The 144179-nt window shown below is 42.3% G+C and overlaps 1 protein-coding gene across 5 annotated transcripts; it reads left to right on the top strand.

Moving 5' to 3' along the window:
- The first annotated feature begins 37767 nt into the window (after window positions 1-37767).
- Window positions 37768-135668, top strand: ndst1b (N-deacetylase/N-sulfotransferase (heparan glucosaminyl) 1b). Of its 5 annotated transcripts, XM_029120870.2 has the most exons (16): window positions 37768-37906; window positions 75602-75703; window positions 108036-109012; window positions 112372-112863; window positions 114566-114653; window positions 115346-115500; window positions 115831-116016; window positions 117859-117987; window positions 118122-118304; window positions 119717-119813; window positions 125071-125194; window positions 126520-126694; window positions 130639-130809; window positions 131018-131127; window positions 131681-131783; window positions 132508-132627. In XM_029120870.2, exons 3-16 carry the CDS (start codon window positions 108455-108457, stop codon window positions 132625-132627), a joined length of 2691 nt encoding a protein of 896 aa, XP_028976703.1. In that variant the 5' UTR covers window positions 37768-37906; window positions 75602-75703; window positions 108036-108454. The 5 variants fall into 5 exon arrangements, with proteins under 5 accessions (XP_028976703.1, XP_034149023.1, XP_034149022.1 ...); XM_034293132.1 differs by lacking the exons at window positions 37768-37906; window positions 75602-75703 and adding an exon at window positions 95539-95641; XM_034293131.1 differs by lacking the exons at window positions 37768-37906; window positions 75602-75703 and adding an exon at window positions 95816-95988.
- Window positions 135669-144179: the final 8511 nt, after the last annotated feature.

Here is a 144179-nt window from a genome sequence, read left to right as displayed (position 1 = left end):
AAGATGCTCCAAAACACATCCTTACTGATCCTTGCATAACACCAAACTTTTCTGAGGAAAAACACTGCTAAAAACCTATGTTTGAATTGTGCCATTTACAGAAATCAGAAATCTGTGAAACAGTGGGAAGAAGAAACAAAAACTTGAGTGCCAACATAATTTACAGTAGGAGTGGGATGCAAGTTGGTTTGGAGTGTTTTCTAACATGCTTTTGACACCTTCTCACAGCGTATGGTAGTCAGTGGCCGGATTCTGATGGGTGACAATTCTTTGTGACAAAACTGTTAAGATGGACTATCTTCAGGCACGGAAAGAGTGACAATAAGACACCATGTAAAAACCTTTGAAACTGCTTATAAGCCCTTTTTCTGCCCTTTCTAGTTCTTCAAACTATGTAAATAAGGACTCTTCCAGCATCTTTAAAGTGACCCCGTTCAGAAACATTATCAAACCTTGAATTTATTTAGCATGGCAATGATTGTGTCAAGATGTCAAGTCAAGATGCCTAAAATAAATGCTGAGGAAACGCTGGTAAAACGTGTGTTCACATCCAGGCAATTCAGGAACTGGCTCTAATTTCACCCACATCTCACTTGCCCCTTCCCTGTCTCTTCCCTCCTTCCCTCATGGCCCTGGGACCTGAAAGAAAACACACCACAATCCATCCGCCCATCCATCAAATGGACACAGGTCACACTGGAGGTGTTTGTGCTGGGCAGCAAAATGCAGATGTTGTCCTATCTATGACAACAAAGCAATCAGTCAGTACAAGACCGGGCTCCTGCTGGCTCAGCTAGCTGTCACTAGTATTAGGTAGCACAGGTGTAACTGCGTGAGGTTGTCGTGACAAAGGTCGGGACCTTAACTGTCCCACTTGAGTTGAGCCAGCAACCGTTGACAATGAGCTTGTTGAAGGATTTCTCAGCGGCCAACTCGTCGGCTTGCCGGGTGGCGAACGGAATGAAGGCGCACTGCTTCCTCTGGCCGGTGGTTTTGTTGTGGATCTCCCCAAACTGGTAGAAATAATTCCTATTGCGAGGGAAACAGGCGAACTGCAGTAACTTCTCCAACAAAAACACTGCCCAAAATTTACGTTTTGGCTACCTGCCAAGTGGACTGGCAGATGAAAAAAATCTACAAGCTAAGCATTTTTTTACAGGTCAAAATAATAAATTGCCTTTTTGTGTCACACAGAACAACTCTAAACCACAGCCTCAGCATCATACTCTAGCCATCTCCAAACCTCCATTTCTAACAAATGTGATTTGTGTGACTTATGTGATTCGTCCTCCTTTTTGTCGGTGGGTTTTGAGCGTGGTCAGGAGCATGTCAGGGGGCGTGGCTATTTCTTGAAACTCAACAAATTCTCCAAGGTTTTATTTGTTATTTTAAAGCGAGTTCCCTAAAATTGTCCCATGAAGCTGAGAACAATGGGCCTGCAAACACTGCATACACATTCAGAATTTTAGATGTAGCAATTATCCTGTATAATTATTGTGGTTAGTGTGGAAACAAAGTGTTCTGAGAAAGCCCAACAACAAAATTACATGTTATTTTGGATGTTTTACAGATATCTATATCCTATGAAATAATCTACCTTTACATTTTTCAGGATCAAAACCCCATGCCCTGTGTTGTTCTACAGGTTGGCTAAAAGGGGCTAAAGAGGTTATTAATAGGAAAACTAGTAATACACTAGTGATACAAGCCCCTATCTCTTTAAGGCTTTATAACTACCTACACTCATATTTAGAATGTATACTGTACATGCTCAAAGCGTTGTGGTCTGCTTGCTGATACCATATTAGTAGTCCTTAATGTTCTGGTCTGCCAGGGGGTCAACAGGATCGGTAGGCTTCTCATGTCTGGAGACCAGAAAGGTCTCAGTTAATGGCAGTTAAGGCAACAACACATTGGTAATAAGTTAAGCCTGATGTTCATCTCAAAAGTAATATTTTGGACATAGTACAGTCATGTGGAAAAGTAAGAACACTCTCTGGAAAGTTTTCCTTTATTTGGACATATGGATACACAATCTTGACTTTAACACTACTGACAGATGACACGGAAAGATTACACTTAGCTATCATTTATCCATCAAACAATTTACAGAAATGCATTTTCATGGAGCAGAAAAAAAACTACAGCCTCCAATGGATGGGTTTGCCCCCTTTGGTTGAAACAACTAAATCTAGCAATTTATTGTAACTGTCAATCAGATACTTTCATTGACTCTGAGGAACGTTTTCTTCTTTACAGTAACACTTCAACTGTGTCGTGTTCCAGGGCTTTCAGGCATATACCGCTTCATGTCCCCCAGAAAGCATTTTAAAATAATTTAAATATGCACATTAACTCTGCAATTCCATAACCCTCAATCTTCTTTTGGCGCCATTCTGTTGTACCTTTGCATGTGTGTTTTGAATCATTGTCCTGTTACAAGATACATGTTTGGTTCAGCTTTTTGGCCTGACATTCTCCTCATGAATTACATGGGACATAATGGAATTCATGACTGACTCTATGATGGCAAGTGGCCAGGCCCACCCATGTAGGCCATGTTTGGGCAGTCTCTTCCTGACAGTTGACTGCAGGTTTTAAAGAAAACCGGTCAGTCAGTCCTAGTACTGAATTTGGGGGGACGACCAGTCCTATGTAGACTGCCAGTGGTCTGGATTTTGGTCCATTCGTTGAAAATCAGTTGTACATTGGAATGATGTACTTCAAATCACTTGGAAATGGCTTTGTAACCCATTCTGGACTCATGGGCACGAACAATCCTTCTTCTGAGGGCCTCATGTAGGACTTTAGAACTAGGCATGATGTGTTACCACTGGTCCACATGGTGAAGACCAAACTATGTAATTTGTATGGAACATTGGACCCTCCCAAGTAAGTCTCTAATGATTTTCTAATAATTTGCACCTGTTATGGTGCATCTGATTCTAATTTTAGAAATTGTACATAATGCTATAAGTAGCAATGTCAGCATAAGGAAATTGCATTTCTGTGGTTTCCACAAGGTAAACATACTTTTTATTTGACTGTAGATAACCACACATACATCATTACGCATTACACATCAACAACGTGCTGATATATATTTGTTTCTGTGCAGATCAATCATTAATGTCAACCAAGTCAATGGTGAATACTCTCATTATTAGCATCATTTCTGCACCCCCTCTTTTTTCTTTTTGTCATGGTGCGGTGAGCAGCAGCGCCACCGTGCCATAGTTCCTCAGTTCCCATTCCTCACAAACACATCCCGGACTGTCACATGTTTCCAATCTTCCACACCAGGTCCCAATTTGTATCATTTGTATGTGTATATATGTTTCTCCTCTGCTCCCCACATTGTGGATCATTGTTGCTGTCGCTGTCATTGTTGCTGTTTGTGCATTTAATCGGGGAGTGTTGTTGAATGTACTGTTTGAAAGTTAATTGTTAAGACGCATGTTGCGCACTTTTATTTCATTCAGTCATTAGTATTGTTTTTCCGTACGAGAGTACTGCCTGCGCCTGGTTCCCTCCAACACTACACCTTGACAAGTTGTTACACTTTTTCTAATGCATATTCTCACACTCAATCACCCACAAAAATAAAAGATACACAATATTATGTAAGTAGTGCGTCGTCCTTTGCTTTTATATCTGGGGGATGTCTTAGTGGCCCTGTCTCCAGTGAGACTGTAACAATGTGTGCAATGGGAAATTCAGTGCATTTGTCTGAATGTCACTCGACAACCTCCCTGGACCTGGAAAGCTCAGATCCAGTTTCTGGGTAATGTACCCCGGGTATATACAGTTGCATCTCAAAAATGTTTAATGTCATGGGAAAGCTAATTTCCCCCCATAATTCAAATCAAAATACGACACATACACTCACCTAATCAACCAATCACATGGCAGTTGCTTCAATGCATTTAGGGGTGTGGTCCTGGTCAAGACAATCTCCTGAACTCCAAACTGAATGTCAGAATGGGAAAGAAAGGTGATTTAAGCAATTTTGAGCGTGGCATAGTTGTTGGTGCCAGACGGGCCGGTCTGAGTATTTCACAATCTGCTCAGTTACTGGGATTTTCACGCACAACCATTTCTAGGGTTTACAAAGAATGGTGTGAAAAGGGAAAAACATCCAGTATGCGGCAGTCCTGTGGGCGAAAATGCCTTGTTGATGCTAGAGGTCAGAGGAGAATGGGCCAACTGGTTCAAGCTGATAGAAGAGCAACTTTGACTGAAATAACCACTTGTTACAACCGAGATATGCAGCAAAGCATTTGTGAAGCCACAACATGCACAACCTTGAGGTGGATGGGCTACAACAGCAGAAGACCCCACCGGGAACCACTCATCTCCACTACAAATAGGAAAAAAAGGCTACAATTTGCACGAGCTCACCAAAATTGGACAGTTGAAGACTGGAAGAATGTTGCCTGGTCTGATGAGTCTCGATTTCTGTTGAGACATTCAGATGGTAGAGTCAGAATTTGGCGTAAACAGAATGAGAACATGGATCCATCATGCCTTGTTACCACTGTGCAGGCTGGTGGTGGTGGTGTAATGGTGTGGGGGATGTTTTCTTGGCACACTTTAGGCCCCTTAGTGCCAATTGGGCATCGTTTAAATGCCACAGCCTACCTGAGCATTGTTTCTGACCATGTCCATCCCTTTATGACCACCATGTACCCATCCTCTGATGGCTACTTCCAGCAGGATAATGCACCATGTCACAAAGCTTGAATCATTTCTAATTGGTTTCTTGAACATGACAATGAGTTCACTGTACTGAAATGGCCCCCACAGTCACCAGATCTCAACCCAATAGAGCATCTTTGGGATGTGGTGGAACGGGAGCTTCGTGCCCTGGATGTGAATCCCACAAATCTCCATCAACTGCAAGATGCTATCCTATCAATATGGGCCAACATTTCTAAAGAATGCTTTCAGCACCTTGTTGAATCAATGCCACGTAGAATTAAGGCAGTTCTGAAGGCGAAAGGGGGTCAAACACAGTATTAGTATGGTGTTCCTAATAATCCTTTAGGTGAGTGTTTACTCTAAATTCATTACACATAGTGAAACATTTCAAGCCTTTTTTGTTTCAATCTTGATGATTATGGCTTACAGCTCATGGAATCAAACCTGGTATCTCAAAATATTTGAATAAAACATTTACACTACAGAAATGTCGACCTGAGAAGAGCTCTAATCAGCTAATTGACTCCCTAAGCCATCAGTACACACAACCACAATCATAGGGAAGACTCCTGACTTGACAGTTGTCCAGAAGACACTCATTGACACCCTCCACGAGGAGGGTAAGCCACGGAAGGTCATTTCTGAAAGGACTGGCTGTTCGCAGAGTGCTGTATCAAAGCATATTCATGGAAAGTTGACTGGAAGGGAAAAGTGTGGTAGGAAAAAGTGCACAAGCAACAGGGATGACTGCAGCCTTGAGAGGATCGTCAAACAAAGCCGATTTAAGAACGTGTGGATGCTTCACAAGGAGTGGACTGAGGCTGGAGTCAGTGCATCAAGAGCCACCACACACAGACGTGTCTAGGAAATGGGAAGTGTCGCATTCCTAGTTTCAAGCCACTCCTGAACCAGAGAATGTCAGAAGCGTCTTATCTGGGTGAAGGAGAAAAAGAACTGGACCGTTGCTCAATGGTTCAAAGTCCTCTCTTCAGATGAAAGGTACATTTGCATTTCATTTGGAAATCAAGGTCCCAGAGTCTGGAGGAAGAGTGGAGAGGCACAGTATCCAAGTTGCTTGTCCAGTGTGATGTTTCCAGTCAGTGATGATTTGAAGTGCCATGTCATCTGCTGGTATTGGTCCACTGTGTTTTATCAAGTCCAGAGTCAATGCAGCCATCTACCAGGAGATTTTAGAGCATTTCATGCTGACAAGCTTAATGGAGATTTCCTTTTCCTAGCTGGACTTGGCACCTGCCCACAGTGCCAAAACTACTGGTAATTGGTTTGCTGCCCATGGAATTACTTTGCTTGATTGGCCAACCAACTCGCCTGACTTGAACCCCATAGAGGAAAATGAGATACACCAGACCCAACAACACAGATGAGTTGAAGGCTGCTATCAAAGCAACCTGGGCTTCCATAACACCTCAGCAGTGCCACAGGCTGATTGCATTCATGCCACGCCGCACTGATGCAGTAATTCATACAAAAGGAGCTCAGACCAAGAATTGAGTGCATGAATTAACATACTTAGGAAACCTTTGCAGGTGTTTTGAGTTAATTTGCTAATTAGAGCTCTTCTCAGGTCTACATTTCTGTATTATACATTTTTTATTTGAATTACGGGAAAAAAATACTTGAGATGCACCTGTATATCGTGGACTGTGACCAGGTGCACGACTGTGCCTATCTTAGGTTGCCCCGATATCATAGTTGGGATCTTACTAATTGGCTAACCAGCCCACTTCACTGGCCACACTTCAGGTCACATATCTGGGAGGATTGGAGGATGTAATATATGTCACAAGAGCACTTCTCAAGCAGCCCATAGCACACAACTTTTATCATGTGTTTCAATAAAAAAAAGTGCACCACCCACATGCCACAACATCCAAAGTCCCCCAGAGCACGAGCTATCACTTCTTTGCTCTCCATCTGTTACACTCTGGTCTACTCTTTCCTCTTCCATGTCTCCTCCTGGCTTTCTCTGAACCATTCTTTCTCACACTTTCAAGATTTTGTCTTTCCTGCCTTGTAAAGTGATGCATACACTTCTTACAAAAAACAGAACAATCTTTTAAATATTGTACTAATACATTTATCCTAATAAGGTTATTTAGGTTCAAGTAAATAAAGCCTTTAAATCAGACTTTCGTCAGACTAGCTGAAGTCAACTGACACTAGTCCCTGCTCCCCCTTTGTCTTTTGCTGCAACTGATTAAATTATTTAAACAACTTAAAGAGAAATCACACCGAAAACGGATCCATTTACCTCGCACTTACGTTGAAAAAACAACTAGCTAGCATGGCAAAAAAGTACTGTTAGCTAGCAAAACTTGCTTTGCCTAATGTCTTTGTTTCTCTATATAACTTGGGATACAACTATGGCAGCAGTATTTGATCACTACATCTAAACGAGTTGAGAATTTACGGTAACTGAAAAGTTACCTAACTAAAGTAGTCATGCAAACAAACGTCTTGGTACCTTCAACGTGCGTTACTCTTGTGATCTCTCTCACTTATATAGAGGTATATACACTCTGAAATAATGTTTCGCACACCGGGAGGACAAGACTAGTTTCGTGTGCTATACTCACAAGGAGAACGGCCGTTTGTAAGAACGTCTATGTGTCACGTACAGCTCGTCTGCATAGAGCGTGTTGGTGGCTATGACAGTGCGATCTGTCTCAAATCGCATCTAGAAAATAATACAACAAGCTAATTAACATTAAAGAAAGATCCAGACCAGTGCTTGACATTGGCACCTGCCCACCAAATGCAAAGTCTTTACTGTACATTGTTTAATTAGTTGAGAACAAAAAAAAACTAACTGTCAATGGAAACCAAAATCGCCAACTGATTGGGCTGGATTCAAACTCACACCGGCCGGGCCCAGCCCGAACGAGCGACATGGGGCCGCCCTCCCGTGGGCTCACCACCCACAGGAGGGACCATAAGGGGCCGGTGCAGAGAGGATCGGGCGGCAGTCGAAGGCGGGGGCCTAGACAACCCGATCCCTGGACACGGAAACTAGCTCTAGGGACGTGGAATGTCAGGGCGGGGAAGGAGCCTGAGATGGTGCGTGAGGTTGAGAGGTTCCAACTAGAGGTAGTCGGGATCACCTCTACGCACGGCTTGGGCTCTGGAACCACACTCCTTGAGAGAGGATGGACTCTTCACCACTCTGGAGTTGCCCATGGTGAGAGACGGCGGGCTGGTGTGGGTTTGCTTATAGCTCCCCAGCTCTGCCGCCATGTGTTGGAGTTTACCCCGGTGAACGAGAGGGTCGTTTCCCTGCGCCTACGGGTCGGGATAGGTCTCTCACTGTTGTTTGTGCCTACGGGCCGAACGGCAGTGCAGAGTACCCGACCTTCTTGGAGTCTCTGGGAGGGGTGCTGGAAAGTGCTCAGACTGGGGACTCTATCGTTCTACTGGGGGACTTCAACACCCACAAGGGCAACGACAGTGACACCTGGAGGGGCGTGATTGGGAGGAACGGCCCCCCTGATCTGAACCCGAGCGGTGTTCAGTTATTGGACTTCTGTGCTAGTCACAGCTGGACAGACTCGGCAGGCCCAAGCGTACTGTAAGGGTCTGCTGGGAACGTCTGGCCGAGTCTCCTGTCAGAGAGATCTTTAACTCCCACCTCCGGCAGAGCTTTGACTGGATCCCGAGGGAGGCTGGAGATATTGAGTCCGAGTGGACCATGTTCTCCACCGCCATTGTCGAAGCGGCCGCTCGGAGCTGTGGCCGTAAGGTCTCCGGTGCCTGTCGAGGCGGCAATCCCCGAACCCGGTGGTGGACATCGGAAGTAAGGGATGCTGTCAAGCTGAAGAAGGAGTCCTATCAGGCCTGGTTGGCTTGTGGGACTCCTGAGGCAGCTGACGGGTACCGACAGACCAAGCGGACTGCAGCCCGGGTGGTTGTGGAGGCAAAAACTCGGGCCTGGGAGGAGTTCGGTGAGGCCATGGAGAAGGACTATCGGCTGGCCTCAAAGAGATTCTGGCAAACCATCCGGCGCCTCAGGAGAGGGAAACAGTGCCCTACCAACGCTGTTTACAGTAGAGGTGGGCAGCTGTGGTTAAGAAACTCCTTGGTGGCAAGGCACCGGGGGTGGATGAGATCCGCCCTGAGTACCTCAAGTTTGGATGTTGTGGGGCTGTCTTGGCTGACACGCCTGTGCAACATCGCGTGGCAGTCGGGGACAGTGCCTCTGGGATGGCAGACCGGGGTGGTGGTCCCTCTTTTTAAGAAGGGGGACCGGAGGGTGTGTTCCAACTATAGGGGGATCACACTTCTCAGCCTCCCCGGGAAAGTCTATACCAGGGTTCTGGAGAGGAGAATACGGGCGATAGTAGAACCTCGGATTCAGGAGGAACAGTGTGGTTTTCGTCCAGGCCGTGGAACACTGGACCATCTCTATACCCTCTACAGGGTGATGGAGGGTTCATGGGAGTTTGCCCAACCAGTCCACATGTGTTTTGTGGATTTGGAGAAGGCATTCGACTGTGTCCCTCGCGGCATCCTGTGGAGAGTGCTTCGGGAATATGGGGTCCTGGGTCCTTTGCTAAGGGCTGTCAGGTCCCTGTACGACCGAAGCAGGAGCTTGGCCGCATTGCCGGCAGTAAGTCAGACTTGTTCCCTGTGCATGTTGGACTCCGGCAGGGCTGCCCTTTGTCACCGGTTCTGTTCGTAATTTTTATGGACAGAATTTCTAGGCGCAGCCAGGGGCCGGAGGGTGTCAGGTTTGGGGACCACACGATTTCGTCTCTGCTCTTTGCGGATGATGTTGTCGTGTTGGCCCCTTCAAGCCAGGACCTTCAGCATGCACTTGGACGGTTTGCAGCCGAGTGTGAAGCGGTGGGGATGAAAATCAGTTCCTCCAAATCCGAGGCCATGGTCCTCAGTCGGAAAAGGGTGGCTTGCCCACTTCAGGTTGGTGGAGAGTGCCTGCCTCAAGTGGAGGAGTTTAAGTATCTAGGGGTCCTGTTCACGAGTGAGGGAAGGATGGAACGATTTACCAGTCAATCTACGTTCCTACTCTCACCTATGGTCATGAGCTTTGGGTCATGACCGAAAGGACAAGATCCCGGATACAGGCGGGCGAAATGAGCTTTCTCCGCAGGGTGGCTGGGCGATCCCTTAGAGATAGGGTGAGAAGCTTGGTCACCCGGGAGGAGTTCAGAGTAGAGCCGCTGCTCCTCCACATCGAGAGGGGTCAGCTGACGTGGCTTGGGCATCTGTTTCGGATGCCTCCGGAACGCCTTCCTGGGAAGGTGTTCCGGTCCCGTCCCACCGGGTTCCTCCTCACACAAAGGAGCAGACACCGGTCCTGCTGCTGGGTTGATGCCCTTCTACGGCCATTGCCAGCTCTCCTCGTTTAAGGTCCCATCTCTTGGTATCTCATCCATGCTCTTGAGACTGTACAGGTTAGTGATGGGACGCATTAAGCCTAGGCTCCGAGGCTTGCTTCAAAATTTCAACCCAGTTTGCTCAAAGCGAAAGGGCAGAGGCTTGCTTCGGAGGAAAAAAAAAAGTGATTGTGGACGTCACAGATTTCGGAACTTGCTTGTTTTAAAAGACAAGGCGCTTTTCAACTAACAGGATATATGGTGTTCCAAGCCTTTTGGTCAAGCATGATCATTGTAGATGAACAGAGTCAAACTAACCCGCTTCCCGAAAAGGAAGAAAGAAAATATGCCTCACGTTAAGCAATATTGGGGAGATTGCAGGCTTTGCGTGACATAGTATAATTAACCTTAAAATCAAAAGGATTGTAATTTATCAAAAACAAGATGATTCAGTTACAGTATTGAAAGCTGAGTAGGCTATGAAATATATAGAAAGAAACAAAATTACAGAAATCACACAGCCTTAAAAATTTTCATATTAACTTTGCAAACACCTTACAAAGCATATAGAAACTATGCAGCCAAATATCATTTTCTCCAAAATTCTTCCGCGGCCTCATACACATACAATTATATTACATCTAATATTTGAAAATGGGACAACCAATGCAATAACCAATCAACAATGTTCAAAACTATATTTTTTATGGTCTTTAATTTCTCGCATGTCAAGATTAGGACAACAGTTGCGCAACACACTCAGTCACCATGGGGAGTATTTCAGAAAGTGTGAAAACTCAGAGTTAGTTGATTCAGAGTTGTGGGAAACTCTGGGTTTACGGTTTCAAAGAGCCAGTTCAGCGTTACTTTGAGTCAGTTACTATGGCAACATACTCCATGAAGCTAAACTGCTAGCTAGCAGGTTTTATCCAACTAACTTTGAGTTTTATATACTTTATAACTGAAACCTGCTATCTGAACGTGTCAGGCAGGGCGTGTCCTTTTCTCAGGGTGTGATCAGACCCAACTTGGATGTTTTTTTATCATTCCCTAATGATTATTTGTTTGAGCGTTACCATTTTTCTGCACAATCGATCATTCATCTGAACAATATTCTCTGCCCTCATATCATTCCTATGATACATCATGGACATGCTCTCAGTTCGGAATAAATTATTTGTGTTGCAGTTTTCTGTATAACATTGGTGATGCTGAGCATATGTCCAAGGCAACCGTCTCTGTCACATAGATGTGTCTCTTGTACTGAAATGTTTTATGTACACTTTTGTAGTGTTCCCAAGTCACAGACCCATCAAAAAAGAATTCCCCAGAATTGCAGGTATCAGTCTAAGTAGTATATTTTTATTTAGTATGTTTATTTAGTATGACGCTTTGAGACTTAAAGCACTAATCAGTTAATATTTTAGGGTTTCCAGGGGTGATTGGCTGCATAGATGACACTCATACTCCTATCACTGCTCCTTCAGTAAATGAAGGAGATTATGTGAATAGGAAGTCTTTCCACAGCATTAATGTGCAGATAGGCCAGCAAAAAAATAATTATTTTGAGAATTGTACTTATGTTTTGCTTCAATTTCACTTACTACTTAAATGTATATTGAATATAGCCACTGAAATACGATTAATTAGGTAGGGGAGGCAAAACATCACAATTGCATGTAATGATATTATACTTTTCCTGTTTGAAGTATATATTTTTATTTTATCTTCAGTTGCTGCCAAGTACGTTTTGTGCCTTTTGGGTTGCACCTGCATCAATAGATGACCTCACTTGTCCAGGCAAGCGAACTCGGCAGTGAAACCTGCCCAAAAGCAACTATACTTCCTGAGGAGACTAAAGACGTTTGGCATGTTTGTAAAAACACAAACCAACTTCTACAGGTGCATCATTGAGAGGCTGCATGACTGCCTGGTACGGCAGAGGGTGGTGAAGTCTGCGGAGTGTGTCACCGGCTGCCATCTTCTCTCCATGCAAGGCATCTACCATAAACAATGCCTTAGAAAAGCACAGAACATGTTCAAAGATTGCAGCCACCAAGGCTATGGTCTGTTCACACTGCTCCCGTCTGGCTGACACTCCCGAAGCACGCACTTCCAGACTCACTTTTCCCTCAGGGCTATAAGGCTTCTCAACCAGCAACAATGATCAATGATCATACTGATCACACATGAATATTCCAAATGCTCTGATGTCTTTCTATGTACATTTAACGTACATTAGAATATTATTTGGTTTGTACCATTCATAGGCATATTACACTCATATTATATTCATAATATTCAATACTTCTACCCATATTGTTCATATTTCCCATCCTACTCTTTTAAAAATGTCTTTATTCTTACTAAATAAATGTGTGCCATGTCACAAGAATATCACTGTTCAAAATGATGCTGTGTTATTCAATGCATTTGATAAAAAAACTCTGAAATATTACACCCACACAATATATACATGTTTAATGAGTGGAACACTGGACATGTGACTTTTCATTTTTTTCAATTAATACTGATGCTATGTCTCGGTCTGCAATTATCTGCACGTTCTTTTGCTGGTGCTACTGAATTATTTTTTTCTTAAATATATACTCATATTCTGCATGTGCATTCATTAACATATCTAACTCCACTGGAGAGAAGTACGGGGTCCAAGACCTTTTTCTCCTGTTGCCATGAGCAAACACGTTATCTGCGTTCCATTCCATCTTCTCGTGCACGTGCTTTACTCAGGGTTAACTCAGAGAAGACTGAACTAATTGTTACCACCTGTTCTGAAACTCAGAGTCAGTCCACCCAGAGTTGTGGTTTCAACTCAGAGTATGTTAACCCTGCTTTCTGAAGTACCCCCTTGGTGTGATAGTGTGATGATTGTGTTCCCTTAATTTTTTCGAGCAGTGTAGTAACTGAGCATCTCAACCCAAGAAGAAAATGAAGAGAGCAATTTGCTTAGCAATTAAAATTGTATGTTTCAAAGATATGAATATGGTAAACATATTTTGGAAATAGTGTTAACAGTTACAATAACCCCATGATTTACCTAATAGATTAAACTAGCCTTCGAAAAGACAATTTTGCTCCAAAGTTTGCATAACCTTGGAGAATTGGAAATATACTCTCACCTAAAGGATTATGAGGAACACCTGTTCAATTTCTCATTAATGCAATTATCTAATCAATCAATCACAGTTGCTTCAATGCATTCAGGGGTGTGGTCCTGGTCAAGACAATAACAATGTGTGCAGTGGGGAATTCAGTGCATTTGTCTGAATGTCACTCGACAACCTCCCCGGACCTGGAAAGCACAGATCCAGTTTCTGGGTAATGTACCCCGGGTATATACAGTTGCATCTCAAAAATGTTTAATGTCATGGGAAAGCTAATTTCCCCCCATAATTCAAATCAAAATACGACACATACACTCACCTAAAGGATTATTAGGAACACCTGTTCAATTTCTCATTAATGCAATTATCTAATCAACCAATCACATGGCAGTTGCTTCAATGCATTTAGGGGTGTGGTCCTGGTCAAGACAATCTCCTGAACTCCAAACTGAATGTCAGAATGGGAAAGAAAGGTGATTTAAGCAATTTTGAGCGTGGCATAGTTGTTGGTGCCAGACGGGCCGGTCTGAGTATTTCACAATCTGCTCAGTTACTGGGATTTTCACGCACAACCATTTCTAGGGTTTACAAAGAATGGTGTGAAAAGGGAAAAACATCCAGTATGCGGCAGTCCTGTGGGCGAAAATGCCTTGTTGATGCTAGAGGTCAGAGGAGAATGGGCCAACTGGTTCAAGCTGATAGAAGAGCAACTTTGACTGAAATAACCACTTGTTACAACCGAGGTATGCAGCAAAGCATTTGTGAAGCCACAACATGCACAACCTTGAGGTGGATGGGCTACAACAGCAGAAGACCCCACCGGGAACCACTCATCTCCACTACAAATAGGAAAAAAAGGCTACAATTTGCACGAGCTCACCAAAATTGGACAGTTGAAGACTGGAAGAATGTTGCCTGGTCTGATGAGTCTCGATTTCTGTTGAGACATTCAGATGGTAGAGTCAGAATTTGGCGTAAACAGAATGAGAACATGGATCCATCATGCCTTGTTACCACTGTGCAGGCTGGTGGTGGTGGTGTAATGGTGTGGGGGATGTTTTCTTGGCACACTTTAGGCCCCTGTCACGATTAGGTGAGCAGCAGCGCCACCGTTCCGTGCACCTTCAGTTCCTATATCACACGAACACATCCCGGACTGTCACGTTTCCAATCTTCCACACCAGGTCCCAATTGAGCTAATTTGTATGTGTTTAAATGTTTCCCCTCAGCTCCCCACATTGTGGATCATTGTTGCTGTTATGTCTGTTCGTGTGCCGGTAAGGGTTGCCTGTGTGTACTGTTTGGATATTAGTTGTTAAGACGCGTTGTTGTGCACCTTTCTTTTCCATCCATCCATCCATCTTCTCCCGCTTATCCGGGGCCGGGTCGCGGGGGCAGCAGTCTAAGCAGGGATGCCCAGACTTCCCTCTCCCCAGACACTTCCTCTAGCTCTTCCGGGGGGACACCGAGGCGTTCCCAGGCCAGCCGGGAGACATAGTCCCTCCAGCGTGTCCTAGGTCTTCCCCGGGGTCTCTTCCCGGTGGGACGGGACCGGAACACCTTCCCAGGAAGGCGTTCCGGAGGCATCCGAAAAAGATGCCCAAGCCACCTCAGCTGACCCCTCTCGATGTGGAGGAGCAGCGGCTCTACTCTGAGCTCCTCCCGGGTGACCGAGCTTCTCACCCTATCTCTAAGGGATCGCCCGACCACCCTGCGGAGAAAGCTCATTTCGGCCGCCTGTATCCGGGATCTTGTCCTTTCGGTCATGACCCAAAGCTCATGACCATAGGTGATAGTAGGAACGTAGATTGACTGGTAAATCGAGAGCTTCGCCTTGCGGCTCAGCTCTTTCTTCACCACGACAGACCGATACATCGACCGCATTACTGCAGAAGCTGCACCGATCCGTCTGTCAATCTCCCGTTCCATCCTTCCCTCACTCGTGAACAAGACCCCTAGATACTTAAACTCCTCCACTTGAGGCAGGCACTCTCCACCAACCTGAAGTGGGCAAGCCACCCTTTTCCGACTGAGGACCATGGCCTCAGATTTGGAGGTACTGATTTTCATCCCCACCGCTTCACACTCGGCTGCAAACCGTCCCAGTGCATGCTGAAGGTCCTGGTTAGAAGGGGCCAACACGACAACATCATCTGCAAAGAGCAGAGACGAAATTGTGTGGTCCCCAAACCTGACACCCTCCGGCCCCTGGCTGCGCCTAGAAATTCTGTCCATAAAAATTACGAACAGAACCGGTGACAAAGGGCAGCCCTGCCGGAGTCCAACATGCACTGGGAACAAGTCTGACTTACTGCCGGCAATGCGGACCAAGCTCCTGCTTCGGTTGTACAGGGACCTGACAGCCCTTAGCAAAGGACCCAGGACCCCATATTCCCCAAGCACCCTCCACAAGATGCCGCGAGGGACACAGTCGAATGCTTTCTCCAAATCCACAAAACACATGTGGATTGGTTGGGCAAACTCCCATGAACCCTCCAACACCCCGTAGAGGGTATAGAGCTGGTCCAGTGTTCCACGGCCCGGACGAAAACCACACTGTTCCTCCTGAATCCGAGGTTCTACTATCGGCCGTATTCTCCTCTCCAGAACCCTGGCATAGACTTTCCCGGGGAGGCTGAGAAGTGTGATCCCCCTATAGTTGGAACACACCCTCCGGTCCCCCTTCTTAAAAAGAGGGACCACCACCCCGGTCTGCCATCCAAGAGGCACTGTCCCCGACCGCCACGCGATGTTGCACAGGCGTGTCAACCAAGACAGCCCCACAACATCCAGAGACTTGAGGTACTCAGGGCGGATCTCATCCACCCCCGGTGCCTTGCCACCGAGGAGTTTCTTGACCACCTCAGTGACTTCAGCCCGGGTGATGGACGAGTCCACCTCTGAGCCCTCATCCTCTGCTTCCTCAATGGAAGACGTGTCAGCGGGATTGAGGAGATCCTCGAAGTACTCCTTCCACCGCCCGACGACATCCTCAGTTGAGGTCAACAGCTGCCCACCTCTACTGTAAACAGCGTTGGTAGGGCACTGTTTCCCTCTCCTGAGGCGCCGGATGGTTTGCCAGAATCTCTTTGAGGCCAGCCGATAGTCCTTCTCCATGGCCTCACCGAACTCCTCCCAGGCCCGAGTTTTTGCCTCCACAACCACCCGGGCTGCAGCCCGCTTGGCCTGTCGGTACCCGTCAGCTGCCTCAGGAGTCCCACAAGCCAACCAGGCCTGATAGGACTCCTTCTTCAGCTTGACGGCATCCCTTACTTCCGGTGTCCACCACCGGGTTCGGGGATTGCCGCCTCGACAGGCACCGGAGACCTTACGGCCACAGCTCCGAGCGGCCGCTTCGACAATGGCGGTGGAGAACATGGTCCACTCGGACTCAATATCTCCAACCTCCCTCGGGATCCAGTCGAAACTCTGCCGGAGGTGGGAGTTAAAGATCTCTCTGACAGGAGACTCGGCCAGACGTTCCCAGCAGACCCTTACAGTACGCTTGGGCCTGCCGAGTCTGTCCAGCTTCCTCCCCCGCCATCGGATCCAACTCACCACCAGGTGGTGATCAGTTGACAGCTCCGCCCCTCTCTTCACCCGAGTGTCCAAGACATACGGCCGCAGGTCAGATGAGACGACAACAAAGTCGATCATCGACCTGCGGCCTAGGGTGTCCTGGTGCCACGTGCACTGATGGACACCCTTATGCTTGAACATGGTGTTCGTTATGGACAAACTGTGACTAGCACAGAAGTCCAATAATTGAACACCACTCGGGTTCAGATCCGGGGGGGCCGTTCCTCCCAATCACGCCCCTCCAGGTGTCACTGTCGTTGCCCACGTGGGCGTTGAAGTCCCCCAGTAGAACAATAGAGTCCCCAGTCGGAGCACTTTCCAGCACCCCTCCCAGAGACTCCAAGAAGGTCGGGTACTCTGCACTGCCGTTTGGCCCGTAGGCACAAACAACAGTGAGAGACCTATCCCCGACCCGTAGGCGCAGGGAAACGACCCTCTCGTTCACCGGGGTAAACTCCAACACATGGCGGCAGAGCTGGGGAGCTATGAGCAAACCCACACCAGCCCGCCGCCTCTCACCATGGGCAACTCCAGAGTGGTGAAGAGTCCATCCTCTCTCAAGGAGTGTGGTTCCAGAGCCCAAGCCGTGTGTAGAGGTGATCCCGATTACCTCTAATCGGAACCTTTCAACCTCACGCACCAACTCAGGCTCCTTCCCCGCCAGCGAGGTGACATTCCACGTCCCTAGAGCCAGTTTCCGTGTCCAGAGATCGGGTTGTCTAGGCCCCTGCCTTCGACTGCCGCCCGATCCTCTTCGCACCGGCCCCTTATGGTCCCTCCTGTGGGTGGTGAGCCCACGGGAGGGCGGCCCCACGTCGCCCGTTCGGGCTGAGCCCGGCCGGGCCCCATGGGGGAAGGCCCGGCCACCAGGCGCTCGCATACGAGCCCCAACCCCGGGCCTGGCTCCAGGGTGGGGCCCCGGCTGCGCCATACCGGGCGACGTCACGGTACTCAAAATGTTTTTCTTCATTTAGGGGGTTTTGAACCGCTCTTAGTCTGACCCGTCGCCTAAGACCTGTTTGCCTTGGGAGACCCTACCAGGGGCATATAGCCCCAGACAACATAGCTCCTAGGGTCACTCGGGTACTCAAACCCCTCCACCACGTTAAGGTGGCAGTTCTTGGAGGGGACCTTTCTTTTCATACAGTATATTAGTTATCGTTGTCCGTTTGTGGTTTGGTTTGTTTTTTGATCAAACCCCACGAACGAGAGAAATGCCTGCGCCTGGTTCCTTAACCAACACTACACCACAACTACAACATTACAGCCCCTTAGTGCCAATTGGGCATTGTTTAAATGCCACGGCCTACCTGAGCATTTTTTCTGACCATGTCCATCCCTTTATGACCACCATGTACCCATCCACTGATGGCTACTTCCAGCAGGATAATGCACCATGTCACAAAGCTCGAATAATTTCTAATTGGTTTCTTGAACATGACAATGAGTTCACTGTACTGAAATGGCCCCCACAGTCACCAGATCTCAATCCAATAGAGCATCTTTGGGATGTGGTGGAACGGGAGCCTTGTGCCCTGGATGTGCATCCCACAAATCTCCATCAACTGCAAGATGCTATCCTATCAATATGGGCCAACATTTCTAAAGAATGCTTTCAGCACCTTGTTGAATCAATGCAACGTAGAATTAAGGCAGTTCTGAAGGCGAAAGGGGGTCAAACACAGTATTAGTATGGTGTTCCTAATAATCCTTTAGGTGAGTGTATGTACCTTTTGTGAAAACATGAGTGAGCAGGCAAAACAAGTCTTTTATTTCTTATGGGATTCACATTCAAAAGTAGGTCATAACAGAATGGCACAATCATAAAACAAAACATGGCAACAAAGAAATAAATGAACTGACCCTTGTTCAAAAGTCTGCATAACCTTAGTTCTTAATACTGTGTATTGTCTCCTTTAGCATCAATGACAGTGTGCAGTTTTTTGTAATAACTGTCTATGAGGCCCCAAATTCTTGCAGGAGGTTTATCTGCCCATTTGTCTTGGCAAAATGCCTCCAGGTCATGCAAAGTCTTTGTCTTGCATGAACAGCAAGTTAGCGATCTCTCCAGAGTGGCTTGATGATATTATGGTCAGGAGACGTGATGGCCACTCCAGAACCTTCACCTTTTTCTGCTGTAACCCCTGGAGGGTCAACTTGGCCTTGTGCTTAGGGTCATTGTCGTGCTGGAAAATCCAAGAGTGTCCCATGCGCAGCTTTATGTGACCATAAAGCTCTATTTTTGTCTTGTCACTCCAAATTACAGTGTGCCGGAAGCTGTGAGGCATGTCAAGTTGTTGTCAAGCATATTGTAACAAATTCTTCGGGCAGTTTTGGCTGAAATCTTGTTACCAAGCCAACCTGACCTTGGCTTGGTATCAAGAGATCCCAGAATTTTCCACTTCTTAATAAGTGATTGAACAGTACTCACTGGCATTTGCAAGGCTTTGGATTTTGTTTTTATATCTGTTTCCATCTTTATAAAGTTCCATTACCTTGTTATGCAGGTCTTTTGATAATACTGTTCTGCTCCCCATGGCTTAGTATCAAAACTGCTCAGTGCATCCACGTGAGAGCTAACAAACTCACTGACTATTTATACACTAATTGCAATTTAAAAAGCCACAGGAGTGGGAAATTCACCTTTAATGACCATTTTCACCTGTGTATGTCACCTTGTGTGCTCGTAACAAGGCCAAACATTCAAGGAAATGTAAACTTTTGATCAGGGCCATTTGGTTGATTTCTGTTATCATTATGATTTCAAAAGGATCCAAACAACTATGTGATAATAAATTGCTTCATATGATCACTCTCCTTAAATAAAAGACAGTTTTTTGTATGACCAGTCATATTTTCAAGATCAATACCAAAATTTCACAATTTCTGCCAGGGTATGCAAACTTAAGAGCCCAAATGTAAGAATTTTCCCCAGGCTACAAAAGTAAACGTAACAACTAGCTAAGGCTAGCTAGATACCAAGCTTGTTCACGTTTGCCATAGCTTACAGAATGTGATGCTGTTAACTAATGTATGTAAATATATTTCAGACATTTTAGGTACGTAGCTACAGTACTGTAGTTGTGACTGTCATTTTCTATTTCATTTTGCAAGCGCAACACGTAAGATAACAAGTTAGTTAGCTAGCAATTCAGCTAAAAATACTGTACTCTTGTACAGTCAGTAGCTAGCTACTATTACTATAGTATAGTATGTCTCACTGCCACTACTGACTGCAAGCTATGTGAGCATACAGGTCAACACTTGTTTAGTACAATATTCATAGCGCCTTGTGACACAGATAATATAGTATACTTTACAAGTTAATTTGTAATAAGTTAGAATAACTAAAATAACATTTGAAACATTGTGTCTTCCCAATTTTGTATGTTGTAAGTGTTACCATCTAAAGATGTCACTATTTTCCCAAATATCCATCTTTGTGTTCCCTGCATGCACTGGGACAAAACTAACGCCTCATGCACACCTACAGTGTCAAAGCAGAAAGCTTAGCTATGCAAATATCCAGAATGCATTGATTATCCACAGATCTTGCATGAATATTTTTTTTAAATGAATCATTTTCACTGAGCTTAATTATGTGGCAAGTGGGCTATTAATTATTGGCAAGCTAGCAGCTTGCTAACATAACCATACGCTTTTAAGACTTCATAGACCTTTACTGAACTGAAGTAAAAATGGCCCAATCAACCTTCACCAGTCCAATTTTTTCATGAAAACTCAATTCAATAAAGATTGTGAAAGTAGGTTACATATCATGAGCATATTTACCAGCCCTCTACTTTAGATTCTTTATTTCCTAATTTCAATCACTTATGCCATTAAACACTACAAATCAATTACATTACAATTTTTCTTACTGGAGGTAAAGGGCAAGGCATTCAACTTGACAAATGGAATCACACTACTTGGTGTCCATCTTGGCGATCCCTGGTCCTACCATCTAGAACAGTTCATTGAATTGGCCTTGGTCCAGATGAAAGTAGCTACGAAATTCTTCTGGTTAAAGCCGGAGCTCTTGAATCAGTCACTGGAACTCCCCATCAGTTTTTGTGATATAAAATTTTTCTTAAAGAAAAGGTTTGCTATAAGTGCAAAAAAAGTTAGACTCACCGTTCCCTACTACTTCCACCCTGCTTCCACACATACAATTTGAGCCATACATTGGATAAATCCAACGCATACACAAGACCAAAAGTTCTGCAACTGTTTCTGCACTGATATGCTGCAAGCCAATCTCAGCTTTCCATTTGTAATGAATTAACTTCCAGTGTCTCACAGCGCATTGACGCTGTAGGTGTGATTGAGGCTTTAAGACTAGTAACACCCCTACTAACAGCATGTTATGGATAACAATTCCCTTACTACCTACAAGTAGTACCGGAACTGTGTTGGTGTGTGAGGGTCCAAGGTAATTTATGTTAATATACGGTTAGGTAGAGGTAGCAGCAGACAGATAATAAACAAAAGCAGCAGCGACTTAGGTTATGAGTGTGAAGTGTGTGTTTTATATGTTGAGTGTACCGTGTGTGTGGAGTGTTTGTGTGTAGCTAGAGTTTTGTGAAAATATGGTCAACAATAAAGGGATAGTGCAAAAAGGAGTCAAATGCAGAATCCTGGGCAAACATTTGGTAATAATTTGACGGTCTTGCTGTAACAACAGTCCTATGGCTTGGAGGTAAATGCTTTGTAGCAACCTGTTGGTTACAGACTTGAGGCTATGGCACCAAAAGCCAAGCCAGTCAGGCGCTACAATAAAGAGTAGTCTATGTCGTGTCTTTTCTTCCTTAACAAGCAGTAATGACCACTGACAACTTGTTTTCAAATAAACAAACTGTTTACTGAAGTTTAAGAACAGGATTACACTTAGAGACAGCGCACACACATGGAATCACTCTCAATCATTTCTCTAACCCTTCTTTTTTTTATCTGAGCGCTCTCGCCCATTAAGCATTATGGGATGACTTTTCTTAAAGCTGAACAACCCTTAAAATGTCAAACTGTTTCTGTTATTATTAAAGATAATTCATTAAACATTTCTTATTCTAAATAATTCACAACAGTCTATGGCTTGGGTGTCTGGGTAATCAAATTCAGGAATCAACTCACTAATTTACTGTATGTTGGTGATTTCATAAGTGCATTATTATATACATATGTAAAGATGCACATATTGGCACAAGAGCAACGCAGAGGACATTTGGATCCTTGCCCCATTAGTGTTGAAAGGCATCTATTATGAAACCCATATATGTTCAGAGAGAGAGACACACACACACACACTGAGAATGAGATTATTGTTAAAGTTATCACATCACATTATGAACGTAGAGAGGAATGCAATGAGCTTAGTTGATGATATTAATTTCTTATCACAGCCTAAATTTAGACTACACATGTGTTTGGGGGTCACTTAGATATTTCCTTGTTTTTGATGTTGTGTCCATTAAAAAAACAATACAATTGATCAGAAATACAGTGTAGACATTTTCTTATGTTGTAAATGGCTATTGCTGCTGGAAATGGCAGATTTTCACTGGAATTTCTACATAGGCATATAAAGGCCCATTATCAGCTGCCATTACTCCAATGGCATGTTGTGTTTGCAAATCCAAATTTTTTATTTTAAAAAGCTAATTGATCATTAGAATATCCTATAAAATTATGTTAGCACCACTGAAAACTGTTGTGCTGATTAAAGCAATAAAACTGGCCTCTAGTATCTTCTCAAAATGGCTAGAAACAAGGAACTTTCTTCTGAAACTCAGAAGTCTAATCTTGTTCTGAGACATGAAGGCTATTCGAAGTGAGAAATTGTCAAGAAACTGAAGATTTCATACAACTATGTGTACTTCTCCCTTCACAGAACAGAGCAAACTAACGAGAACAGAAAGAGCCGTGGGACGCCTTGGTGCACAACTGAGCAAGAGGACAAATACATTAAAGTGTCTAATTTGAGAAACAGATGCCTCACGGGTCATCAAACTGTCAACTTTATTAAATAGTACCCGCAAAACAACGCCAACAGCGAAGAGGCGACTCCGGGATGCTGGCGTAAATTAGACATTAAATGCTGGCGTAAATTAGATATTACATTTTATTCTTTTTATTTTCAATTGGTACAACTATCTTAAGATATCATTTTCACTTTGTCATACAAGGTATTTTGTGTACATTGATGTGTACGAAAACTAAATATGTGTACAAAAACTAAATATAGAGAAAGTGACAAAGTTTCAATACTTTGTGAAGGGACTCTATTTGCTTAGATAATTCACTCAGTGTCTAAGTTTGGGAGGATGCATCTTGATTGACAATAATTCTGTATTATATAATTTAATATTTGAAATCAAAATAAACATACAATTAAGAAACTGTTTAAAGTAGCCTACAATGACGAGACATTGGGTACTACACAGTACGGAAATCTGGGACACTGAACTTATTAAGACTGACTGTGAAGGAGGAGGTGTATGGACCGTAAAGTAGCAGATATTTTTTTTGTTGCCTCTCTCTATCTTCATTGCCTTCCTCCAGTTGGGAAAGGTCCCAAGCTACAAAGTTTGAGTATGAATCCATGGAAAGACAAACATTATTTAGATATGTTTATGGCTTTTCACAAAACAATTGTAATTTTTCGCATTCCCATTTTTTTTAACCCCCTTCATTCTCCATGCTCAACTTTTTTTTTTCATATTCAGTTGTATCAACATAACTCTTAACAGATTTGAGAGAGTTGAAGAACGTGGCAAGCTTTCCTCAGAGACAGCAATTCAGCTTTTTTCCAAATTATTCTTGCAATCAGGAAGTTATGTGGGTCAATGTGTGTGAAGGCATATTCAATCACCTTAAAACTAAATGTATAAAACATGGTATGATTTCTAAATGGTTAAACTGATGTGGATAATAATACACAAATTAAAGCTTCATTGTATCATTCAAAATCAATAGTGTAGCAGAAAATAAAACATTTGTCATTTTGCTAAGTGTACCTTTAATTATACCTGCTGTGTGTTGCTTATGATGTTCAATGGTTCTTAGACACTGCCTCTGGACCATACAGTGGATATAAAAAGTCTACACACCCCTGTTAAAATGCTAGGTTCTTGTGATGACCCTCAGATGATTTGGATAAGAATACCATTGAAATTAAATGGTTCTGAAAAAAAGACTACAATTTATGATTTTCTGTCATTTTACTGACAAGGATTAATTCTTAATGATATTTTAGCCTCCCATACAAAGAACATGTCAGGATACTCTGACCTAATATGGTGATTGTCTGTGGTACCCCTGGCCAAAGCAATTCATCAATCACAAGAAATTACACTGATTAATTGTATGTTTACTGATCACTACATTTCAAGCAGATTATTTAATATTATATTTAAACAATGGACCCCAATTACTACCAAAGGCTTAGAAGATCATTGATAATTTCAGCCTCATCTCAAGATGTAAAATTATTTTGTAAAAATCTCTGAAGACTCCCATTTATACCAATTGTTTCCCATTTGAAATATCTGGAAGCAGATACAGTGGGGAGAACAAGCATTTGATACACTGCCGATTTTGCAGGTTTTCCCCACTTACAAAGCATGTAGAAGTCTGTAATTTGTATCATAGGTACTCTTCAACTGTGAGTGACAGAATCTAAAACAAAAATTCAGAAAATCACATTGTATAATTTAAGTAATTTGCATTTTATTGCATGACATAAGTATTTGATATATCAGAAAAGCAGAACTTAATATTTGGTACAGAAACCTTTGTTTGCAATTACAGAGATCATGTCACAATGGTGTAGTGTTGCAGGAGCAAGGAACCAGGAGCAGGCAGAGGTAGTCGGTGTAGTTCTTTTTAATTAAAGAAACAAACAAACACCAAGCACAACAAAACACACAAAAGCAAATGGCTGACTAAAGCAGTAAAACAACAGTACACAAAGCTCTAAAGAAATGTACATTTAACGGCACCACAAATAAAGGCTAGGCCATCCACTGACGACGACGACAATGATCCACAATGTGGGGAGCAGAGGGGAAACATTTAAACACATACAAACGATACAAATTGGGACCTGGTGTGAAAGATTGAAAACATGTGACAGTCCGGGATGTGTTCGTGAGTGATGGGAAACTGAAGGTGCACGGAAAGGTGGCGCTGCTGCTCACCTAACCGTGACAGATAATACGTTTCCTGTAGTTCTTGACCAGATTTGCACAGACTGGAGCAGGGATTTTGGCACACTCCTCCATACAGAACTTCTCCAGATCCTTCAGGTTTCGAGGCTGTCGCTGGGAAATACAGACTTTCAGCTCCCCCCCAAAGATTTTCTATTGGGTTCAGGTCTGGAGACTGGCTAGGCCACTCCAGGACCTTGAGATGCTTCTTACGGAGCCACTCCTTAGTTGCCCTGGCTGTGTGTTTCGGGTCGTTGTCATGCTGGAAGACCCAGCCACGACCCATCTTCAATGCTCTTACTGAGGGAAGGAGGTTGTGGGCCAAGATCTCGCAATACATGGCCCCATCCATCCTCCCCTCAATACGGTGCAGTTGTCCTGTCCCCTTTGCAGAAAAGCATGGAGGTGTTTCCACCTCCATGCTTCCCGGTTGGGATGGTGTTCTTGGGGTTGTACTCATCCTTATTTTTCCTCCAAACACGGCGAGTGGAGTTTAGACCAAAAAGCTCTATTTTTGTCTCATCAGACCACATGACCTTCTCCCATTCCTCTTCTGGATCATCCAGATGGTCATTGGCAAACTTCAGACAGGCCTGGACATGCGCTGGCTTGAGCAGGGGGACCTTGCGTGCGATGCAGAATTTAAATCCATGACGGCGTAGTGTGTTACTAATGGGTTTCTTTGAGACTGTGGTCCCAGCTCTCTTCAGGTCATTGACCAGGTCCTGCCGTGTAGTTCTGGGCAGATCCCTCACCTTCCTCATGATCATTGATGATTTTCTAATAATGGTGCCAGCAGTTGTTGCCTTCTCACCAGGCTGCTTGCCTATTGTCCTGTAGCCCATCCCAGCCTTGTGCAGTTCTACAATTTTATCCCTGATGTCCTTACACAGCTCTCAGGTCTTGGCCATTGTGGAGAGGTTGGACTCTGTTTGATTGAGTGTGTGGACAGGTGTCTTTTATACAGATAACTAGTTGAAACAGGTGAAGTTAATACAGGTAATGAGTGGAGAACAGGAGGGCATCTTAAAATAAAACTTCTTACTGGTTGGTAGGTGATCAAATACTTATGTCATGCAATAAAATACAAATTAATTATTGAAAAATCATACAATGTGATTTTCTGGATTTTTGTTTTAGATACCGTCTCTCACAGTTGAAGTGTACCTATGATAAAAATTACAGACCTCTACATGCTTTATAAGTAGGAAAACCTGCAAAATCGGCAGTGTATCAAATACTTGTTCTCCCCACTGTATATTCCTTCCTTAGAGAAGACTATTACTAGGAACTTTAATACAACACTACAATGCAGAATATCTATTAGAATTTATTTTTTTAGAATACCTATTATAAAAAAATTATATATTGTTGCAGACACATTTTTATAGTTCAGTACTTCCAATGTCTCACCTTCTACTAAATGGGATAAAATTCACAGTGTAGAATTTATATGGTCAAGTAAGCAATCCTGGATAAATGTTATTTACATAAGGGAATAGACATAGGATGGACCATATGTCTAATTATATTTTCAGGCTTTGGTATTTTGCCCAATTTTAAATTTGATTTAAATATGAATCTGTTGCTCCATGGCTCAATATAATGAATATTTAAAGAAAATATATATATTGGTCACAAAAATGATACTCTGACCTAGAGGAATACAAAATGTAAGTATTGTCTTAAATGCAACCAATTATAATATAGACCAATGACAAAATTAATAGATTAGATTCAACTTTATTATCACTGAACAGTACAAGTAACGAAATGCAGTCAGCATCTAACCAGAAGTGCAAATATAGGGCAGAAAATGTACAAGTATTTACATGTGTATTACAAGTGGAATGCGCAGATGTGCAATGAAGGCAAATGCAGTGCAAATGGCAATACTAAATGTGTAATTAAGGTGAATAGAGGTGGGCAGAAGGTATTAGGTATAGTGTAAGTGGGATATGTAAGTGTGGGACAATAGTTGTTTGGGTACAAATGGCAATTTCTAAATGGCATTCTAGATGTGCAAACGAGGCAAATAAAGGAGTAATGTAGTAGGGTAATAAAAATGCAAGTACAATGGCAATTCTAAATGTGCAGAGGCAAACTAAATGTACAAGGTGCATGTGCCACTGAAATGCAGGCATATAAGCAGGTTCCTGAGGTAGACACGCACCTGTAACAACTGAAAAACTTCCATTATCAGGCTTTGCAAGGCAGTGTCCGAGTAGTACAAGGGAGTTGTACAAGGGAGTAGTGCAACGAGGACCTGAGAGGTGGGGTCTGAGGGAAGGAGGGCAAACAGTTTGTGGCATGGATGTGAAGGGTCCCTGTTGATCTCACGCGCCCTGCACAGACACTGCTTGCGCTGGAGGTCTGCGATGGCAGGAAGCTGGGCACCAGTGATGTGCTCTGAAGTTTTCACCACCCCTTGCAGGGCCGTCTGGTCGGCTATGGAGCAGCTGCTAAACCACATTGTGGCGCAGTTTGTTAGAATGCTCTCAGTTATGCAGCGGTACAAGGATCTTGGAAGAAAGGCAGGCCTTCTTCCTCAAAAAGTACAGGCGCTGCTGCACCTTTTTGACCAGGGCTGAGGTGTTGAGGGTCCAGGAGAGGTCCTCGGACATGTGACACCCAGGAATTTGAAACTGGACACGCTCCACCTCAGTACCATTGATGATGACTGTGGGATGTATCCTGATATTACTGCGCTGTTTCATATTACTGAGCGTAAAGCCTAATAGCTGGCTTCCTGACAGACAGTACTTATTCTATGTACTCATGATGTGATAAAAACATACTCCACATCATCCGAAACAGATGCCCAAGCCACCTCAGCTGACCCCTCTCGATGTGGAGGAGCAGCGGCTCTACTCTGAGCTCCTCCCGGGTGACCAAGCTTCTCACCCTATCTCTAAGGGATCGCCCAGCCACCCTGTGGAGAAAGCTCATTTCGGCCACCGGTATCCGGGATCTTGTCCTTTCGGTCATGACCCAAAGCTCATGACCATAGGTGAGAGTAGGAACGTAGATTGACCGTTAAATCGAGAGCTTCGCCTTGTGGCTCAGCTCTTTCTTCACCACGACAGACCGATACATCGACCGCATTACTGCAGAAGCTGCACCGATCCATCTGTCAATCTCCCGTTCCATCCTTCCCTCACTCGTGAACAAGACCCCTAGATACTTAAACTCCCTCCACTTGAGGCAGGCACTCTCCACCAACCTGAAGTGGGAAAGCCACCCTTTTCCGACTGAGGACCATGGCCTCGGATTTGGAGGTACTGATTCTCATCCCCATCGCTTCACCTGTATAATAATGCACAAAATAACTTAACCTATGCGGAAAGAAAGCGCTAACTCCATGTCCAACCTATTTCTCACTGGGAAACTAGCCCAGCTAACGTTAGCTCAGTACTGGGAGCTACCTATAGTTAGCCATTCAAATACGAAGAAAAACTATTTGCATAATAATGTGAATAAATCAAATAACCTGTCCTGAAGAAAAAGCTCTAAATCCGTCGAACTTCATCCATTTTAATTACATTTTAATGTTTTCGCCCTTGCTTTATCCAGCTCTATATATCCGAATAGTGCTACACCCTAAAATCTTTCTTTGCTTCGATGTGTATGCTCTCATAGGAAACAGAGGAATTTGCATTTGGTAGTCACATCTAGTTGCTATTGTAGCTTCTATATATATATATATATATATATATATATATATATATATATATATATATATATATATATATATATATATATATTTATTTATTTTTATTTTTTATTTGCTCTTTAGCATGGAATTTTGATACCTCCAGTCATGCGCGTTTACAGAGCCAAGCCCGACATCGCCAAAAGCGATTGGCGAAAGATTGTCTGGAACAGGATTGACTGCATAGACTTGGAAAGTGAGGTATCCATTGTTTAGAGCCATAGAGTTATTAAATATTAAGGATTGCTATATTACTTTGCAACGTAGATGTTGTTCTTTGTCAAGATGGTGAAACAATTCGTACGTCCTACCTCTGTGTTGAGAAATTTGTTTTACATTCATTTCCGTTTTTCTAAGAGCCCCAAAACTACACCAACCACAAGTCTTAGCGGAACCTTATTCTTGGAGGGGCTACTGTAGAAATTATTATGGGTGCAACATCCGGTGAGATAGCGGAATGAGCCGTTTCCTTGTAACGTTAACCCCAGCCAGAGTGATAGAGAAAGACATGGCTCTGGCCGCAGCAACAGTGTTTCTTTCTAAAGTAGTTTCAACTATAATTTAAGTAACACTGGTTTGTGTTTTAACATATGTTGTTAATATTATTGTTATAAAATGTCATTGCGGAGCTCTGGCACCTGTTGCGCTGTTCGCGGCTGTACTAACAACCAGACTAAGCTAAATCTGTGGCTTCAACAACAGTGTGTTGACCACACACCCGCAACAAAAAGGGATTGTTCTTGTGACAAACGGTACAGTTTCCACCGTCTGCCAACAGATGAGGAATACAAAAGAATGTGGCGGAAAAACCTAGCCTTGAACAGACCACCCAAAACCCTGTATGTGTGCTCATTTCATTTTGTGGACAAAAAGCCGATCATCCTTTGTGGTTGGGCTATGAAAGACCTCCACAGAAGAGACGTCGGGTCCTCAAAAGGATTGACGGCAGTGACAGGAGAACTATGATTGGAGGTGTAGAGATGACACAGCATTGTAGTGTTTGTTTGGTAACGTTAATGACAACCAGTTAATTCAATCTAGCCTGATTAGGTTCTATATATATCTATATCTATCTATATATATATATATCTACCCATATCTATATATATCTATATATATATATCTATAAACTAAAGCTAAAATAGGCTTCATGTCATCAAAACTAAATAGTATTAGTAGCACAAGCCAATAATGGTAGTGCTAATGTCTCATACCCAAATAATCTCAACCTACATTATAAAAAGAGTTGTTTGTTGCAAACTAATATTACAAAATACATTGAAAAAAATGTAACTATCAAAAGAATCAACACTTTACTTTCCAAAGTATGTGTTTATGACCATTACCATGACAATCGCCGGCTCCGTAAGTCGTACCCATAATTCACGCTAGGTATCATGGGAGCTAGGAATAAGGTGGATAAATGATCTGCAGAGCTAACCAAAGTGGTAGCTACTTCAGCTAATTTCATCTGGTGGTTTTGAGGATGCCCAGCTAGAAGCAGCCAATAGCCTATTAGTTAGCGTTAGGTAAGTAGCTACATTGTCGGAGCTATAACATCACTGTACATTTAGCTAGGTACCCAGCTATTTACCTTATCAGTCTGATCCAACGGCGCTTCTTAGCTTCGTTGTTGGGAAACCAGTAAAACGATTTGCAATTACTCACTCCATATTGATGATTACAACTTGGCAAAAATCACAAAACCATGGCCGGGTAATGTGTACAGGTGCTGGTCATAAAATCTGAATATCATCAAAACTTTTATTTATTTCAGTAATTCCATTCAAAAAGTGAAACTTGTATCATGTATACATTCATTCCACACATACTGTTATATTTCAATTGTTTATTTCTTTTAATTTTGATGATTATAACTGACAACTAATGAAAACCCCAAATTCAGTATCTCAGAAAATTTGAATATTGTGAAAAGGTTCAATATTGAAGACACCTGGTGCCACACTCTAATCAGCTAATTAACCCAAAACACCTGCAAAGGTCTTAAGATGGTCTCTCTGTCTAGTTTTGTAGGCAACACAATCATGGGGAAGACTGCTGACTTGACAGCTGTCCAAAAGACGACCATTGTCACCTTGCACAAGGAGGGTAAGACACAAAAGGTCATAGCTAAAGAGGCTGGCTGTTCACAGAGCTCTGTGTCCAAGCACATTAATAGAGAGGCAAAGAGAAGGAAAAGATGTGGTAGAAAAAAGTGTACAAGCAATAGGGATAACCGCACCCTGGAGAGGATTGTGAAACAAAACCCATTCAAAAATGTGGGGGAGATTCACAAAGAGTGGACTGCAGCTGGAGTCAGTGCTTCAAGAACCACCACACACAGACATATGCAAGACATGGGTTTCAGCTGTCGCATTCCTTGTGTCAAGCCACTCTTGAACAAGACACAGCGTCAGAAGAGTCTCGCCTGGGCTAAAGACAAAAAGGACTGGACTGCTGCTGAGTGATGTTTTCTGATGAAAGTACATTTTGCATTTCCTTTGGAAATCAAGGTCCCAGAGTCTGGAGGAAGAGAGGAGAGGCACAGAATCCACGTTACTTGAAGTCCAGTGTAAAGTTTCCACAGTCAGTGATGGTTTGGGGTGCCATGTCATCTGCTGGTGTTGGTCCACTGTGTTTTCTGAGGTCCAAGGTCTACGCAGCTGTCTACAAGGTCGTTTTAGAGCACATCATGCTTCCTGCTGCTGACCAACTTTATGCTCATACTTTTCATGTTGATACTTTTCAGTTGGCCAACATTTAAAAAAATATTTTTTTTGTACTGTTCTTAAGTAATATTCTAATTTTCTGAGATACTGAATTTGGGATTTTAATTAGTTGTCAGTTATATTCATCAAAATTAAAATAACTAAACCTTTGACATATATCAGTCTGTGTGTAATGAATGAATATAATATACAAGTTTCACTTTTTTAATGGAATTACTGAAATAAATACATTTTTTGATGATATCGCTAATAGCGGACAACAAAACGGTAAAACTTTCAGAATCTTAGATTTTTTTTCAGAAACCTTTTCAGAATCTTATCAGGCAGTGCTGAAGCTAAAAGAGGTTGCAGAAATAGGCAACTTTATGAACGCTGATTGCTTCTAGAGGAGTGTTTACAGTGCAAAGCGAACACAGTGATAGAAAGACAAGTCGTGTGCAGCACAATGGATCTGTGAAAAATAGATACCGGAATACAGGATCTGGCTCAAATTAACCGAGTGAGCTAGCTCAACTAGTGGCATCGGCAGCTCGCAGTGGCATTTCCTGTGGCAGGTTGAGATGCCACGGCATCTGCCCTGTTAGCAGTGGCATTTTTTTGTGTGGCAGGTTGAGATGCCGGTGGCAGGTTGAGATGCCAACGATTTTTCCTGAGATGCCACGGCATCTTTCGCCTTTTATATGGTATTTCCGGTGGCAATCTAGGATGCCGCGGCACCTGCCGCTGTTTGTGTGGGTTGCCACCGGTTCACCATAAGATGCCATGTCACATTTGACCGATTATGGGGTAGAACGGTGGCAAACAAGGGCTGTGTCCGAAATCACCCACTACTCAACATATACAACCAAACCAGTAGCCTGTCGTACTGTAGAGAAAAGAGCATATCCGACTGCAACTGCTGGTGTTTGTACCACTGGCCCCCTGTGGCAGCTGTCCCTTTCTGATTGTAAATTAAATAAGATGTTGTAACAGATGACCTATCCACAATGATTGACTTTAAACCCTCAACATTTATAGCTTACTATACTAGGTGATATTTATATGTATCTGTGCATCACAGGATTCTAATTTAAAACCTTGTACAAAGGTCTTGGTATGAATTACTAGGCTGTATTTAGGAACAAAACTCTTTAAAATAACATAATATAAAAATATTTTAACAATCACCTATCCTCAAATCTTGCGAAGAGTCTATAATTGTTTTTATCAACAAGTTCTTCCCAGAAGTTGTTGTAGTCCTTTTTTTCGAAGACAAATGTAAACATTTCTGCTGGAGAATCCTCATCCAGTTCCCCATCCCAGGTGTCCATCTCCTGGATGGCTTCTTTTTTTTCTTCTCTGTCCATCGAAAGGACAGCAGGGAGTTTCAGTCCTCCATGGAATGTTGCGTTATCGCACCAGTCAGCTGCAGCCAGGCTATGTTGGATGAGAATGTTTTCCTGCAGTAAGAAAAGTATGTTATTGATAATTTATGTTTTTCCCAAGTGAAGATTTCAGACTTATCGAGCATTTACAGTACCTCTGAAAGAAACATTAAAAAAAATTGTACCAACAAATGCTGTATTTATTAACACTGTGGGTTCCATCTAAAACCCCCCAAACTAAATGTCAGTATATATTCATAATTGTCTTAATTGTACAAATACACAGTAAGCAATGGTGTATTGCATGGTCAAGCAAACGACAACACCCAAGTGCTGCTCTGAGAAAAAGGTGGGCAGTGATCCCCTTTATACGATTCAGACGCCCTGCAGGGTTGCCAGGTATGGTAGGTAATTTAAGTATTGCAGCTTCAGATGTACATTATGCTTCTTATAAGGAGTTATAATTATCTAATGTGAAATGTTTGAAACCCTTGTTTGAAAGGCTACATTTTGGACAATTATTAATGCATTACTTACTTCTCTCTTGTTCAATTAAATTAAATTCCAACAGCTATATATATAGAGATTTTTTTTTTTTTTTTACAGTAGGACCATTTTATTCTTCCAGTCATACAACAAACATTGATTGATTGTGGTAACAAACCACAATCAATCAAACCTGCAGACAACTTGTCAGTGACAACATACCAGTATTTGGGCACCAGAGCATAGAAGCTCTTGTTGCCTCATTTTCATAAATAATTTACAAAACATGCATACTGTTCTTAGGCTACATATCATGCACTACAGATGATAAATATAGTCCATAAACTATATTTTCATATTTGACAATCACCTCATGCCACTTGTAGTGTCCTTATAATAACTGTTGCCTCAGCACACTTTAAATGGGTATGTCATGGTGCGGTGAGCAGCAGCGCCACCGTGCCATATTTTCACAAGTTCCCATATTCTCACGAACACATCCCGGACTGTCACATGTTTTCAATCCTTCACACCAGGTCCCAATTTGAATCGTTTGTATGTGTATATATGTTTCCCCTCTGCTCCCCACATTGTGGCTCATTGTTCTTGTCATGTTTGGATGTCGTGTGTGTTGCCGTTATTGTAAGTACTTGTGTCATTTCATATCGTCGTTTTTGCTGCTTTAGTCAGCCCTTTGCTTTGTGTGTTTTGTGCTCGGTGTTTTGTTTATTTCTTATATATTAAAGTATCAACACCGACTACCCCTGCCTGCACCTGGTTCCTTGTCCATGCAACACTGCACTACACCACCCTGTTTGTGACAGGGTAACATTTTAATGGATACATTAAAAGAAAACAAGTGTTCCTACAAACAACATAAAGCATTGCAAGTAATTAACCATCAGGGCTGATTTTTATATTCTTACAGGACAAACACAAATCTGGCAACCATTTTACACAACCACACAAAGATGTCTTGTGTACTGTAATGTAATTGTAATATATATTTTTTCAATTTTATTTAATTTAGCAAACTGTATTCAAATTATTAATATTATAAGGCAAAGTGAAGTTTATATATGCTATGTGGAACCTTTCATAAACATTTTGTGCTCTAGGCTACATAATAAAAACTAACGATTGCATAAAACATGATGCATTTGATTTTGGTGCTCATGTGCTGTATTTATGTGATTTATGTGTTCTATGTCTATCTGCTTTTATCCATGCTCCTATGTTTTCTGTCTGTGCTTATGTGCCTGCTGGTGACAGGTGAAAACAATGAAACAGTATATAGGCACGTTTTAATATGAATGCTAACAGAAGAGTGCAGGTGAAAGAAAAGGTTATTTTACTTTAGATGTAACCTATTGGATATAGCAACTTGCAAGACGCAAAAGACGAAGCCAGAGCTGGCTCAGAAACTCATGCTGTTGCTTCCATTCCCATGTGCTGTTAAATTATAAGTCACTGGCTGCTAATTGATGAATCTCTTCACTGGTGTTGAACTCTCTGTGAGGATATTTATTTAGGAGTTTTAAACACTTCACAAACTCAGTACTATTATCCATTAGTAGCCTAAAGCAGATGCATATTGACATGAGCAAACCTCACCAAATGTTTACAGGTTGAAATGCCAAGTAACATCCCACTGGAAAGTTAGTAATTTACAGTAAAAATAACGTTTATAAAACAAAATGTTTGTGACTATCTTTTGTAAAATGTGTACTAAGTTCTCATATTACAGAATAATCAGAATCAGCTTTAATGCAAAGTATGTTTGCACAAAGGCTAAGAGATTTGCTTTGGTAGCCTATTTTGGGGCATATTGAGTACACTAGAGTACACTATATAACCTGTAAGAAAAATAAAATCATGCCCAACTTTACAGAAGAAATACGATGTTTACAGCCTTATACAAAAAAGTTTTTGTCTTTATAGTTTATTTCTATATTTCTTTATAGTTGATTTCGAATCCAACCTGCGGCCCTTTGCTGCATGTATTCCCCTCTCTCTCTGTGCCCCTTTCCTGTCTATCTTCGGCTGTCACTGGCAATAAAAGTTTTTTTTTATTTTTTATAGTTGATTCCCCCGCTAGCCGCAGCTACTGGCTTCATATTCGGCCTCAGCTCCACCGACAGTCCGCATCTTTTATCCGGGAAATATATATATATATTTATATTTTATATAATATATATATTTTTTTCAAGATTTACAAAATAAAGGGGGCACCATTCTAAATATTGTTCCCCTAATGTAATCATCCGTTAAACTGCAGTCTTTTATTTGAGTGAGTAAAGTATTTTGTCATGGCTACCACCAATGTATTTCCTTAGCACTGCAACATAGACTGTGATACAAATAAAAGATTATAAATAATCAAAGAAACGTTGAAAAAAAATAAACAAATAGGGTCATGAAAATGCTACCAAGTCTAATATTGGCAAATGTTAACATTTATAAACTATAAGGTATCTCACTAGCAAATGCTACAAACACCAGCAGTTGCAGTCGGATATGCTCTTTCCTCTACAGTACGACAAGCTGCTGGTTTGGTTGTATATGTTGAGTAGTGGGTGATTTCGGACACAGCCCTTGTTTGCCACCGTTCTACCCCATAATCGGTCAAGTAAATTTGTGGCATCTCAGTCTGCCACCAGAAATACCACATAACTGCGAGAGATGCCGTGGCATCTCAGGAAAAATCGTTGGCATCTCAACCTGCCACCGGCATTTCAACCTGCTACACAAAAAAAATGCCACTGCTAACGGGGCAGATGTCATGGCATCTCAACCTGCCACTAAAAATGCCACTGCTAACGGGCAGATGCCGTGGCATCTCAACCTGCCACCGGAAATGCCACTGCGAGCTGCAGATGCCGCTATTTGAGCTATGCTGGATTAACCACTGCTAGTTAACAAAGTTTTGCTAGCTAGTAGTTTGCTAGTAGCTAGTAGTCAGTGTTTACGCGCTAGATCTATGTGCACGCGCTATGAGTAGATTGGCCAGGTGTATTTAGTTGGTAATTCGACACTACAGAACGCAATGTTTGATGGGATAAGTAGTTAATTTCCCCACTCATTCTCCGAAAGGTACACAGTCTTTTCCCAATATATCAACATTTTGTGATAGTGATTTCTGAGCTTTGAAGGTGTACAACTCCGTTGTGTAAAATGTAAGGAAAAACAGAATGCAATGATGTGCAAATCATTTAAACCCTATATTCAATAGGAAATAGTACAAAGACAACATATCAAATGTTGAACCTGAGACAATTTATTATTTCTTTAAAAATATATGCCCACTTTGAATATGATGCAAGCAACACATTTGAAAAAAGCTGGGACAGGGACAACAAAAGACTGGAAAACTTGTGTAACGCAAAAATAACCTGGTGGAAAATCTCAACTAAATAGGTTATTTGGCAACAGGTCAGTAACATGATTGGATATAAAAAGAACATCCCAGAGATGATGAGTCTTTCCAAAGTAAATATGGGGAGGGGTTCACCACTCGGTGAATGACCACGTAGGCAAATTGTGCAACAATTTAAGAATAATTTTTCTCAATGTAAAATTCAGTTTGGGGATCCCATTATCTACAAAAGCCAGCATCCGTGATGATATGGGAGTGCACTTATTACAACAACATGGCTCTGTAGTAAAAGATTGGTGCTAAATAAGCCTGCAGTCCAGACCTGTCACCCATTGAAAACATTTGGTGCATTATGAAATGTAAAATACGACAAAGGAGACCCTGAACTGTTGAGCAGCTGCAATCCTTTATCAAGCAAAAATGGGAAAACATTTAACTTTCAACACTACAGCAATTGGTCTCCTCAGTTCCCAAATGCTTGCTGAGTATTGTTAAAAGAAGAGGCGATGCAACACAGTGGTAAACATGCCCCTGTCCCAACTTTATTGTACCATGTTGCTGGCATCAAATTCAAAATGGGCATGCATTTTTCCAAACACAATGACATTTGATATGTTGTCTTAGTACTATTTACAATTACATTTGTAAATATTTGTAAATCATTGCATTCTCTTTTTATTTGTATTTTACGCAGTGTCCCAACTTTTTTGGAAACAGGTTGTATTTCATTGGAAGGAATGGCCTGTATGTCTGACCGGAACTATCACAATGGCCTATCACAATGGCCTGTATATATATAAAAAATGCTTCATGAACTTAGTTTTACCCAATCAGAAACACAAATATCAACATGTTATAATCATGTTATAAAATTTATGTTAACTGAGTAAATGTAGATATTATGACCTCAAAGCATGTTAAAAATTTACTTTTTAATACAATATATTGTCAGTAACTGCATCAATCCTTGCATTGTCTGTCTTTTATTTGGTTCCTTAACCTAATTAAATTTGAAACGTCTCTATCGTGTATCGTATTACCTGCTAGCAAGTAGACAGACTTCTATTACGCCCCCTAGCGAGCATCTGATACCTCGAGTCTGAGAAGGCGACCAGGAGAAGGAGGGAGGCGAGTCAGTCCTCTCATGTTTCTCTCCTCCTAGGAACAATCTGAACCGGGACGCCCAAATTCTGTTAAACCTACGTACTGTTTCAAGCTAAACTTCAAAGCCAGGTTCTATACACCAACTGTGGATCCTGTCGACACAACAATCAAGAGGGTAAGTTGCTAAATTGTTACATGTTTTTTGTCTTAAAGCGTGCATTAGGGAATTTCCGGGGAACGCTAGCCTGTGAAAGTCCCCCTTTCCCTTTTCTCCAAATTCGACTGTTGTGAGTGAGTGCCGTCAGGCTAACTAGTTAATAACACAGTCAAACCAGGGCATACAGTTGCTAGTTAGAAATGTATCTTAAATGTGCGTGTGTGACAACGTTTGCCTGCGACATAGTTATCTTTATAACAAAAAAAGCAAGCTATAGCTAGCTAGCTATACACTATGATTTATTATCCTGGTAAACTGCCATGCTAATGAAAGCTAACGTTATTTGGCTAGCTTGTTAGCCTTATCTGGTAACGTTAGCTTCACACTGACTCGGCTAGACTGCTATATAGCCAACTACCGTTAACCATGAGTTGAAAAAACATTGTCATCTTTTTTTCGGGGTATCTATGATCCTAACACTAGCCAGACAGGTAGTTGCATTTATGTACATATCGTTACTATAGGCAGCTTTTGTATCCATTCACGTCTGTGCTATGGTCCATATACATTTGTTAAGAGAAGTGCTCAATTGAATTATCTTGTTATCTTTTTAATTTTTAGAAGACTCAGGTAATATAAAACATTCTACAGTACAACGCATGGATAACTATGCTGAATGTATTTAAATGCGTCTTCTTAAGATAGTGCTTAAATGCAGCCAGACTTGTTAACGTATTACATTTTGCGAGGGAGTGATTGTGGCAACCCTAAAGATGTGAAGGAACCTACACATGTCGTGTTCTGTTATAGTAGCTGACTTAGTCGTAACCGCTACGTTACTAAGTTATACACACAGCATGAGCATTTAAATAGACGTGTAGACATTTACAAATACTTTTTTTTGATGGCTTGCTGTCTGTGTTGAAGTTATGTTGAGTTGACTGTTGTGCATTGCCCTTTCAACTCAACTCAGTTTGCGATAGATATAGGTTCAAGGTCGGTCCTGTCCTTTTTTGCCTCCAAACAGCCTAATCTGGCTATAGTTTTTTTGCACAAATATTCACGAAGGACCTAGAATATGGTTTTGCCCACACAGCCCCTCTTAGGATTTTGCAGAGCAAATTTTGGAAATACTTTATTCCTTATCTATGGCTAATTGAAATGTTCTTACTACTTTATTTGTTGGTCAGTCCATTATCTAATTTGGGCATATTGCTTTCTGTCACTACTTTTCATTGGTATAACTTAATGTAGCTGTATTTTGGATTGGTTTTCAAACCTTGTGTCTATATTATTTATATATATATATATATATATATATTTATTTGTGTTTAAACTTCAGAATGTTTAATTTACTTTCAGACTGACCTACAGATCCTTTAGCTTACACAATATGTTTTCTTTACTGATGCCACAAATACAACACAGAACATTTTCGTTCAGTGTCAGGTATGGTCCAGTGCGTTCAAAAATGTTATTGTCCTGCTTACTAATGAAATTTCCAAAGGAGGTTATTCCCAAAAATATGATAATGTCCGTTCTATGAACAATACTGTTCGGAAAACCGCTGTCTGCAATTTCAGCATATTCAGGGGGGTGGACATGTTACATTACTTTGGTGTTTCACAACTGATCTTATTGTAATAGTCCAATTACTGTTCATCTTGATAAGAGATGGGTTCTGGAAGATACCATCACTATGTATGTAAATATCGTGCCACATGGTCTATATGTGCCACAGGAGGCTCAAGTAATTAATGATGAAAAAATATATAGATATTATTTGAGTTTCCTTTATTTAATATTCGCATTTGTTAGACTCATTGTAAAATTACAATTACAAGGACTGGCTGGGGTTGGTTAAGTTTCTTTTAGCATAGAATAAGACCCAGTGAACCTTTCATTCCTTGGACCTCGAGACTAAACCTCCCTTAGCGAGCACTTGCTGTGTTACTCCACAGGGTGCTTCTCTCCTTTTATAGCAGGTCTCTTCACCACCAGCACTTAGACAAATGAATCAGACAGTGCTTATAGCCCTTTCCCCCAGAATATTGAATCCCCCATGGGAGATTACTGTCATTTTTAGAATGTTGTTGATTTACGAATTAACATTGCAGTGCATTTATTTGCTTTTGATGTTACGTAAGTTTATGCACGAGTGGCATTACCTTCATTAAATCAGTTCTACTTCAGGATTGAACTGTTAGTTAGTCTTACATAATGGTCAAGGGCTTTTGACTTTTTATTTAGCAGATTTATATAGAGGTACATTTAATCTGTCTGCCTTAACTTTTACATGGCATAGTTTTACACAGTGGTACTGGTCATTAACAAGTATTTTAAGACATTGCAAACTTCTGTGTGGATTTGGTATTATATTAGATTAAACAGATGTTGTGTTCCAGTTTTTGCATTAGCCTATGACTTTTCTGAACCCCCAGGTCCACGATTTATGCTGCCCTTCACAAGGCACTTTGATTGCCTGACATGAAACGCCAACATTAATGAATTGTTTGCCTGTGATGAAACCGTCATTGTATGGCAAGAGTCGGCCAACATTCTGCAACCACACATCACTATGCTGTGGGGCTGGTGAGCATATGTAACTGCAGCAGCCGGAGGTTGCAGGTCTGTAGTTAATGATTGGCCACATAGTCTGGCATACAGTTGTTACAGAGAGGGCTTGCTAATGGCATGATCATCCTTTTCATCATAGTTATCAGGGCTCATCTCTGCTAGTGTTCCCCTCTTCATCCAGGGCAAATGGAGATCAATAATATCATTCATCAATTTCACTTATCGAAGTTTAGCAAACGAACTGCTTCACTTAGGTGATGGATTGTACAGATTGTAATGGATAGTAAATAATTTGGAAGACACTCTCCTTAAGCCACCATTAGTGTCTGTTTGGCCGCCAGCAATTATGTTTCTGCGCACCTTGTGGTTGTGTGATCTGTGTAATGGACTTTCAGTGAAATGAAGACCGGCTGTTTTTTGCACAGTAATCTTTTAATATATTTTATGGCCCAGACAGTAGATTTTAGTGTACTTGAATTATCCCTCTGAGCTTTGAAATGCTCTTAAAAAGCCCACTTTTTGCGGCTGTTATCAAGATCATCCTCCACTTGTGCAATATCCATTAGTACATACCAATAAACCGTTAACAGAGATGATTATGTAAGAGTGTAGTGCAGATTGATATGATTGTCATCCCCCTGTTCCTATGATAGGCGCTGGGTCAGTGTCATGCTACAATACTGTTTCATCAAGTTCTAATCTACTTAAAGGCCCAATGCATGACAAATAAAAAAATCTTGATTATATTTCCACATTAGGTTAACATTTTCTAAATTATAATCTTTTGGCATTTTTTTTGTCACAAATACCATCTTATTGTAATGGATCAACTCTTCCAGTAAGTATTAAATAGGTAAGATAGTCATCCATTGGGTATCACAAAAAATATGAAAACATTTTCAAATTTAATGTATTTCAAATTATCCTGTTCTCTGCTTATTCAGTTACAAAACTTCCTTTAAGAAAATGGGAAATTTACATTGTGGATGTTTTTTTTGCCTAACTGTATAAATGAAACTCCTGTCAAACGCTGTGACAGCGATATGACACAGAGCTCTACAGTAGGAATGCCATAACAGAATTTTGAACTTTGATACGACAACAGGGAAATGTTTCTATACCATGGCACTGGTCTTATCAGTAGAGTATTTTTTTAAATGACCAATTACTGTTTATTTCTTTTTAGGGAACATTCATTTTAATTTTTTTTATAGAATCAAAAAATACATTAAACTTTGGCCTCAAGTGACACCTTTTATTTCACTACTTAAAGGAGTACTTTACCCCCAGGGGACCATAAATGGTGGGCATCATGTCTGACAGATTTCTAGGGCAGTGGGATTTGTTTCACACCTATTGGCCAGAAGGAGCAAGGTTTGTTTTTTGTGCACCTAGAAGCCACTGTATGGAAGGGTGTACATTTTAATGTACATTTTATATGTAGCCTCAGGTTGTACTTGATTCAAAGAGCCATCGGATTTCTTTCAGCATAGTTCCTATCAGCAGATGTATTGATGAATGTGCCATGTGTCAAAAAAAAATCCTCTTCAGAGACTGGATATTTTTGGGATTTTCATGCCAGGTGAAATTAGTTAAAATACAGATATGTATTTATTGTATTTGTATTATTCATAAATATGTATTTATTAATAACTGTTTAACAAAACCAAAGCAGCAAAATAGTACAGTGGATATAAAAAGTCTACACACCCCTGGCAAAATGCCAGGTTGTTTTGTTGTGAACGAATGAGACAAAGATAAATCATTTCAGAACCTTTTGCACTTTTAAAGTGACCTATAATGTGAACAATTGAATTGAAAAACAAACTTAAATCTTCGAGGGGGGAAATTGAAAAATTAAAACCTTACAATAACCTGGTTGCATAAGTGTGCACACCCTCTTATAACTAGCGCCCGTTAGAAAGCTGGAGATGAAAAGGAAGTTCACCTTTCAGCCCGACAACGACCCAAAGCACACATCCAAAACCACAAAAGCATGGCTTCACCAGAAGAAGATTAAAGTTTTGGAATGGCCCAGCCAGAGCCCAGACCTAAATCCAATTAAACATGTGTGGAGTGATCTGAAGAGGGCTGTGCACTGGAGATGTCCCCGCAATCTGACAGATTTGGAGAGCTTTTGCAAAGAAGAGTGGGCAAATATTGCCACGTCAAGATGTGCTATGCTAATAGACTCCTACCCAAAAAAACTGACTGCTGTAATAAAATCAAAAGGTGCTTCAACAAAGTATTAGTTTAAGGGTGTGCGTACTTATGAGTTTTTATTTTTCCCCCTCAAAGATGTAAATGTGATTGGTTAATTCTGAACACAGCCATATCCCCAGTTATAGAAATGAAAAGCTCTCCAGTTATAGAAACGAAAAGCTCTCCAGTTATAGAAATGAAAAGCTCTCCAGTTATAGAAACGAGGTAAACGCAAATGTGGTGTTTACCATCTGTTGTAGTTGCTTATGGGTGCATTACTGACAGTGGCACCATGCATATGAAAGGCGATGGAGCATTTTTCTAAATTGTCTTATTACTGCATATAGGCACACCATATAGGCATGATCAATCTTAGTGTTTGAGAAATAACTATTGTTTAAAAAGTGCCTTTCATGTTCTAAAAATGATCATATTCAAAGTATTGGTTCTCGTGACATTCTTACTCTGCAGTGGACTTAAAAAATTAAGTGCTCATGCAGGTTTCAACCTGAAATGCTAACATGCTATTTCATCATTACCGTGCGCAACTTAAACTAAAAGCACACTGTGGAAACAAAGCATGAACCTGCTCTCGTTGCACATGATTCATTGATATCACCCCAGCTGTGGTAGTGTCATGTAATGTATATTTAAATGTATTTTAATAACAAATGACAAAAATAATTATGGTAGTAAATAGAACATGCTCTTTCTGTAATTGTACATTATAAAATGCCTTTATATAAATGTAGTAAATAAGGTTTTATACTTCAACACGATTGCGAATGAAAATATTCTGAAAATACAACAACAGGATACGACAATAGGACACAAGGACACTAAATATTGTAAAAATTACTGGAGCATATTGGACACCTATTCAGATGAAAGCACAATCAGTCTGAAATAATTGGCCACATTTTTGGCCAGGTCCCTCTTGAAAAAACTGATTTTTAATCTCAGTGAGTCTCAAGCTGATTAAATGAAGTTAAATGTGGGCTTTAATTATTGAACTGCTGAGGTTCTGAAGCATGACTGGTGTTGTTCATTAAGCCATCCATTGCTGTTTAGTTCTTTGTTCCCATTATGCCACGTTTCTCAAACTAGGTGTTATGACCCCAAGTGTGGTCATCTGATTTCAAAATGAGGTTGTGAGAGACAATGCTTTTTACATAGAACTGTGGTTAAGCCTATTCATGATAAGACACTCTGGAACGTGTCAGTGTGTTTTTCTGTCTTTTATTATCTTTTCTGTGAAGCTATAGTGCTAGTCAAAACAAGCTCTGTCCGTCCATCCATCTTTTTTTCCCGTTATTACTATCTTCGGGGTTCTTTAAGAACCCCCTCAGAACAGAGTGAACAGGAACAAGCAGTAAAGCCGACTGGGGAACATTATCATTAATTATATTCTTTCTATACAGAAGATCTTACAAAATGTTTGCCTGCTGTTTTTACTTACCCAGTCGGATTTACTGTCTGATCCATATTCAGATTGATATATATTATTATGAAAAAATGTAGTGCACTGTAAATGGCTCCAGTCAAGTGATTACAAATTTGTTGTTAAATAGGCAGCATCACTTTGTTTTTTAAGTGTTAGGTTTTGTAAATTAGCCAGAATGTATGGTGAATATAACTTAGGATCTTTTCACCTCTTTTCCGCAGAGCATTCTACTTGGTAGTTGTTTCACAATTTCTACTGGTTAGCCTTTGGTCCATGATGGGGAAAAGTCCTGATCAGATGAAATACTTGATATTCTGACATTGGCTTTGTCTGTGGACCAAATATTTGTCAGTATACTGTCATGCAATACTCACAGATGCCTAAATCAATTCCATATTTTGCTTCTTGTTAAACCAAAGCGGCTGATCAGAATTCCACGTAATGAAATGGCACAAACTTAAACGTCTAACAACTACTTGTGATGAATAGTAACTGTGGGAAGAAGGGTTGCTCATTCCTGCCTGTGGCTGTTGGTAACAAGAAGTAAAGGGATCGACCCACAATGCCTCTAGTCCTGTGAGCCTGGTCCTCCCCAGTCCCAACGCTTCCATACAGTGCCCCTCTCCAGCTCTCATTCTGTTCGACACGGAGGAAAGAGTAATTAATCTCCAGGAGGAGCGTGCCAAATCTGGGGACTGCATAACAATTTGTCTTCTTCGCAGGGGCACTGCCAAGTTCTGCCTGGCCCATTCCCTCTCTCCACCCTCCTTGCTGGAACCGATACTGAGCAAGCTGTCACTTTGCCTCTCTGTCAACACAGGGATATTTGTGTTCGACTCGCCTAAGTATCAACTCCTTCTCATTCACGGTAGAATACATAAGCAGCTGGCCTCTTATCTCTGGGCTCAGCTAGCCGCTTCAGTTCATTAATAACGTGCATGTGTTGTTCTGAAAGTGTGTAAAGGTCTAAGATCAGACAGTTAAAGATAACAATGTGATGAAGATTAGTCTAAATGCTTTAAAGTTAGGTATGGGGCCTAGTTCACTTGTAGTTTGGTGAGACGTAAGTCTAGCCTCTGTTGTGGAAACCCTCCATGTCAGATATTCTGTGTTCAAAGTCTTTTGTGTGTGTGTGTGTGTGTGATAGAGAGAGAGGAGCCAACTAGCTGATTTATTTGAGATGCCTGGGTTTACTCTGTTTAGCCATCTTGTCTTAGGCTAATGAATATCCAGGTGTCATTGCTGCTATTCTAAACTACACTAATGTAATTTCTTTGGCAGAGAGCAGCTTTCTAGCTTTACACTACTGGATTATTTTGACTGTTTAAAATGAATTAAGGATTTACTGAAAGCAGAGTGGAAAAAAAATGCAGGCAGCCAGTCAAGTCTTTGAATTCAGTTTGTGGTATGATGGCAAAGATGGGGGCTCTAAATGCTGAATGTGCTACTGTTTCAAACTCACAAGTGTCCTATTCGTTGGTGGAGACTATAGTTAATGGATTTTGTTGGCAGTATGTTTCTTCCTTTTATGCAGTGACGTTGTGCCTGTCTTGTCCAGATAGATTTTATTGGGATATATCAGAGAAGTTTCCCGCCAACCAACCAATCTGTGAGTCGCCGAGTCTGATTTGGCTGAAGAAATTCTCTGCATTTCCTGACAGATGGGCAGCATTTGGGGAAACAACTGCTCATATTTTTCCCTTCTCCTATCCACATTTCTGTTGTCGTTGTGTTTGTTGTCGTCACGATTGACGTGATTAGCGTTGTTGACAAAGTAAAGAGCCTCTGACACATGAGCCACCGGGTTTTGGTCTGTGCCGAATTAGCAAAACCCTACGATTAGCGATTGTAGCACAGCATTTAGGCTACACTGACTGTTGTTTACTCAATTGGCTGTTGCCATCTGGCACACCAGGTTGCAACAACTTTCATCTGAACAAGAATGCTCTCAGAAACCCACTTTTTTCTTTGTCTTCAATGCACGCTGTCTTGATACCAATGTAAATTGGCGCCCTATACGGCAAATCTAAATAGCAACAACCTGCATTTACTGGCACGTCAATGGCCACAATCATGTACGTACAAATATGCCAATAGACCCTGTTATTTGCCGACACGTCAACAGCAACAACTGTCTGTTGCTACCACGTCAAATCCACTGGTCTGAATAATACTTCAGGGCCCAAAATACACCTGTTAGCTTCCCGGCCATTGCCCAGGCCAGCAGGAAAAATGACACATGAATAACACTGAGCATAATCTGAGTATGATCCCATAATCCGATGTGCATGAGCCGTGTTCCTCTACCATTGCAGGTGGCCTCTGCTGCCAACGTCTGTATTAACCCTGAATCTGTAATTACACGGATACAGATAAGCACATCTCCATGCAGCCGGCGGGAATGTTTGACTATGTAAACATCATGCACCCCCACCACCCACGGTGATATACCATACCGCAGGTATCTGCCATTCCTTTCACTGTCAGTCAGCCGTGAAACAGCGGGCGTCTGTTGCCAGTTCATTTCCCCCAAGGTGAGATTGGCGTGATGTGGCTGGTGTGCAGTGGCATTGTATTGGTTTGCTGTGTGATCTCACTGTTCTGGGATATTACAGTTTTATTTGGAGCACGGTATCTATTCCACTCACCAATATTAAAGATGCATGTCTCTGCAGTATGGTACGCTTGATATTAAATGACCTGGGATTACGGTTTTACTTTTCACGTGTCAGCTTCCACTCGTTTCCCCCCAAGCCAGGTCAGGCTTCTGCATCTCTCCTTTTCCTGAGTTTCTAGCTGTCACAGCGGGTAACTTTTCCAACTTTATCATTCTTTTAGCAGTCAGGGAAATGGGTCTTTCGAAACGTGAATAATCGATGAGGGTTATTCAGTCAGAGGTTGTAGGCCCGGTCTCTCCTAGCAGAATACAGTTTTCCCCACACGGCCTGGAGCTGCCTGCCATCCGTTTACAGTCTCGCGGGGGCTCAGGTGCAATCATTCACTCTGTTGGTATGCAGCCCCGTCCACGGCAGCAAATGGATTTCTTTATTGGGAGGGAAATTGAAAGTTGCCATGCGTACTTTTTGCTATGTGCACTTGCTTTGCGTCGTAACAAGCATTTCAACTCCAGTGGCCAGGACAACGTTTACATCCCTAATGATGAGCCAGTCAGGCACCGGTGACTTCAGGGGTGTTATCTGCGGAAAGCAGATGTGACTGAGTGTGTTTCTCTGCAGTCCGCAGCTGGTCCACTTAAACGAAACAAACAACAGAAAAGCACTTTTCAAAGATATTGTCATGCCCTGTTATTTAAAAAAAATAAAAATGTGGTTATGCCACCTTTATGCTTGTTGCATTCTAGTTTGTGCATTGAGAAATTGTGCCAGCGCTTGTATTGAGGGCAGACAGTGCGGACAGAAAAATCAACAGGAGCAAGAGGAAGATCTCTGCGTCACACAACTCAGCCCACGCCTGGAAGAAAGACTTGATCCCAAACAGTCTAGACTAGAACTGGCACTGTGTCTCTGTAAAATAGTTTTTCCAAATTGGTTGCCCTAACTGGTGGTCCCATATAGCTCAGTTGCTGGTGACGCCTGTGTTGCGGGTTTAGTTTCTCCACGGGGGACCAGGACGGTAAATGCAACACAACACTTATGCGCTAATTTAAATGCTTTGGATAACAGATTTTGCTCAACCCAGTGCTTACACGACGTGCAGATGGCTATTTCTGCCGCTTGCTTTCCCCCCCCTCTTCCTTCAGCCCTCTTCTCTCTTCCAAGCAAGCTGTTTGAATTACGCTACTGCTGGAGGGGGGACAAAAATTGGGTTCAAATGTCAATAGTGGTGACAATATGACGGTCTTGCTTTCACCTCTGTCTGTTTCACTGGCGAACTGACAAAGGTTGAGCTGTCCTGATGAGGTGGGTGGGGTTGAACCAGAGGAGAGACAAGGCTCTGGCAGGCAACAGTTCAAGCCTCTCCGCCTCTCTAACCCCAGAGACGGTACCTTCCCCATATGAAGTCATTCCACAGCTCTGACTGGCTTGGAGCCTAAGACCGTTGGTTTTACCAAAGCCCCTCCGCCCTGGAACACTCATATTTCTCATGAACATCTAATTCATTTTCTTGTTACACTGAGCTGGAATGTTCTATCCAATCTTCAGATAATTGTTTTCTTATTTAATGCATGTTTTTCTGTCTTCTGGGAAAGATGGATTGGTGCTCGCTGTTGCAGTAGATTTCTCTGCTTAGGCCTGCATTTTGCTTTACAGATGCACTGCAAGAACTCTCTAGGTGAAGGCCACACTGGTGCAGTAAAGCCCCATTCTCAGCAACCTTGTTCTATCTCATTAACGAGACTTTATTATTTCCCTTAACATCTATTGTGGCAATCTAAGGGTTGATGTTCTGTTTTACACCACATGATCACCAGGCTGAGTTTAGGTGGTGTGGGTCCTTCTGCAGACCCATGTGCTCATCCCTGTCTATAGAAATAAGCCCAGGATCTCAGCCAGTATTGTTAACGCCCATCGTCTGTTCTCTGTGCTGCAGAACTGCTGATGCAAGGACTATTTTCTTTCCCCCTTCTGAATTTTTAAGTGTCTCCCTTTGTTGCTCTAGTTTCCACCGCCTTGCACCCACGGGCACATCCGATATGGAGCGACATTGGTGCTGTGTATGTAATTTCGCCTGCTTCCCTCAGTTGTCTGTGATTGTATGGTGAAGAGACTGAATGTGAAGGAGCGAAAAATGTTTTCTTTCCCCTCAGGTGCGAAACACAAGCTGCGCTTATCAGTTGCAAACACACAAGGCTGCTTTCTTTGATAATGTTTTTAAAGGTTTACTTTGTAACGTAACTTGAGTTAACGGTGCATTACTTTCTGCTTGCAATGTTTATCCGTGAGTTCAAGTTCGATAAATTGGTAATCTGCAAGCAAACTCTCAAGTGAGATAACCGGGGAATCAAGGTTCATTGGGAGTTTGTTGTGCGATAGGCTGAGGCAAAGCCTGCGTCGTGTTTAGCCGAAATGGTGTGGGGCACAAAATGTCAGCTGCAATCAATGGTTGTCCACATGACTCATTGTAGGACACAGTTTTGAGCCATTCTGAGCGGGTTAAGCTCTTCATTTTTTTTTTTTTTTTTAGATTGAACTGGGACATTGCTCTCTGGCTCAGGGGACCACACACAGATATGGTTTAGAGCTTGTTTTTTGGGGCAATGCATGTAAACGAGCTGCAGTCCTGTAAGCTTGGCTCTTTAATCTTGAGCATCAAGGTCAGTTGTCAGTAAACTTGTCATACACTGATCATGTAGCTAACCTTCCACCATCGTCTTGATTAAACATCTCAACAACATGGGAGTTTGCTCTAAGGCACTTTTACCTCAGCTGCCATGACCTATTCAGCAAGTTAGCACCGTAGGATGCTAGTGTTGGTAATTTTGTTTTCAAATGTATGTCTAATTAATCATTGTATTTAAAGAAAAGAACACTGATGTACTGTAGATTTGAAATTGGATAGTGGCGCTATAAAATGTAGGCTTGTGAGACAGAAAAAATAATTGGGAATGGTTATTTCAATTCACTTTATTGCAGCTGTTCCTAAACGGCTTTGCATCACCAGAAGTAGAGATGAAACATAGTTGATTAGCATCATGTAGATGTTGATAAGAAGTATTCATTCTTTCAATTCAAGAAATGTTTTAGGTGAGCAAGGAAATGTCATCTTCTGTGTCTGCGGCAATGGGTAAATATATAGTGGATATAAAAAGTCTACACACCCCTGTTGAAATGCCATTTTCTTGTGATGTAAAAGAATGAGACAAAGATAAATCATGTCAGAATTTTTTCCACTTTTAATGTGACCTGTAATGTGAACAATTCAGTTTGTTTTTGCAAATTTCAGCTGGGCTTGGATGTTTTCCTTTGTAAGAAAAAGCTTTGGTCTTGCCACCCTACCCCATAGCCCATTCATATGAAGAATACGGGAGATTGTTGTCACATGTAGCACACAACCAGTACTTGCCAGAAATTCCTGCAGTTCCTTTAATGTTGCTGTAGGCCTCTTGGAAACCTCCCTGACCAGTTTTCTTCTCATCTTTTCATCAATTTTGGAGAGTTGTCCAGTTCTTGGTAATGTCTCTGTTGTGCCATATTTTCTCCACTTGATGATGACTGTCTTCACTGTGTTCCATGGAATCTAATGTTTTGGAAATTCTTTTGTACCCTTCAACTGACTGATGTTTTTCAACAATGAGATCCCTCTGATGCTTTGGAAGCTCTCTAAGAAAATGTCAGGAAAATCCTACTAGAACAGCTTTAATCAGTCACTTTGAATGATGACAGGTGTGTAATGACTTCTATTTAACATTTGAATGTTTGAATGTGATTGGTTAATTCTGAACAAAGCCACATCCCCAGTTATAAGAAGGTGTGCACACTTGTGCAATCAGGTTTTTTTTCAATTGAATTGTTCACATTATAGGTCACATTAAAGGTGGAAAAAGTTCTGACATGATTTATCTTGGTCTCATTCTTTTACATCACAAAAACCTGGCATTTTAACAGGGGTGTGTAGACTTCTTATATCCACTGTATTATGGCAACAAGTGTACTAAGTTATATTATTCTTGTTTTATTAGAAACTTAAATACAATAATAAACGTTTTAATCCGTCCAGTGTGTTTTTTAATTTGTTTTGAATACTTATGATCGTTGAGAATGTTTTTGAAATCATATTGGATTGCGAAGATGTTTTGGAGCATCTGTCTCATCTCAGCAACACTTTTGCTGATGATAAATATAGACAGGAAGCATAAAGTTAAGCTTCTTAACTTTAAGCACGGGTCGCTTTGGGTGATGTGCCGATTGTGCTTGCGGAGTAGCATGTCTAAATATTCACCACCAGTCAAAAGTTTGGATGCACCTTCTCATTCAAGGGTATTTCTTTAATTTTACTATTTTCCACATTGTAGAGTAATAATAAACATCAAGAAAATCACATGGAAACATGTAGCAAACAAAAAGTGTTAAACACATCGAAATACATTTAATATTGTCTTCAAAGTAGACAGACACCCTTTGCCTTGAAGACAGTTTTGAAAACTCTTTGCATTCTCTCAACCAACTTCATGAGGTAGTTACAATTGTGCTCATAAGTCTGCATCCTCTGGCAAAATTTTTGAAATTTTGGCATTGATTTTGAACATATGACTGATCATGCAAACCTTTTATTTTAGGATGGTGATCATATGAAGCCATTTATTATCACATCGTTTTTTGTCTCCTTTCAGATCATAATGATAACAGTATTCACCCAAATGGCCCTGATCAAAAGTTTACATACCCTTGAATGTTTGGCCACACCCAGGTAAAAATGGCAAAACATTTTCAGGATGCACAGAAAAACCCACAGGCTGCTCTGGAAAAAGATTCTCTGGTGGTTTCAAGGATAATAATACAACGATAGGCAGCTATACCACCTGCAAGAATTCAAGGCCTCATAGACAACTATTACAAAAGACTGAACGCTGTCATTGCTGCTAAAGGGAATTAGGCAACTCCAGGACCTTATTGTGCTTCTTCTTGAGCCACTTGTTTGTTGCCTTGGCCATATGTTTTGGGTCATTGTCATGCTGGAATACCCATCCACGACCCATTTTCAATGCCCTGGCTGAGGGAAGGAGGTTCTCAACCAAGATTTGACCGTACATGGCCCCATCCATCATCCCTTTGATGCGGTGAAGTTGTCCTGTCCCCTTAGCCGAAGAGCACCCCCAAAGCATAAGGTTTCCACCTCAATGTTTGACGGTGGGGATGGTGTTCTTGGGGTCATAGGCAGCATTCCTCCTCCTACAAATATGACGAGTTGAGTTGATGCCAAAGAGCTCGATTTTGACCACAACACCTTCACTCAGTTCTCCTCTGAATCATGGCAAACTTCAGACAGGCCTGTACATATGCTTTCTTGAGTAGGGGGACCTTGCAGGCGCTGCAGGATTTCAGTCCCTCACGGCTTAGTGTGTTACCAATTGTTTTCTTGGTGACTATGGTCCCAGCTGCCTTGAGATCATTGACAAGATCCTCCTGTGTAGTTCTGGGCTGATTCCTCACTGTTCTCATGATCATTGCAACTCCACAAGGTGAGATCTTGCTTGGAACCCCAGACAGAGGGACATTGACAGTTATTTTGTGTTTCTTCCATTTGTGAATAATTGCACCAACTGTTGTCTCCTTCTCACCAAGCTGCTTGGCGATGGTCTTGTAGCCCATTCCAGCCTTGTGTAGGTCTACAACATGTCCCTGACATCCTTGGACAGCTCTTTGGTCTTGGCCATGGTGGAGAGTTTGGAATCTGATTAATTGATTGCTTCTGTGGACAGGTGTCTTTTATACAGGTAACCAGCTGAGATTAGGAGCACTCTCTTTAAGAGTGTTCTCCCATTCTCAGCTCATTACCTGTGTAAAAGACACCTGGGAGCCAGAAATCTTTCGGATTGAGAGGGGATCAAATGCTTATTTCACTCAATAAAATGCAAATCAATTTATAAAATTTTTGACATGCGTTTTTCTCAATTTTTTTGTTGTTGTTCTGTCTCTCACTGTTCAAGTAAACCTACAATTAAAATTATAGACTGATAATTTCTATGTCAGTTGGGGTCAAATATTTTTTTCCCTCACTCTACGTATGAAATCACCATATCAGTTCATTTAGGAAAATTGATGATTGTATAGAATGAAGCAAGTGTCCAATTAAGTGTCCTGTGGTTCTTGTCTTTCATGTTCTGTCTTGCATCAGTGATGTAAAGTTCCTGTATCAGTTATTGCAGTCCGGGTGATGTGGACCTAGTAATGGGCCGGGTTTCTTTATATGTCAGTGTAGGTGTAACTGAATATTGAAAGTTTCCAGCACTTCACTTTAATTCAGGATATTGTCTACAATTTGTTGGGACCATGTGACCTTTCCAGTCAACAGGCCCAAATGATACTCTGACATGTACTGTGCAGAGCCCATCAGGACCCAGTTGATCTGACCCTAGCATTGTTCTGCCAAGTGACTGATCAGAAAGATTCTGAACTGTTTCATCCAGTGTGTTTGTGGTAATCCTTCTCGAACACGTTGCTGTACTCACACTCAGTTGTCTGTGTCCAGTCGTGGACATGATGTTTTAGCAGAAAAGGGTTTGTGATGTCCCGATCTGTTGAACGTATAGCTGCAAAATAAATGGTTAGTGTCGAACAACAGTCCATCAGACGATTGTCCACTGGGTATTGTTCTGTCAACTCCCAACAGTGAAGACAATAGATCAGTCCTGAAAACTTGTAAATTCTGCCATTAGGGTAAAGCTTATTCCCTATTAAGGCAAGCTTCCATAATCATCTGTGTCAAATTTTATTTTTCTTTGGTTGATGTTTCATTCGTTGTGCTATATTTATGTCCAATAGCAACTAGCTGTGGAATAAGATTTCATTGTCTGGTCAGATTTTGCAGACTTAAGCTTTGCTGAGCCAAATCAAAAATGGTTGAATCTATTCTATTCAATCATTAAAATATTAGACCGTACATCAATCAAAACCATTTCCAAATAAAGAATCTAAAACAAATCCTGTGAATGGAAGATGTGAAACATCACAGATGCCAAAGCACCGTTATTACTATCCACATCTCGATTCAGCTCTTTTAAATCACAATTTATTATAATCAGATCATATGCATTCCCCCCACTTTCAATTTATTAAGTCAATGGGAAAGTGACATGATGAGTGAAAGCACAACCACATGAATGGCCACATGAGTCGCCGTCCTGACCCCACACTGGCCATCATTTCAGGACATCCAAGACAAATTTAACATTTGTACTAGGGATGGAGGTATAATGCACTCAATGTGTTGCATGCTATATTCATCAAAAAAACTAAGTGAACATGTTGAAAAACACAGTCAAAGACATTGAATGTGCAACTCAGTCACTTGTGTGAAGGAATTGTAATTGTATAACCTATTAACAAATGTCTTTCATAGCTGAACAGCTCCCAAATGTGATAGTACTTCAGTACCTTCCCTCAGGTCTGTGAAATTGGCTATCATATATTTATAAACTCCTTTAGTTTTGTGGCACATACCTAAGTAAATAATCAGTTGCCCTCTTGGGGAAAAGCTGTTTGACTAAATTGGAAGGGAGAAAAACTTCAACCCAAGTTGCAATGGTTTATCTGCATATTTTGACCACATGGATGGTTCTATTCATATTAAAACTATCAGCAATGGGGGATGTCTTTAGGTCACTACCCTCTCTTTAATTGATTTCAAAACATACATTCATACAGTGGGTATAGAAAAAAATCACCCCCTTTAAAATAATCACATTTTGTTGCTTTGCAGCCTGGAATGAAAACAGACAAAATTTTGTTTTATTCAGCTGTATTTACATCTTATATCATCCAAGTGAAAAATATATTACCAACTTATAATACCAACTTACAAATTAAAAAACAGAATCACTGAGTTGGAAAAAGAATCACCCCCCTCCTAAAAATGACTTGTAAACCCAACCAGATTAATCACCTTCTCAACAGCACACAAAGCCAATTGACTTTCAATTGTGATCAGCTGTGGTCATTTTGATTAGCTCAGCATGAAACAAGCTTTTCCTGAAGCATTTCAGTCCTTGGTAGTGCAAATGAAGAAAACAATCACCTATGGGTGGCAAGGCATTGTCAAAAGATCTCCGGGATAAAGTTGTGGACAGGCACAAGTCAGGAGATGGATACAAAAAAAATTCAAAGGCTTTATCAGTGCCTAGAAGCACAGTGAAGTCTATTATTAAGAAGTGGAAGATATTTGTACAACACAGACCCTCCCTGGGTCAGGACATTGCTCCAAACTGGATGAAAGAGCCAGGAGGAAACTGGTCAGAGAGGCTACCAAGAGGCCTACAGCAACTCTGAAGCAGTTGCAGGAATTCATGACAAAGAGTGGTCATTGTGTGCATGTGACAACAATATCACAAATTCGCCACAAATGTTACTTGTATGGGAGCCTCAAGAAAGGCCACATGCAGTCACAACTGAGCTTTGCCAAAACGCAGCTTGAAGATTCTAAGGCCACGTGGAAAAAGGTGTTATGGTCAGATGAGACTAAAATGGAATTATATGGACTCAACACCAAACGATATGTCTGGCAAAAATCCAAAACAGCTCACCATCCAAATAACACCATTCCTACAGTAAAGCATATCATGTTATGGGGTTGTTTCTCTGCAGCAGGGACTGGAACACTTGTCAGGATAGAAGGAAAAATGGATGGGGCAAAATACTGTCAAATTCTTGAGGAAAATCTGCTGTTCTCTGCCAGTCAATGGGAAGAAGATTTACCTTCCAACATGACAATGACCCAAATCACACAGCAAAATTGACCACACAGTGGTTGAAAGAGAAAAAGGTGAATGTCCTTGCATGGCCTAGTCAGAGCCCGAACTTAAACCCCATTGAAAATCTGTGGAATGACTTGAAGACAGCAGTCCACAAACGGTCAACATCAAATTTAACTGAACTTGAGCAGTTCTGCAAAGAAGAGTGGTCAAATATTGCAACGTCTAGTGCAAAGGTAGTAGAGACATATCCCAACAGACTAAAGGCTGTAATTTAAGCAAAAGGTGGTTCAACAAAATACTGGCACAAAGGGGTGATCCTTTTTCCAACTCAGTGATTGTTTTAAAGAAACATTCTGACATGTTGGTGTTATATCATTCACTTGGATGTTATAAGTTGCACTGAGTAAATACAGCTGAATTAAACCAAAACTGTGTCTGTCTTCATTTCAGGCTGCAAAGCAACATTATTTTAAAGGGGGGTGATTTTCTATACCCACTGTATGTTAAAGCTATTGAGTGGAAAATGTGTCTAGCCTTCACAATGTATGATTATCCATCTAAAACTGTGTATGCTTCTGTTGGGGAAATTACCACAGATTAAGTCTGAACAATCAAATTGAACCCTAAGTAATACCCTGATTTAATGGGAGGGTCATCCTAGGGGGTCTCTCCCCCTTCCTAAAGCCTTTGGCCTTTACCCACTAATTGTGAGCCATAAATAAATGTAGAAAATCTGACATGGTCCTCTGACTGTAGTAAGATATGTATATTCCTTTCAATTTAGCCTATATCCTTCCTTAACTGAGGGTTTAGATTTATTGTCGAACCCATCCAGTATTTTTCAGTTTGTAAAAATGTGCTTGCTGTATCTACACAGCTACTCAACATTAGGGTAGAAATTCAGAAAGCTCATAAGAATGATGATCTAGACAAAAACAGAGATACAGTGGGGCAAAAAAGTATTTAGTCAGCCACCAATTGTGCAAGTTCTCCCACTTAAAAAGATGAAGATTGTAGGATTTTTTTAGGAATCTATTGGTCAATTATGGTGGAAAATAAGTATTTGGTCAATAACAAAAGTTTATCTCAATACTTTATTATATACCCTTTGTTGGCAATGGCAGAGGTCAAACGTTTTCACACACTGTTGCTGGTATCTTGGCCCATTCCTCCATGCAGATCTCCTCTAGAGCAGTGATGTTTTGGGGCTGTCGCTGGGCAACACGGACTTTCAACTCCCTCCAAAGATTTTCTATGGGGTTGAGATCTGGTGACTGGCTAGGCCACTCCAGGACCTTAAAATGCTTCTTACGAAGCCACTCCTTCGTTGCCCGGGCGGTGTGTTTGGGATCATTGTCATGCTGAAAGACCCAGCCACGTTTCATCTTCAATGCCCTTGCTCATGGAAGGAGGTTTTTACTTAAAATCTCACGATACATGGCCCCATTCATTCTTTCCTTTACACGGATCAGTCATCCTGGTCCCTTTGCAGAAAAACAGCCCCAAAGCATGATGTTTCCACCTCCTTGCTTCACAGTAGGTATGGTGTTCTTTGGATTCAACTCAGCATTCTTTCTCCTCCAAACACGACAAGTTGAGTTTTTACCAAAAAGTTATATTTTGGTTTCATCTGACCATATGACATTCTCCCAATCCCCTTCTGGACCATCCAAATGCTCTCTAGCAAACCTCAGACGTGCCTGGACATGTACTGGCTTAAGCAGGGGGACACGTCTGGCACTGTAGGATTTGAGTCCCTGGCGGCGTAGTGTGTTACTGATGGTAGCCTTTGTTACTTTGGTCCCAGCTCTCTGCAGGTCATTCACTAGGTCCCCCCGTGTGGTTCTGGGATTTTTGCTCACCATTCTTGTGATAATTTTGACCCCAAGGGGTGAAATCTTGCGTGGAGCCCCGGATCGAGGGAGATTATCAGTGGTCTTGTATGTCTTCCATTTTCTTATAATTGCTCCCACAATTGCCTACCTATTGCAGATTCTGCCTTCCCAGCATGGTGCAGGTCTACAATTTTGTTTCTGGTGTCTTTTGACAGCTCTTTGATCTTGACCGTAGGGGAGTTTGGAGTGTGACTGTTGAAATTGTGGACAGGTATATTTTATACTGATAACAAGTTCAAACAGGTGCTATTAATACAGATAATGAGTGGAGGACGGAGGACCCTCTCAAAGAAGTTACAGGTCTGTGAGAGCCAGAAATCTTGCTTGTTTGTAGGTGACCAAATACTTATTTTACCAAGGAATTTACCAATATATTCATTAAAAATCAGGATTTTTTCCCCTCATTTTTTCCTCTCATAGTTGAAGTGTACCTATGATGAAAATTACAGGCCTCTCTCATCTTTTTAAGTGGAAGAACTTGCACAATTGGTGGCTGACTAAATACTTTTTTGCCCCACTGTATATGATGCTACTAAAATGAAGGCACAATAATGAGTAATCTAAACAACATTCAGTTTAGTCAATTTACTAGGGATGCACCGACGAGTCCTGTCCCCTTTGCAGAAAGTCATCCCCAAAGAATGATGTTTCCACCTCCATGCTTCAGTGTTGGGGTGGTGTTATTGGGGTTGTACTCATCCTTCTTCTTCTTCCAAACACGGCGAGTGGAGTTTAGACCAAAATGCTCTATTTCTGTCTCATCAGACCACATGACCTTCTCCCATTCATCCTCTGGATCCTAGACATGCGCTGGCTTGAGCAGGGGGACCTTGCGTGCGCTGCAGGATTTTAATCCTTGACTGCGTAGTGTGTTACTAATGGGTTTCTTTGAGACTGTGGTCCCAGCTCTCTTCAGGTCATTGACCAGGTCCTGCCGTGTAGTTCTGGGCTGATCCCTGACCTTCCTCATGATCATTGATGCCCCACGAGGTGAGATCTTGCATGTAGCCCCAGATCGAGGGAGATTGACCGTCATCTTGAACTTCTTCCATTTTCAACAGTTGTTGCCTTCTCACCAAGCTGCTTGCCTATTGTCCTGTAGCCCATCACAGCCTTGTGCAGGTCTACAATTTTATCCCTGATGTCCTTACACAGCTCTCTGGTCTTGGCCATTGTGGAGAGGTTGGAGTCTGTTTGATTGAGTGTGTGGACAGGTGTATTTTATACAGGTAGCGAGTTCAAACAGGTGCAGTTAATACAGGTAATGTGTGTAGAACAGGAGGGCTTCTTACAATGGGATTTTCTGGATTTCTGTTTTAGATTCTCTCACATTTGAAGTGTACCTATGATAAAATTACAGACTTCTACATGCTTTGTAAGTAGGAAAACCTGCAAAATCAGCAGTGTATCAAATACTTGTTCTCCCCACTGTATATTGATAGTTACTGTATCAATGTCATTCATAAATGAAAGTAAAACAAACGTTGTTATACCATGAAATGAAATAGCTTTGTCAGTGTAAAGTTTTTACTCAGTCTTGCTAGCAATTGCTCAATTCTTATGACTTTTCCAAGAAGATACTAGTAGGCCTATTTCAGGCTAATAAGCTATTAAAATGGCCAGTTTAACACTGCTTCGTGGTGTACAGCTAAATATTCAAACTTGGTGTGATGTCAATGCATGACAAAATGATCTAATGTTGAGGCGCAATTTTATTTTAAGATAGTGTGTCTCCATCCCTCCCAATACTGGCATACAGTGTCTGAAATGTAACTTTCTGGCTGGTGGATGACCTGCCAAGTCCCCTTGGCAGGTCATCCACAAGCCAAGCATACTTTTCACTGTCCAAAAAAATAATTTCCCTTTTTTCCCCATGTATACATTAATTTCAGTACAGTTATTGAGAAGGTTTTTTGTTGAATACAAACCTTTTATTTCCAATGACAAATTAGTTGTTTCTGCTTTTATCTTTAACATACTGGCCACGCGCAGAACAACTCATCACCACAGCCTCAGCATCATACTGTAGTGTGGCTCTAGAAACTCCTTTATCTCCAAACCTCCAATTCTCACAAAATGTTATTTTTCTATGTGATGCTACAAACGTGTTTTTTATGTATCGCAATAATGTCATCCCTTTACATCAGTCTCTCTTCCTTGTCAACTTAACATTATTTGACATTATTTGACCAATACTTATTTAACATCATTCCTTACTAACCTAAATACTCCCCCTCAATTAATAATTCTTAAAAAAAATTTTTTTATGAATCACCTCCCAGATTTATAACACAGTCCCTCTCCAAACCTAATAAGCAAAAGGAACTTAACAACAATAACATCAAAAATCTGATTTTTTTTATATTACAAAGGATTTCCAGATTAACTTACTTAAGCTCTAACCATTTCTTAATGTGCTCAACCTTATAATATTCTTTACCATATATAATGTATTTTTTAAATAGTAATTTGGTTAATTTCTATTTTACCCCACATACTTTTTTCTTTGAAAATATACACAACCCCTTGCAGGTTTTTATTTTGAAGGTGAAAATTCCTTGACAATTTAGCAGAGCAGAGGTTGCAATTGTGTCATTGCTGACATCTCCGTCTTCCCACTCTACCAATCTGAGTTCTGTAATCTACACTTATGCGTCCAGTGGCGACACCACCATAGAGTTTCACTTAATGTTCCCATGACGTGGTATCAGTGCGTGGTGTCGGCATATTTCACCGTTATACAATGCTACAAAAAATTAAGGGAATGCTAAAATCACATATTAGGTATCGATAAAGGAAATATATTAAATCTAAAAAATATGTCTTTACTGTACATTGTGTTATTTGTTGAGAACAAATCACATAACAGTCAATGGAAACGAAAATCACAAACCGATTGAGGGCTGGATTCAAAATCAGAGTAAATAATTGAAATCACAGGCTGTTCCAAACTTTTAACTTATGTGAATTTTATCACATAATGTTACGTGCCAGTATGTATGGGTCTGAGGACTTCATCCCGGTACCAAACAGCAGTCAGGGTAGCATTGGCTAGCACGTGGAGATCTGTGCAACCCTCTAAGGATATACCTCCCCAGACCATTACTGACCCACCGCCAAACCGGTCATTCTGCATAATGTTGCAGGCAGCATAACGTTCACCACGTCGTCTCCAGGCTATTTCACATCTGTTGCATGTGCTCAGTGTGAACCTGTTCTCATTTCTGAAGAGAATGGTGCACCAATGGCGGACCTGCCTGTTCTGGTGTTCTCTGGCGAATGCCAGTCGAGCTACATGGTACTGGGCTGTGAGCACAGGTCCCACTAGAGGACATTGGGTCGTTATGCCACCCTCATGGAGACCGTTTTTGAAAGTTTGGTCAGAAACATGGACACCAGTAGCCTGCTGGAGGGCATTTTTTTGTAGGGCTCTGTCAATGCTCCTCCAGTTCCTCCTCGCACAAAGGAGCAGTTACTCGTGCTACTGCTGGGTTGATTCCCTTCTAATCCAGTGCACCTGTTGTCACTTTCATTTGCACCAAAACGGACAACACTGATTCACAATCACCTATGTTTCCTAAATGGACAGATTTATTTCCCAGAAAGTTTAATTGACTTGATTTGGTGTTATAGAAAGTTTAATTGACTTGATGACTTTGATTGGTGTTATGCTGTGATGATTATGTTCCCTTAATATTTTTGAGCAGTGTAATTGGAAACTCAACCAATATAAAACATTTAACCAAACCCAATTTAGCATCTCAAATAAGATATATCAAATTTTATTGTGTTTTCACCCTTTTTTATAGGCTGAGGTATTTATTGGATTCAAATTCAGCCATTTTGGCTGCCGTCATTTAGCCAAGTGGACAAATGCATTTTCGCCCATTTGGATTTTCTTCTTTGTCTCCTCTTGGCCATTTTGGCTTCTCTTTTGTCCTCTCTCGGTCAACAAACAAACTTCCCCTTCTCTTTCCAACGATCCTCTATGCACACAACTTCCTCAGAACTTATCTTACTTAGCCATTTCTATTTCAGGCAACGTTGGTCATGATCCTTTTCATTCTTGATGGTGTCCTTTTAGCGTCATGATATTTAAGCATCACTTCTCTCCGATTGTATTTGCATAACTGAAGGACTGCATTATTTATATTTTACTTGTACAAGTCACTGTATAACTGCAGAAAACTCTATTGCATTATGATCTTGCACGATTAACAGTGTTAAGCTTCTGCACATCTTCTCAGCAACACGTGGTCTCTCCCGTTACCCCCTGAGAGATTCACACGTAATTAATTTCCTTGGCCTAGACGGTAGGGTAATAATAGGTTTTATTTGACTACTCTCTTATTTATCGACCCTGAGAGAGTTACGCAATATCAATTGTGGCCTAGACAGGTCGAAACCTGGTCTTAGTTGGCTCCCAAATTCTATAGCGATATTAACACGTTTATGGCATCAAAACATAACAAGCATACATTCAAACAATATTTCCAAGGCTCCAACTGTCTGGTTTGCACTTAATGGGACTATCATTTGAGATGATTTGGGATGAGTCAAATGAGATGATTTTGGATGAATTGGACTGCAGAGTCAAGGAAAAGCGGACAAGTGTGCCCAGTATGTGGGAACTCCTTCAAGACTGTTGGAAAACATGCCAGGTGACTACCTCAATACGCTGGAAGGGAGAATGCCTAGACTATGCAAAGCTATCATCAAAGAAAAGGTGGTTACTTTGAAGATTCTGAAATAGAAATATACATTTGTTTAACATATTTTTGGTTACTACATGATTCTATTGTGTTCTTAGTTTTGATGTCTTCACTATTATTCTACAATGGGGAAAGGAGTAATACTAAAGTAATACCCTTGGATGAGTAGGTGTCTGCAACCTTTTGACTGGTGCTGTAAGACCAATTTTTCACAATCGTTTTGGAGATGTTACAGTGACAGTCTCTGGTCTAGTTTGGCCCTTAGGCCCTGCTCACATGAAAATTAATTGGTCAGCAGTTGCCAGGTTTTCTGATGTTGTAGTTTAGAAAATAAAGAGCTTTTAGAACCTCGTCCATAGATGCTACACTCAATATTTGATGCAGATCAGTCTGTAGATCCCAGAAGGGATCTACCGACTGATTATTAGATTATTTATTATTAGATTATTTGAAGAAAATTCAAAATATCTGGAAATCCATCATGGCAGATTTTGAGTCTACATGCAAATGTGTTCCTTGTGTGGAAGTGGAGCTATTGTCTTTGATTAAAAACTCCAGCAATGCTATTCAGTCTGCTGCATGTAGTGTAGCCTAGTCTATTCATCAGTGATTGTCCCTGCTTTCATCAGTTGCTACTCATTGCCAGCTGTGAAAGATAGAGGTAGTTTGGGCCTAATGATTTCCGTCATGCGAGAAATGCAGACAGAATCGTGGAATTTGGTAGTACAAATGGAATCAACTGTAAAACATGGAATATTGTAGAATTTACCATAATTTGGCTTAAATTCATCAAAAAATAAGTAGGCCTAATTATTGTAGTAAACTTAAATGATTTCATAATTGTAAAATAATGGGCCTAGAGAAATAGAGTTTTCTATTGGGGTGTTTTTGGGGAATTTTTTGAACGTAAATATTAAATGTGGGGGGAAAAAATTACGGAATTTGTAAAAATGAATTTCATAGCGCCCTACTATTAAGGAATGGGGTCAACAAAAACTTTGATCTAGCTGTTTTACATGATAACATGCTTTTTTAAACAATTAGGATTTTAAACATCTAGGATTGGGTTATTGTACAGGTTCTACACATTTTTGTATGCCAACTTGGCTTTTTATACCATATTTATTTTCTTCAGTTCAGAGGGAAACTTTTGTGGGGTTATTTTTTGTCTGGTAATTGAGCTGTAAATGCTTAATCTGTCTTGTTTATTTACCTGCCTTGAATATACAAAGTAATTACCATTGATTAGACCTATGCTTGCATATTGTAATTGGTTCATCTCAGTTTGTCTTGATTTGATCAAAGTTATATCCTTGCCCACCAGGGTTAGGTTTACTGAACCACGAGGTTTAGCAGCTTGGGACACTGCAGGACATGGGCAGGAAATTCTGTAAACTGTGAGCCTAGCTCACATCCTACTAGCCATTAAGCAGACATTTTAATCCAAAGCAGCATACAGTCATTTGTGTGTACTAGGGATGTACACTGGGGAGAACAAGTATTTGATACACTGCCGATTTTGCAGGTTTTCCTACTTACAAAGCATGTAGAGGTCTGAAATTTTTATCATAGGTACACTTCAACTATGAGAGACTGAATCTAAAACAAAATTCCAGAAAATCACATTGTATGATTAAAAAATATACAATTTGCATTTTATTGCATGACATATGTATTTGATCATCTACCAACCAGTAAGAATTCTGGCTCTCACAGACCTGTTAGTTTTTTTTTAAGAAGCCCTCCTGTTCTACACACATTACCTGTATTAACTGCACCTGTTTGAACTCTTTACCTGTATAAAAGACACCTGTCCACACACTCAATCAAACAGACTCCAACCTCTCCACAATGGCCAAGACCAGAGAGCTGTGTAAGGACATCAGGGATAAAATTGTAGACCTGCACAAGGCTGTGATGGGCTACAGGACAATAGGCAAGCAGCTTGGTGAGAAGGCAACAACTGTTAATTAAAATTATTAAAAAATGGAAGAAGTTCAAGATGACGGTCAATCTGGGGCTACATGCAAGATCATGAGGAAGGTGAGGGATCAGCCCAGAACTACACGGCAGGACCTGGTCAATGACCTGAAGAGAGCTGGGACCACAGTCTCAAAGAAAACCATTAGTAACACACTATGCCGTCATGGATTAAAATCCTGCAGTGCACGCAAGGTCCCCCTGCTCAAGCCAGCGCATGTCTAGGATCCAGAGGATGAATGGGAGAAGGTCATGTGGTCTGATAAGACAAAAATAGAGCCTTTTGGTCTAAACTCCACTCGCCGTGTTTGGAGGAATAAGAAGGATGTGTACAACCCCAAGAACACCATCCCAACCGTGAAGCATCATTCTTTGGGGTTGCTTTTCTGCAAAGGGGACAGGACGACTGCACTGTATTGAGGGGAGGATGGATGGGGCTATGTATCGTGAGATCTTGGCCAACAACCTCCTTCCCTCAGTAAGAGCATTGAAGATGGGTCGTGGCTGGGTCTTCCAGCATGGCAACGACCCAAAACACAGCCAGGGCAACTGAGGAGTGGCTCCGTTAGAAGCATCTCAAGGTCCTGGAGTGGCCTAGCCAGTCTCCAGACCTGAACCCAATAGAAAATCTTTGGGGGGGGAGCTGAAAGTCCGTATTGCCCAGATACAGCCCCGAAACCTGAAGGATCTGGAGAAGGTCTGTATGGAGGAGTGGGCCAAAATCCCTGCTGCAGTGTGTGCAAACCTGGTCAAGAACTACAGGAAAAGTATGATCTCTGTAATTGCAAACAAAGGTTTCTGTACCAAATATAAAGGATTTTTGTTTCAGATTCTGTCACTCATAGTTGAAGAGTACCTATGATAAATCTTACAGACTTCTACATGCTTTGTAAGTAAGTGTATCAAATACTTGTTCTCCCCACTGTACATCGATTCGATATGCATTTCCATATATTTGTTCTGAAGCTTGACCGGAAAAATGCATTTGTTTGAAACCATTTAGTTTTGGTTTTATTAGTGCAGTGAATCACTGCGAATGGTTTAGATGCAACACAAAATGATTCAGTGCCCGAACATTTCTTATGTAAACATAGTTAAAGATGCAGTCTTGAGATTAACAAAATAAGTTTTGCCGGACCATGTAAGCGGAGCCGGCCTAATGGAGCGTATGTCTCTTACTGAGTGAATAAGTGAGTCTGTCCAACCATCCCTGACTGACTGACTACCCCTTGTTAAATAGTGTAGTGGTTAGAGACGTGGGCTACGGAACAACAGGTCCCGCTTTCGACTCCCGTAACAGTCTAAACACATTAGGCCTCAGGTTCAGGACAGAGAAAAACATTGCTGGCTATAGCCTTACATAGCTACGTAATAGGAAGCCTAAAATAAAACAGTTCTGGTGGATATTAACCCTTCTTTGCCTACACGATTCACTCATCTTTTTACTTGACAAAAGTCAGTTATTGGTTATTGATAGATACTCAGTGTCATTCATGAATGGCTAATTAGCTGTTAAAACGGACAGTGGTAAAAGAGGATTTGTTCCCGAATAGACAAAAACTTTGCTGGCTACAACCTTTTGTAGCTACGGGAAGCCTAAAATGAAACTGTTTACTGTAGTGATGGCCAAACAAGGCTTCATTAGCGTTATATTAGCAGCAGGATATTATGCTGGCAGCACTCAGATTTTCATTATCACGATAAAAGCCATAATTGAATTATATAAAGCCATATAGTTGACAGTCTAGTATGTAAAAAAACAACAGACAAGAACAACATTGGAACGGACATTAAACATAAAATGACAGACTAGATTGACAAACTAGATTGTTAACTATATCGTAGGGGTGTAACAATTAATTTTAACCACAATTCGATTTCTTATCACGATTCGTGGTTGTCGATACGATTCAAGGCCGATAATGGTTCATTTAGAACGATACAATCCGAAACGATTCAGTGACTTGAAATCGATTCAGTATCTTTTCAGCCAAAAATTCAACCCGTTTGACTGAAATAAATACCTGGATGCTGGACAGTGCATGTGAAGTTTCCTAGATTCCTGTTGTTTCTTGTAAGGGAATCAGGTATCAATTAATTATGGATATAAACAAACAAGTAAACAACAATTAATGGCAAATGCATTCACATTTTATTTGAATAAAGTGCAACCATCACTTTAGGTTGAATTAACAGGAAGCTAAAATGTTCTGCTCTCATTTTCAATATTCAATACATTTTCAATAAAATACAGTAAGTGCAACCAACATTTCAACAGTAGGTTTACCTGCTACTTGTGCTTTTGTTTTTCAACATAAAAATACTACTATAATTACTATCAAAAATAAAGTGCAACCAACATCTCTTCAGGTTGAATTAACAGTAGGTTTACCTGCTACTTTTGCTGTTGTTTTTCAACATAAAATGATTACTATATTAATATCAAAAATAAAGTGCAACCAACATCTCTTCAGATTGAATTAACAGTAGGTTTACCTGCTACTTTTGCTGTTGTTTTTCAACATAGAAATAATACAAATACAGTACTAATATCAAAAATAAAGTGCAACCAACATTTCTTCAGGTTGAATTAACAGTAGGTTTACCTGCTACTTTTGCTGTTGTTTTTCAACATAGAAATAATACAAATACAGTATTAATATCAAAAATGAAGTGCAACCAACACTTTCCACACACTGGACTGCAATGGTGGCTTGATAATTTCTCACTCGTTGGCTTCTCCTCTGCCATCTGCCATGCTGTTTTGTTGTCTTTGCGCTGCTGCTGGCCCGGGGCGATTACGTCATGGATAGGCAGACTGAACCGAGTAACGTTTATCGCCTTTATCATTAAAAGTGCTAAGAAAAAAACATTCCTATAACGTCTGACGTGCTTAAATCCAATGGGTTATTTCCTAGTATCGATACAATCGATTGATTACATTTTAAAACGATGTTAGATCGATATATGTCGTCCGGAAGGCCAACTTGCTGAGCACAGATCGATGTAGTTGGATCATAGGAATATAAATCGATACATCGATGTAGTAGATGGATCGTTACACCCCTACTATATCGCTTTATATAGTTCAATGATGGGTTTTGTTTTGAAAAAGAAAATCTGAGTTAGCACTGCTAGCATAATATCCTGCTGCTAGAAGAACGGCCATCACTAGTTTACTGTTATATTGGGAACATTTTTGGCGGATCTTCGAATTATGTCTTAGGATTTCTTCTGGATAGTCAAACACTTTACTGACTACACAATTATCTCGTCTTTACACTTGTCATAAAAGTCTGTTATCGTCACCTATATTGATACAGTAGTTATTGTATCAATGTAATTCACAAATGGCTAATAAGCTGTTAAAATGGCCAGTGGCAAAATCCATACAGTCAATAGATGCTATTTGTGGTGGTGGTAAAATTTACAAGAAACGTTACAAAGTTTAACACAATGCGTAATGGCGTCTAGTGACATATTAATGGCTAATAAGCTTTTCAAACGGCTAGTGGCAAAAGTCATGCAGTTCATAGATACTATTTGTGGTTGAGGTAAACTTAATTAGAAACGTTACTCAGTTTAACCCAATGGTTAATGGTGTCTCACGAAATATTAAAACTTGACAATATTATATAATGTATTAATGCATGACAATACTATATAATGTCAATATGCTATACTGAGTGCCGGCAAACATTGGTCAGCTCTGTGGTGTAGTCATTAAAGACACAGCCTTTCACATGGGCGTCCTGGGTTCGAATCTGGAGGGGCCAGCCACGTTCAACGCTTTGTATTGCGGTCCGGTTGAACTAGGCTTGCTTGGTTTCTTGTAAACCTTCCTTTTTGGGCTGCGTGATTAATATAAACTGCTTTAACAAATGCCCTTGTTGGTCTTTGGACAGGGAGTAATTTGTTAAGGATTAATGATGGACCTGTTCTCTGCCTATCACATTGTTGGGCCAATGACTACTTTATAATGTTAAAATAATGTCTTATGGTGTATTATGTTTGTGTGATTCGACATGATATCACTTTACCTAAAGCAATCAAAGATGGCTTAATAGTGGCTTATATGTATGCTATAACAGACCATGAAAAAGATTATGATGCATTAATAGTGATTTGGTGATTTGCTGACCCCATGTTTTGGATGAATCACAGTGCTGTGTGATCCTTGAGGAAAGATGTCCCTGTAATTTTGAAGCACAATGTTTTCCGTACGTTGTAGTTCATTAATAATACAATGCGTTATGAGTATTTGTATACAATATCACGTCTGCATGAGTCTTTACGAGTGTCTATAACTATGCATATACTGCATTATTACTGTTTTATATTGCATTATGAGTACATGTATAATGCTTTATAATGTGTTTCGCATATGGCCTTTAAATATAGTGTTACCAAAAATGTTTTTTGCTGTGGCAACTCTGTTTTGTTTTTTTATGTGCCCTAGCGCCACGATAAAATTAACGTAGTGGAAAGGCTGGAAAGCACTCTCGGTCTGAAATATTGAATGCAAGCGATGACTACATTTTGGCCTTTAATCGGCCGATAATGATTGCTGTCCGATATCAGTGCATCCCTAGAACCCCCAGTTCTATCAGCAATAACAGTTGCTAAAGGGTAAGCATTGAAGCAGCTCAGAAGTTGTGCTCTTGTTAAGCCTTTTCTGTAAAGATTATTGCATTTAATGAATTGCCTTTTTTCACAAAGACATTTTGTTATAGCAGAGCTGAATTAGGCTAATGTCTTGCTATAGCCAGAAAAAAATATGGTCATTATCATAATAGCAACATGCAAATGTTTCGGGGAGTGAAACCAAGAAGAAAGCACATGATAATGATCCCAGAGAAAAGGGAGCTGAAGGCAGAATTATTTTCATTTTACAATACGGTTCAAAACCACATTATAATTTGTACTTCTTTCAGCATTTACTTCTTGATGAGCCACTGTCATTGTCACAAGTTGTCACGAAATAATTGTCCTGTCGGGTAAAGAGTATGTGGAAAACTTGTGTGCATTGAGGACCAGCATGTTCCATTTGAAATGAGGTCACAGCATATTTGTGAGGCAGTCAGCCAGCTGGGTTATGTGTATTTTGGGCTGAGCCTGAGACCAAACCTTGGGATGGGTGGGTACATTAGAATTAGGGATGGGGTTGGAGAAATCAGTACTGCAAACTACATTATTTCAATATTATTTATGCTGTATTTATGTTAAAAATGTATTAATATATTTTTTCTATGTACACCTAAGGAACAGTTCCACTTCAAAATAATGAATAGTAATCTTTTCAATGGCTTCCCAGTGAAGTGTAAGAAAAAGAAAAATTATATTTCACATGTTTCAGTTTTTAATTGTCTGTGCTTTTATGTGTTTGTTACCAGCTTCTACAGCATCACAGTACATTGTTATCAGAATACTTAGGATTTACTTACCATACCCTATATGGTGGTTTTGTATATTTCTCCACTTTCCTGTCCAATAAAACATAAAATGACAGAAAATATGTATGTATATAAAATAATAATAAAGTAGGCAGAGAACAAGCCATAAAGGAGATGCAAAAATAGTTTTGCGATCATGTCAAAATGAAGTTGTCAAATATTATTTCAAACACGTTTGTAACCAGTGGTCTGGTTACTTTTAAGTACACACATTTACATAAATGACAGTGTCTTAGATATCTAGCTTTGATTGTTTTTATCAATCCTGGTGCTCCTAATTGTTTATATATATCCATTCTTACAATTACTAAGATTCCTTCCTCCAACTCTGAGAAGAGTGGGTGTTGCCATGACTGGGACACAACCACTGCTACTTCGCTGATGCTTACAACAACACACAGCCACTAACAACTGGAAAACAATGTTCACATCATTGGGTGAAGGAGGGATCACGTGTAATACTGAACCTTTTGGATGTGTCATTGATTAATAAACTAGTCCACGTAACAACTTTATCAATAATGATGTGTTAATCACAGAGGTCAAAGCCCCTATCCCCAGACTAACAGTAAATAAACATAAATAATTTGCTTATAATATTTACAAAATACAATATACTGTGTTTATCAATGGAGAGGAGAGCATACAAAGAGACAGCTCAGACACAGCACGAAGAGAGAAGAAATGTAGTTTACTAATAACATTAGTAATGGAAACGGTTGCATAATGCTATATACAAACCCGATTCCAAAAAATTTGGGACACAGTACTATTGTGAATAAAAACAGAATGCAATGATGTGGAAGTTTCAAATTCAAATTTCAATATTTTATTCAGAATACAACATAGATTACATATCAAATGTTTAAACTGAGAAAATGTATCGCTTTAAGGGGAAAATATGTTGATTTTAAATTTCATGGCATCAACACATCTCAAAAAAGTTGGGACAAGGCCATGTTTACCACTGTGTGGCATCCCCTCTTCTTTTTATAACAGACTGCAAACGTCTGGGGACTGAGGAGACAAGTTGCTCTAGTTTATGAATAGGAATGTTGTCCCATTCTTGTCTAATACAAGCTTCTAGTTGTTCAACTGTCTTAGGTCTTCTTTGTCGCACCTTCCTCTTTATGATGCCCCAAATGTTTTCTATGGGTGAAAGATCTGGACTGGAATGGTTTTCCGGCCTTGACCCTAACGCACAGAGATTGTTCCAGATTTTCTGAATCTTTGGATGATATTATGCACTGTAGATGTTGATAACTTCAAACTCTTTGTAATTTTTCTCTGAGAAACTCCTTTCGGATATTGCTCCACTATTTTTCGCCACAGCATTGGGGGAATTGGTGATCCAATCTTGACTTCTGAGAGACACTGCCACTCTGAGAAGCTCTTTTTATACCCAATCATGTTGCCAATTGACATAATAAATTGCAAATTGGTCCTCCAGCTGTTCCTTATCTGTACATTTAACTTTTCCGGACTCTTATTGCTACCTGTCCCAACTTTTTTGGAATGTGTAGCTCTCATGAAATCCAAAAAGAGCCAATATTTGGTATGACATTACAAAATGTCTCACTTTCAACATTGAATATGTTATCTATATTCTATTGTGAATTAAATATAAGTTTATGAGATTTGTAAATTATTCCATTCCTTTTTTACTCACAATTTGTACAGTGTCCCAACTTTTTTGGAATCGGGTTTGTACTTGTAGCTATAAATCACAAGGTTTATACAATATTGCAATATCATTTTTATACTAGTTTGTTGTATCTGCACCAAAATATTTTTTCCCCCTTTATCATGTTCTCAATTTTTTTTACCTCGATAGTTGATCAACATCATTTGTATTACTCTTTTCACTCTAACAAAGACATGATAAGCAATGTTTGTAAAATTGAATCGCAGTTAAATCACAGTAGGGAATCGCAAACCATATATTGTTTTGAGAATCGCAATACAAATCTTGTCAGCACTGCAGAATCATGGTAATATCATATTGAGAGTCTTGGCGATTCCTAGACCTAATCTTTACTACAAGTGTAGAGATTCCCTTCTGCATAAAGTGATTAGGTTCATTGTTTAATAGCTACAGGTTTCTTTGAATTCTTGAGTCTTGGAAGGTCGCAGATCATCCCTGGTATAAGCTATTGTGACATACACTGCTCAAAAAATGAAAGGAACCCTCAAATCACACATCGGGTCTAGATGAATAATATATATTAAAGATCAAACTCTTTACTGTACATTGTGTAATTTGTTGAGAACAAAATGACGTAACAACGGTCAGTGGAAACCAAAATCACCAACTGATTGAGGGCTAGATTCAAACTCACACCAATAATCTAAGTAAACATTTGAAATCACAGGCTTTTCCAGCTTCCAACTCAGAATGTGACTCAGTAGTGTGTATGGACCCACCTGTATGCACTCCTGACAACGTCTGGGCATGCTCCTGATGAGATGGCAGAATGTGTCCTGGGGGATCTCTTCCCAGACCTGGATCAGGGCATCAGTGAGCTCCTGGACAGTCTGTGGCGCTACTTGCCGGTGCCTGATGCACCGATACATAATATCCCAGAGGTTCTCATTTGGACTCAGGTCTGGGGAACATGAGGGCCAGTCAATGGCATCAATGACTTCATCATCCAGGAACTGCCTACACACTCTGACCACATGAGGCCAGGCATTGTCCTGCACCAGGAAGAACCCAAGGCCCACTGCACCAGCGTAAGGTCTGATGATGTGGATTTCATCCCGGTACCTAACAGCAGTCAGGGTACCGTTTGCAAGCATGTGGAGGTCTGTGCGACCCTCTCAGGATATGTCTCCCCAGACCATCACTGACCCACCGCCATTCTGGATAATGTTGCAGGCGGGCTGTGAGCACCGGTCATGCCACTGTCATAGAGTCTGTTTCTGACAGTTTGGTCAGAATCATGCACACCAGTAGCCCGCTGGAAGTCATTTTGTAGGGCTCTGGCAGTGCTCCTCCCATTCCTCCTGTCTTACTGCTGGGTTGATGCTCTTCTATGGCTCTGTCCAGCTCTCCTCGTGTTACTGCCTATCTCCTGGACACAGCAAACCTTCTTGCAATGGTGCGTATGGAAATGTCATCCTGGAGGAGTTGGACTGCCTGTGCCGCTGCAGGTACTGGGCTGCAGGTACCGCCTCATGCTACCAGTAGTGACAACGACACTAGCAAAATGCAAAACTACTGAAGGAGAGAACAATTGTCTGTGGCCACCGCCTGCAAAACCATTCCCTTTTTGGGGATTGTCTTGTTGTTGCCTCTCCAGTGCACCTGTTGTTACTTTCGTTTCCACCAAGACAGGTGACATTGATTCATAATCGCTTATGCTTCTTAGCTGGACAGAATTGATATCCCTGATGTTTAGTTGACTTGTTATACTACAGAGCATTTTATTTGTATTGGGATAGTTGGTTTTTCTTGGCAAAATGTTTTACTTGGCAGTCACACAGAGCGTTGAAATCAGTCTTCTACTTCTTGATGATCTTAAGTGCATTAATTTCTGCCTTACAGTCAATTGCCAACATCTGTATTTGTGAGCATGCATCTGTCTGTGCATGTGACAAAGTAACAAATGAATATGAAATGAGTAGCTTATTTTATGATTCCTTCCACAAAAATGTATTGCAATCCTATACATACTGTATATGTTGAGACTTTCATGTCTAGAATTGTCATGCAGATGGTATTTTCTCATTTTCCATCTATATTCCTTTCTTTCTCGTTCAGTCCTCCACACCTTTTCTAACCGACATGCTTTCTCTGTGTGAATACTGTGAGCCCATATGTCTTTCTGTATAAGGGATTTAGGTTATCTCATGCAAAAGAGGAAATCCTGTATAGTTCTAAGTAGTTTAACTCACGCTGTCTGTCCATGTTTTAATCTGCTCCCCATATTTCACATTTGAGCGAACAAATCCTCATATTCTAGTTTGGCAAGTATGGAAAGGAAATGCTCAACATATCCATGAGGGTTTTCTTTTTCTCCCTGGGTTGTCGTGGGAGGAATGTGGAGGAGTAACTACTCATCGCTTCTCAGAAATGAAATCGCCACCGTTAACTTGTAACTTCGTCTGATGGTGGCTTGTGTTATTGGTTGTTTTGCATGTTCTTACTTTGCAAACAACAATTTGAAAGAAATTGAGCTTTAGGCCTTACTTTATAACAAGAGTGATCATTTGGAGGTATTGCAGTCTAATTATCATGTCTCATTTTATTAATAAAAATTCCCTTTTTTTTATTAAAAGGCCTTTTTTCTAGATGATGGCACCAAAGTTAACAACCAAACATCTTTTCTGACGGTTGTGACTGGTAATATCAGCTGTGAAGGGTTGTGTCACTGTTGTGTGACCGTCCCCTTCTCCCACCTGTGAAGTGCTACGTCACTCTAACCATGACAGATGTCCACCACCCCGAAATAAAGGGCATCTAGGCCTCAACAGCTGAAATAACTCCCCTGCATGCCACCGAAAAGCTCACCCGTATTCTCTCTTTATCTGTGTGACTCTTTCTGTCTCTATCTCTCTGTCTCTCTGTCTGTCTGTATCTGTCTTCTTCTGCCTTTTTGCCTCTGTCTTGGGTTTATATAGAAATGCGAAGCATATCGGCATGACATCTGAGGGCTGAATGCTTTAAGTGTGCATTTCATTGTTTAGCCAACAGGAGATGTTTTCATTTGAATCTGCTGACCGTCACTGTCTGAGCCTGGCCTCTGCAATGGAAAGTTGTCCCATGCTGGCTGTCAGGGACTAGGCAGGCAAAACCTCGTCAATCCAGGACACTTCTGGGGAGTGACATACACATGGACCCACCGTGCAGTGACCTCTGCATTGGGCCGAGTTGGCAAAATCACTTGTTTTGTTCTGGAATTATGAAGTGATTGATGGTATCAATGTGGCTTGTAGCCTAGCTGTTCCCATCTGATAAAATGTAAATATACAAATATTAATAAAACCCCGTAAAGTACATTTCATCCCATGTGGGCTACTGACATAACAACGAAATGGCGCATTTTATTTAGTAGCGGTTTTACAGTTTGGGTTTTTGAACCCAGTGTTGAGACCTGCCCAGTAACCATTGTACAGCACCTATCCAGTCCAGTATGTAAAGAACACTAGTGTAATGGAACTCAGCTGTATCCTCAGAGTTCAGCCTTGTTCTTGTTTCCATGGCAAGGAGAGGAGACAGAGGAATGACCTCTCTGTGGTTTTCATGTTCCTCCCTCTATATCGCCACTACAACTCTGGCAACAGCTCTCTAGCCTTCATCCAGCTGGTTAAATATAGAGGGCATTTTGTGCTCGGTCAAATCATTTCAGTATCAAAAAACTAAGCATTTCACTGTTTTATTCGACATACATGCTAAGTGTCATGTAATTTGATATTTATTAAGATAATTAAGTCAGATTTCTGTTTGCCTTCTTCCCAATTCTATTGTGTTTTCATTCCACCAAACAAATCTTATTGTCACATTGAGTTTCTTGTAGACTGATTTGGGTATGCCAAATGACGGACATTGACAAAACAGATCTTTCATAGATATCCTTGAATTTGTTGTGCAGAAACTCGGAACGCAGAATTAATAGACCCATGCTTTCATTATCACTAATTTACCCCAGTAGTATGCACATCATAGAGGTAGACCCTGTTATAATCTGAAATCTGTTGTAACAGCTCCTTAAAGCGGTCCACTTACATATGTCTTAAGCCTGGCGATTTATATAATTAAAGTAATAACTAACCCTGCTCATTTGGTTGTTTTATAACTTTAATGCTAATTTGCCCTAAGCAGAGCGCTGTGAGTATTGACAATGGCTTGGCTGTATCCCAGCGCTGTCAAATGTGGAATTATTTTCCATCTGTAGCTGCTTCATAAGCATTTTTAGCAACATTCTATAGTCTGATAAAGTTGGGTGACTTTTTCCCAACTCACATGAATGTTGACTCGTCCCTTGCAGGCCTTTTGAACAAATGTCCGCTTATTTCCCTGTACTTTTAATCATTATTATGTATTTACTGTGTTAATTATGTCATCTTGTGTTCATAGGATTGCCTGACTGTGTCCTGGAGGAACATTCAAAGTGAACCCCAGGAAGAGTAGCTGCTGCCTCTACGACCACTAATGGAGATCCTAATGAAATCGTAAAAGGTACGCCAGACCTGGAGGTTCTATGCCTTTCTGGATGAGAGAGTACCTCTTCACTGTGGCTGGTGTTTCCTGGGGAAGAGACCCTTACACTCACCCCGCTGTTTGGAAAAGGGTACCAATTGTCCTCCTAGTGTCCTGTCCGAGCAGTTGTCAGGCCACCTCACGCTACAGACACACCAGAGTGGTTAGTGCACAATGGGCCGCCCCGGCCCCAGACAAGACCTGCTTTCATCCAGAGATCAGTCCAGTGGGAAATAGTGTGTCATCATGGAAACTGTGATGGGCTTGTTCATTAGGCTGAGCCTAATCACTCCCATGCTGGTTGGGTGGGAAGCTTAGGACAGGCTTTGTTGTGTGGAGACCTTAAAGCTTTGAGATTTGGTCTGGGTAAGAACGATATGGTAAATGCACATATTAGCAACACTGGCTGAGTCATTTTAGTAGTCTTAGGTTCTTCTGTGTCTGTAATATAGTCACAAGTGGCTACAGTATTACAGAGCTCAGCGATAGACTTACTATGGGACAATTGAGCACTGGAGCGGGAGAAAACTAGTCATCGCTCCTCTAATAAGACAAAGAGCCTGATGCTTAAATGGGAGGTGGAAGTGCCTATTCCCGTCACTTGACATTTGAGGGGAGATTGTGCACCAGTTCTTTGCGGCTTGTTCAGCATGTCTTTCAACCTTTGGGGCTTTTGGTCTTCAGACGTTAACAGTTAACACAATAGATCCCCAGTCAAAATTTGGGTTTGCAGTTTGCACTGATATTGGGTTACACAAATCCATGAATATTCTTGGCTGATACCTAAAGATGATTCTCATCTGGGCTGTAAATTTGTCACTTTTTGGCGACATTTTGATCTCCAAATAGGCCATCCGCATGAATGCATCCAGAAAGCGTATGCAGTATATTTTATTTTACGTCTGATCAGTCAGCCATTCAATGAACTCACAGTCCAGCAGTATACATTTCACTGCCACGCAGCACGTAACCTAAACAGTACTGCTTTATTCTTCAGTCAAAAACCATCCACCTGCCTAACCCTAAAACCAGGCCTAATTTCTTCAGACATGGCAGGATGTTTTATTTGTACAAAATAAAGTGCTTCTTTATGGTATTCTTAAACCAAATGCCATATACTTTTTTAGTACAAACTACCCTGCCCTCAGCAGCAGGCATGCTGCACAAATACAGCTCAAGATAATTTGATTTAAAGTTTTGGTTGCCTAGTCAGTCACATTTTAAACCAAGGAAATGCCTGTTCAGTGGAGCTCGAAAACATCTCCAGAGGTTTCCTGTTGGCATCAAAAATTCCGTATTGGGCCCGTACAGATATACAGCTATATCTGAAAAGGGTAGATATGCAGGTCCCAGGTCGTTTTAAATTACTAATGAGGTATGTTTTTCTGGGGGGGGGGGATAGCAAGCAACATTTGGTCATGCTACTTGGCTAGCTAACAAGACTGTTCAGTCAAAGTACCATAGGCCATGCACATGTTGGGAGAGCACTGGAAGAACAGACAAGAGATAGGATACTCTTGCAGCAGACGTATAAAATTTGCCTAATCAAAGTAATTCAATGCAACATTTCACTTTAAAGTAATGGTGTTCCTGGTGGGTTTAAATTCTGTTTGTTGCCTTAACTTTTGAAAGCCATTTCAGAGCTGTGCGTGCATGCATATATGTGTGCGAGCGAAAAGGAGTGCAGAGTATGAGGGATGGAGTACAGTGTGTGTGAGAGGGAGTACAGTGTGTGTGAGAGGGAGTACAGTGTGTGTGAGAGGGAGTACAGTGTGTGTGAGAGGGAGTACAGTGTGTGTGAGAGGGAGTACAGTGTGTGTGAGAGGAGTACAGTGTGTGACAGAGGGAGTACAGTGTGTGTGAGAGTGAGGGAGTACAGTGTGTGTGAGAGTGAGGGAGTACAGTGTGTGTGAGAGGGAGTACAGTGTGTGTGAGAGGGAGTACAATGTGTGGGAGAGGGAGTACAGTGTGTGTGAGAGAGGGAGTACAGTGTGTGAGAGAGGGAGTACAGTGTGTGTGAGAGTGAGGGAGTACAGTGTGTGTGAGAGTGAGGGAGTACCGTGTGTGTGAGGGAGTACAGTGTGTGAGAGAATGTGTACAGTGTGTGAGAGAGTGTGTACAGTGTGTGTGAGAGAGTGTGTACAGTGTGTGTGAGAGAGGGAGTACAGTGTGTGTGAGAGAGGGAGTACAGCGTGTGTGTGAGGGAGTACAGTGTGTGAGAGAATGTGTACAGTGTGTGAGAGAGTGTGTACAGTGTGTGTGAGAGAGGGAGTACAGTGTGTGTGAGAGAGGGAGTACAGTGTGTGTGAGAGAGGGAGTACAGTGTGTGTGAGAGGGAGTACAGTGTGTGAGAGAGGGAGTACAGTGTGTGTGAGAGTGAGGGAGTACAGTGTGTGTGAGAGTGAGGGAGTACAGTGTGTGTGAGAGTGAGGGAGTACCGTGTGTGTGAGAGGGAGTACAGTGTGTGTGAGAGGGAGTACAGTGTGTGAGAGAATGTGTACAGTGTGTGAGAGAGGGAGTACAGTGTGTGTGAGAGAGGGAGTACAGTGTGTGAGAGAGGGAGTACAGTGTGTGAGAGAGGGAGTACAGTGTGTGAGAGAGTGAGGGAGTACAGTGTGTGTGAGACTGTCTTTTTTTGATCTTTCCAAATTGGTATCTCACATCTATTCTACAATGTCCTCTTTGTATTCTTATTCAGATACACCGATCAGCCATAACATTGTGACCATCTGCCTTATGTTGTGTAGGTCCCCCTTTTGCCGCCACAACAGCCCTGACCCGTTGTGGCATGGACTCCACTAGACAAGGTGTGCTGTGCTATCTGGCAAGACGTTAGCAGCAGGTCCTTTAAGTCCTGTAAGTTGCGAGGTGGTACCTCCATGGATCGGACTTGTTTGTCCAGCACATCCCACAGATGCTCGGTTGGATTGAGATCTGTGGGAATTTGGGGGCCAAGTCATGAACCATTTTTGCTTTGTGGCAGGGTGCATTATCCTGCTGTAAGAGGCCAATGCCTTTTAGGGTTTACTGTTGCCATGAAAGGGTGCACATGGTATGCAACAATGTTCAGGTAGGTGGTACGTCTCAAAGTAACATCCACATGAATGGCAGAACCCAAGGTTTCCCAGCAGAACATTTCCCAAATCATCACAGTGCCTCCGCCGGCTTGCCTCTTTCCCATAGTGCATCCTGGTGCCATGTGTTCTCCAGGTAAGCGACGCACACGCACCCAGCCATCCACGTGATGTAAAAGGAAACATGATTCTTCAGACCAGGCCACCTTCTTCCATTGCTCTGTGGTCCAGTTCTGATGCTCATGTGCCCATTGTAGGCGCTTTTGGCAGTGGACAGGGGTCAGCATGGGCACCCTGACTGGTCTGCAGCTATGTAGCCCAATACACAACAAACTGCAATGCACTGTATGTTCTGACACCTTTCAGTCACTACAGTAGCTCATCAGTTGGATTGGACCACAAGGTCCAGCCTTCACTCCCTATGTGCATCAATCCGCCTTGACTCACGACCATGTCAACAGTTCACCGCTTTTCCTTCCTTGGACCACTTTTGATAGGTACTGACCACTGCAGACCGGGAACACCCCACAAGGGCTTAAGTTTTGGAGATGCTCTGACCCAGTCGTCTAGCCATCACAATTTGGCCCTTGTCAACGTCGCTTTGTACCTTACACTCTCCGTTTCTCCTGCTTCTAACACACCAACTTTGAGGACAGAATGTTCACTTGCTGCCTAATATATCCCATCCACTGACAGGTGCCATGATAACGAGGTTATCAGTGTTATTCACTTCACCTGTAAGTGGTCATAATGTCATGGCTGATTGGAGTATTTAGATATTGTTCCTATAATATAAGAAAAACAGCTAATGACCGTTAGCTCGCTTTGCTTATTTTGAGTGCAGCCCACTCTAAAGTACATGTAATATCCTAGCAAAGATATCAGCATACTTAACTAGTTTGACAAAAGCTAGCCTGTCTCACAGGGAAGACATTGTTCCACAGAAAAGTATATTTTGGTTAAAGCATTCAGGTCTTCAAAATGTTAGGTTTTAGCTGTAAGTCACTCTGGATAACAGTACAGTGTGTACACTGTGCCTAATGATAAAAAAGAAATAAAAAGTAAACCAAATCATGTGTCTATTTGACTGGATTAAATTACGTTTTCCAGCTTGCAAGTACCTTATTAATTTACTGTTTCGAGATTGCTATCCAACCAGCCTGCTAGCTAAAGTTTTTACTTTAGCACCAGTGTTTGGTGGGTAATGTGTTTCCAAGTAACTAATGATTTAACTTTTTGCAGTAAGGAGTAAATACAGTTACTGATCACATCTGTTTCTTGTTACTCCATTACCTTCTTGCCTGTCTGTATTTTGCTTATCCATAAACTTCTCTTTTGCTAACCCAGTCCCGAGTTTATTGCACACAATGCATACAGCGCACTAGGGCGCAAATATCTAGGAACAAGATGACTCTGCTACATGATTCTACCTGTACGGCTGCTGCCCACATGACCTGATGTATAGCTTACACACTTTTGAGATCCAATAAACGAGTGTGTAGTGTGTATACATGTGCTGTTCTTTGTAACTGTCTTATCTAGTTTCATAGCAAAAACATAATACGGAAGAAGTAATCACAAACTCTCCATGGTAGAACTATAAAAAAAAAAAAAAAAATTGTGAGTGGCTACCATACTGGAAATGGTTTAATATGGGCTTACTAATGACTACTAAAACAAAGAATACAACTGGCAAAAGAAAGTGTGAACTTGCCCTGCTGTTTTAAAGAATGGCAGCAAGAGATCTGACCAAAGATGCAACTGCTTTGTATACCAGTCAGCAAAGGCTGACATTATTTGTTTTGCAGCCATTTCTGTCAATTTCTGTTGCAAAGATAGCGTGTTTTGTTGAAGCTGGGAGACCCCTCAACCAAAGGAGAACATCACTTGAACCTTCAACAGTGGCCACTGTTTTCCTTCACTCCTTTGTAGTGTTATGACATTTGTGAAAAAGTTCTGTCAGCGAAGTTTGAATTATTGAACTGCTATTGTTGCCCAAGTTCAGTAGCTGATGTTTGGACCGAAGTTGCATTAAATTCATCCTGTTCAGTCCTCATGCAGACCTGCATAATTTTTGTTTTTCGTTAGCCTTATCAGTGAATAGGCTGTCCATTGGACTATACAGTCAAATGTTTTTCAAAAATAATAATGAATATTTGATTAATGAATGTGTAATAATTCAAGTAATATTTCTTGACAAAAGTTCTTAACAAATGTTTCTATTAAATGCTAACACAGATTGAAAAGGATGCGTTGATCTTCCAAATTATATTATTTGAAAAACATTAATACATAGCACAGTTAAATGAGAGGTACATGCCAATAGCTTTTGAAACATTGCATTTAAATACAATACAAATCAAGAACTGATGATAAAATAGTTATGTTACTTGGACTAAATCCTGTTCAGATACTTTAGTTTAATAACCAAAATATTTTTGGTGTCAAACTATCATAGGTATCAAGTCATGAATTCAGACCAGCTATTAGTGTCTTGCCCTTTCTAATGTTAAAGTTTAAATACTCGAACGCAATTCCATTACCTTAGTCAACATAAAGATTTACACACACTTCCTGCTTCCAACAAACATGCAATCATTTTATTTTTCTATGGTATGAATTTACTCTCAAATACTTGATGGTAAAAATGTCTACCAACTTGAGCATTTGTTTACCTTCTGTAGGGAGGTGGTGGAAGAGGATGAATTATGAACTTTCATGAATAATTGATAACAATTGGCAGGATTGAATAATTAATGTGAGAGAAAGGCATCTCCTGGAGCCAGTTGCTGTTCTGGGACAAACTTACAACACGTGCCTGATCCGGCTAGGCTGCTTCAGCCTGGAGATTGAGTCAGGAGAGACAGAACTTAGTCATATGATGCATATTTAAGACCTCATGGGGTCCTTTGATCATAATTGAACCAGTGTCTTGGTACAGTCACATACTTCAACGATGGAAAAGCTACAGATGCCCCACATTGTGCTTATTTGACTCAAGTGCAGAGTCTTGTTTTCCATTGGGTGGGAAAATGTGCATAAATAATGAACAAGCAATCCCTCTAAAAAAAAAACATATGCAAGCACAAACCAACTGTTACATTGGCTAAATGAATATGCAAACAGACATGCTACATAATCTACTACACGATACCCAGGCCTTGTGTTATGATTTTTTTTCTCCACCTAATGTACAGTCTACAAGCATTTAACTGAGGTAGTACTTAGGTATCCCGATGGAGTTCCACATTTTACAACTAATCATTGCAAATTTGGTAATGTTCTAATACAACGTTCTATGTTCCAACCAGAGCCCCTCCCCTCCATTTGGATTAGACCCTATACTGCAGTGGTTTTCCCTGACAGCTGGTAAGCGAGGGCACGTCAGACTTTGAATGCTAATGAAATGGGCCTTTGAGTAAATTGATTGCGTCGGCTTTATGGTCACCGCTGACAGATAGGCCCAGGGCACAGAACATTGATTAATTATGTTGGTTGTGTGTCTTTTACCTGCGTTCATTTTATTCTGTTAAAATGTACCCCATGTTGTTTTCAGAGAAGGAAATGTCTGTCTTTTAAATAAGATTTTATTTGTTAGATTTATATGTAGGCTGTAGCATTGTGGATCATTGAGGAATGCCTGAATGGCTTATGCATTGTCAGTCTACCTCCGGTCCAGACAAGGTCAGAGCCGAGGACCTGCTGGCTGTATTCTGCCTGCTGGTCGGCTGGGCGTCTAGCCTGTCTCTGAGTCAGTACCTGTGGCTCTCAGGGGCCTCGTTCCAAACTGCCAGCTCAGGGCGTTCGAACGCTCAGGGGGCACTTTAAAACACAGACGCTCATGCAGGAAAAACAAGATGCCAAGGACAACCGCAAAACTGATGGGACCCATGTGGCACTAAATTGCACAGGCCAGTGTGATAGTTTATTGTGACTGGCTGGCCGGAAGGTAGACTTACAGCTAAAATGTCCTAAATGCAGAAAGCTTGATGGGCCAAAGGTGCCAGTCGACGTGCAAGTGTGAGTTTTACTTGCCATTGGCTTCTGCCCCTGAAAGTGCTCACGCCGATCACATAAACCTTAAGTGATAGTGGGTCTACGGAGTAAAAACCAACAGTGGTTTTAACCTGCCTTACACACCGAATAAGCCGTAGTTCATCAGGGCTTGGATGAGAAATAGGCATATATGCATGTTTGGCCTTGACTTAACTACACCCCGGCTTAAGACCGGAGGGATAGCGGTGTGAGTGTAAGTAGCCTGCCTAAATCTGAGCGGCGTGGCTTTGACACACAATTACAGAGGCAACAGTTATTATGGTCTCTACAAGATATTAGCGTCTTTGACACTTAGCACATTTTGTTTTGTGTTGAGGGATCAACACAGAGGCGGACAACAACCGAAGCCAACATGGTAAGCCAGTTATTCTGAGCAGCCGAAGCGTTCTGCCATGGCTTCCTATCAATCCACGGCCCCTTGACAGACAGCGAGTTGGCAGATGGTCTCTGCGCTGGCCTTGTGAGTGCGTGCGCGAGTGTCTCTCCGCCTTGCCCTACATCCCCCGCCTTGTCGTGTTTTTCTCTCGTTTGCCCTGATTGATCGATTGTGTTTTTCCAAGCGAACCGGTTTTCCCTCAGGTAAGTTACGTACTGAAACAGCACCTGTTTCAGTACGAAAGCTTCTTGCCCTCTTTGGTCATCTTTGAATTTGACCTGAATGTGTTCCACGAGAAGGGTTAGTTTGCTGCCCTGAATTGGTCTAGCTGTTTCTCTTGTTAATGTGAACACAGCAGATCTCAGGACAGTTGTAGGGAGAATATAAGGATGGGCCACATTCAAAGCCATTTGTAGTAGCTGATTTCAGACCTAATAGCTGCTTGGTAGTTCTGCTAGGCAGGGGTAGGCAATTCACTCAAGGCAAGGTCTGATGTTTTGGTGATTGATATTTTTTTGTGTAATAATTGCACAGCTTGATTGCATTGCAATTCACATAATGATTTGTTTTGTACTTGGAAACACATTTCCTATACAAATGTTACCTGAATTCCTGGTGATTTGAGACTTTCTTAGCATGGTTGCTTTTTCTTTCAGGCACACACACAACGAGACAAATGTAATATTGAAAGGCTTAGATTTGTATCACATTATTAAGGCAGTCTTCTTCAGAAGATTAATGTTTTGCTTTACACTTCGAGCCAAATCCCGACACGTGGGAGGTTGGTTCCGTATCTGTAACACACTGGGAAAAGAACAAGCAGGAATACAAGACCTTGATCTTGGTTCGTTATGTTGGAGAAGAGGGGGAGTGGAAATGTTTCCATGATGTCCCCTAAAGCTGGGCGAAATGCACAAAAATCTATATCGCAATAAATTGCCTGAATTTATGTATTAACAAAAAATAACATTCATGGCCACCACTGTTTCTTTGTCTTTAAACTGCATGTTTGATCTTTGTAGCTTAGCAAACCCTATTCCATTTTAAACGATCTCTAACATCACCCACACATACGGCGCTGCTCAATTGAGACCCCATCAACTCTTTAGCTGCTGTCCTGTTAAATTATCTGAATGCGTAAGCAGCCTTTACTATACTTTTCATAACGGGTTATGTTTTGGAATTCACAGGATACTGACAATTACAATGATAGAAGGTGGCCAAATAAACCTAGCCCTCCCTCCCTCAATAATATACTAAAGGGGGCTGTTTTATTGACTTATTAAACATCTCTTCTCTCTGTGTGTCTTTCTCCCATGTTCCTTCTATTCTCCCTCTCTGAGAGCATGCCAGGCCTCTTGCTAGACTTCTTGAAATGTTGCGTTCAGTTGTGTTTTACATGTCTGCTGTTTATGTTACAGCTGAATTTCAACAGGGCTCTCAGAATGTACGAAGCGTCTCCGAACCGTGATTCGCAGTCTAATCAATGAAACATTCTGCACACTAACAACATCTGCAAAGCGTGTCTCACTTGAAGCACCATGATTTTATGCTTCCAGTCTATTTTTCTCGTCTGCACGAGTGTTCTAAATAAACTTCCAATATAATAATAATAATAATCCAATATGAATTCACAAATAATCATGATGATCATAAAACTACATAGGTAAAATGTTGAATCACTGTACGCATGTTGAAAGGCCTCGAAAGAATAAAGGTTTTATGCAGGTGTTGTTTCAACTACCTTTAACCTTCATAACAATCCTTTATCCATTGCTGAGGAGACCGTGGAAGACTAAACCTTTGCTCACTCAACTATGATATTGATCGAATGAATGTTTCTAGTTGACATCTGCATGTAACGAGTTTTCCCAACCATTTGGGAATGTTTGCTGTATGTTTGCAGATGTAATCAATAATTAGCATCACAAGCTAACAGCTTCAGGATTTCATTTGTTTTAAAGAAATTATTCTGTACTGTGTTGTTTCAAAATGTAGATAGCCTGTAGATGTGCAGAAGGCAGAGGCAGGCCTACACCCACTGTTTGTTTATTGATGTAGGGTGTAATAAAAGCAAACTGTGAGAAAATCTCCACTTTTGTTTCACTGATGTTTGTAGCTCCTCACATTTCCAGTACAGTACTCCATAAACCACATTGATTGTGCTATGACAATATACATTTGCTGTTAGACCCTGATGTCAAAATTTTCATGAGATTTCCTTTGATATTTTTATTCCTGGGAAATGTGAAAGTCTTTCATACCTGTTTGACAAGTTTAGTTGATGCTCTTTGTTCAAATGGGAATAAAAATGCTCCTACTGCACTCTGCTCACTCTGTGGATAGCAAAGCAAACCCAGTTTGTTCATCTGGCGAGTATCTTTAAAAAATCTAAAAGGTTGTCAAAACTTGCAAGATACTTTTATGATTATTACATATTTTTTGGTTTATCGATACGTTTATTTATTCCTCCACAAATCAATTACTCTGAACTGGTAGAGTGCCGAAAAAAAAGTTGAAAACCTTTTAGCATCAAAATGTTTTCACTGGCTAGCCAGCTAGCACATGTAACAAAGCTAATTGGTTATGCCATACACATATTGATTATTTACTAGGTGTTTGTGTATTTTATCTGGATGTTTTGGAACAAACATCATCTTTTGCTCATGTTTATTTTACCCAAATCTGCTCTGCTGGATGCATACTTGAAGTCTATGCTATAGTGAAATATCTTGTCTGCTAAAGTACAAGCCAGTGCCTCCAAACTCATTGGGCAGCACTTCAAGAAGCAGCAAGACAATGACCTCAAACATACTGTCATAGCAAGTAGGGACTTTTTCTGGGCCAAAAAGTGGGAAGTTCTTCACTGTCCAAGTCTCCAGATTGAATTCCAGTTGAACATGCCTTTAATTTGCTGAAGATGAGACTCAAGGCAAAAAGTATTCAAAACCAACAACAATTGATGATTGCTTTAGTACAGGCCTGGCGTCATTGTTTAATGTCAACACTTCAGACTTCTGCATGAATATGCAAACCAAGTACTAAACATAAGAGCTTAATTTGGATGAATCTGATGTAATGCATGTGGTGCACATAAATAGGGAAATTACACTGGCTATTAAAAGGTCTACATTACCTTACTAAAAATGCTCCTTTTGTTTATGTACCTTTACAACAACAAGATCTGTAGATTTCTTTATTAGCGCAATTTCTGCCATATTTTGGAATCTGACTGTAAATGTGAACAGTTACAACCACCTTTATTTATTTATTGTTTGCAATTCTTCTGATCGATGATCAGTTCATTTTTCACTTGATATATCTAGATTTCTCTTTATTTAAACTAAAGTTGCCCTTTCAATACGGGTGTGTAGACGTGTTATCCACTGTATAGATGAAAGTGTTGTCCCTTCTAAATCCCTTCTAAATCAAACCAATACGTACACAGACACGCTCAAATAAAAGAGACTATACTTTGACTTCATAGTAATTGTTTGATTTAAAATCTAAACCTTTGGTGTATAGAGACAAAAAAGAAAGAATTCCATCACTGTCTCTATAATTCTGGATGGCACTGTATTTATTAAGAATATAAGGACACGTTGCCTGGTAATCCTGCTTTAGTCACAAGTTGGTGGCTCAAGCTGTCATGTCTGAACAGTCCCATTTTACCATATGTGTCAGTTTTTTTTAGGATTCTAAAGAACAGTCATGTCGGGTTTTTTTCTCTTCATATTCCTGTTGTGAAACCGTTGTCCTGAGAATATTGTTTAAGTTCATTGAAATTCAAATCTCCTGACACAAAAAATAGGAATTTTCATTGAATCAAAGTAGACCATGTGTTTAGGGATAAGAACTTGGCAAAGTCTAACTCCCTTTTTCCACTTTTTTGTTGTTGGATTAGTTCTATGCCTCCAATCGTATTGTGTTTTTTTTTATTATTATTAACACATGAGCTGTGGTTAGGATTAAAAACTTGGCCAGAGTTGTTTCTTTTCTGTCTCAGCCTCCCAGTACACCAAAGCAAACTGCAACCGATGCTTGAGGAGCGCTGAAATTTCGTGGCACTAATGAATATCTCTGTTTTGTGGAAATCCATAGGCCTCTTCCTCTTAATCGCCTTCTCCCCGCGGTGGGCTTCCGTCAGCTTTCTCTGAATATGCCTCATCCACCAGTGTCCCTCCCTTCAACCAGACCGGACTCCTTCTGAGTTCTGAGTCCATCACCTCCCCCTCAACCCCTCGTGTCCTCTCCTCCCCAACTGTGACACCATCAGAGCAGGGGAAGCGTAATGGCCCAAATTGGATGTACTTCAGATGACGCCATTGAAATGAGAAATGCTTCTGCCACTTTTCCAATCACTCTAATCCCCACGGCCATGGGTGCCCACGCCTTGCCGTTTTAACCTCAAGACTCTGAGCAGCAGTGGAACTTTGTGGAACTCGATAGGGAGGTGACTGAAAACTCAAAACCTTCACAGAAGAAAAAAAACTCCACAGATGTAATGTACAGAATGTCCTCTCCAACACTCTCCGTTTGTATTGTGTGAATTGCTCTGGGAGCCGGCATAATATTTTCAAAAGAATTTATTTGAAATAAGTGGCTGGAAATGCCTAGTGCTTATATCTTATCATGGTGTACACTGAATATAATTTCCTATTGGAAATGGGGTTTAGTGGAATTCTTTAGAACAGCCCAGTGCTGTTATCTGTTAAGGGGAAAATGTCAATTCACCCTCTGACAAAGCAAGGTTAGCACATTTTGAATTACTTGTGCTCATTCTCGATTACTTGTGAAATAATGAATGTATTCTTCGGGGTTGAAATATGTAGTTAATGAGCTATTGAGTTGGATGTGATTGGTCCATGAGTAAGCCAATCTCACTCATTAAGATAAGGGACCCAGCATACAAAGCGGCTTATATTGTTTTGCGGTGTGTTTGCTAAAGGGGAAGATAAAAGGTGGGACAGTCTCCCAGTGTTGTGATTGGAGGACCCAGGACTCGGTGTCATTGATCTGGGTGTGTTCCGTAGCAGGCTGCACTGTGAGCCATCCTATGTGTTTTTGAACCGCATTGCTTATTCAATAAGATGTGTAGTCATAAATCTGTCTGCTTTCTCTCTGCTACTCAGAATTCTGGAAATAAGGCTGGCATGTAATCAACACATTTCCAGTGTCGTGATGCACATTCAATCAACATTTCCAGCTCGTTTGTTCTTATTGACTGACTGTGCTTTGTTAAAGTTAGCATACTTCTTTTAGCCTAAAAAACATTCTATGCTTGAAACAATTTTACTGAGTTAAAATTTAAAGCCAGGAGGGTAAAGTAAATTTTCAGCCTAACGGATCGATTCTGAGGAAATCCTCAGAGAGAGGGTCGGAGGTGAAACAGATTTGTGGGAGAGATGACCCCCTCACCACAGTAAGAATGTTTTATGGACCTGGTATTTAATGAACTAGTGGCATGTCCTCTCTATAGGGAACACTTCTAATAAAACTGAAAAAAACAGTATGTGGTTCAGCCCAGACCTTTTGTTCCAATGCAGTTTAGTCAATTCTTCTGTGCAATGTGAGAATACGATCCTAATGCCATTGCGGATGGCTTAAGTGGTCTGTGTGCTTTAATAACCTCAACAGTAGACTCCAAGGGAATTTAGATAATGCAATAGCTTTGGGCTATAAGGTTCTTATCTGCAGTTTTGTCCAAATTGAGTTATTGTAATAGTCTGTTTTCTGTTAAATGTTCTCCAACTCAATAGTAATCTAAATATCTCAATATGTGTTAAGTTTAAAAGAATATGAAAAATATAGCTGACTTTATTCAAACATATTGAGGGTTTGGAACTGAATATTTTTTTCTGAAAAAAGTTGGCATTCGAGTTCAGGTCCCAAGTCGACCATTTCGTCCCCTGTGACTTAAGATGCACAAAAATGTTCAGCCTGTAAGATAACTAATGCAGCTGTGTAGACTTGAGCTGCCTTTCTCAATGCTTTCTGTGCCAGAGACCAGGGGTGTCCTCTGAGTTTCAGAATATTTAGTGCTCAGGCCTGAATAGCAGTTTACAGCAGATGCTGCACGTTGCAGGCCATCCATCAGGCAGGACTGGTTTTACATGCGTTTGTGATGGCGGGAGAAATTCCACAGCATTTCAGTTAAATAAAATCAATTAAATGTTCTGTTTAAGGCACATTGGGGGTATCTGAAACAATAATGTATTTACAATTTCAAATAGGGCCCAGGGTGCAACATTAAAAGATTACTGACCCCAAAAACAATTTTACTGTCTCTCCTTCCAATTAATCAGTGTTACAACATATAACCAAATTCTTACTTAACATGTTTAATCCTTTATGAAATGCATTCTGCCTATATAAAATGTTAAAAATATTTGTCTATTTCTTTCATCACATTTCTGATTAAAAAAATGAAGAAAGATAACAGTCAACAAAACATTAGACTTTTAAACAAAACATGAACTCATTCATCCTCGGGGAACAAGGCAAACGGCTGGTCCGTTCCTGATCAGTACGGTCAAGGGTCCTGAAGATGGATTGTCAGCCACCCTCTTGGCTGTCATGCAGACCAGTTGCTGTTTGCTATTGTCGCTGGTCAGGGATTGTTTGCGAAGGTTGTCAGTGCCTTTGTAAAAAGACACAGATTTTCCCCCTCAAGCCGGGAACTTAGGACAGACGACACGTTGTATCTGAGTTCCATTGAAGTCAAAACAGGTAGATCATTTCTTGCACTGAGGTAAAAATCTTTGCTTTCTTGTAAGCTTGTAGTTATCCTTTGCTGCCTTTTACTCTTGAGTGACTGGGCAAGTTTTTAAATGTTTTAGCTAAGCGACACACATCACTGCTCTACTCTTGACTGGCTAACAGCACATGCAAAGAGCTGGAAGATGGTTATTTGCGCATGTGCCAGATTATGAAACAACTGGAGGATGTTAATTTGTATTTTTTATCAAAAAATGTTATGCTGGTTTTATTAGGCCAGACTTTACTTTTTACTGGCCCAGGGCCATAGTAATTGTCTAGCCCTGGGGCAGTTCATGAAAACTTCAGAAAAGGTCCTCAAGTAAGAGTGTAGAACAAAAGACATGAATTGCTTTCAATTGTCATTTTGCCTCTTTTGCTTTCACTGCGTCCTGCATGTCCTGTATGTGGACATTGTAGAAGGAAACCAAAGACAGGTTCGTCAAACAAAGTGACAAGGTTCTTTGAACATCTGTAACACTATGTCATGATAACTAAATGCTGTGGTGTGGCCAGCCTTCCTCTACGTACTGGCCCTAGTGCGCAGGCCTGGGTTTAAGAAGGCCTGGTCTAGAGGAAGTCTGTGTTTCCGCAGTTGATCTTAGCTAGTCACTGCGTGAGCTGCTGTGTTGCGTTGTTGACAAGCATCCCCAGGAGAAACCGTGTATACGTCACCTACAGCAATGAACAGGTAGGTCTGCCGCCAGTTGGTCCTCAATCTGTTAGCTGCTGATTATTCCAATGCGCCTTAAGTCTGTGTTTGTTAAACCAACACCACAGATGGGCCAGTGGAGAGCCACTCAATTCCTAATTCCTCTCAGAGGCGCTGTGCTTGTCAGCGCAGATTGGTTTTCCACTATCGTAAATGTAGGGCCGCTGTTCAGATACGGCCACTTGAAACACTTTGTTTGATGTACCTTTTTTGTGCCTGTGCGCACGCTCACGCGTGACCGTGTTACTCATTGAACTCCATACACTGAGGTTTTGGGACAACCCGAAACACCATGTAGCTGTTCGCTCCACAGACTTGGTCGTGTCCGCAGTTAGTTGGTTTCCCCAGCTGTGGTTAGCTGGTCCACCCCCCAGCCGGGCACACCATGAAGCTGTAACAAACGGTTTCTTCTCTAAAACATCAATCGCCGCAGCGGCTCCTGCCATTTAATTGGCAGTGCTTGTGATGAATGTCCAGGAAGGCCAGTCCTATTGGTTTCCCTTCCAATCCCACGGAGTAAACTCTGGCTCCCACACGCTTGCCTCACGTCAAGCTGATGTATCACTCTGGTCTCTCCTCGGCCTGTTCTCCTCATCCTCTCTCCTAACCCTTCCCAGCCCTCCTTCGCAGCCTGGCTTGGATGTAGTACACCACCTCTCACGCTCTCTCCTCTCATTCGCTGTCGGTTTCTATTCTGCTGCTAGAGGGGATATAGAAGCTGACAAAAGCACTAGTGCAGTGTGGATGCTTTGCTGCATCGGGCCTCTCGATAGAGACGCGTGTATACACACCCTCTATCTCCCCTCCTCTCTTCATTTTAAGAAGCGATGATTATTAATCTCCTGCCCCGGGTTAAAGAATGCGCGCATTCCCCTGGAATGAATTGGGTGTCACCTCGGAACATCCTTTTGTGTTTGTCTGTGTCGTTTTTCACGGCGGTTGTAATAAGGTTACCAATATCAGGTGATGTCTGTTCGCCCACCTCGCCCAAATGAAGATTAACGAGGAAGTGTGTGTCTGTACTGGTTCCAGCAGGGACCGAAATAGATTCAGTGAATTGGCTTTCTGCTGAAGCTGTGGGTATGGTGGGTGGGGGGGTGCACAACATGGTTTCCATTATTCTCACCTTGCAGCCTTGTGGCACCTCCTAGTTTGTTTTCGAGCTCTGAGGACTGCTTGCATTCCTAGCCTTTTCTGCAGAAATCTGTCTTAACGCTGACCTCCCACAGAGGTCCATCCCTGTTGCATGTTGGGTCGTCCCTCTGAATTGCCTGCTGTTAAAGGGAAATCGAAGCTTAGTCTAATTAGACACCTAACTAAAGCTGATGAGGGGAGCTAAATAATTGGAAATTCAAAGAATGACAATGGCCCTGAGTATAAAGACAAGCCAGTTACTTGAGCGGACTTGCTGCGAATCAGGCCTCTCTGGAACCGTTCTTCCTGGCAGCTAAAGGCCCCAGAAGCTTCTGCGCAAGTGCTGAATTGCACAGCTCTGCTTATTCGGCTGCCCAGAGAACCGATTAGCCTTGTAAATGGTGCACCTTTAATGAAGTTGGATCAAAGCTGAGTGAATGCCTGCAAGACCACATAATGACCACCACATTCTACATAACCGAACAGAATACTCATAATATAACATTACTGTAAGGGGAAAAATCACAAATTCATTTGAGATTTTCGAATGTTTGTTCGAATGGTCAAAATTATCCCTCATGTGGTCAAATCTCAAAAGGGGCTGCACCTCAGGGCGAAATGTGGTTCGCTTGAAACTAAACACAGGTTGTCAAAGTTTGTTCAACACCATGCTCTAAAATTCACTCCCTGTACCTCATTCTAAACATAACTGTGGGCAATTCCAAACCAATGATGTGTAACTTAAGATCTGACTGCATTTCCCCATAAAACTGATCAAGATCAAACTGTTACTATGCCAATGCTGAAATCTTGAATTACCTATTTAAGAATGCCAGTGAGGAACGTGAGGGGAGAGTGACCTCACATATCTTTGCAGAGAGCAGCGTCGATGAAATACCTGGGCCCCTTCACCCTCAATAGCTAGGTATCAGCCCTTTGAGTATATCGCCTTTTCCTCAAACTTCCTGTGTGTCTTAAAGGATCCAATTAACAGAGGTCATGATGAAATGTACAGGGGATGGTTACTTTTCTTTGGGTTTGAGGTAGATATGCTGTTCACTCTTCTTACACACCGGTCCATGGACATATCTGCACACCCATGCTTATGGCAATCCAGTTAAGTCTCACCCTCGTTAGCCTTAATCTAATCACTGGCATCGGAAGCTTCCTTTTGCTTATTTAAACCAACAAATAAAACAATGGGCAACGTGATGTTTGTGCAGCTGGTTCCAATCAGTGGCCCTGGACTTTAAGCTGTGGGATTTCACTACATCAGTTGTGTGTGTGTGTGTGTGTGTGTGTGTGTGTGTGTGTGTGTGTGTGTGGTTTCCTCACTCAGACAGCCGTCCGGCAGGGCTCCACTGGACAGAAGCTGTTTAATGAGTCGATGTGTGCCGTAATCCTTCCAGGTCAAGGGCAAAGGAATGTCCAGAATGTCATGGCACTAGGAGGGTTATGAATGGATCGCGTAAAGACTTTGGTCTCATACTGGACTGGGGGAGGGGCTGGGGAGTATGCATTCACAGTTATCTTTTAGTTCACCGTGGCGGCTACGCCTATGCTCCATCGACAGCCAGCCTCTTTGAGCATTTTTCAAATGCAACTTTTAGCCGACACTTGCGTCCAGACTGACAGTCGGCGCCTTCGTTTTAACTTAGCTAGGTAGGACAACCGCACAACCCAGTAATGTAAGGTGTGCAGCCCACAACTCCGACAACAGCAGCGAACGTGATTCAGGTTGCCAGCGTTCACGAAGGGGACGTTGCCCGTTTCCACAGCCTACCACTGTCTCCGGGTGCTGTCTGTCTGCAGTCAAAGCAGCTATAAATAACATGGCCTTTTCCGTGTTGTGCAGCCTAATTAAGAGGAGAGGGACGAAGGTGCTCCCAAGCATCTGGGCTTGGCGCAGAACGCCTACCCCCTTCATGCGTGCTGGTGATTGGGCGTACACTGCTTCCAATTATCCCCCCTAAAATGGTGTGTCTGTTTGCTGCTTTTAACATCCTCCTCCAACGTCCATGGACTCCTCCCGCAGGAGTCCCGGGCTGAAGTTACTGCTACTTTAAAGGAACACGCTACAGTTCTTTCCTTTGGAAATACATTGTTTTTCAGTATTTGTTTTCCTTTTACATGTAACAAAAGAGGTATGTTATACAGTTTCCTCCTAAAGGTTTGTGTGGAAATGTACAGCCCACTTTTAGTGCCGCGCAGTAAGCATTGTAGTGAACCGTGTCGATTTGTCTGAGACAAAGAAACATGTCGTGTTCCCCAATCCGCTCTCTTCCCCCAGATTTATGGCCATATCTCTTGAGGTGTCTTCCCCAGAATCAATATAGCCTGTTAAAAAGTGGACACAGAACGACAAAATGGTTCCTATTGCACTTCTCTAAGTAATTGCCTCGGCTCTGCTCTCTGGGGGGAACTACGACAAGACAGTGAAGGGGGATGGAAATCATAGTCAGCGGGTTTTACCTGCGGATAAGGAAAGGCTCAGGTGAGAGCAGACCTGGGTAGATTGATTTTGACAAATATAAATGGGTCAACAACACAAAAACACTATGCCTGCCCTTAGTTGAATTTTGAAATCCTTTTGTCACCCCTGAGCCCTATGTTACTGTCCACACCCGGGACACTTAAAGGCACTGTAACAATGTGAGGAAATAAATGTGAGTCCATTTAACTCTGCTGTAGAGGTGGTCCTCTGGGGGTTCAACAGGATGAGCTGGAATTGAGAAAGAGGAGCATTTCTTCTGGCTCTGCTGTGAATTGGCCTTTAATTGAGGTGACAGACAGTAATGATTGGCGCATCGTCGAGTGACATCAAATCGAAAGGTAGACAGCTTTTGAAGTGCCAGGTTCTTGCGGCAGCTGCACAGCTACTTCCTGTTCCACTGCAAGACGAAGGTGAAAAAAAGACAATTTCATAAAAAGGACACGCATTGCTACGCTATCCTCTCCTTTTTCAAAGTGAATGGAATTAGGAAAAAGCACAGAAAGCCCTTTTACTGTGCTCTCAACCTGTAGTGGTTCTAGTGGCTGAGATAAGGAGTGTATTCAATGAAGGGAATGTTAATGGTCCTACTCTTTCAGTGACTGTGTTTTCAGTGAGTTTTCATGCAGCAGGCTCAGTCACATCCAAATGATTTAGCCTCCCACCATTGTTTCTCTTGTTTTCGGAGTGTGACCGAAGGCTTTACCCATATTTCCACAGCTAGCCACAGCGGCTGTAGTTGGAATCCGGCTGTCTCTCTTATCTGGCTCCTTGTCGGGCCATCTGTGGGCACTGTGTTTCACGCAATCACAGATGGATCGAGTGAGACCCAATTAAATGCTGCATTTTTATTGCAGCCAAGTGATTGTTGGACGCTCCTGATATCCTGACTGGTGCCTTTGCAGTGTCGCGGAGACAGTTGTTGTCCTCGTTTCAGCTGTCTGGCCTCTTTCGGCGCTTTGTGTTTTTGCGCTGCTCTACTGAAGCCCGTTCAGTAAACGACATGGCGTGTTCGCGGCGGCGGGGTATCACGTAGGACTCCGCATCGTCTTTATCTCCGACAACGCGGGCGTGTTCGCCTGTCCCCCACCCCTCCCTTTTTAATTTCAGGAGACAAACAGGACACCTCCAAAATGGGCCGTGTGGGGGGGGGGGGGGGAGATTATGTCAGGGGTACAGCTCACAGGGTTAGCACCGTCCCAGTGAAACAGGAGATTAGTACAACGACAAAAGCTGCCCGCTAGATAAGCAGCACGGTGGGCTCGCCGCTCACAACAGCCATGCCGCGCGCGGGGGTGGAAACGCTATCTCCGGCCAAGTAAGTCCTCCAACGGCTGGCGTAGGGACCATACCGACAGGGCAGCGGTGGTACCGTCTGTGCTGGACAGGCCGGGTTGCTTGGCACGCTGTCAGTGTTTGCCGCCAATAAGCAGCAGTGTGTGTGTGTGTGTGTGTGTGTTTGAGAGAGAGAGAGAGAGAGAGAGAGAGAGATCGGAGCCTGGCGTGGTTCTCCGAGCATAGCAGTCTGGTGTGAGGTACCAGCAAAGAGAGTTGAGGAGAGCACACATTGGCTGGCTTGGCAGGGAGCATACCCCTATGGGCTGGAGGGCCCTCGAGGCGGAGGTGGCAGTTTGAGGATCAAGCTCTTCAGACACGCTTCACAAGGTACGGGGGCCAGTGCTTTTCCTGCAGAGCGGCGTCATCGAGAAGTTAAGTGATTGTGCAGTCTTACAGGAAAGGCTCTCACGGGTTCCCCTTTGGCTTATATTGACCAAGTGCCATTTTTACATCAATGTCTTGGAGGTCAACCAGATTTATATGTGTTACTGAGAGTGGTTACCGGGTCCATCTATGTGTTACTGAGAGTGGTTACCGGGTCCATCTATGTGTTACTGAGAGTGGTTACCGGGTCCATCTATGGTTTACTGAGAGTGGTTACCGGGTCCATCTATGTGTTACTGAGAGTGGTTACCGGGTCCATCTATGTGTTACTGAGAGTGGTTACCGGGTCCATCTATGGGTTACTGAGAGTGGTTACCGGGTCCGTCTATGTGTTACTGAGAGTGGTTACCGGGTCCGTCTATGTGTTACTGAGAGTGGTTACCGGGTCCGTCTATGTGTTACTGAGAGTGGTTACCGGGTCCGTCTATGTGTTACTGAGAGTGGTTACCGGGTCCGTCTATGTGTTACTGAGAGTGGTTACCGGGTCCGTCTATGTGTTACTGAGAGTGGTTACCGGGTCCGTCTATGTGTTACTGAGAGTGGTTACCGGGTCCGTCTATGGGTTACTGAGAGTGGTTACCGGGTCCGTCTATGGGTTACTGAGAGTGGTTACCGGGTCCGTCTATGTGTTACTGAGAGTGGTTACCGGGTCCGTCTATGTGTTACTGAGAGTGGTTACCGGGTCCGTCTATGGGTTACTGAGAGTGGTTACCGGGTCCGTCTATGGGTTACTGAGAGCGGTTACCGGGTCCGTCTATGTGTTACTGAGAGTGGTTACCGGGTCCGTCTATGTGTTACTGAGAGTGGTTACCGGGTCCGTCTATGTGTTACCGGGTCCGTCTATGGGTTACTGAGAGCGGTTACCGGGTCCGTCTATGTGTTACTGAGAGTGGTTACCGGGTCCGTCTATGGGTTACTGAGAGTGGTTACCGGGTCCGTCTATGGGTTACTGAGAGTAGTTACCGGGTCCATCTATGCCGGAGATCAAGTCTCAGGGTTGGGGTCGCTCGGTCTGTTTCTTCATCTGTCACGTTTGCGAATCTGGTAGATAAACAGGATTAGAGATTTAGGATTATGCTTCCCCACCCTCCACAGATTGTTCTGATCGGGGCCCTTCAGATGGATTACGATCCATGGTGCCTCTGAGACCCCAAGGTGACTAATAAACCCCATGGACCATCAATAGTCGTTAGTACAGTCTCAATCTGTAAAAGTAAAAAATGACAGCAGGAATTGTGACTGCACTAAATGTATGTCTGTATGAAAGGCAGTGCACAGCATTCTGGCTTTGACTTTTATTGCCTAACGATACACAGTGTATTTATGTCTGAGTGTGTGTGTATACTAAGATTGAGATATGTATTTATTTATTTAAAGCATGTTATCTACATTCCTGGCATATCATATTAAATGCACAGACATAACCTGTAAATTCTTGTGGAATTGTCAGCACTGGGGATTATTGTTAACTTGGATCCTCATTAGCTGTTCCTGGGGTCCAGATGTCCCTGTCTGGAAAGGTCTGAATGCTTATTGGATGAAGTGATTCAGATGTGTATGCTCTTCTGACTCAGAAGTATGCCAACATGAACATGTCCTTGAAGTAAGACATTCAGTGACATTTGCCTTTAGTTACTTTCAGCATTGTACAGCAATACAAGACATTCAGATTTGGATAGGCTAAACAAGATGTAGTTAAGTCTGTATATCAGATAATGTATATTATCTGATAAATGGACTTGTGTTATTTCTTAGAACGGGGTGGGGGGTGGCAGGGGGGTCAAATATAACAATGCCAATGGTGCGTCCTCCTCCACTCTTGTCATTAAGATATCGACCATTTGTCTTGAAACAAACAATAGCAGACATGAACAAACAAAATCCCTGGTTGCTGACAGTGAGAAAACAAGCAGTAGGTAGTTTAGGAAAGCATTGTGGAATCTAAATAGCTTTTCTATTCTTTTATGATCCAGAAAACTTCTGTAAGTTTCTCAAACCTAAAGTAAATGGAGTATCGCAAATGTGCTAAAATGGCAGAGTTGGTTTGAAAGTGAACTGGTTTAATACTGCTTTAATTCAGCTGATTTTGGGAGCCAATTAGCAGTGTCTCCTGTAAGTTTGTATTGTGAGCGATGTGTATATAAAAGGGCCTCTTACATTAATACGATAGAAATAATAAATGTAATTGCTCATGGTAACCCCTTTGTGATGGGTAAAATAGAATATACATAGCTATATACACACACACACACACTTTTTTGGGAATCCCTGCTCAAGGGCAGGGATGTTACAGTGTTGTTTATTTCTGGCAGTTAATCACGCTCACTTTACATCCTAGGTCTGCATTACTCCCTGATTAGAAGGATGTAAATCAGAAGTATCTCTAAGACTTCTACGGCCGACATTGAACAGTCCTGCTCTAGGGCTTAGTTTAGCAATTTGAATAAGCAATGCAAGTATGTAAGCATGTCTTAGCCATTATAAATGTTCATTCATAAATACAACCTTTTTGCCAAAGACATACATTTTTTAACTTCAGTGAAGACCTTTATGCCTGTATATACATATTTAATCACTGTAAATGTAAATATGTGTATCTTTCCTTAATAAGAGGTTGTAAAAAATTGGTTTTCAGTACGAGGTTTCGGTGGTTGATCACAATCTCATTTTTTTTGCCCCTAACTGGTTGCCAGTTGCTTGCTCTCCCCAGAATATATCACATAAATGTGGGGTGGGGAGACTTTGTGGTGTGTCACATATAGGACAAAGTTTCACCTTTTAAATACGGCTGTGGTTGAGTCGCTTCTTGGAAGTGGTGGCTGAAATAGTGGAACCAGTCAAAGTTTTGCCATTAGATCTGTTTTGCGAAAATGCCATTGATGTCCGGTTGTTTACTTAACATTTTTAAGTTTACTTAACATGTTTACTTGTCATTCATATGTACAGTACAGATTATGTCCCACACAGACAGCAGTATGTATGTTCTTGATGAATGTTTTGATGGACCCTGATTTTTACACCCATGTGAGACTTCTACATTTTTCAAATATCTTAACATAGGTCTGTTCTGCAGTCTATTCTGATCTGCAAGTCCAGTGGTTCTCAACCAGGAGTACTAGGACCACTGAAGCTACTTAGCTTATCCACAGGTGGTATTTTACCTAATGATTAACTGTAGCGGGCTGGTAGAGTAATTGAAAGGATCAGTCATATCTCTCCCATTATAATGCACATAGGCTACCTACTGTGTTGTGATCAATGTTTACTTTGCCTATCTCATCTAGTGAGCGTGAACCCCTCTGTGATGGCTGTTTACCTGGGTTGGCTGTGATTAGCTGTAGCAATCCTTGTGGTTCCTAATGCTAATTAAACAAATCAGTCTAAGAACCTCAACCGTGGTCTATCGCCGGTACCCCAGACAGTCCAGAGCTGTGGTGATTCAGAAACATTCACCACTTCTAGTGAAATGAGTCAGGCCTCTGTGATGATAGTAATTAGTCCAAAGACTCCCACCAATTGATTTATTAGTATTAACTATCCCGGCGCCTTGGATACAGAGTCTGGCTAATTGCACATAATCAGTGGATTGCAGATGTATGTTACAGAGTGCAGGCATTACCATAATGAGCCCATTCCTTGCTGTTCACTAAACTCTCCAATGTTTCCTTTCTCTACTTTTCAGTGTAACTAGAACATTTATTTCTGGTTTGATTACAGACACTTTAATGAATTTACATAACCTCCCAAACGGGAGGCGACATCAGTGCCTGACTTTTTTCCGGAGGTTTTGTGAAGAATACTTTTGTCTTCCTCTGGCCACTACCACAATATGCCTCTCTCCCGTCTCGCTGTAGCCGAGCCCCACCAGTCGACCTGCTCCTCTGCCTCCATTGACTGGGTCCACCCTAACTCCTGTCGGGGTGTACAGTGAGGACCCAAAGCCGAGGCGTGAAGGGAAAAGGCCACGAAAACCTGCATTAGTCTCAGTCTGCTGACCCATCATGCATGAGCAAGGACCGGATTTCTCAGGCCTGTCACCGTGCGCCTCAGACAATGTCTGTCATTGTGAATGGGAAATGGCACCGGGCCCACGGGGGTCTGGCCTCAGTGCGCTCTGTGAATCCGACGCCGCCTGAGTCTGAGAGAAAGCTGTCCTGCGAGCCCGGCCACCCAGGGCCAGCGGCCAGGAATTGTCTTGTAGTCGGAGCCCCCCGGCACTGTTCCCCACGGTGCTTATTACTGGACGAGTTCCGCTGTTACGGGGCCCACTCTCCAATCAGTGGCTTGCTAATGTTTGGGGTTGTTGAGGCACGGTGCCATTCTTTTCTGCGTCTTTTTAATTCGGGTAGCCAATATCCGCTGTCCAATTTAAAAAGGAAAAAGACAGATTGGATTGAGAAGAAGCCCAGGCTGAGATAACAAGACCGCAGAGATCCTTTGAACACTGAAGATCTTTGAACCTTTTTTTCTGCTTTAAATGATATCACCGAGTAGTCCGTCACGTGCCTGGAAGACACTTTCTAGTCAGGCTCAGTTTCCTTCTAAGTGTGTTGATATTCTAGGCTCTTTGCTCTTCGAGTCTCTATTCTTCAGTAAAATCCCAGTGGTAGAAGCAAAACGACTAGTGTTTCAAACACATTAAAGCGCTCGGAGCATGCTGTATCAATGTGAACACTCGTTTAGGATTGGCTGAAGGCCAATAAAATTCTTTATTATGTAGTTTGAGTCCTGAATTTTGATAAGCTAAAAGCCATGGTTTATCAGACATTCTGAACTGGGTTGTTTGGATCCTGAATTCAGATTTCCAGATAGCCATAGTACTTGTAAGCAATAAGGCACGAGGGGGTGTGGTATATGGCCAGTATAATACGGCGAAGAGTTGTACATCACCATGACATATTGCGGAATGCCTGGACACAGCTGTTACACGTGGGAAAATTTGGGAATATACCATAAAACCTTGAGATGACGTATTTCTCTTGTAAACTGGTTAAAAACTGAATTAGAGCAGTAAGTAGTAATGTGATGACATACCTGTGGTATTCAGTCTTTTATCCACCGGGGGGTTTGATTACTAATTGCTGATTGGCCGATAGCTGTGGAATATGAGACTGTATAGCACGGGTATGACCTCACACTTTTTACTGCTCCAATCACTGCTATCAGCTAATCAGCATTCAGAATTCGAAGCACCTTTTTTATAAGTAAGCACTAAGGCACGAGGGGGTGAGGTTTATGGTCAATATACCACATCTATAAGCAGTCCGTAGGCCCGACACATTGCAGAGTGCCTGGACACAGTTGTTATCCTTTGTATATTGGCAATTGGCAATATACCACAAACCACCGAGGTGCCTTATTGCTCTTGTAAACCGGTTACCAACCCAATTTCAAAATACATTTGAAACCCGTTTATAAGTGCAGTAAGAACCCCCAGGGGGTTTTGTGGTTTATAGCAAATATAATCTGTCTAAGGCCTGTGTCCAGAGATGCTGCGTTGCGCTGGGCCTACGAACAGCTCTTAGCCCTGGGTTATTGGCCGTATTCCACATTCCCTCGTTTCTTTCTGCTTAACTATACCATGCATATGATGCAAAACTACATGTAGGTTGTTTTGTGATTATGGCCTAAGCATAAGAGGTTTCATCAACTCTGTGCTATGCCTTCTCCGGAAAACAGTGCAATTCTGTAAAAGATTAGTACCACTCAGCTAACAAGTAATATTCACATTTGCATTATATTCTAGATAACGCATAGCCCCTCATCAACTTGACTCACGCATCATGTTTTATAAGGTACAGCAGTGTTCAGGTTGAACTACTTCAGTAAGGGTAGTGAAAACTGATTCCTAAGGTTTTGATGAGTGACAGGATTATAACCCAACTAAAATAGGCCTTCATTAAATACCAATTCTGTCCTCCTGTACTATGATGTTCATTGAGTTTGTGGAACATGAATCAACTAGGTCATGCTTAATAGTTCTCTCACTTCTAACTCTGTTCGTCATGTAGCTAATGCGTTGTAAGGGCCATTGCCTGTGCTAGATGTTGCTGGGTCAGAGGAGAGCTGGGATTGTAGTGCTGTCTCTCTGGGAACACGTGATGCATGAAGTATGTGATACCCTGAGGGCGGGGTTTGTGATAGCATTGATCCCGCGTCTGGAAAAGTGTCTGTGTCTGTGTGTTGTGTTGTTTTTCCCCGGAGGCCCATAACTTTGACGGAACTTTTTCTGCAAGGGTAAAGAAAGTGGGACGTTAGAGGCACTGGCTGGTGTGGGAATTGGTGACTTATTCTTAAATGTCAAGGTCCTCATTTTTCCCCAATTTCATTTCTTTCTTCATTTCTCACTTTACTCTTCTCCAACTCAGCGTTTCTGAAACGTGACAAAAAAGCAATTTTTGTAAACATTGTGTTGGTGCCCCTGTCAGCTAGCCACTGCTTCTATACTCCCTAATGTTGCCCGGGCTGTTGTTACTAAAGGTTTCATTGCTCAAAGTAAGGATTTACTTTCTGAGCGTCCCATACACACCCAAACCCAGTGCCTTAAACTTTTTTCTTCTTCATCCCTCCCTGTTTTAGTCTGGTACATAGAACAAAAAGAACACTCATGAAAGCCATTGTCACGCTTGTCTTGTAAGACTATCTGCCGTCATCTCAGCCTGGTGTTCTCCGATGAGACAATTGATGTCACGGAAAAGCTTGGTGTATTGATCTGAAGGAGAAGTGAAAAAGATCTGTTCTTTTGTCTGCTACTTGCCACAGGCTCTCTGACTCACATCACTCATCACGACTGTCAGGAAAGAACAAGACACAGCTATTCCAACGTTCTACCTTAGAAAGTGCTTTAGCTTTTAAACCCTGTGGAATCCATCTCCGTCTTACAGTAACTGGCCGGTCTACGACCCAGCCACTTCAGCACTCGCTGGTGGTTGTTGGGTGTATCCCCTTTTCAGATTCACTTGACAAATGCATTGTGTCATCCGAATCATACTGGGTTTTCATAATCTTTTGCTCGTTTTAAAAGGCCGGGCTACTCCCGTTGCAGTGGCTGCCCGGACGCATATTAAATAACTCGCGGATGAATAGCGGAGCCCCCTTTCCTGTAATCCTGACCCACATGACATGGTGACAGGCCTTCACGTCCCTCCGTGGGCCACAATAGGAGCCAAGTGACAGGTATTGTGGATGGAGCTTACACTGGGATGGGGGGGGGGGTTGGGACTCGGATGCCGGCACGTCATCCTTAGAACCCCTCCTGGTATTTTCTGCGGCTTTGTTGCTTCCTCAAACTAGCCCCCCCACCACCCCTCCCCCCGCCCGCCTCTAAAATTCCTGACGGGGGTATTGGATCACGCCAACGGTCTAGAACGTGAACAGCTGCGCTTCCTCTAGCACCAAAGGGAGGGGGACTCGGGCGTCTTTCACAGGCTCCCCTCCCCACACCCTTTTGAAGTGATAACACTGTTTTCTCCCTGGTCTCGCCTCGCCCATGTAGTCATCTTTCCAAATGTACTTTTGTGCTCTTTTGCTTCGCTTTGGTAGTCGTGTATTTTTATCCCGGTACCCCTGCATGGCTTTGATTCTTTGTGCCGCTCTTTTCGTTTCCCACACACCCTCCCACCTTCCATGTATTAATGGATCTGCGGCGCCTGGCTGGATCCCACCGCAGGCACGCTGGATCTTGTTGTCTTCCCCGTCGCCTCAGCCATTTCCAAAAGTTTGAACCAGATCTTGTTTTAAGCCTGCGTATTCATCCTTTTAAAAAATCAGCCCTTTGTAGAAGCAGACAAAAAAGAAGGTGCAGCCGTTTTAAGTGGAGAACCCTGTGGATTATGCCTGGGCAGGTTGAGTGTACCGGTGTATGCCTACTGTATGTGTTTGGATTGTCTTCCTGTGTAAATATAAGTTCTGTTTGCAGACCTGTGGACATTAGCTTCACTCTTATGCACCATTTACTTTTCTTTGTGTTCAGTTCAAACCAGAATGTCAGAACAAATTAGGCTTGTCGGGACGTTTCCAGTTGAAAAGGTCCAAAGGACCAAACATTAACAGTAAGCAAGCAATTCTCATTAATACAGTGAAGTGAACTTGGATGGGTGCTTGGTTTCCTGAGTCATGCTGATGGAGACATTATTGACAGGGCTAAAGTACTATTCATCACTGGGAAGTTCTGTTGTTGCCATGGTGCCACACTTGGGACCGATGGACTGTGCTTTTGTACAAACTAGTTACAACATTGGGTTGTTTCACATATTTCTTGTGCTTTTGAGACACACAGGTTCAAAGTTCTTCGGCTTAGTGACTTTTTTTCTAGAAAAATCTATCTAGACACCACAATTTTTTTTGTTTCACTTTTTTAAACACTATTTTTTATATAAAATGTTTTGAGGAGGACCGGAAGAATAGGAGAGGAATAGGAAGTAGTGGAATACACTATCGAGGACAACCGGTTACTATTCAGAACGTTGTGTTGAGCTTTCTTATGCCTAGAGCTTCTAAGGCATCGCTGAACTTGCCACACAGAAAGGAAGAAGGGAAGTCCAGCGACTTTAAGATCAGGTTGTTTCCTAAGCATGCCCTCAAGAAGATCATGAGCACTCCATCACCATTATCTATTGCAGTGGTTCTCAAACCTCTTCTGTAGGACCGGCATACACTCACCTAAAGGATTATTAGGAACACCATACTAATACTGTGTTTGACCCCCTTTCGCCTTCAGAACTGCCTTAATTCTACGTGGCATTGATTCAACAAGGTGCTGAAAGCATTCTTTAGAAATGTTGGCCCATATTGATAGGATAGCATCTTGCAGCTGATGGAGATTTTTGGGATGCACATCCAGGGCACGAAGCTTCCGTTCCGCCACATCCCAAAGATGTTCTATTGGGTTGAGATCTGGTTACTGTGGGAGCCATTTCAGTACAGTGAACTCATTGTCATGTTCAAGAAACCAATTAGAAATTATTCGAGCTTTGTGACATGGTGCATTATCCTGCTGGAAGTAGCCATCAGAGGATGGGTACATGGTGGTCATAAAGGGATGGACATGGTCAGAAACAATGCTCAGGTAGGCCGTGGCATTTAAAGGGGCCTAAAGTGTGCCAAGAAAACATCCTCCACACCATTACACCACCACCAGCCTGCACAGTGGTAACAAGGCATGATGGATCCATGTTCTCATTCTGTTTACGCCCAAAGTCTGACTCTACCATCTGAATGTCTCAACAGAAATCGAGACTCATCAGACCAGGCAACATTCTTCCAGTCTTCAACTGTCCAATTTTGGTGAGCTTGTGCAAATTGTAGCCTCTTTTTCCTATTTGTAGTGGAAATGAGTGGTACCCGGTGGGGTCTTCTGCTGTTGTAACCCATCCGCCTCAAGGTTGTGCATGTTGTGGCTTCACAAATGCTTTGCTGCATACCTCAGTTGTAACGAGTGGTTATTTCAGTCAAAGTTGCTCTTCTATCAGCTTGAATCAGTCGGCCCATTCTCCTCTGACCTGTAGCATCAACAAGGCATTGTCGCCCACAGGACTGCCACTTACTGGATGTTTTTCCCTTTTCACATCATTCTTTGTAAACCCTAGAAATGGTTGTGCGTGAAAATCCCAGTATCTGAGCAGATTGTGAAATACTCAGACCGGCCCGTCAGGCACCAACAACCATGCCAAGCTCAAAATTGAATGCATTGAAGCAACTGCCATGTGATTGGTTGATTAGATAATTGCATTAATGAGAAATTGAACAAGTGTTCCTAATAATCCTTTAGGTGAGTGTACGTTTTACATTGTTGTTGTAACCCGAAACTAGTTCTTCTGTTCTTTCAGAAAAAAGTAGTAAACACTATATTTTTTTATATTTTAAATACACAGTCCAGTTTGTGTTGTGTGTATTTGGACAGTGTCAGTCTTGGCTCTCTATTCCAGCATGTTTGATTTGAAATAAAAAAAATATCTTAACTTCCTTTAACCATGAACTGTGTACACATTTCATAGAATAGAAATAAATAAACAACTGGCGCTGCAGCTGTTTCTTCAGCCTTCTGCCTGGTGTGTCATTGTGTTGTTAGTTCATGCATGAAAGCTAACAGACGATCTCCAGGTGATTCTAGGTGTTGTCTAGTTTGTTATTGGACTCATAAAATGAGTAGCAAAGTGTCAATGTTAGTAAAGCAGAGCATCAAGACCCTGAAAAATCTGAAGTAATGGATCAGAGACGTAGCCATTAGGTGTGTCAGTGTTCTGGAACATTTGGGGAAGATTAACCTTTTACCAGAGTGATGGAAAGACATAGAGCTTACAGTATGCTCTGTTCTGTAAAACATAGTGGAGGCAGTGTAATGGCTTGGGCATGTATGTATGGCCCAGTACTCTTTATTGATGATGTGTCTGCTGACGGTAGCAGCCAGATAAATTCTGAGATGTACAGAAACATCTGCTCACACCCCCCCCCCCCTCAAAAAACAATTGAAATTCATTGGGTGACATTTCACATTGCAGCAGGACAATGGCCTCAGACATACACAAGCAAGGGGTCTTTCAGGGTTAAAATAATAGAATATTCTAGACTGGCCAGGTCATTCATCTGACGTGATTCATACAGATAATTTGTTTCACTTGCTGAAGACAAGACTGAATTGCCCTGAAATAGCAGGACGTTCAGATTGCTGCAGTACAGGCCTGACAGATCATCACTGAGGAAGACATTTGGTGATGTCTTTGGTTCATAGCCTTTAGCAAGTATCAAATGCAAACAAGCTAAATATGTGACATCTTTATTAATGATTCATGTTAAATTACCCATTTTCAGTTTCCTACATGGTTCATGGTTTACAGAAGTAAATACCTTTAAATTGTGCCTGAGTACGGAGCCAAAACAACCACACTTATGTAACTGTCCGTACACTTGTGGATTGCACTGTATGTCACTGCGATGTAGATGGCACAGTGGCCTCCCTACACTATTCACTGCTTGTTTTCCCAAAGTAAACAATTTAGAAGTGTGGCAATCCGGAAATTACAGAGGGACTTAGCTTGCCCCTGTCTGTCATTGTTAGTCAATGTGCTTGATTAGTAGAGGATTGCGCTTCTTAGTGACACCAGTGAAAGAGAGGGAGTATGCAACTCTGTCATATGACCACAGAACACTATCATTCAACTATTACCACATATATTACTGCATGTATTTTATGGAAATGTTTCTGATATTTCAGTTGTACGTTTCGCTTCTTGTGAAGATGGGGGGGGGGGGGGGGTGAATGAAGGGATCATTTCTGTAAGCCTGTGTTAATCAATACACGGTACAATTACCTTAATCCTGACTAGGCCTGTGGTAGTGCTGTTATGGATCCTTCCGGAACTCTCTAAGGGGAGTGTCTGAATGGTGTGGTCTTTCGGGTCTAGGTTTCAGTTCTGCTTTCCATTGTACATTTTCCTGTGTCAGACGGTTTGAAAAAGTGTTGGTGTTGCAACTATCATCGGCATCTTCTTGGGTTGGAATGCTCCGCTTTCTGGTTTTTTGTTGTTGATGGTTGGTCATCTAGTGCAGTGGTTCCCAAGTTTGTTTCTCTCACGGCAATTATGTGTTCATGTTGACTTTTTTTTCTAAATGAAGCATTGGTCAGAATGAATCAATAATAAATAAATCATAATAGATTAAAACAATACTGCATTGCAACAGAAGCTTTACATTTTTAACTGTGTCCGGTGAAGAGAGTTTACCCAGCAACTTCAATTACCTCTACACTGTTGATGTCCCTGAGAGCAGATTGAACAGTGTTTCCTTGAACAATCAGCTGCACAGGCATAAGTTAGAGTTATTATGAGCAAGGTGGCCTAGCCTCCCGAGAAAAGGCTATTTTAGTGTATTTAAAATGGAGGCCATCAAACCACAATAAGGACTGAGCTGGAGTTTGTGCTCGGTGAAAGGAGGGGGGAATTAAAACACACTCTCCTATTCTAATCTCTGTGTTATTTGTCTTTGTCCTTCAGGGCTTCAGGAGAATGATTTTGGGATGACCTGCCTGAAGAGCGTCACCTTGTTGGACCACCTGCTTGACCCCAGAGAACCATCTTCACCCCCAAGTTGCCCACTCTGCCCCCCCGCCGGTCCTGCGGAGAACCCCCGGACCTAAAGCGCGAGGGGGGGGGGGGTCGTCGGGGGGGCAGGGAGGGCAGGGGGCCTGGGCTTGTGGATGGGGATCGAGGCTGCCGGAGAGCCGCTCGCCCACGCTGATGGTTTCCCCTGCCCATGTTGCTCCCACCGCCCTTCTGCCATGGTGACATGAGAGTATGGAATGTGGAGGAGCTTACTGTTTTCTGGAAGAAAAATCTCTGCCACCTGTGACTCTGCCGTTGTCTTCTGAACTCTTCCGCCCCCGCGCTCTCTTGGACTGTTTCCGCCTGGGGTGATGCTGCCGCTGTCCTGCGGTCGCCTCCGGCGGCTCCTGCGTCACGCCCACTCCCCCACCCTTCAGACCAGCCTGCTGCTGCTCTTCCTCTTCTGCATGGTCAGCGTCCTGGTTTCCGCCTACTTCCTCTACGGAGCCAAGCGGGACCTGGAGCCGGCGGCCGGGGGCGTGGTGGGGCCGGAGGAGGGCACCGCCGACTGGGACGACCCCCGGGGCGCCACACCTTCCTCCTCATCCTCCCGGGTGCTCCCCCCACGCACCGCCCGGCCGTCAGACGCGTTGCGTACCGCCCCAGTGGTGCTGGTGTTCGTGGAGAGCCTGTACTCTCAGCTGGGCCAGGACATCGTGGCCATTCTGGAGTCTGGCCGCTTCCGCTACCGGATTGAGATCGCACCGGGGAAGGGGGACATGCCCACTTTGACGGACAAGGACAGAGGCCGTTTCACGCTGGTTATCTACGAGAACATCCTGAAGTACGTCAACCTGGATGCCTGGAACAGAGACCTGCTGGACAAGTACTGTGTGGAGTACGGAGTGGGCATTGTAGGCTTCTTTAAGGTTAGTACTGTGTGGAGTACAGAGTGGGCATTGTAGGCTTCTTTAAGGTTAGTACTGTGTGGAGTACAGAGTGGGCATTGTAGGCTTCTTTAAGGTTAGTACTGTGTGGAGTACAGAGTGGGCATCGTAGGCTTCTTTAAGGTTAGTACTGTGTGGAGTACAGAGTGGGCATTGTAGGCTTCTTTAAGGTTAGTACTGTGTGGAGTACAGAGTGGGCATCGTAGGCTTCTTTAAGGTTAGTACTGTGTGGAGTACAGAGTGGGCATTGTAGGCTTCTTTAAGGTTAGTACTGTGTGGAGTACAGAGTGGGCATTGTAGGCTTCTTTAAGGTTAGTACTGTGTGGAGTACAGAGTGGGCATTGTAGGCTTCTTTAAGGTTAGTACTGTGTGGAGTACAGAGTGGGCATTGTAGGCTTCTTTAAGGTTAGTGCTGTGTGGAGTACAGAGTGGGCATTGTAGGCTTCTTTAAGGTTAGTACTGTGTGGAGTACAGAGTGGGCATCGTAGGCTTCTTTAAGGTTTAGTTTTAGTTTTGTGTACATAGCAGCTAAAGGTGGCATTTGTTCAAATGCCTGGGCATCATCACCTGTAGTTAATGGCTGCTGGAAATAGTTCCGGTTTTAATGATAGGTGGCTCAGAATCTAAAAACTATGGTTGAAACCCAAAATCCTAGACAGCGTCTTTCAAGCTCACAATCAGACTCTGTGCATGCTGTTCAGTCGTACCATAGGTAAGTTGTAGGGAATGCTCTGCTCTTTGCCTTTATAGATACTTGTACTTTTTTAACCAGGTAAGTCACGTGACAATCAGAATCTCATTTTAGATGACGACCTGGTCAAAGGCATTGAAATTCAAGACAGTACACAACATAAATAAACATAAATAAACAAAAAAGGTATATTATATTAGAATAAATCCAGTCGGACGCATGTACAGATAGGAGTTGGAGATTCAACATGCTGCCCCTCCCTGGCACACCTAGCCTTCCTGCAATTACAAACCAGTGGTTAACGCCTAGGCCAGTGTTGTGTGTAATAGAATCATAGGATTCTTCAAGGACACAACCAGTCACTGATTGCAGGTTGGTGAGACCGGTGTACATTGCTTATTAATCTGAAGAATCTTCAGTCAGCTGTGCAGAATAACACAAGCCAAGGTAATTAAAACCAAGATGCCTGAGAGGCTGCGGAAATGATGCTAATTAGCCCGGTAGGAGCACTTGTGCTGATTGCTTAAGACGACATGTTGGTGTGTTTAAGCACCTGTTCACTCTGACCCATGGTTCATCATGGTGAATTAGTAATCAGACTAATACATTGCACCTCTGCTCGCTGCCTCTGGCTTGGTGTGCATCAGGTGGTCTTACCATGTAGACCGCACGTCATCCTTCCTGCTGAGGATCAGCTCGCCGCTCTAAGAGGACAGTCACTCTCTCTGGACTTGTTTTTTATTGGAGGCCTCGGAGGGAGACAGGTGACGTTGGGGTGAGAGGTTGCGACGTTTGGGTGAGGGGTGGAGACGGGTTTTGAACCCCCAGCCTCCGTCAGGGAGGCTTATATGTGCATTGAGCCAGGAGCATTACCATTAGTCCACAGATTCGCGCCCTCATTTTTTCATACATTTTTACCGATTCTGTTTTTAAGAGATATGCAGGCGTAGCTTGCGATCTGGTCAGAGAGAATGGACATCTTTTAGATTAGTTTGTGGAAATCACATAACCGGGTAGGTGGAAAATCCACTATTTTTTTCTAAAATGGACTGTGAGCACAGAGAATCTCCTGTCCGCCCCAAAGCTGTCGGGGGATCTCAGTGGTTTGTAATAAAAACGTCTAAATGAAATGTGTGCTCGTTAATTTTAAATGACTCCCGACTGTGTAAAAGGCGGGAAGGTTCCGCCTTGAGGGTGTCGTTGGACCTAGGAGTCTCACCAAGTAGTGTACATGTATATTACAACGTACACACACACAGATCCATCAGAGGAGGCTGTGGCCGTGTTTGGTAGATGGCTGTACTGTGGTTGGCCGCTAGCCGGCCCTTTTCCCTAGAACAGTGGCAACCAAAATGGCTCGTAGCTCAGCCGGTCACCGCCCCGCTGCAACACTGCTGAGCAAGTTCACATTTATCTGCTGCTTGTCCGAACACTGGATCATAGACAATGCAGCTTTTAAAGGCAATCCCCTGCTTGAACCGACATCGACAGCATTTACTGGGAATGTCTGTAACACCTGCTTACAGGTTAATCTCCCTGATCCCCAATTGGCCGGGTTCAAGGGAACCCTCACCTAATACAAGTCCTGGGGTCAAGGGGCCACAACTTGCCTAGCTGACATGCAAGGGCAAGCACAAGAACAGAGCTATCCCAATCTGAGAGGCCTGCCATTACTGACAAACGCCACACCTTCGCCTTTAATTACACCCAGGCAGGAGTGGAGGCAGCTTTAAGCTCCTCATACTCCCATTAGTCCTTAAGCCTAATACCATATCCATATACCATATCGTGTTGTCGCAGTGTAATTGGAATATATTCTCCTCTCCCGAACCAGCGCTTTACTCAGTCCTCCCTATGATTCGCCTCAGGCTAAGCTATAACAAGAACTGCCCCATTTTCCCGCCGTTTTGCGGGCATTTGGCCAATCACCCCGTAGCATCCCCGGGTAGATGAGGGATAGGCCTGAAATGTAATAACCCTCTCAAGTCCCGGGATCTGATTGAGCGGCCGTCGTGTTAACAGTATAGCTACTGCCTAGTTCTATTTGACGTTCATGTTGAATTCTTTAATTCAATATCCGCCCAGATGAATAGAAAGCTAATCCCATTTTTCCATAGTCAGATAATGCCAGCGGCTCTGAGAGCAGAAAGAACCATCTGAATGATGATTCACTGATTTGGTTTAGATGCGAGTCCGTCCATCTCCTGCTGACTCACAGTCCAGGCCTGTGACGGTGATTGTGTGGATAACTGCCAAATGCAGTATTACCAGTCCATGCAAACCATTTCCGAGCTCCTGCTTAGAATGCAAATCGGTAAATAAGGGGTAGACGCTTTACCTGCCTGTTTTTTATTGTTCCGGGCTGCAGAAATTTACACAAATGAAAGATTAACAAGCATACAAAACCAAGCTTGGCAACGCTAAGGGCAAATCCAGAATCCTACATCCCCTGTAAAGAATCTGTGAATCAGTCCTACTGGGACTAGGAATTAGTGACGTATTGCCGGTCCCGCAGTCATCTCCACGATGAAGTGTGCGAATGATCTCAGCATTGTCACAGCAATGGGAGCCATGGGCTTCAGGGGGAAATATACTGTTGACTGAAATGCAGGAGACTGACCTCACCCATCCCCCCCCACCCCACCCCCAGGCCAACGAGAACAGCCTGCTCAGTGCTCAGTTGAAGGGCTTCCCGCTCTTTCTCCACTCCAACCTGGGCCTGAGGGATTGCAGCGTTAACCCCAAGTCCCCCCTGCTCCTCATCACCAAGGCCCGGGAGGTGGAGCGAGGACCCCTGCCCGGAGAGGACTGGACCGTCTTCCAGTCCAACCACTCCACCTATGAGCCTGTTCTCCTCGCCAGGACCCGGTTGCCCGACCTGAGCCCGTCCGGCGCGGGAACGGGGCTGGGGGGCCCCCTCCATGCCTCGGTGATCCAGGACCTGGGTCTCCATGACGGCATCCAGCGGGTGCTCTTCGGCAACAACCTCAACTTCTGGCTGCACAAGCTGGTGTTCGTGGACGCCGTGGCCTTCCTGACCGGCAAGCGGCTATCGCTAGCTCTGGACCGCTACCTGCTGGTGGACATCGACGACATCTTCGTGGGCAAGGAGGGCACCCGCATGAAGGTCTCGGACGTCAAGGTAAGCCCCCCCGGTTGGAGCGCCCTTTGATTTGGAGGCAGGTTTATCTGGGGGCGGGGGTGTGTGCCCAGGCACGAGGCATGTCTGTTTATAATTCCATTTAGTCTGGTGAGTAATCACTCATTACGATACACAGCGTATCGCATAGCAGTCCCTTTTCAATTGCTAATGCATCCACATTCCCAGATGGTTTTACTGTGTGAGTCGGTGCATGTGTCAGCGCCGGAGGCAGAGCGGACCTCGGGAGGGAGGAGGGTGGCAGCGAGACAACCAGGTGACTTGTACTGGCGAGCCCTCGGCTCTTCCGTTCAGAGGTGGAGGTGACGAGGGGCCACAGGTGCAGCCACCAACATACTGTCCCTGGGGGAGTGGGGTCTGAATGACAGGGTGACAGCCGGTCGGTCTCCCATCACAGCCCCCCCCAACCCCCCCCCCCCACGGCTCTTGCTGCCTCCGTCCTGACCCTCAAGGTGAAAGAGCGAGATGGAATGTGTGTTATTGTATTTTTTACACCAATGAAAGGTCAGGAAACAACCACCCGGCGTTCGTCCGAGTCTTTTTCCCTCACCGCTCAACCCACGGGGCCGCCTTTGTCCATCCAGCCTTTCTAGTCATCCGGGCCTTTCAACAACCCCCCCCCCCACCAAATCATGGGGGTGTGAGGCAAAGCTCAACCACCGGCTTCGTTTCTGCGACAATGAGTCACCGTTTAAAGGGCATCCGCAGGCTTGCCTACACCATGAATATTTCATACGGACAGCGCTTCACGTTATTGTTTTTCTTCTCCGTATTTTTCTCCGTCTTCTCCTTCTGAGCGGGCCCGTTCCGGTGCGACGGGGGGTTGTTGCGTGACGGGGGGTTGTTCCGTGACGGGGGGGGGGGGGGGTTGTGAAACGCAAATACAATCAAAGCGTTGTCTTGCCTGCCGCCGTAGTGTTAAAAATGAATCAGGCCCTGACTGAGCTGAGAAAGGACAAACAACAGACCCAGATGCAAAGTGAATGTGGACCACGTAATGAAGTATAGAGGAGCGAGACGACAGATGCTAAGTTGCCGGAGGCAAAATAAACATCTCACATCAGCGTTTGTTTATCAGGGTGAGGGGGTATACTTGTCGCTCTGTCCTTGGGGGAGGGGGAGTATGTGGACTGGATAGGGCTCACTGCTGCTAACTACACTGCTTCTAGAGTCGCAGATAAGAAATGCATATGTTCTAGCATTCGAAGTAGGGTAGCACTATTTTGGACATTTTGAAGGGGAATTAGCTAGACCTCCGGAATACTTCAACCAGGATTCCTGAAAAATCTTGGTCTTTTTGGAAATGTTTCTGCCTTTTGCTGTACCACTGTCAGTGTATATTATTACACCTTTTGTTGTACAATCATATATATTAGAGTACAATCACTGAGTACACTACTGTTGTTTGCTCCTTGGGGTTTAAGGCCGGGTGTCTCTGTAAAGCGCTTTGTGACAACTGCTGTTACATTTTGATTGATTGATTTGATTGAGTACAATCCTTTTGTTGATTTACAGTGGCTCTTGATAATGTTGATAATGTCAAATAAATAATAAAATCATAAAATTGTTCTGAATGTATTATTATGTACTGTTTTTAAAGCCTCTGTAATTATGGGAGTCCGTATATAACGTGATTTTAAGGAATGCACATGAACCAGTAGTAACAGTCCTCCTTTCCGTCCAGGCCCTGCTGGAGACTCAGAATGACCTCAGAACATTCGTCCCCAACTTCACTTTCAACCTTGGCTTCTCTGGAAAGTTCTTCCATGCTGGTGAGTGGACAGACATTTGGTCACTCGCTGTTAAATGTGGAACCTAGGGTTACACAACATTGTCTCATGTGAAACACTGGCCAAGTCTTGCAAACTCCAGAGATGCTCCAACAGAAATTGGCTGGAGGCTGAATAGTTGTCAAACCCTGCTTGTGGGCAGGCTCTTGATCGTAAGTGTGTACATTATTCTATTGGCATTAACGTTTTTGCCTAAAGCAAGAATCTTTAGTTGCTACAAATCTATTTTGGGTCTCATAAAATAATGATAGCTACCAATTGATTCTGGAAGAGTGGAACTTTTATATTCCTCATGAGCTTAGTGCTAATACTGCATTCCATCAACCTTAAAATGCCCGCTACTTATTCTACTATGTTTGTAATGAACAAAAAGAACCAACCACCCCAATACATGATTTAATATAACATTCCTAGTATAGCATATACCGGATGCTTAAGCCTTGCATACAAATATCTTGCTCTGAATTTAAGTCCTCTCATTATTCCAGCCCCATTCTTCATCATTAAATGAAAACACAGGCTGACTGTGTTCTTATTGTTTCAATTAACAATAACAGTGCTTCCCATTTTCTCAACCCTTCGAGCTGTATTATTAACACAACCACCGCACACGTGGCCATGCCCGGTCTACACCTGTCTTAAATCCCAGTTCCCTTGGGGCCTCTGTCATCCAGGTACAGATGAAGAGGACGTTGGGGACGACCTGCTCCTCTCCTACAGCAAGGAGTTCTGGTGGTTCCCTCACATGTGGAGCCACATGCAACCTCACCTCTTCCACAACCAGTCAGTTCTGGCCGAACAGATGCTGCTCAACCGGAGGTTTGCACAGGTAGGTTGGCCGGTGGGTGTCTGCGCATTTCATATACTCTGGCTGCGGCAGGGCCAAAAGGGTGGCCAGTAACCGAAAGGTTGCTGGTTAAGAATCTGTCTGTGAAAAAGGTGATCAAGGTGCTTAACCTTACTTACACCATGAAGGTAGCCTGACTAAAATGTGAATGTACGCTTTCTCCATAAAGACATGGGTTGTAAAAACAAAACAAAAAAACATTTATATTTTAATAACAATTCCAGTTTCAATGTCATGGTTGATTTTAAAAGGTATAAAAACAGCGATGGTGGATTAGACACGGTGGTGAACTTACATTTGCTCATCCCCCAGGAGCATGGCATCCCCACCAACATGGGCTACGCTGTGGCCCCCCACCACTCCGGAGTCTACCCCATCCACGTCCAGCTGTACGACGCCTGGAAGAAGGTCTGGGGGATCAGGGTGACAAGCACGGAGGAGTACCCCCACCTGAAACCTGCCCGCTTCAGACGAGGCTTCTACCACAGTGGCATCAGCGTAAGGACTCTGCCTGATCAGCTCACACTAGATTCATCCTAGAAGTTGTGTCAGTGTTAGCTTTCTATTATTTTCCGACTCGGTTTTGATCTCAATTTAACCAGAGGTATCAAATTAAATCAAATGTCCTATTAATAGATAAAAGCTCTTGTGTTCTTGTAAATGCGGCTGAGTGTTGAAATCCTTAGTGTGCGTTTGATCGGCCAAAGCTTTTTTTCAGCGTTTTTGAACAGTTTAGTGAGTCTCATGAGAATGAGGTGGCGAGTCGAGTGAAGGACAGGGCTGTGTCAGTAGCGCTGAAGTAGCCGCGCTGCCACGTCCGTGAGGGTAGCGTGGGCAATTTGCTTTCCTGTCCTATTGCCGTCCCCCCCTCCCTCTTTTGTGTTCTCAGGGAATACTGTGAGCTGACAGAAGGAGCGGTGTGAATGATCATAATGGATATTGCTATGTTTAGCACGCTCAACCAGACGGATCTCACTGACGATGACAGCCCTGTCAAAATCGACAAAGACAACTGCCGTCTTGTGATGCGATGAGAGAATTCTCATTTTTAGACAAACGTTAAATCTTGCTGTCATGGCCAATATATGTGCAGTATCTCTTGGAAGTATGGGCTAATTTTAAGTCCATATGCTTGGTATGGGCATAAACAACAGCTTGCCTAGATTGTAAATGTATGCTTGAATGCCTCATACATTTATACACACAACATGCTCTTTGAATTTTCCCTTTCATCCTGACATGTCCTTTTCTAGACCCAGCAGTTTTCAATTATTTCTTTATTTCCTTATTGTCTGGTGGAGGAGTGTGAGGTTGCCACGGAGATGTTAATTCCGACCTCAACACGTCCCTGTGAAATATTCGCCAGGAATTTGGCAGAGATTCTCAGAGGTGTAAACATTGATTTGATTCTTTATTTCTATCCCCCTCTCTTTTATTCTTCCGCTCCTTTTTCCCCCTTAATCAGCAGTATGTGACTCCAGTTAGCGTGGAGCTGTTAACCACGGCTGTGTTTTCAAAAGCATCGAGAGAAAAGCCTGGGAGAGTCCCTCTTTATATTCAGCTTTTCTGCCTTTCTCTCCCTTAACGTCTCTTCGCTGTTTTTGCTGCTATTTTTACCCACAGCCCCAGCTAGCTAACATCGCAGGCCCTGATGGATAACACTGTGAACAGAACCTGGGCAGAACAGACAGTGGAATGTTTTTTAAGTTGTCCAGCCCCTGTGATGGCGTGCAATGAGGCAGACCGTGTTTTCGTGTTTTGTTTCAACTACTTGAGGACAGAGGGTTTCGGGTGAGAGTTGTGCGACTGGTTTTCTGAAGGACTAAGGTGGGCTGTATAGCGCTTAATTCTCAGCGATGAAAGCGTGTCATCACGCTTGTTTATGGGTATGATGATATTCAACTACCTGAGCTGGAATGCGTTAATAATTTAAATTATTAACACATTAATAATTTTCTTGTGCACTCTGCATCCTTTCCACATTCTTTTTACTTGTACGCTTAAATAAGCATCCTTTCTTAATGTCAATTATTAATTAATGTGGCTGGAGATGACCAGGGACCTTCCGATTCAATACTGTGATTTTGATTCAGTATTTCAGACATGTTGCTTGCCATGTGTGCTGCAAAGTGTCAAAGTGTGCTTTGAGAAAACGTGTTCTAAATCAGTCATGGTAGTAAAAGAGTGCAGAGCATTAAAGATTGGCCTGTTTAGAAAGAGCGTGGAGGATACAATGGAATAAGGCTGGTACAGACGATGACACTGTGATATAAACAACACATCATCTGAAAAAGTATAGCGAAATAATATCCTGAGCTTTTTGTTTTTGATGTCCCCTAGGTGCTTCCAAGGCAGACATGTGGCCTGTTCACTCACACCATCTTCTACAACGAGTATCCCGGAGGACCCAAGGAGCTGGACAAACTAATCAATGGGGGGGAGCTCTTCCTCACGGTCCTCCTAAACCCGGTGAGACAGGACACACCTTCACAACTATCACCTGTGCCAAACGCTACTGGGGAAAGTGTTGTGGGGGGGGAATGACTGCAGTGCCTTGTCTTTCTTTTTACCTCTAAATGTTGTGCCTTGTTCGTCCGTCACAGATCAGCATCTTCATGACTCACCTGTCCAACTACGGGAACGACCGGCTCGGCCTGTACACCTTCAAGAACCTGGTCAAGTTCCTCCAGACGTGGACCAACCTGAGGCTGCAGACGCTGGCCCCCATACAGCTAGCACAGCGCTACTTCCAGATCTTTCCAGAGGAGAGGGACCCAATCTGGCAGGTGAGGCTGCGTAAACTGTTGGTCGATAAGTCCATGTTACTCAGCCTATCTTAATCCAGACGGTCGTTTTACAGAAGGTTAACCAAAAATGATTTGACTGTGTCGCCATTGCTTGGTACAGTGCAGATTTGCCTTTGGTAGGTACATAATAAAGACTCTCTGTGATTTGGCTGGGTTTTTGCTTGCACTGTGCCGCACCTTGACACCATTTAACCCGACATGAAACGGATATAAGTGTTCTGGAAGTATCTTGGCAGTTCCTAACACTCTGTGGCAACATCAGGTTCTTGCGGAGCGTACAAGTTAATGTGTGCCGGACAGTTTCCTTTGAAGTTTGAAATAAACTTGTGCCTGTCTGGCTTTGGAGATTCCTTCCTCACGCTGTTACATGTCTAGGGATTAATGTGATAGCCTAATAGCCTCATTACCTGTCAGGCAGATGGTGGTGGAGAAGGAAGAAAAAGAGGCAGATAGATTTAAGGCGGTTGGCATCAGCTTGACACATCCCTGATTGACACTGTCAAAGGAAGGGGCACATTCAAGGGCTGTTTTTAACTACCTTCAGGATAGATGCAGCGAAGGCTACTCTACACTCAGGAAGGCCAATAAAATGGATGCTTATCTGATCATTAGTTATCCCCCCTAGTCCCTTCTTGTACAAGCACTATATATGAGGTGTATCAGTAACCTTATGTTTGAACTGAGATGTTGCATGTGTATCCAGATGTTTGAAATGGCCAATTAGTAAACACGTGTGAATTGAAGCAGGGAACACAGTAAACAAATGTTTGAATACAAGGGGTGAATCAGTAAACAAATGATTTAATTGAAGCAGTGAATCCCTAAACAAATGTTTGAATACAAGGGGTGAATCAGTAAACAAATGATTTAATTGAAGCAGTGAATCCCTAAACAAATGTTTGAATACAAGGGGTGAATCAGTAAACAAATGAATTAATTGAAGCAGTGAATCCCTAAACAAATGTTTGAATACAAGGGGTGAATCAGTGACCAAACCTTGAAATCTAGATGGTGATACACCAATCCTCTGTTGGACTAGACCGGTTGGGTTCATTCCCTTCCTCCCCTCAATGTCGTCTGTCCCACAGGGTGGATAGAATTGCCTGTAAACCGCTGTGCCGTATGTTTGTACACCCTGAGGTCACACCGCTCCTTTGGCTTCCTTTAACACAGTGAAAAGCACCCTAGCCAAGTCAGTGGTAGGACTTTAATTACAAACAGACTGTGGCTAGATATAATACCGGAGAGACTGTGCATGTGTGTGCGCATACGTGCGTGAGATAATGGGGCTTGTCATACTCATGGAAACGTATCCTGAGGCATTCAGTCCCTACCCATTTACTGAACTGAAATTCTAAGTTGAGGTGAATCTTCCTACTCTGTCCCTACAGGACCCCTGTGAGGACAAAAGGCACAAAGATATTTGGTCAAAAGAGAAGACATGTGACAGATTCCCAAAGCTACTTATCATTGGTCCACAGAAGACAGGTGAGCAGTAAATATACATTAGATTGTACAAAAATAAACATAATTATCAGCTAAGTCCAGCATTGCACACACACCTTCTCCAATGACTGTTTTAACTGCAGAGATTGACAGATGTTCTAAAGTTCCTCTATTTGGTTACCGAGAAATGCAAACAATGTTTTTAAAATAAGAATCATCTCAGACTGCTCTTAGTCCAAACCACGTATACAACAGGTTACATCACACTAGTCATTCAAGTGCTATCTATTCTTTACCACAATAAGGGCCACACACACACATGAAATGCATGCTGTATCCTGCGTCTTTCATGGGGCCCGGCACCATGTAATCTTCAGAATTGTTTCTTGGTAACTAACTTCACACATTACAACACATAACATGTTTGGTGACCTAAATAGCACATGATTGGAATAGCTTTCATTGTACATCCATGATACTACAATACATGATTAAAACAGTCTTGATTACATTTTGCATGCTTATATGATTCTTTTATATTAATTATGTGTAAAAGACCATTATTTTGCACATAAGTCAATTAAGAAGTTGTACTATGTTTCACCAGACCCTAAAAGAGGTCTATAGTGGCCTAAAGCCAGTTTCAGCTCTGAATTATGGATTAAGGATGGATCATATGAATCAGCCTGGGTCATCATAAGAGGATCAGCCAATCAATTACACACGAGCGTTCCATATCCGCAGTAAATCTCCATCCTTGGGTGTGACACCTCTTCAAACAGCACACTCCAAGCGGCAGTAGGCGACCATTCAGTTTGTTTACCAACTCCCCAAAGTAGTAGAAGATGAATGCTGACCACCAACGGCGCCGGCCACGCTAATAAGACTGAGATGAGACTGAGACGGGGCCGCAGCTCGTCTCAGGTGCCGTTAGCAGCGGGTTACAGGTGGAGTGCACGATGTACGTTCCCGTTCCTCAGCACCGCACCGGGGTGAGACACTGCCCTAGATCCACAGCACCGGGAGGAGAAGCACTTCTCTGCCTGGCACGGAGCAGCCTTGAACCCTCTGTTTACTGACAGCCCGGAGTGAAGGGATGGGTAACCGGCAGTTGAGCAGCCATTTAAGGAGTGTTGCACACTTTATTTCATTTACTGGATCACCGCCGGCAGGCAGTCACTGGGTTTTATTGTAACCTTGACTGGTCCCCTGTAAATGGGAATTCCAGGTTTACTGCATAGCCTAATTAAACTTTTTAAAGATGTCTTAAGGGAGTGATAGCCCTCCTTCTGAGAGCGCTGTAAAAATGCCCTGTTAATCCTTTCAATAAAAACGGATTACGGGGTCGGTTCTGAGTGTAAATTTACACATTTTAACCAGGATAATCACCTAACTGCACCAGCACTCGCCACAGCCTCGCTGTGTCACTTCATATCTCCCAGTGTTTTGGACTCTCAGCGTTTTGGCTAGGCTGCAGATTTCACATTGGTTGTAAATAGCTGTGGTAATTAATCAGAAAGTCTATGAACGTTTTCATTTCTAAAATATATTAGCTGTGGCTCTCAGAATTATAGCTGTGGAGTGTTTTTCATTTTATTCTGTTTAGTCACGTTGTTGTGGTGGGCGTGTGAGGTAGTGCTCCTTTTCAACATATTTAAACATTGTTGGTTAAAAGGTGTAGCAGCTCGTATCCACGGACGTGTGCGTTTTGCTGGGGAGCGAGTTCCTATAAAAGAAATTGGCTTACCAGACCACAGCAGGATTGTGGGGTTTTTTCCCACGAGAGGCCAGTACGAAAAAGTATTAAAATGTATTCACTCACCACATAGTATGTCGCTCTGGATAAGAGCATCAGTGAAATCACTTAAATATAAATGTTGTCCTGAGTCACCTCATCCCCAGGCTATTGCAAGTCATTCAAAGTTGACCTTTTGGCAGTGACCGTGTGATGCTGTAGCGACCTCATTGGTAGTATTTATTGTCTTATGATGCTAGCCTGTGAAGATACTACGAAGTGTTGCACTAAAAGGAATGCTGTTTTTGAAGAACTGCCTTGTGTGTTCCTAGTCAGTGCAGCAATAGTCTGGCGCTACCACAGTTTCAAACTTTGTAAGTCTCTAGACCCATCAAACTCAACTCTGGACCTCAAAGCTAGTTCCACTCCCTTTTTCATTGTTATCCTCATAATGCGGATTTCCCAGGGGGATGGGGGGTCACCATCCCCCATCCAGGTGAAACCTTTGATTTGTCCCCCCCAATATATCACTGTAAGCATGACTGTAATTTCAATAATATTAATATGATGCAATGAAAGCACCTGTGCTGACTATCCACACTTAATAGCGCATCTTTAAGTTTCAAAAGATTGCAAGTAAGTGTTGGTAGGGTTCACACACACAATAGCTGAATTTGCAGAGCTACAGTAGTGAGCAAACCGATGATGCAAACTAAAACAGTATTACAGCACTACTTTGGTCCCCCCCGCAAGAATTGTTCTTGAGAACATTTCATATAATTGTCCCATCCAAAGTTGATATCAGATTTTTGCTCTAATCAGGGACTTATTGAGACCTAGAACAGGTGGGTGCAATTAAAGATGAATTTGAACAGAAAAGCAGCAGGCTCCAGACAGTGTAGGGTAAAGGTTGAACAGCCCTGCTCTAGACTAAGCCTCTGACGGCAGTGCTGGGAATTTTTCAAAACTGTTTTATTCGCTAGGGAAGACCAAGTCTGATGGAATGTTGTGCCAGACCTTTTGCAAGTTTGGCTCAACACTACACTGGGTATAAATGTCTGGGTACAACAATATGTAGCAAGGTACCCTGGTTTATTATAAGAAGGAAAACGTTTTCATATATACTTATAAAAGCAATCTTAAAATAAAACTCATCAAGCCCTGTGTTTTAAGCCTAATAGTCCTATAGTTTCCTGCAAATGTAATGCCTATTCAAAATGGAGCATAATTATTTCTAACAAAGGTGCTCGTTTAGTAGCCTAAAGATAGATCAAAGCTGAATCTAACATGCACGTTAGTCACATAGGTCTAAGGATTAATTAGTGTACGTGCATACACAAATGATATGCATTATGCAGTTTGAATGTTTCACTGGTAAAGCGTGACGAATTCTTCACAATGCTGATGGCCTATAATCTTGAGACAAAAGGCTGCTGCATACAGACTTTAACAGGGAAATTATGTCATTATAGATTTATTTATTTATTTATTTTAGTGCTCCCCCGCCTACAAGAAAATAGCACTGCACCCATGTCTGAACGCCTTAAAAATGCACTGCTTTCTCAATTTACCTATTTATCATTTGTAGTACCTTACAGCAGCTGATGTTGGGGTATGTTGAGATTTTGAATGAAGTATCACTCTGTCAAGTGAAATATGGTACTTTAGCAAAGATATGAACACTTTTCAGGACAATGTTAGTGTCAGGAAATAATCAGTGAATGTAAACAGTACAGTTTTGAATACATAGCATGCCCAAAACAAGTTGTCTCTTGGCACAAATTCCCCTAGTACAATGTTAGTTGAGGTTAGGGACAGGGTGTTTTGAGGTACTTGATCAAATATTATAACTTCCTTTTTGACATTATGTTTATCCATCCATCCATCTTCTTCCGCTTATCCGGGGCCGGGTCGCGGGGGCAGCAGTCTAAGCAGGGATGCCCAGACTTCCCTCTCCCCAGACACTTCCTCTAGCTCTTCCGGGGGGACACCAAGGCGTTCCCAGGCCAGCCGGGAGACATAGTCCCTCCAGCGTGTCCTAGGTCTTCCCCGGGGTCTCCTCCCGGTGGGACGGGACCGGAACACCTTCCCAGGAAGGCGTTCCGGAGGCATCCGAAAAAGATGCCCAAGCCACCTCAGCTGACCCCTCTCGATGTGGAGGAGCAGCGGCTCTACTCTGAGCTCCTCCCGGGTGACCGAGCTTCTCACCCTATCTCTAAGGGATCGCCCGGCCACCCTGCGGAGAAAGCTCATTTCGGCCGCCTGTATCCGGGATCTTGTCCTTTCGGTCATGACCCAAAGCTCATGACCATAGGTGAGAGTAGGAACGTAGATTGACTGTTAAATCGAGAGCTTCGCCTTGCGGCTCAGCTCTTTCTTTACCACGACAGACCGATACATCGACTGCATTACTGCAGAAGCTGCACCGATCCGTCTGTCAATCTCCCGTTCCATCCTTCCCTCACTCGTGAACAAGACCCCTAGATACTTAAACTCCTCCACTTGAGGCTGGCACTCTCCACCAACCTGAAGTGGGCAAGCCACCCTTTTCCGACTGAGGACCATGGCCTCGGATTTGGAGGTACTGATTTTCATCCCCACCGCTTCACACTCGGCTGCAAACCGTCCCAGCGCATGCTGAAGGTCCTGGTTAGAAGGGGCCAACACGACAACATCATCTGCAAAGAGCAGAGACGAAATTGTGTGGTCCCCAAACCTGACACCCTCCGGCCCCTGGCTGCGCCTAGAAATTCTGTCCATAAAAATTACGAACAGAACCGGTGACAAAGGGCAGCCCTGCCGGAGTCCAACATGCACTGGGAACAAGTCTGACTTACTGCCGGCAATGCGGACCAAGCTCCTGCTTCGATTGTACAGGGACCTGACAGCCCTTAGCAAAGGACCCAGGACCCCATATTCCCCAACACCCCCCACAAGATGCCGCAAGGGGCACAGTCGAATGCCTTCTCCAAATCCACAAAACACATGTGGATTGGTTGGGCAAACTCCCATGAACCCTCCAACACCCCGTAGAGGGTATAGAGCTGGTCCTGTGTTCCACGGCCCGGACGAAAACCACATTATGTTTATCTGTATTCTCTTTACCATTTAACATAATAACAAATCACTTTTCTGTTTTTAAGTGTTTTGTACTTTCTGTAACACTCTGAACATAGGTCAGGTGCTGATGTAACCTCATATTCCAGGAATAAAACATTGGGGGGGGGGGGGGGGGGGGGCACTTGCCTTTGGCTCCACCATAACCCCAAGGCAAACGTGTAACCAATTTTAGACACAATATTAAGAGGCACTGCTTTGGTTTACATTCAAGGGTCAATAACCCTCCAACACAACATTCATTCAACATAGCTGGCAAGTATAGCCAGCACTATCCATGTTGTTTCTTTCCATAAAAGACTTCCTTTCCAGATATTTGGTTCCTTTTGATTCAGGAATTGTGTGTGGTTTCCTAGAAATGAGGGGTGGCTCAACTATCCCTTAGGCTGAACTTACAACACTCTTCTTTCTATGACTGATATGAAAACTCATGGTTCCCCTGTGCAGGTACCACAGCCCTCTATTTGTTCCTGGGAATGCATCCTGATCTGACCAGTAACTACCCCAGCAAGGAGACCTTTGAAGAGATCCAGTTCTTCAATGGCCACAACTATCACAGAGGCATTGACTGGTATGTTTTCCCCCAAGCTTCACTGTATAATTTTCATTGCCACCAGTCCGGCTCTTTTGCCTGATACATTCCGGCTTGTATTTCAAGGGAAGCATGTTGGAATGGAGAGATACATTTCTGCTTTTAACCACGCGTAGTACGTTTAACCAGTTGTTGCATAGTTTTGAGACATTACTGTTTAGGGCATTGGCTTTAGGAACATTACATCTGTCGAAAGGAAAAGGCTTTGCACTTCGGTTCCTCCTCCACAGACCTCAGTCATTGATTAACAGAAAGCAAAGCAGTGGATTTATGGTCCAGACAAGAATGTGTGTGGTGGATTCAGTTGTGGAAAACCTCTCATGTTTGCCAAGTCTGTCACCCTCCAACTCCCAAACAACTAGTAAAGGGTTTATGCCGGTGCAATTATGTTTTTTCTATGAAATTGCATAGTTATTGGTGAAACAGGAAACTAGTCTTTGTACTTTACATACTGCAATGGTTTTTGTGGTGTATTTACTGAGTTTGAGCACTCTAATGCTGCAACACTAGTGCTTCACCAAGGAATTAAGATAACTAAGATAACTAAGCAGGAATTAAGATAACTAAAAATATTACACTAACCTATGCTAAGCTTCTCTTCTTGTTAGTTATCAGGGAACAGCAGTTAGCCAACTGTTATACAACCCCGTTGTATAACAGTTGGGACACTGCATAAAATGCTAATAAAAAGAGAACGCAATGATGTGGAAATCATTTATCCTTGTTTTTAATTGAAAATAGTACAAAGGTAACATGTGAAATGTCGAAACTGAGAAATGTTATTGTTTTTGGAAAAAAAACTGCCCATTTTGAATTTTATGCCAGGAACACATTTAAAGAAAGTTTGTACAGAGGCAACAAAAGATTTTGTAATGCTCAAAAACTAAACCTGTTGGAATAGCACGCAACGAATTAGGTCCATTGGCAACAGGTCAGTAGCATGTTATCTTTCTCATCAAATTAGCTGACTTTATTTAGCATATATGCTGTCTATTCTAGGGGTTGGGTTAGGATTAGGGTCCTTCTTACAATTTGTTTGGCTGATGCAGAGGAGTGGGCGGAGTTGCTTAAACAGGGGAGGAGACGCAAACATCAACCGGGGAGACATGTCTCAGACATCATTGTTATACCTGGAGTTCTGTAACCACTGCATAGCCCTTCTGGTGATTTAAATCTGTCTTGACTCTTGTGACCTATCCAGTGACCTTCAACCATTCTGTGTGTGTGTGTGTGTGTGTGTGTGTGTGTGTGTGTGTGTGTGTGTGTGTGTGTGTGTGTGTGTGTGTGTGTGTCATGATTGACAGGTACATGGAGTACTTCCCCCTCCCATCCAACACTAGCTCAGATTTCTACTTTGAGAAGAGCGCCAACTACTTTGACTCGGAGGTGGCAGCGCGTCGGGCAGCTGCCCTCCTGCCCAAGGCCAAAGTCATCACCATCCTCATCAACCCTGCAGACAGGGCCTACTCGTGGTACCAGGTGAGTCTCTTTTAGGGGTGCACGATATATTGACTCAGGACCGTTATCGCAATATCACATTGAAAATGTTGCAGAAAGTGATTTTCAGTTTATACCGTATGGAGCATACCACGTGACGTGTGTGCATGCTTTGTTCGACTGTATGCACATTGGTCACGTGGTATGCTCCATACGGTAAGAATGAAATGACTCGGATCTTGTCAGTCAATATCTTTCGAGTCATTTCGTTCATTCGAGTCAGTGATGAAGCCCCCAGGCTTCATTATCGTTCTTCTAGCAGCAGGATATAATGCTAGCAACGCTAACTCAGATTTTGTTTTTCAAAATAAAAGCCATCATTGAAATATATAAGACTATATAGTTAACAATCTAGTCTGTCAATCTAGTCATTTTATGTTTAATGTCCGTTCCACATTTTTGTTCTCACTATATTATCGCTTTTATTGTGATAAAGAAAATCTGAGTGCTGCTAGCATAATATCCTGCTGCTAAAATAACACTAATGAAGCCTCATTTGGCCAATTACAGGTAGAACTCCGTTGGCAGCCATTCAAATGAACGAAACAACCGTTCAGTTAAACGATAAAACTGACCGTTACGTTAGAGATTGTTTCTGTGTTGTTTGGTGATACAAGGTTAGAAACGTCCTTGCTCTTTGAAAGCGATAATGATGTCAAGGTGAGTAAGAAACCCTGTCCTGATAACTTGATAGACAAGCACATCAGCTGTGGTGCTCAAATGGTTGTTTGCTCAGTCTAGTAATGGAAAGCGTTGCAAACTATATTATTCCAAGTTATATTAATGTGTTGTCAAATTAAAGAAGAGTATTTGCTCTAACAAAGTTAAGTTGTAATTGTAATTTGGTTTTGGTTTTTGTGTTATGTTTGAAATAATTTATTTAAAGAATTTTCGGTAATCAACAGCAGCATTCTAGAGTTCTGTTGGGCTCTAAAGGGGGTCTAAATTTAGAAGTTAGGGGTTCATTAGGAGTTGGGGATTGGCTAAAGATTGTCCTTTCAATTATATAGCCTAATATTATTTGAGGTTTTCTTTAACACTTCAGTAAGTATTGAGATTCAGTTGTGATCGTAATGAATTGTGATATATTGAATCAATATGTATCGTGATACAGTGAGGAAAAAAATTATTTGATCCCCTGCTGATTTAGAAACGTTTGCCCACTGACAAAGAAATGATTAGTCTATCATTTTAATGGTAGGTTTATTTGAACAGTGAGAGACAGAATAACAACAAAAAAATGCCCAAAAACGCACGTCAAAAATATTATTAATTAATTAGCATTTTAATGAATGAAATAAGTATTCAACCCCTCTGCAAAACATGACTTAATACTTGGTGGCAAAACCTTTGTTGTCAATCACAAATGTCAGACGTCTCTTGTAGTTGGCCATCAGGTTTGCACACATCTCAGGAGGGATTTTGTCCCACTCCTCTTTGCAGATCTTCTCCAAATCATTAAGGTTTTGAGGCTGACGTTTGGCAATTCGAACTTTCAGCTCCCTCTACAGATTTTCTATGGGATTAAGGTCTAGAGACTGGCTAAGCCACTCCAGGAACTTAATGTGCTTCTTCTTGAGCCACTCCTTTGTTGCCTTGGCTGTGTGTTTTGGCTCTTTTGTCTTGCTGGAATACCCATCCATGACCCATTTTCAATGCCCTGGCTGAGGGAAGGAGGTTCTCACCCAAGATTTGGCGGTTCATGGCCCCGTCCATCATCTATTTGATGCAGTGCATTTTTCCTGTCCCCTTAACAGAAAAACACCCCCAAAGCATAATGTTTCCACCTCCATGTTTGACGGTGGGGATGGTTCCTCCTCCTCCTAACACGGCGAGTTGAGTTGATGCCAAAGATCTTGATTTTGGTCTCATCTGACCACAGTACTTTCACCCAGTTCTCCTCTGAATCATTCAGATGTTCAATGGCAAACTTCAGACGGGCCTGTACATGTGCTTTCTTGAGCATGGGGACCTTGCGGGCGCTGCAGGATTTCAGTCCTTCACAGCATATTATGTAACCAATTGTTTCCTGTGAGCGAGAAATCTTTCTGATTAAGAGGGGATGAAATACTTATTTCACTCATTAAAATTTTTGACATGCAGTTTTCTGGATTTTTTTTTTTCTTCTGTCACTCACTGTTCAAATAAACCTACCATAAAAATGATGGACTGATCATTTCTTTGTCAGTGGGCAAACGTACAAAATCAGCACGAGATCAAATAATTATTTCCCTCTCTGTATATATCGTATCGCAAGGTACTTGCCAATTCCCACCCCTACTTTATTATGCTATTGTCTTGATTAATTTTTGTAAATGTAAAACTAACAGTGTATTCCGTGGATGGGTAGAACTGCACTGCAAGTCGTTCAAAATAACGAAACAACCGTTCAATTAAACGATAAAACTGACCAAGTCGTTCACAAGTCTTCTTACTCAGGCCAAGGCAGCGGCTCTGTGCTTGTTTTTATGACATCAGTAATCAACTAACTATATTAATTATTATAGGATGTGTTCAGTCAGTTATAAACATGTCTTTATGGTGTTCCAGCCTTGATGTATTTTTCTCTGCGAAAGCCCAAAGAAGTTGATCGGAGAACTGAGCTGGAGGACCGGGTATGACACAAGTGATCATGTTGTAGAAATCTGCTGTCAAACGTTCGAATGAACGATACAATTGAACGAGTCACTAGAAAAAAGGACTTGTGAGTCCCGAGTCACTCGAAAGATTTTTTCAAAACATATGAATCGTTCGCGAACTGCACGTCACTAGTGTGAGTGAAGAGAGACAGTGAAAACAATCAGAGGAGCGAAAGAAACAAAAGGACAGAAAAGTAGGATATGTGGTTCAGGGAGAGAAGGAAACAACAGTGATCCAAGAGGTTACGTGATAGACTGTAACTGTTATTTTGATTCACGTCAAAACAGAAGTGGAATCCAAAATAAATATAAACATCTTGCCATTAAATGGTTTTGAAGACTGCGCGGTAAAGAATGAATGTGTCCAGTATTAGCTATAGAGACAATGCTTCTAAAAGGCCTTTGCACTAGATTTGAGATTTAATCTATTTAAAGATTCTCAAATGATGTATGCGCTGCCAAGAAATACAATAGGCACCTTTACATAGGCTGAAACACGGGACTCTTCTAGCGAACAGCGTTCAGATTCCCTTTACGATAGCCTACAAAGCTTTGTGAAGCTAGTTTTCTGTGTCCATGTAATCATTTGGTTTTATGTTTTTAAAATAATTTTGCTTGTAGAGTTGATTTGGTACCGTGTCTAAAAAGCCAATACCTGTGTTTGGCCCTATTTGAGAGTTGACATGCGTTCCTCTACTGTAGAGACTTGGGGGCATATCCTAAAAAATACTTTAGATTTGATTAGATTCAACTTTGTCATTGAACAGTACAACGAAATGCAGTTACAGTAGCATCTAACCAGAAGTGCAAATAGAAGAGGGCAGAACATTTACAAGTACTAAGTATTATGTATGTACCAGTGGGATGTATAGATGTGCAATGAAGGAAAATGCAAGTGTAAATGGCAGTTTTTACATATGTTTTTAGAATATCAAAATGAATATCAATATTGCAATATGACATTTTGTCAGCATCATGCACCCCTAGCCTCCATCCCTCCCGGAGACCTCCTTTTCCAACACCACCCTCAGTCATGGCGATATCAACTGGGTGAAATGCTGCGGTTGGCTTGAGCGTAGCTTTTCTCAGTTTGCAGGTCAGCTGCGTGGCAGATTTCCCTTGAGCATGGAATTATAACAGCTAATATCCTGCCATAGAAATGGGTGATTTACCAGGTTTATAGGAGTGTAAAATGAGTTGGAATGCCCTCTGGAAGGAGGGGGAGCTCTGCATGAATCCGACCAAGGTGGGCCGAGCGTGTCGTCACATCTGTCTGTTCTGTCCCAGCACCAGCGCGCCCACGATGACGCCGTCGCCCTTAAGTACACATTTCACGACGTCATCACGGCTGGCCGAGACGCCCCTGTCAAGCTGCGGGTGCTCCAGAACCGCTGTCTGGTGCCGGGCTGGTACGCCACCCATCTGGAACGCTGGCTCAGCCACTACCACCCCAGCCAGGTCGGTTGGGTCAGCCGGGTCAGGGGTTGGGTTGTGTGAAAGCATGTGATTGAATGGAAACCAGCATTGAAATCTTCAATTCTGTCAACATCTACACAATATTACTGTGTGTGTGTGTGTGTGTGCATGTTGATTTTATCGGCATGTAAATATAATGTTGAGTATGTTTTTGGACTTACTGTGTTGTGGTGTAACTGTAATTTCCCAGATCCTGGTTCTGGACGGTCAGATGCTCAGAACGGAACCTGCTGCAGTGATGGACAAGATCCAGAAGTTCCTTGGGCTGACAAACACACTGAACTACCACAAGATTTTAGCGTGAGTGTCTTCATTAGGTGTTTAGCGAATCGGTGTTGAAGCCCTCACAGGACGCGACCATTCCATTTATCTGTTGTCGACAACTCTTGGCAAAGGAAAGCTTTTGTGTGAAACAATATTGCATATTAAAACACAGACTTGACCAATGCCAGCGGGATTGTGGAGGAGCGCATCTTCCCAGCCCTGCGCGAGAGGCGATGGGTTCATTCACAGCTTGGATGCAGTTTTTCAGAACACTCCCTTCAGGAGGCCTTTCCAAGGCCTTGACATGATTGCGCCAACCAATTCCTTTTCTTCCGGCTCGTTGTGTTTTCCCCTCGTCCTCTGACGTTTGACCACATAATCACACAGCCAGCCTCTTAAACAGCAACATCTGTCAGCCGCATTCCCCCGCGGACAACGGATATGTTTTTGTCCCGCGTCTCCTCTCTAAACACCAAGAGCCGCAAACCATCTGTTCAGGATGTTCGTCTTGATAAGGTTGACAAGACTTAATTTTTCATTCATTTTGACCGTCCCTCCTCCATTTTCCGTCTGTGTTCCTCTGTCCCAGGTTCGATCCTAAGAAAGGTTTCTGGTGCCAGCTGTTAGACGGAGGCAAGACCAAATGCCTGGGCAAAAGTAAAGGGCGCAGGTACCCCGACATGGACGTCGACGTAAGTTATTATCAATGATATTCACAAAACTAGGAAAAAGGAGTCTGTGTTTTCCTTAAGTTGAGTAAGTTATAATGTTTATTACTTATTTCCATTCTTTCATGTTGACAGGCCAGCTTTTTTTTTTAATAGGGTCCTCCCCAAGATATGTTTAAAAAAGTTTATTTTAATAGATTATATTTTTTGCACAGTGGCTTTATCATATTTCCGCATGTCTGTGACAGCCTTAGTTCAGCTCCTGACAGGCTGGGTTTGGAGAGCCCCCAGATCCAGCCAGAGTTTCTAATCAGCAGCCATAGGGATGGGGTGGCGAGGTGGGCAGGGTGGGCGACGAGCTCAGGTCCTTGAAGTTACCTTGAATGTTTTGGCACAGACAACCTCTCAGGTAATTAGCTGGATAATGGCAGGTGATTTTTCACTCTGTGGCAGCCTGAATGGCACGGCTCATGGGACACGAAGCAAAGCTGGAGTTACTCCGTAGCTGCTCAGCAGTCTGGGCAAATCAAAACCTCTCTCTACACACAAAGTTGACTGCGCTTAATTGTTAGCCACTCACGATAACACTGATAGTTATATGTACTATATTTCCACAACAAATGGCCAACTGTTGTGTCTAGGGTGTGAGCTACAAATTATCCATCTGTCTACTTGGAATGTTCTTACAACTCAATGACCCTGTATTTGACCCCCCCGCCTTCCCCATTCCCCTCTTGTTCTCTGGCAGTCTCGATCCTTCCTGAGGGAGCACTACCGGGATCACAACACAGAGCTGTCCAAGCTGCTCTATAAAATGAGCCAGCCTCTGCCCAGCTGGCTCAGGGAGGAGCTGCTCCACTCCAGGTAGCCTCAGCATGGCTGGGTTACAAAAGGACAGGGACACCGCCACAACCTGCCCTTCCTGACCCCACCCAACAGAGGGGATGTGCTCCCCCCCACGACGCCTCCGCACCAGTCAGCCAGCGCTCAGTTGGGGTGACCGGGAGCTAAGGAAGCGGGACCAGGGACCTCCGTTTGGGGTGCAGGAATTCAGGAGGGGAACATGAGGCACTGGCGAAGACGTGAACTTGATTTCAGGATTTTTCCAGTTCTTTCTCCCAGGAAGTGACAGTGTGCCCGCAGTGGGCAGATACGCACAGCAACGCGGGTTGATAAGAGAGGGGGTGCAGGTTCAAAAAGATGGATCATTCCCTCGACTGGAACCGATGTTCCAATTCCGTCACTGACGTGTGCTCTCTGGCCCAGACTTCATTTATCTGTGCCAGTCATGTAAAGTACACTAGCCAACAATGGATATTCAAGTGCCAGAGGGGAATGTTCATTTGAAAGTATTTCTGAATTTATATTTTATTAATTAACACGCATATACCGCTGGATGTCTGTACTGGTTTCCAAGTTGTTGTGGTCGCACAACGCATTTTTTGAGCCTTGTACGTTCCTTTTAACTGTCCCATGTTTTTAATCTGTGTTCCTCTCAAAGCGTAAATGGAGCCTATGTAAAGCTCCCAGTGACCACACTGATCCCTGTCCTTTGATCAAGTCAAATCACCTTTGTGGTGTCTTAGATCTTCAGTTGTAAGACTCCACAGTACAGTGGATGGAAAAAATATAATTCCAAACGAGACATGCTGCCCTTGCATTGGCCAGTGGAATGTTACCGCTTGTCCTTGGTTGTAAAACTGCCTTAATAATTCTATATTGAAACCTATTTGCAAGTACAGCTTGACCCCACCAATGTCAGTTGAATACACTAGAAACTGTTGATAAATGTGACATGAGAAATGTAGCTGCATGCGTAAAGGCCTTAAGGTGGAGGATGCAATTTATCAGTCCGAGGAGACCGCCACCACCACCATCCAATGGTTCCCTGTACCAAGCTAGCATATCCTTCCACTGTTAAGAATAGATCACAGAGAGCACCATGTTGGCCCATTTTTCCCAACTGACCCTGACCGGTTAATTCTGTTCCTGTATTGGTACCTCCTGTGGTGCCTGGAAAATTAGACAATGGACAAGAGCAAAATAGAACAATATCAGTTGATCTGCTCCACTGAGGATGTGAACTTATGTCCTAGTTTACAAGCATTCTCCCCTTTCACCTGGAATGGCTTTGCCACATGTACTCAAACCCAGCACACCCAGACAGCGGCATTCACAGTCCCATATCTCCACATCTTCGGAAACATTTAGCTGTACAGGGGTGAAGTTAAATAGTTTAGTGAACCTACTGGACCTGTTGGTGATATAAATGGTTATAGAAAGTGGTCCTCATCCATTTCTGTTGGTGGTGTGAATGGCAGTAGCAAGTGGTTTTCATCCATCCCTTTCGGTGGTATGTATGGCCATATCAAGTGGTTCTCATCTATCCCTTTTGCTCGTGTTAATGGCCATAGCAAGTGGTTCTCATCCACCCCTGTGGGTGATATAAATGGCCATGGGAAGTGGTCCTCATACATCCCTGTTGGTGGTGTGAATGGCCTTAGGATGTGGTCCTCATCCATCCCTGTTGGTGGTATGAATTGCCATATCAAGTGTTCCACATCCATCCCTGTTGGTGGTGTGATTGGCCATAGGAAGTGGCCCTCATCCATCCCTGTTGGTGGTGTGAATGGTCATGGGAAGTGGTCCTCATCCATCCCTATTGGTGGTGGGATTGGCCATAAGAAGTGGTCCTCATCCATCCTGTTCGTGGTGTGAATGGTCATGGGAAGTGGTCCTCATCCATCCCTGTTGGTGGTGGGATTGGCCATAAGAAGTGGTCCTCATCCATCCATGTTGGTGGTGTGAATGGTCATGGAAAGTGGTCCTCATCCATCCATGCTGGTTGTGTGAATGAACATGGGAAGTGGTAGTTCATGCAGTCCCATTTCATTGTAACATGTCATTCATCAATGCACCTTGTGGTCCTAGCTCATTTAAAAGTGGCCAATCAGGAACGTTCTGAAGATTTCTTCAAATACCTTTGGGGGAAAATTAACAGAGGGGAAAATTGATTTTGAGCAGTGAATTCAAGGCTGTACATGCCCCCACTAGAGGTTTCTGTACAGAACGCAAGCGCTTTTTATTAGACAAGTTAAGAGGAATGTAAAGATCGTTTTATCTCTGTGAGTTGCTATGGATAGAGATACAAAGAATATGAACATATCTGGGAGGTTAATGTTTATTTATTGTATTTGATCCGTTGTACCTTTAAACGATCCACTCTAAAACCATGCTCTCCTAGAAGCACAATATTTATTTCTCAACACTAGGTGTAAGAAGGTTTTGGTACAACTTTCCTTTTGAAGAGAACAGTCCTTGCTTGTGGATAGGGTTTTGTGGTGCTCCCAAATGAGAGGGTCCATGTTGCATTTTGTGTTATTTGGATAAGTGCAGTTGAATGGGTCCATTCTAGATGAATTGTATTTAAGGTACTAAATCATGCACGTTGTGTAGTGACACACACGCATGCACAAATGCTGCTCTCGTTTCAGTTTGCTCAAGGAGCTCAAATATATTCACATTTGTTTTGTCTTGACATTTCTTTTTCCTCTTGAGCCGTTTTACAATGCAATATATGGTAATCGTGTTCTGGTTCATAGGGGCCTTGAGTTGTTTGGGCTTGTAGACGTAGACATCAGGACATGGGCCCTGCGGGTTCCCACGTATGGTGAAGGTTCGTTCTATACCCCACTCAGCAAAGGTCCCCGTGAATTTCACACTGCCAACATTCAAAGATTCTGTATGATAATGTTGGCCCTCAATGAGTAGTGATCATGAATTAACTATAAGGAAATAATCGTCATCCAGACTGTACAATCAACCAGTTGTTGTTAATATTTTTTATTGTTGGTAGCTAATATTTTTGTGAGTTTTAATTTACAAATAAAGAAACCACTGTCCTTTTAACTGTGTCGTGCATTTTTATTTTCCACATAGCTGTTGAAGATCTCTTGGATCCATGTGATAACAGCTACTGGGCAGCAGAGGGAGCCACGATGAATGCTTTGAATTGCTTCTGGTGATCAGACTGTAAATTAGCATCTCACTGCCACAAGACAGTACAGCCAACCTTAATCTCCAAGAGATGTCTACATCATTGCAAGCAGATATCTCAGCCCATTGTCCATAGATATACCTCAGTCCATTGTCCTTACATACAGTTGTGCTCAAAGGTTTGCATAGCCTTGGAGAATTGGTAATATATGTACCATTTTTAAAGGCAACATGAGTGAGCAGGCAAAACACATTTATTTCTTATGGGATTCAACATTTTCAACTGTAGGTTATAACAGAATGGCACAATCATAAAAGGTAATAAGGTCAGGAGACTGTGTTGGCCACCCCAGTGGTTACAGCAGAAATATATCACCCCCACCCCCCCACCCCCAATATATCACTGTAAACATAACTATATAATTTAAACATAATTTTAACATATTAATAAGACGCAACAAAAGCACTTTATACACACTATATGCCCTTTGCCCCACAATGGTTTGATCCACAGCCCCCCAGCCCTCAGCTGTGGCACATGGTGCAGGTACAGGTACAGTGCATGTGTGGGAATCTGACTGTCTGTCGTTGGTGGTTGGCTTTCAGTAAGTAGTTCAAACAAAGGATATGTTAGACATTTCCTTACTTCTACCACTCACTACAATAAAACACATTTCTGTCACACACCTTAATTTTTTTAATTGAATTGCAGGTCACACTGTAAGCTAGTGGTTAGCTGACATTTGCTAGCTAGTTACAGTAACATCAAATAGTGTTTGCATTTGTTTGAATTTGAGTCAATGAGAGAAGCTTGCAATGCAATATAGTGTTCGTTTAGCATGCAAACGATGCCGCAAACTAAATCAGTTTTACAACTTGGTGTCCCCCGCAAGAATTGCTCTTTAGAACATTTTATGTAATTGTCCCCTCCGAAGTTGATATCAGATTTTTCGCCCCTGCTTTGAACACAGCAACTTTGAGGACAGAATGTTCACTTGCTGCCTAATCTATCCCAACCACTGACATGTGCCATGATAACGAGATGATCAGTGTAATTCACTTCACCTGTGGTCATAATGTTATGGCTGATCGGTGTACTATCTCATGTGCATAAGTATTCCGACTCTTTATTCAGTGCTTAGTAGAAGTGCCTTTGGCAGTGATCTCAGCTTCAATTCATTTTGGGTTTGTTTTACCAGCTTTGCATACCTGTATTTGTTTCACCCATGTATAAGCAGTTTTACCCATTCTTCCTTGCGGATCCTCAGTAACTGTCAGATTGAATGGGGAGCGTCGGTGAACTGCCATTTTCAGGTCTCCCCACAGATGTTCAATTGGATTCAAGTCTGGGCTTTTGCTGGACCACTCATGGACATTTACAAACTTGTCCTGAAGCAACTCCAGCGTTGTCTTTCCTGTCTGTTGTTGTTGTGCTGAAAGATTCATCTTCGCCTCTGTACCTTGGCTTTCTATAAGAACTTTGGCCTCTGTGACTTATCTCATGAGTTATGGTTTTACACCCTTGTGCTGTTTTTTTCTGTGTAAAGATGTTAGCTTCTACTGTTTTGTGGCAAATATTAATATTACATGGGTCCATGTTCAATAAGTAAATAAGTCAATAAATTTGTCCCACTGGTTACCATCATGAAAGCACCATGAACTAACTTCTAGGCTTCAGTTACATCATTCGTTCCATCACATACAGGTGCTGGTCATAAAATTAGAATATCATCAAAAAGTTGATTTATTTCAGTAATTCCATTCAAAAAGTGAAACTTGTATAATGTATACATTCATTCCACACAGACTGATATATTTCAAGTATTTATTTCTTTTAATTTTGATGATTATAACTGACAACTAATGAAAAACCCAAATTCAGTATCTCAGAAAATTAGAATTTTGTGAAAAGGTTCAATTTTGAAGACATCTGGTGCCACACTCTAATCAGCTAATTAACCCAAAACACCTGCAAAGGCCTTTAAATGGTCTCTCAGTCTAGTTCTGTAGGCAACACAATCATGGAGAAGAAGACCATTGACACCTTGCACAAGGAGGGCAAGACGCAAAAGGTCATAGCTAAAGAGGCTGGCTGTTCACAGAGCTCTGTGTCCAAGCACATTAATAGATAGGCGAAGGGAAGGAAAAGATTTGGTAGAAAAAAGTGTACAAGCAATAGGGATAACCGCACCCTGGAGAGGATTGTGAAACAAAACCCATTCAAAAATGTGGGGGAGATTCACAAAGAGTGGACTGCAGCTGGAGTCAGTGCTTCAAGAACCACCACACACAGATGTATGCAAGACATGGGTTTCAGCTGTGAGATTCCTTGTGTCAAGTCACTCTTGAACAAGACACAGCGTCAGAAGCGTCTCGCCTGGGCTAAAGACAAAAAGCACTGGACTGCTGCTGTGTTATGTTCTCTGATGAAAGTACATTTTGCATTTCCTTTGGAAATCAAGGTCCCAGAGTCTGGATGAAGAGAGGAGAGGCACAGAATCCACGTTGCTTGAAGTCCAGTGTAAAGTTTCCACACTCAGTGATGGTTTGGGGTGCCAAGTCATCTGCTGGTGTTGGTCCACTGTGTTTTCTGAGGTCCAAAGTCAACACAGCCGTCTACTAGGAAGTTTTAGAGCACTTCATGCTTCCTGCTGCTGACCAACTTTATGGAGATGCAGATTTCATTTTCCAACAGGACTTGGCACCTGCACACAGTGCCAAAGCTACCAGTAACTGGTTTAAGGACCATGGTATCCCTGTTCTTAATTGGCCAGCAAACTCGCCTGATCTTAACCCTATCGAAAATCTATGGGGTATTGTGAAGAGGAAGATGCGATACGCCACACCCAACAATGCAGAAGAGCTGAAGGCCACTATCAGAGCAACTTGGGCTCTCATAACACCTGAGCAGTGCCACAGACTTATCGACTCTGCCGCATTGCTGCAGTAATTCAGGCAAAAGGAACCCCAACTAAGTATTGAGTGCTGTACATGCTCATACTTTTCATGTTCATACTTTTCAGTTGGCCAACATTACTAAAAATAATTTTTTGTATTGGTCATAAATAATATTCTAATTTTCAGAGATATTGTATTTGGGATTTTCATTAGTTGTCAGTTATAATTATCACAAAAGAAATAAAAAATGTAAATATATCAGTCTGTGTGTAATGAATGAATATAATATACAAGTTTCACTTTTTGAATGGAATTACTGAAATAAATCACTTTTTGATGATATTCTAATTTTAGGACCAGCACCTGTATACCTCAACAGGGCGCACATACATATGAAATGCATGCTGCATCTTGCTTGGTTCTCTTGGTGTCATCAAACCTTGTGAAGGACATACCTACTAGATGTTCAATAGTCAAAATAACGTCAAAGTAACTGTGTTCAAGTTGATCGAAAACCACAAAATCCTTCTACTTATGTAAAATATACAGTAGACTGGCAGACAGATCCATGTGTCAAGCAGGGTTAGCTGGTTTCCTTCAATGTTCAAATAAACTTTCCATTTACTGACAATATCCATATGTAAAAAGTATACATATTACAGTAAAACATTTATAATTCTCACAGCCACAGTTCATTAAGCAATAAGCATGGCGAACTTGCGTTAATAAACTTATTTGGTCCCAATGCTATACAATTTACAGTTAAGAGACCTCTGCAAAACTTTCCTTTTCAACTTTTTTGGAGAGGAAAGAAAAAGGTGCAGTGGTCTCTTAATTTTTTCTGGAGTTGTTCATTCTTCGATCCATATTTCAGTGTATTTCACCTGGATATTATCAGGAAGCAGCTGATGCAGTTCCCACTGTCACTCAAATCCTGTTCATTAGCTTACTCAGATTCAAATATGTATCGTTCAATATCAACCTCAGATCACATCAATAATTTATATTCTGAAGAGAAGCAGTTGTGTTGTGTGAAGTTAGTTGGCTAGCTAGCTGTCTGCCAAGGACAAAGACAACCTAACAAGAATAAATGTAATTTCAAAAAGATGGGTCAAAGCAAGAAGCACCGCCCCTGCAGAGTTGTAGTCTTATAAATTATGGATTTCTTTTAAAACCTTGTACGTTTACCAATATCCGTTGAATTGAACGAGAAAGATATCCAATGGCTCTACACTCAAAAGTAGTACAGTATTGGTATACCATGGAGGCTTTGCAAAATGAAACAAAACATGACTGCACTTCCTTTAATATACATTATGTACTGCAGTAGAGTTTGTTGTTTAGCTCGCAAATCCCATTTCTGTGATCCTTCTAGTCAATTATTTGTGAAACAAATCTCACTGACCTAGAAATCTCTTAACCAAGATGCAAATCGCATAAGGGTCCCCAGGGGTAAAATGATAATTTAATACACACTGCTCAAAAATATTAAGGGAATATGTGATCAGCACAGTATAACATCAAGTCAATTAAACTTAAATCTGTCCAGTTAGGAAGCATAAGCGATTGTGAATCAATGTCACCCTATTTGGTGCAAATGAAAGTGACAACAGGTGCACTGGAGAGGCAACAGCAGGACAACCCCCAAAAAGGGAATGGTTTTGCAGGTGGTGGCCACAGATAATTGCTCTCTCCTTATTCTTCCTAACTGATTATTCTCTAGTTTTGTGTTTTGCTAGTGTCCTTGTCACTATTGGTAGCATGAGGTGGTACCTGCCGCCCATTCAGGTTGCTCAGCTACTTCAGCTCCTCCAGGATGGCACATTTATTCATGCCGTCACAAGAAGGTTTGCTGTGTCTCCCAGTACAGTCTCAAGACAATGGAGGAGATACCAGGTGACCTGCGAGTGAGCTGGACAGGGCCGTAGAAGGGCATCAACCCAGCAACAGGAACGGTATCTGCTCCTTTGTGTCTGTCCAGGAGCACACTGATGCCCTGATCCAGGTCTGGGACAAGATCCCAAAGGACACCATCCGCCATCTCATCAGGAGCACGCCCAGACGTTGTCAGGAGTGCATACAGGCACATGGGGCCCATACACATTACTGAGTTGCTGTGATGAAATTCTCACTTTCAATTGTTTACTTAGATTTTCGGTGTGAGTGAATCCAGCCCTCAATCAGTTGGTGATTTTGGTTTCCATTGACTATTGTTACAAAATTTGGTCCTCAACGAATTACATAATGTACAGTAAAGGTTTTAAATAAAACACATACCTATGAATAGTAAAACCAAGGAAACTGATACTTTTCAGTGGTCTCTTAAGTTTTTTCCAGAGCTGTATATTTTGTTCATCGAGAGTTTGATTTAAGTGTTCCCTTAAATTTTTTGGAGCAGTGTATTAGTTAATCATGAAGTCCATTCTTTGCAGTGACTTCAGAGACTATTAAGAAACTGTTTTTAAATTTTAGGTAATCACAGCAAGCTACTTAAAGGTTTTTACATTGTGTAATATTTATTTGAACTACATTTTTAAAGTATCTCTGGATTTTGTCAAAATGTTTGTGTAATTTACATGGCAAGTTTGAAGTTTCCCTTATTTGTTTGATATAGTTATTGATAAACCTCACTACGGTGAAATATTATACTTTCAAAACATTATCATATTGATGAATAAAATAATGTCCACCTCTTCTATTTTTTTCTACAATAGAGTTCAATGAAAAAGTGCAAAATTATGCAGCAGAAGGTAATACATAGAAACTGTCACATTCAAATATGTACCCTTCACCGTAATACTGAACTTCCTTGACTCAAGGTACAGGAATTGCGACGCACTCCATTGAACCCTGTTCAGACAATATGCATTCTTAAGAAGTCATAGCTATGCAAATGTACAACTAGAAAGCATTTCAGTTGTAAATAAAACAACCCATTTGTAAATGTATTTCAGTAGTCGGTCTATGTAGTGCATGTCAGTAGTGTTAAAAGTATTTTTGGCAACCAGGGTATTATTAAGGATTTCAGTAAAATGTTCTCTATGCAAAGGTCAACAAATAGATGAAATATCTGTACTGCCAGAGATACAGTCTGACATAAATGATTCATCAACAACCTGTTAAAGGGGTAGTCACACTGCTGCTGTAACACTGATGGATGATTGTATGAGTCACCATTACTCCTAATATCCCCACTTTGAAACCAACATACCTGATAGAGACACTATTTAAAATAAATGTCCATTAGCACAGACAAACCCATCTTTTCTCATTTCTCACAGGAGAGACATGGTCCCTTTGATTATTATACTTACAATGGCAAAGGCAGCATCAGGTTAGCCAATTTATTTTGTATCTCTTCAATTTGTAATACATTTTTCAATCAATTTTGTACAGTGTTTCACTGAATGTGGATATTTTGTTTTTGTACAATAAATTGATATAATGCAATTGATGCATTTATTCATGAATATTTGAGAATATTTATTAATAAATATAGCATTTAACTGAATTGCATTTATTGTGTGCTGAGTTATTGAAATGTTTTTATTGTATGGGTCATTCAAACTTTATTAGCAACAGTAGATAGAGTATTTGCCCACTTATGTAGCGAGGTGTTGCCTCTCCTGTGCGCACACAACTAAGTCTGTGTTCATTATGCAAGCTAGTGGACATTGCTTAATAAGTGTATAGATAGAATGCACTTACAGTGGGGCAGAAAAGTATTTAGTCAGCCACCAATTGTGCAAGTTCTCCCACTTAAAAAGATGAGAGAGGCCTGTAATTTTCATCATAGGTACACTTCAACTATGAGAGACAAAATGAGGAACAAAAATCCAGAAAATCACATTGTAGGATGTTTTATGAATTTATTGGTAAATTATGGTGGAAAATAAGTATTTGGTCAATAAAATAAGTTAATCTCAATACTTTGTTATATACCCTTTGTTGGCAATGACAGAGGTCAAATGTTTTCTGTAAGTCTTCACAAGGTTTTTACACACTGTTGCTGGTATTTTGGCCCATTCCTCCATGCAGATCTCCTCTAGAACAGTGATGTTTTGGGGCTGTCTCTGGGCAACACGGACTTTCAACTCCCTCCAAAGATTTTCTATGGGTTTGAGATCTGGTGACTGGCTAGGCCACTCCAGGACCTTAAAATGCTTCTTACGAAGCCACTCCTTCGTTGCCCGGGCAGTGTGTTTGGGATCATTGTCATGCTGAAAGACCCAGCCACGTTTTATCTTCAATGCCCTTGCTGATGGAAGGAGGTTTTCACTCAAAATCTCACGATACATGGCCCCATTCATTCTTTCCTTTCCTGTCGTCCTGGTCCCTTTGCAGAAAAATAGCCCCAAAGCATGATGTTTCCACCCCCATGCTTCACAGTATGTATGGTGTTCTTTGGATGCAACTCAGCATTCTTTCTCCTCCAAACACGACAAGTTGAGTTTTTACCAAAAAGTTCTATTTTGGTTTCATCTGACCATATGACATTCTCCCAATCCTATTCTGGACCAACCAAATGCTCTCTAGCAAACCTCAGACGGGCCTGGACATGTACTGGCTTAAGCAGGGGGACACTGCAGGATTTGAGTCCCTGGCGGCGTAGTGTGTTACTGATGGTAGCCTTTGTTACTTTGGTCCCAGCTCTCTGCAGGTCATTCACTTGGTCCCCCTGTGTGGTTCTGGGATTTTTGCTCACCGTTCTTGTGATCATTTTGACCCCACGGGGTGAGATCTTGCGTGGAGCCCTGGATCGAGGGAGATTATCAGTGGTCTTGTATGTCTTCCATTTTCTTATAATTGCTCCCACAGTTGATTTCTTCACACCAAGCTGCTTACCTATTGCAGATTCAGTCTTCACAGCCTGGTGCATGTCTACAATTTTGCTTCTGGTGTCTTTTGCCAGCTCTTTGGTCTTGGCCATAGTGGAGTTTGGAGTGTGACTGTTTGAGGTTGTGGACAGGTGTCTTTTATACTGATAACGAGTTCAAACAGGTGCCATTAATACCTTGTTTGTAGGTGACCAAATACTTATTTTACAGAGGAATTTACCCATGAATTCATTAAAAATCCTACAATGTGATTTTCTGGATTTTTTTTCTCATTTTGTCTCTCATAGTTGAAGTGTACCTATGATGAAAATTACAGGCCTTTCTCATCTTTTTAAGTGGAAGAACATGCACAATTGGTGGCTGACTAAATACATTTTTGCCCCACTGTATATACACTCACCTAAATGATTTTTAGGAACACCTGTTCAATTTCTCATTAATGAAATTATCTAATCAACCAATCACATGGCAGTTGCTTCAATGCATTTAGGGGTGTGGTCCTTGTCAAGACAATCTCCTGAACTCCAAACTGAATGTCAGAATGGGAAAGAAAGGTGATTTAAGCAATTTTGAGCATGGCATGGTTGTTGGTGCCAGACGGGCCGGTCTGAGTATTTCACAATCTGCTCAGTTACTGAGATTTTCACGCACAACCATTTCTAGGGTTTACAAAGAATGGTGTGAAAAG

The sequence above is a fragment of the Esox lucius genome, chromosome 7 (genome assembly GCF_011004845.1).
Source record: "Esox lucius isolate fEsoLuc1 chromosome 7, fEsoLuc1.pri, whole genome shotgun sequence".
In the NCBI taxonomy this organism is placed as follows: domain Eukaryota; kingdom Metazoa; phylum Chordata; class Actinopteri; order Esociformes; family Esocidae; genus Esox; species Esox lucius.
This window is presented reverse-complemented; position numbering and strand designations above follow the sequence as displayed.

Bases quoted from the DNA above. Each gene is read 5' to 3' on its own strand.
- ndst1b (XM_010866045.4), top strand. From the start codon at position 108,455: ATGCTGCCGCTGTCCTGCGGTCGCCTCCGGCGGCTCCTGCGTCACGCC. The intron at 117,988-118,121 runs GTGAGACAGGAC...CGTCCGTCACAG, and splicing joins TCACGGTCCTCCTAAACCCG to ATCAGCATCTTCATGACTCA. The intron at 125,195-126,519 runs GTATGTTTTCCC...CATGATTGACAG, and splicing joins TATCACAGAGGCATTGACTG to GTACATGGAGTACTTCCCCC.